This window comes from Euprymna scolopes, chromosome 7 (assembly GCF_053919585.1).
Source record: "Euprymna scolopes isolate OS-2025 chromosome 7, ASM5391958v1, whole genome shotgun sequence".
Lineage (NCBI taxonomy): Eukaryota > Metazoa > Mollusca > Cephalopoda > Sepiida > Sepiolidae > Euprymna > Euprymna scolopes.
In genome coordinates, this window is record NC_136488.1 from 49,543,773 (window position 1) to 49,687,951 (window position 144,179).

The 144,179-nt window shown below is 33.5% G+C and overlaps 3 protein-coding genes across 3 annotated transcripts; 1 reads left to right on the forward strand and 2 right to left on the reverse strand.

Annotated features, from left to right (window-relative positions):
* Positions 1-18,228: 18,228 nt before the first annotated feature.
* LOC145279724 (progestin and adipoQ receptor family member 3-like) lies at positions 18,229-91,162 on the reverse strand. The gene is made up of 6 exons (XM_080131014.1): positions 90,337-91,162; positions 44,350-44,512; positions 35,161-35,313; positions 28,985-29,188; positions 27,874-27,964; positions 18,229-18,540 (listed from the first exon to the last, which is right to left on the reverse strand). The coding sequence occupies exons 1-6, from the start codon at positions 90,780-90,782 to the stop codon at positions 18,398-18,400; spliced, it is 1,200 nt and encodes a 399-aa protein (XP_079987140.1). The 5' UTR covers positions 90,783-91,162; the 3' UTR covers positions 18,229-18,397.
* Positions 91,163-93,205: 2,043 nt separating this feature from the next.
* On the forward strand, positions 93,206-93,643 carry LOC145280269 (protein CFDP2-like). The gene has a single exon (XM_080132043.1). It carries the CDS (start codon positions 93,206-93,208, stop codon positions 93,641-93,643), a length of 438 nt encoding a protein of 145 aa, XP_079988169.1.
* Positions 93,644-128,982: 35,339 nt separating this feature from the next.
* On the reverse strand, positions 128,983-132,805 carry LOC145279726 (uncharacterized). The gene is made up of 2 exons (XM_080131015.1): positions 132,732-132,805; positions 128,983-131,683 (listed from the first exon to the last, which is right to left on the reverse strand). Exon 2 carries the CDS (start codon positions 131,622-131,624, stop codon positions 130,467-130,469), a length of 1,158 nt encoding a protein of 385 aa, XP_079987141.1. The 5' UTR covers positions 131,625-131,683; positions 132,732-132,805; the 3' UTR covers positions 128,983-130,466.
* Positions 132,806-144,179: the final 11,374 nt, after the last annotated feature.

A 144,179-nucleotide genomic window follows, 5' to 3' on the forward strand; every position in this document is an offset into this window, starting at 1 on the left:
TATATAATATATATATATATATATATATATATATAATATATATATATATGTGTGTATGTATATATTATAGGCAATTTTCTATCGATTCTTATATATTATAAAATTGTGATTTCAAAAATAAAAAAAAAATATGACTTGAGTGCATCAGCTTGAATTGAAACCGAAACCAAAACTTATGAAGAAATAATACATATATATATATATATATATATATATATATATATATATATATATATATATATATATATATATATAAACGAGTTCCTTCAGCTATAATCGAAACCGAAAGCAAAACTTATGAAGAATTCTTAGTAAAATTATTTATTACAAGAAATAGAAGGTTATAACAATTAAACGACAGTCGCTTTGAAGAAAAAAATGTAAGCGTGACACACAAAATAACACACACGCTATCGTATTAATATATAGATAACAACTTCTCTCGGTCTTCAATATAATAATTCTGTCGTACGACCAGTTCGACAAATGCAAACAATTTTGGATTCGGATAATCCCAAATACTTACGTGATTTCAATAGGAGTGAGATATTTCTTAAGAGAAAAGAAACGAATGCCACTTCAGCCACACACCCCCCCCACACACACACACGGTTGTTCACTACTGTCGGTGTCTTATTACAATGTAATTTAAGTCACAACAACATAACAGTTCAACGAAGGCCGTCAAATATAAACGCAACGATTCTAATTATAATTTTTGGGATTTACGTTTCTACCTACGCTTTCAACTTGACTGCTGATCTAACAAAAAGACGCGTAATTCACTGTAATTTGTCAAGCATTTTGATAACATATACTTATTTATTGACAGTTGTTTATTATTATTATTATTATTATTATTATTATTATTAAAATGGTTTATGCTTACAAATTCCGTTCTGATCAACTCCCTACAACCAGAGAGGTAAACATACTTTCTTCACAAAGAGTGTATTTTATCACTTAGATATGAAAATTCTTGAAAATTACTGTTGCCATTAGACTTCCGGTTGCTCCTTCGTTCGTTCTTGATTTTGTTAGATATCTTTCGTTTATTAAAATTGTTAAGTAAAATACAGAAAATATCCAGAAAAATGGAATTCAAAAAAATAAAATTAATATTTTAGCTTTTAGACTGTAAGATCACAGTGTGTAGTTTGGAGAGGTGGTAATTGTGTGTGTGTGTGTGAGAGAGAGAGAGAGAGAGAGAGAGAGAGAGAGAGAGAGAGAGAGAGAGAGAGAGAAAGAACGCGCTATACTAGGAATAGGTATTCAGAAATTTACAGTCGTGATGTAAGTAGTTTCAATTTTCCTGTGAAAGCCGAATCAAGTTTTGCAAATGCTTCTACAAAATAAATTACTTTTTCTTTTCTCAAATAGAAAAACTTTCTATAAATATATCAATTTTTTTTTTTTTTGCAAGATTACATATTTTTTCATTGTGTTATTAGAGACCATACATCATTGAGCGATTCAATTAGCTAGTGCGAATTTTGACAAGGGTCACATTGAGTGCATACTGATACACCAAATCAGTAAAACAGGGTTGAATAAACGATGGTTGAGTTTACAAAGTAGAGACAATAGATCAATCGGTAGACCAAACAGAGGTGAACGATGACAAATCACATCACGTTTTTGAAATGAAGAAACTAAGGTTTTCATATCAGTCTCTCCAGAAAGCCCTGTGAATGAGACACGGTTAAGAATGTAGAATAATCTAAGATAAATGTTACTTCTATGTCTGTCTGTCTGCGTCAATCATTTCCTAAGTTAGAAAATTAAATTTAAGAAATAATTAACGTCTCCCTTGTGTCTTTCGTGCATGAAAAGTTTTATTTATCTTAGTTATACATACGAGACGATCAACAGCCACTCATGAAAAGCAGAAAGTAAAAGACCAGCACGTATAAACACACACACACCGCATGTATGTATAAAGATTTTTCTTTGGTTTATTGATTATTTATTAATGAAAACATTACAATTGCAACTCTGCACATTTGAAAAAAATGCTATTGACTATCTAATAGCCCACAGTTGATCTCTTACAATTGTTTTCTGTACTAAAATACACATGTATTTATTTATTTGAAGACTGCTATCCCCATCTTCATAGTTTTTGTTGTTTCACTACGTTTCGGCCAACTCATCCTCTGGCCTTCTTCAGGTGATTAACTGCGACAGGAAAGGAATGTCGAGTCTCATAACTGTATCCCCAGTAATTACTGTTTTCCATAGTTGTTGTTGTTGTCTCAGCACGTTTTGTCCAACTAAAACTCTGGCCTGCTTTTAGTAAAATTGAACCTGCTATCTTTAGACAATGCTCACCTGGAACCATAGAGATTCAGCACCTCTATCCACTGTGCCACAAGCTCTGAAGGGAAAATCACCTGAGGATGAGTTGGCCTTAGACGTGGTGGAACAACAACAACTATGAAGATGAGGATAACAGTCCGCAAATAAATAAATTACTCATCTCAAAAGGTTCCAATAAGAAAAATAATATACAAAATATACATATTTAACTGTTTACTTTATAAATGATTGAAAATAAGTTAAGCTAACCTTGATGGACAAATAAATCGTTTTCAATATATAAAAACAGGAAAGAAAAAAAAAATTTTTTGTGACAATAATTAAAGGATAAAGGCGTATGGATTTTTATTTGATATTTTATTATTCTGTAAATGACAAAAATTACACAACAATTACAATCGATCATTTTTTTTAATTCACATTATGTCCCTCCCCAACCCTTCCCACAAACCATTGCAAGAATTCTTTGTTTTTAAAACGTGTTTAAATCGTACAAAAAAAAAAAAAAAAAAAAAAAAAAAAAAAAAAAAAAAAAAAAAGGCCTTCAATTATTTTTCATTCACAACCAAAAAATTGGAAAATAAAACATTGATTTTTCTGTTCTTTTATACGGCTGGGGAAAATTTGAAAACGTATGTTTTCCTTTGGGCAAGGAGACACATCTTAATAATACTTGATTTCTGACTTTAAACTTTAATTCAAACCAGAAATTACTTTCTAAATCGTCAGTTTAAAGGCTTCAAAATCACTGTTTATTTCAAAAGTTTACTTAATGAACAATGCTGGATATTTTGATTTCCAAAAAACAATGGTTAGCGCAGTGTTTATGCCGTGAGAGCCTTTTCGAATGTGTCTGTAGCAAATTTCTGATAAGAATTTTAGTTTGGAAACTTACCTAAAGGAAAACATTGAATTTGTGTGCACGTGTGTTAAACACTTTCTCTCTCTTTCTCACAAACAAATATGGAGGTTTCCCTTGTTGACGAGATCAAAGTAACAAATATTTCCAACAATGTCCTTTTTTTAATGAAATGAAGCTGCTTTTCAACAGGGCTCAAAAAATGTTTGGTATAAAAAAAAGGTTTTCAAATCTAAACACACACAAATATTACCAGCTTATTCTTGACAATTGCTATTTGCATTATCATCATTACTTTTTTCATTATTATTTATGCATTAATTTTTTTATATTTTATTTTCATAGTTTTTATATTTTATTATTATTTATGTATCTTTTTATTTTTTATATTTCATTATCATATTTTTATTATATTGTTGTTATTATATTTTTTTTATTATTTATGTATCTATTTTTAATATTTTATTATCATATTTTTTTGATTTTATTATTATTATATATTTATTATTATTTATGTATTTATTTACTTTTTATATTTTATTATTTATTTATCTTTATCATAATATTTTTATATTTTTATATTTTATTATTATAATTAGTTATTATATTTTTATTATCTATATAATATTTCTCTTAGTCTGTCCGTTTCACTTTTTCTCAGAAACTACAGAGACGATCTGGCTAAATTTTTGTATGAACCTTGGTCATGATAAGGTGCAGCGAACTAAGTATTATGGTAACCATTCTATGCACGGTTAGGGATTAATATTTAATGCAGAAATGAGCACACATGTAATCATATTCAACCTTCAATTTGACAAATCATTCATTCTAAGTCAAGGGGCTATAACTTTTACTCATTTTTAATGGGCTAAAAAGTCTAATTATATTTTATTATCATTAATGATGTTGCATCTCCCTTTTTAACTGTCTTCTCAATTCAAACGTTACAAAAAACAAAAAAGAAGCACAGTACACAGAATATTTACACTATTAATACAATATCAATAGATATAAAATCAGCAAAATCCTACCCTTTCACTTTAAAAATCCCCAAATGCTGACAAACTTTCTACTCTAATGCCTTCTTTTTTTTCGAACTACTTATGTTTGAAATTCTCATCTTGTACCCTGTTTCCGACTATACTAACATGTAGAAATTTAAATGTAATGTGAGCAAAGACCTTGCTGCATCACTTAGGATATCCCTATAAATCTGGTCCCCTAATTATCAACAGCCCCTTACATCTCAATAGAAATGTGCCTTGTTTGGAATGAATCTAAGTAAAAAATAAAAAATAAAATGTCCATCTGAATTCCTTTTATTTTATTATTTTTTATCATAATTTCTGAACTTCTCATGTATTCTTAAAACATTCTAAGCCATTGCTTGTCTTAATCTGATCGGGCAACCTGTTCCAAAAATAGATTACTCTATTAGTAACGCATTTGCATTTGTAAATACATCAAGTTTTTTAACCGTCCTTCAAAGAGAATTCTATTTTTAAAATATCCTTCTTAGTAAGAAATGCTATTACCAAAATAACATTACATAATATGTTAAAATACAAGATAAAATCAAGAGTGTCATTCGTTAAATAATTTCTTTAGAAAATTTTTTTAAAAATCGATAATTGTTTACATTTGCCAGTAGTAGAAGTCTTGTGAAACTTGGTATTCTTGGATACCTATTCCTAAAAATGATATCAAAATATTGTATTTAGTTTTTGAAATTTGCCTTGAAAATAATTTTCTAGATCAAGTAGAATTATTTAAAAAAATAAAAATATCTGTCGTAATTAGAAATGTCATCATTTTAAAGGTTTCCACTAAAGCATTTCTTTTAACTTCCATTAAAAAAATGCATGTTTTTAAACATTTTTTTTTTTTTGTTATTTCTTTAAAAGTGTCAATTCTGAAATCCAAACTTTCTGAAAAATTATTACAAACATAAGTATAACTTCTTAATTCTTTTTGAATCAGAGTTTTAATAATTTTTATATTTCATTTTAGTTATTTTGTGCATCATTGGCCTCCTTCTGAATCTAGAGATAATGAATAATGGCAGTTGCAAGATTGGAGGATATTAAAGCAAGGGTTACACAATCTTTAATTGGACTTCTCCTGAGCTGAAATAGTTAAAATCTAGTGGTGTGAAAACGACTAGAAACAATGGTAGGATAAGCAAAGAAGGACTGAAAGTAGATGTTGAGAGTCTAATCTACCCTATTATTTTGCCCATAACTAATGGAGGAAAAATGGCTTCATACCATTCTCAAAGAAAATTATTTTGCAGTTACTTCCAGACATATAGCAATTGATATTCCTAAACTTTTACCTATTAAAGTACAGAACAGACTTAGTTATTATAGAAAAGAATCAAGCAAATTAACAGACTTTTTAACCAAATGTGAGTGCAAACAAAAAGGTGAATAATCAAACTAATTGTAAAATTTTGTTTGTTAGTTGTATAAATTTTGATTCACCAATAAATGAAATAAATAAAAATAATTTTTTTTTTAAATCCAAATATATTTTTTTGTAGTTTTTTTTTTAGATATCTTCAGCCATCATTATAAAAAGTATGTGTACATATGTATTTATAGCAGCGGCATTCACCTTAGATGGCAGGTTGAACTGGCTTCTTCCAAAGGAGGAAATGCCAAAGGAATATTAAATTCACAAGCGGTTTCCCAGTCGCATGTATATTACTAACAGAGGGAGATGGCAACGTTAGATTTTTGTAGTTCTTGCAGAGAAATGTCAACATCCTCCTACATACAGTGCCTGCTACTCTCAAATGGTCACTCATCTGGTACTGACTAGGCTTAACATTGCTTAACTTCGGTGATCTAACAAGAACCCGTGTGTCAACATGATTTTGCTGTATAATTCATACTTTATAAAGTATTTGTCCAACCGATTAAGTAGCATTTGAAATAACATTTTCTTTGATAAAAATGCAAATTGATTGAAAGAATGAATCTGTTTTTATATACTGTTCGATTCTGTTAATATTTCAACCTTTATTTCCATCCCTTTACATAACAAAATTTGAAAACCTATTAAAAATCAGAATTGTTTAATTATCTAGAAATATATAATATGATTTTATTTTCTTTCTAAACTGGTCAAATAGAAAAAATATTTTAAAGACTTCTATACTTTCCAGTATCCATATATGCTGATCAGAATATCGCTCTCAAGATTCAGTAGCTATTATACTGTGGCAAGTTCTTCCAATTAGAAGTATAGTACAGAACTGAATTGCCAAAATCTAAACAAAATAATAATTCAGATTCAAGCATCAACATTCAGGAGGAATTGGGAATGGGGAGAGATTATTTGCATTTCAGACAACCCTTGCTGTAAATCACCCTGGTAACATTTCTGCAGCTTCCTCCTAAATAAAAATGTGTGAGAGGAGGAGTAACATACAAAGAGTGAAGAGGGGAGAAATGAGGAGGAGATAAATTAATAGAAGTTTCATAAATATCTACCTCACAACATCTGAATAGATTTTTCACCGTATTCTTCTCTTTCACATGCATTTTTTTTCCGGTTGCTTCTAATTTGATCTAAAACTTTAGAAAATAATCAGTGTTTTTAGTCTTAAAGACTGGAAAAAATAGAATTGCTGAGAAAGTTTTAAAAAGGAAAAGAAACGCTGGCAAAAGATGATTTGCTTTGTTTTTCAACATAAAACATATTTATTTTATTGTTTCAGAAACACAATAGTAATTGTTAACACATTATTAAATGAAAATTGTTACTTTACCTATATCTGGAGGAGAGATGGGTTCATACCTTTTTCAATGGCATTAATGTGTAACCGAGTACAATAGGTCAGATAGAATTCGAACACAGCAATAGTGGATTGTATATCTATTATGCCACATCATTCACACTTTTCTTGAGCTGTAATAATGGTGAAATGAGTAAGCATAACAGAAATAATGCCAGAACAAAAAAAAGAAATTTTTTTTTCATTCAATTAAATATTAAAACGTTGATTTATTTACTAACTAGTAGGACTACCTGGCGTTGATCAGGACAAAAGTGTAACATATTTCTATTAAAACTTCTATCTTTTTCTCCTTCCCTGTACACATACACACTAAGCATAATGAAAATAACGTCTGAAAAAAAAAAAAAATCAGACATGGAATATGAGACTAAAAATAATGAAACATCAACAAGAATTTTCTTTATTGCTAATATTTAAAAAAAATAAATAAATAAATAAAAATAAAAGATCAATTTATTCACTGTCACTTAGATGCCCTGATTGTCCAAAAAAAATTTTGTGTGTGTGTGTGTGTGTGTGTGTGTGTGTGTGTGCGCGCGTGTGTGTAAGGCAATGCATAAGAAGCTTTGAAATGATTTGGTCCCTGAAAAATAATTATACATGTCTAAAAAAAAGAAAATTTTCCAAAATATCATATCACACAGAACTTTTATCAAACCACACTAACACAAGCAAGAACATAAGTATAAAAAAAAAAAACATATATATTATATTAATAAAAGATTACTCAGCATAGCTCATTCCAATGTTATATATCTTAATTTGCTTCAGTTTGTGTTGATCTGTTGAACCTCAGCATTGTATTGCCTTCTATAAATTACCTTTATAAACACACTAAACAATGCTTCAAGCAAACACATTAACCTCTTAAAAATATTTTTATATCAACTTAGCAGAATAACTAGAAGAATGATTGGTTAAAGACCAAAGCCATATAAATAAAATGTTGTATAGCAAAAACTTAAATTTCAAAAGAAAATTCCTACAAGCAATTGAAAGGCAAGGAATACATTATTTTATAGGGTAGGTAGGTGGTAGAAGCAGGTGTCCAGTCACTCATTACCAATGATTATAGTGAGACAAGGGACAAAACTCTAGAGAATCCGAGGTGACTTGCAATGGGACAGGGATGATTGGATGTTTGCTCTTGCCTAGGGAAACAATGCAAATGAAATCAAAATGAGCATTTTGAGTTGACAGATTTCAAGTTGCTACCAACTGAGCCACTTTTTGTGCCTCGCAATGGCAGAAAAGAAATCCAAACAGCTTGACAAAAAGAATTGTCTTAGAATTGCAGAAAAATTCCTTTCAACAATATTTTAAAATAACATACAGCATGATCACAGGGATTGATCCCTCCTCCTCCTTATTAGCAAATCAGCTTGGTTAGAACACAAAACTGAGTTCCAAGTGCTGTGTTCCATCCATGGGAAGATCAATTTCAAGTTATGACCTAGACATTAGCATCTTACAACCAGAATCAAAAGGAAGTATGGTTACCAAATGCATGCCTAACTCCCATCCCTGCACAAAAGTGTGCCCATTTACCTGACCATACCCACACATATATTGTTTGATAAACAAAGACCAAAGAAAGAGGATTTTTTTTTATTTGAAAAATTAACTAAATCTTAAAGGGTGGATCTATTTACTAGTTAGCAGGGCTACTCGGCGTTGCCCAGGGCAAATGTGTAACCTATTTCTATTAAAACTTCTAACTCTCCTTCCCTCCACACACACACACTTTTATATATTTCTCGAGGAATAAGTAAGCATGACGGAAATAATGCCTTAAAAAAAAAAAAAAAGAAAGAAAATTCAGAGTCACTTCCCTTTACTGAGTTTAGAAACAACTCCCTCCACCCACCCACTCTGATAAAATCTGCACCGCTTTAGGATCAAAGAATGAATAACTTTTTCTAAATTTTAGATATTATCATCCGAGGTAATGCTGATAAAGAAATTGTGAATGTTTGTCTTGTCATTTTCAAGTTTTAGCTGGATATGCAAACACACATACACACAGACAACTGCCCTTGATATATTAGATGAAAAATAAAATGTCTTTCTTGTTCATCATATTTGATGAAAAGCAATACAATTAACTTCCAAATAAATACATTTTTGTTTGAAAGAAAAAGTAATAAAATATGAAAATGGCCTAAGGATCTGGAAATATTTTGTGAAAAAGAAGGAAATACAAAGATTAAGATTTATTCTCATAAAAAAATGAAAATTGACAAAATATGACAAGTTTCGATTTGAAACTGCGTTACAAAATATGGAGGTACACTAGAAAAAGTGTTTGAATATATTTTGAAAATTGCCTTTACATACAAATGCATCAACAAAAATGAAATATATCCTTGAATTGCAATGACAATTTTTTAAAGAATTGTAGCAAGTTTGTATGCTAAGAACGATATTCTCAACATAAGGTTAGAGTAAGGATAAAAGTGGAAAATTTCATTAGAAGTTAAAGATTGGAGGACTACATGCCAGAATATGAGACCATAAAAAGAAAGTGAAAAATGAGACACGGTGAACACAAAAGCAAAATCTTTCCCTTTGGCAGGCGTACCGATTGGGTTCAGTTGCTTTTTGTTTAACCTCTAGCTTTGTTTGACCCTCTAGGGAGCAGGCAAGAAGAATTTTATGCAATGTGTAACTTTACACTACTTTAAAAGACTGAAATAGCAAAGAATATGACACCATTAAACGCACATGTTGTTGACGTTTTGTTATTTGTTACATTATTATAATTACAGAAAGAAAAAAATATCTGTTGTCATCACAACAGGAGAAGAATGACGTCAGACATATTTGAACAAAAGGTAAAGAAATTGTACAAGTGGCATTGCTTAAAGGAAAACAAGTATGATAAGTAAATAGCTTAAACATAAAGACAAATTACTTTTTGTTTACAAAAGAGTGGCTTAAAGTTTTGGATGTAAATTGTCAGTAAAACATGATCAAAAGAAATTATTCAACTTGCATACACAGGTTTTCCTGAGTAGAACTCTTCAATGTCACTTGAGCATTTCCATATTTTTTTCAAATTTTTCTGGCATATTTCTTTAAAAAGTCATGGATATATTTTATTTTCATTTAAAAATATTTTCATTTGACTATCATAATGCATTTACATATAAAGGCAAATTTTAAGCAACGGATAATCTTTAAGAGGTGTAATGTGTTGTGGAAATAAATGTTTAAAAACTGTGCTGTGTCAATCTTCTTTTAAGTATATAAAAGAGGAAAGAACTATTTTGCCTGAAAAATCAATATTGAAATTGTGGTGTTTGTCTTGGCTTAAACACCAATCATTATCACCGGTAAATAAAATGTGTGCAAGGAACATCATTGAAAAATTTTAGAAAAAAAAATACAATTTCGTCATTAAATTTGAAAGACAAATCCCAATTAAACATTTAACAAAACAAAAAAGTTTTAAAAAAGTAAAGGACAAAATATTTATTTTTCTGACAAAAGCTTTTGTGGAACAATTAAGATCAGAGTCAAATTGGACGGCCTCTCTTTTGCGGAGAAAGAGTCTGCTTAGTTGACATCAGGCACCAAATTTTTGGAGAGGAAAATTATTTTCACAAAAGTAATAAAAAAAAGAACAGTACCAAACTTTTTTTAAGAAAAACTTGATATTTGGAAACGTTTCAAGATATTTTATGTTGTTGAGAAAAATCAAGTCGAATGAAAGATTTAAATAAAACTGATATTTTATTAAAAATTCCACAGCTTGTTTGGTTAGTTAAAAGATTAAATTTGAAAAAATGGTGTTTTTGCAATATAGTTCCATTTCAAAAAATGAATTTTAGGTAAAAACAAAATAATTTTTTAAAAAAAAAGCACTATTACATACTTTCATGCCATGTCAAAATAAGTAAAAATTCCAAAAATTACGAAAAGTACAAGATCTGCTAGAACTATTTTATTAGATATTTGCGATCCATCATTTTCTATGTTGAAATGGTGGATTTTAATATTTTGTCAAAATCATAGACTGCAGTTACCTCCCCTGGATTTTAAGAACTCTTCAATATTAACAAATATGATAAAACTTTATAATTCAATAAATTTTATTTCACTTGTAATTATTTTTCTACTTGTTCATTTTTCCTCATTTTTGTCATTTTTTTTTCTAATTTTGACATGACATATAGTACATAATAGTGTTTTTACCTAAACTGCATTTTTGAAATTGAATTATACTGTTCTAGCACCAAAAAGATTTCCTAGAGGAATAGAGAGAGAGAAGAGAGAAAAAATGTTTTTTTTTTTTATATAATGCATATGAAGAATTAAGCAGAGAAATCAAATTCTCTCCATTTATTGACTAGAAAAACAATTTGTTTGCTGAAAAGATTTGCACATTTTGAGGCGGAAGAATTTCAAAATAAGATAAGATTTCTGATATTATCATGGAATTTCATATGATAATTAGAATATCAAACAAACTCGTTCAGTTAAATTTGAGAGGTGGAGAAATTTAAGAGCTGGTCTAAAGTGTTTATTTTTGTTTTGTTTTCAAGAATAGATATTGTACTATGAACATTTTAATTATTGAAAGTAACTTTTATATTCATATCTCTTGTATAAAAATGTTTTGATAAAAAATTTCGTTTTTCTCCTTTTCTTTTTTGCTTACATTTTAGTTAGCACTTGTTAAGTGGTGACTATATTTCATGACTTATTTCCATTTTCTATGCATGCACGCCTGTATACATCTGTATACTTATTTCATTTTATTACTTCTCTAAAACAATAACAGTATGGCAAAATTACGTTGACACACCGGTTCTCGCCAGATCACCGAAGTTAAGCAACATTGAGCCTGGCCAGTACCAGATGGGTAACAAGGTTGGGTGTGGGGCCAGCACTTTCACCCTGAACAAAGAATTCCTTGCTACAAAAGCATCTACAAAGTTGTGGATGGCCTATGCCCCTCCAGAGGCTGAAAGCTATGGATGGAAAACAATAACATTTATACCCAATTTATATTAAATATTGGTCGTGGTTCTTGGCTATACACAAACACACTATCAGTATCCAAAGTGGCCTCTACCAAATCTAGGGCTACCATGTGTAAAAATAACTTTCTGAGAAATTGCACAGAAACAAAAACGAATTATATAACAAACTCAGACACAGAAAAGGGTGTCCTAAATAATCTTATGCCTACTTTTTTTCCTTGTTTTTTCAACTTGGTATTTTTGTTTTTACAAAGGAGTCACCACTTATCAAGGCACAGAGGCCACTCGAGTATAAGGGTTAATAAGTGTACACATATCATATTATAAGAAGATATATTATTATAGATTTTTAATATTTACTTCAACAGTACTCAATACATAAGTAGAGCTCAGTAGTAAGGTATGAAAATATATTCATGATAATTAAGCCACACAGAAGCGTTCACACACACACACACACACACACACACATACACACACACAAATATATATATTATTCATTAAGAGATAAGTATTTTATATTAGATTCTATCATGAACTTTTAATGAACTAATAAATAACACAATTTTTATTGTTCATCTTTTCAATTTGTCTAATATGAACACACACAATATTTTCTGAATAATTATTATATTATATATAGATAATACATTAGGATCATGTAAATTCAAAATGGAAGAAAAATAGAAAAAGGAAAAGTCAAAAAATGTATCAATATTTCGCTCTTATGTAGCAAAGAATTTTCAAAAGCAAAACAAAATTTTTTTAATTTTTTGTTTGTGCTAATTTTTTTTTTTTTTTTTTCAGATTTTTAATTTCTTTTTACACTTTTGAAAAGATTTTTGCTACATGAGGGCAAAACTTTGATATCACTTTGAACTTTCCAGATTTTCCTTTTTTTTTCTATTTTTCTTTCATTTATTATCTATTAAGAAAACCTAGCCTAGTAAACCTGGCTATATTTTAAAAACAATATTATTTTTTTCTTTGCAAGAGTGTAATATTTTATCACTAATCATATTGTGATGTTTCATTCTTTCCTATATTCATTTAATTTTAATATAAGTTTGTTTTTAATTTTAAATAAATTGATAAAAAATATTTTTAACAAAAGTTTTTAATTTATCATTAGTCAAAACCTTGGATTTTTTTTTTTTAGAAAGTAGATGTATCTCTCGTTTCTTCTTATTCTGACCTTTATTTAGTCTTTACATTCAATGAGCGATGTTTCTGACAAAAGGGGGAGAATTGCTGTATTCTGGTTCAGAATATATCCATCTAACACTTATCATTGACTAGAAGTGGTATTTTTCTCTCATTTCTCTTTGTTTTTAGCTCCTTACATCAAGTGGCTTCATACTTTGTCCAGAGCAATTTTCGTAAAAAAGATAGGTTTATTCCTTTAAAATCTAAAATGTTTTTATCCAAGACTTAATCAAAATCTAAATAAAATTTGTATTTACTTGTCTCCCCATGATGACTGGATGTGACATAAGCAAAATGTGGGATAAGCTATTATCGAGTGCCACAAGAGAACTCATGACCGTTAACAAACATCTTTCAAATTACCTCAATCTCATTGGCTTTCTCTTACAAGTGAAAAGGTTTTCTTACACATGAGAACACATCTCTTAGGAATAAAGATATAATCTTATATATTTTTATTAAATAGGAAACAAAAATCTCAACACAGAAGTAAAAGCAGGTATGGAAGAATTTAAAGTATTCAAAAAGGAAACATTTTACCTTGAAAAAAATTTTTTTTTAATGGGAGCGATGTTGAGATTAAAATAATCATGTTAAGAGATTTACAATTTGAAAATCTAGATATTATTATAAGTTTAATTGGTCATCATTCATTCTCTAGATGTCATTTAAAATTTGAGAGAAAAACGATCTTTTTTACTTTAAAAACATAGAAAAGACCTCTACCAAATTAAAAAAATAAATATTGATAGTAAATTCTCTTTCAGCTTCTCTTTAAAAAGAAAAAGAAAATTTACAAATGTTTTCCAATTTAAATTACAAAAACTAAAAACTTACAATTTTCCAATTTAAAACAAAACTTACAAATCTTCAAAAAAAAATAATAAAAAAACTTACAAGTTTTCCAAATTAAAACAAAAAAAAAAACAACTTATAAATCTTTTCAACAATAAACAAAAACTTTGAATTTTTTTTCTTCAAATTTTTACATATATCCACACATCTTAAGGAGGCATCATCCGTCTGTTAGTCCATCTGGCACACTTCAGTTTTAATTATCAGTTTCCTGATTAAATATGCAGATTTGAACGGATATATTTAAGATGGGTCTCAGCCCCTCTACAAGTAACTGTCTGTTGGTTGGTCAGTCATTTTCTTTGGTCTGTTGCACTTAATTTGAAATATCATTTTCTTTGGTCTGTCATGCTGAAGTTTGAAATGGCATTTTTCTACATGCATCTTTTTAAAAGGCTCCATTCATTAATCAGTTAGTTTGATAAAACATTTTTATCCCTGAATATGCTGATTGAATGGTTCATCTTAAAAATTGTCAGAAATTTCTCTGACAACACAGGATAGTTGGTAAATCAGAATTGGATCAGGTGTAAAGGTTGCAGAATATTGCTAAATCACAACCTCAACTCTGTCAGGAGTAACATAACAAAGGACTATAATCCAGTTCACAAGAACTCTAGAAAAAGTAACAATTTATGAAGTTCTTGAGAAGTGTAACAATCACTAGAACTTTCTCAAAAAGACGCCCCTCCCCTTCTGAAGAAAGGGATGCTTTTAAATAATCAATAACTGACACATATGTAAATCATTTCCTTCTTGTAAGAGGTATAAAACCAAATATAGAAACATTGCTATGTTTAACAAGTCAAAAGGAAAACCGATCCTCCTCCGCTCATCAACAATCTCATGACACATAAATTGTGTAATTCATTTTTCTCACAAAGTACTGATTCTTACTTGAATTATTGAAATTATTTTCATTGAAAATCTTCTTCAAATGGATCAGATTGGATATATAGCATTAGTTAAGACTGATATTGCCCTTATTTGAGATCAAGAGCAAGGGGATATTTTGCTGCTGACAATGTCTAAATGGTTTAAGGTTTCTATTAATAAACTCCCAATGTTTCATATCTAAATAAGCACTTAACATGAGTCAAGGCAAATCTTTTTTAGAAAATCTTGTCATTTGCCTTTGACAAAATAAGCTCAGGTTTGTTGTAGATTTTATGCCAAACAAAACTAGTTTTATTAGCAAAATGAAATTTGAACGGAAAATGAGCTTCTCATCTTGGAAGATCTAAACAATTCTTCTGGCTGGAATCAAAGTGTAGTGTCTGTTTTTTTTTTTTGTTTTTTTGTTTGTTTGTTTTGTTTTTGCTATTTACTTGCCACTCCACTAGAATAAAGACACAAACATTCCCATGGAAATTTCTATAATAAACTCAAATCTCTGTTATTTTCTTGTAAGACATTATGTTTGAATTATTTTTGCTCAAATTACAATCTAAATGACATTGGGAGGATAATTTGTGGATTGTATCAAATCAGAATATGTTTACATTTCTTTCCATGGAATTTATGCATATTAAATTATTTGGTAAAATTCTCCCCCCCCCCTTATCGATGCTATGCTCAATAGCTATGCTCAATAAGTGCAAGTATAGGAGGGAGGGGGCGGTCCACATGTAAAGTGACTCTTTATGTAAACTTTAGTCATTTTTTTAGTTAAAAATACTATATGGAAACGAGATGGGATAAATATAAAAAGATAAAGAGAAAGTTTACTTTGATCAAACAGATTTACAAATTTCTAATTTGTTGCCGCAAGCCAGGAGTGAAACGACAAGAAATTAGTAAGAGTCTTTTTGTTCTTTTCAACTTTTGCTTGTAATCCATCGAGAAAGTAGATTTTCAAGCTCAGAGTTCAAATGAAACAACCAACAGATATTTTTTTTTTTGTAAGAATGGTTACTTATCCTTTGTTCAAGTGACGTAAAACAATAAAGGCAAAAGCAATAGACATTATTGCTGTAAAATGTATCACAGTGAAAATTGAAAATCATAAAACTCTTTAGTTTAAACGAGTTTTCTCCCCTTGACTGTCTGACTGTTTTTTTTTTATTTATTTATTTATTTGGTTGATTAGTTGGTTTTGCTTGATTTTTGTTTGATTTTGTGTTCTTTAGTCTTTCTCAACTGTACAATTAATCCAATAAAGTATTGTTTTCTTCTCTTTGATAGAATTCAAGTATTTGTTGTCAAAAATGGTTTAACCAATTCAAGAGCCATAAGTTATTTTATTCATTCAAACTATGGCCACTGACAGAAAAACCTTCGACTCAAAAAAAAATCTTACATAAAAAGATAATTTTTTGAAAAAAAGAAAAAAAATATATAATCTTCATTTCTGTACTTTCACATTTTTGTGTCTTCCATTCTTTAGACAAATTCTTCTTTCTTTATTTTTACATTATAAATTTTTGTATGGCTATAACTTAATTTTTTTTTAAATACTAATTTTTTTAATGAGACGTTGAAACAGAATTATACAAGATTAATCTAATTAAAAAAAGGAAATTATATAAATTCTTACATAATTAGAGAATATCATTGTAAAAATAGTATTTTTATGTATGTGGGCGCATACATGTACATATTTGTATTAATGTGTTAACCATTACGATAATTGTTTCCCTTTAACTATTTGACAAAGTTGTCTCTCTTTAATACTTAAATTCAAATATCAACCGTTTTAATAGGATTGCCAAAAACAAATTAAAAACAAACAAATGGGAATTATTTATAAATACAAGAAAAATAAATAAAACCAAATATTCCAAATAAAAATTAAAAATAAATAATATTAATCAACACAAGCCTAATATCATTAAGTTTATATAATAGATTTGAAATAAATAAATCCATTTCTAATTTCTGCGGAACTTGCTCATTTTTACAATGACTAGCAATAGTATGTGATGTTTAAAAGTCGAACACGTCTAACGAAGGAAGATTTCCTGAAATTTTGCAAGCTGGATCCCTCATCTTACTATGCTGATACAATTAAGAACACAGTGCATGTAAAATATTTTTTTTAAATATATACATATTGCATCAATAAAAGTGAATCTGCATAGCTTATATTATATCTTAATTTGCTTCAGTTTGCGTCTAAACATTACATCTCTGCATTGTATTGCATTCTATAAATTTTAATTTCCTTTATAAACACACTAAACAATGCTCCAAGCAAACTACATTAACTTCTTAGCATTTTTTTAAGTTGTAGATGTAGAAATGAATTTCATTTTTTTAAGAATTGTGAAGACATAAAAACATGAAAATACAAATCTATCAATTTTTTTTTTTAATTCTTTCAAAAAATAACATTTATATTTTTTCACTATTAGTAAATTTGGCTCACTCCACTTAAAAAAAAAAAAAAAAAATACTGGGCCCTGAGGAAGATCTTATTGAAAATATACATGGGAATTTTACAGGTGAAAAAGGCTGAAGAACACATTAATCAAAACGGTTAAAAGATGAAAATGAATAAAAAGAATGGAAGAAAAACCATTCTTTTTTTTTGTTTTGTTTTTTTCATATTCAAAAATATTCGCCCACAAAAACTGTCAAGTTCCATTTTCATTCTTTTGGAATTTTTTTTTTTTTTTTTTTTTTCTGACAGAAAATGACAGCTTAATTCTTTTTTTCCAAGAAAATGTAGAAACAATCATTTGTCTGTAGGCTGTGCACAATTGACAAAAATACATTTCTATGAAAGAAAAAGTTATAACTGCCATTTTGCCATCAATATTATTATTGCTAGATATTTTTGGAAGATGAATTAAAAAGTGCAAAAGAAACCTTAAAGCTTTTTGTTTGAAACAAAATCAAATTTGCTTCACTCTAATATTGTCTAATACTGTGTAACATTCTGACCTTGTGCAATAATAATAATAATGATCAGTGAAAGAAACACCTTTTTTAACAATTAAAAATATTCTCAAACTGAATTATCAGAAAATATAAACGCAATGACTTTTTTTTTTTTTAAATCGTTCTTTCTTTGTTATTTCAATTTTTAAAATTGAATAATTTTCGACTTTGAAAATATTTGCAATTTCTTTCTGAAAATCTTTGTTTCAAAGACTCCAAGAAAAAAAATAAACAAAGTCCAAAGATTTTCAGTTCTGGTGTGAAAAGTCGATCTTAAAAAAAAAAAAAAAAAAAAAAGTTTCACCAAATAATTTTCTTTCTGATATATGAGGAGTTTCTTTTCTTTCTTTTTTTGAATTGACATTTTCAATGTGGAGCAAATAGTTTGCATTTAGAAAAAACAAAACTTTAGTTTATGTGAAAACAGGAAGTTTTGTTTGAAAAAAAGACGAGACAAAGATAAGAAAAAAAAGGTGTTCTTCACAAATGGCTAATATCTGATGTGCAAGTATTGGAGGTTCGATAGTCCAGAACTTCGAGGTAGGATTTTCGCCACCAGATCAAAGAGAAAAAAATGAAAACATGCCAGATTTGATGACTTGCTCCAATAATGTCAAAAGAGCCTGAAAGAGAAATGAAAAAAAAACTGATTCAAATGTTGTACAAGTTTTTCTCACATGAAAAAAATCTTTAACAGATCTTGGCAATTCAAGCAGCCATTCCCATAAAATACAAACCAGTTTCATGCATGACAATTTTTCACACATTTCTAAGATGTATTTAAAAAGGATGTGTCCTCTATAGTATTAGACCTGACTGAATGGTTAATTGTAGGTATTGACAATTTCATACCCTCTAAAAAGTTTCAGCAAAAACCTAACAGCCAGCCATGGTTCTCTCCAGAATGTGCTGCTGCCATTGCGCACAGAAATCACTTTTTCCACTGCTTCAAACGTAATAGATGTATGGAAACTAAAGCCGTTTTCAGGACTGCCAGCAACCATTGTAAGAAAGTAATAAGGAACGCAAGAGAGTTGTATGCTCAATCTGTTAAGTCCAAAGTAGCTGAGCAGAGGCTTGGTTCTCACCAGTTTTGGCAAATAGCAAACAGAATCCTGAACAGAAGCGTGTGCTCCATCCCAACTATTATCAATGGACCTGAGGTAATCTCGTCAGCATCAGACAAAGCCAAACTCTTTGTCAAGAACTTTGCAGCTAATTCTACCCTTTGCGACCAAGGCCGCCAACCCCCAATATTTCCTCCTGTATCAGAAAACACGCTATGTGATATATGTATATCTGTACGTGATGTTGCCAAGCTAATCAAAAACCTTGATTCCAGTAAAGCAACTGGCCCTGACAGTATTCCAATTATAGTACTCAAAAAACTTCAACCTAAACTAGCGCCCATACTTACAAAACTGTTTAAACGTTGTCTTAAGGAGAATAGTTTCCCATCTCCATGGAAAATCTCATCAGTATGCCCTGTATTTAAGAATTCAGGTGATCGCTCATCCCCCTCTCAGTACAGGCCAATAAGTCTCCTGTGCGTCATGAATAAGTTGCTAGAATCTGTGTTAAATACAGAAGTAATCAACCATCTCAACAAAAATAACCTTCTTAGTGACACTCAATATGGTTTCCGTTCTGCTAGATCTACAGCAGATGTCCTTACAGTTATATCGCATAGGATTAGCAAATCTCTCGACGGTGGCAATCTTTCTAGGGCAATTGCTCTTGACATATCTAAAGCCTTTGATAGGGTATGGCATAAAGGTTTACTTCATAAGATCACTAGCTATGGTATAGCTGGAAAAGTCTTCTCAATTATTAAATCATTTCTTTCTGATAGGTTCATAAGAGTAGTAGTTGAGGGGCAAAAATCAGAAGCTCACAGTATTAATGCCGGTGTCCCTCAGGGGTCCATCCTGGGCCCAACTCTTTTCCTGATCTACATTAATGATCTTCCAAATCACATTCTTACATCATTTGTAGACATTTATGCTGACGACACTACCATTTATGGTAGCACATCTAAGACAGTAAACGACCAAGTTCTCTCCAATTCTCTCTCCTCTGATCTTGAGCACATAGTACAATGGGGAAAGGAGTGGCTGGTTACTTTTAATGCATCTAAAACCAAGCTTCTCTCTTTACATCATCAACATTCTAATCCACATTTGTCATCAATTGAAATGAATGGCTCTCGTCTTCAGGAGGCCTCAAGTTTTGACAAGCTTCTAGGCTTGACCATTACTCCTGATCTTAAATGGAACACGTACATCAAATCTGTTGCCAAGGCCGCTGGAAAAATGGTGGGATCTTTCTATCGATCCGGTAAATATCTCACTGCTGATGCTATTCTCTATCTATATAAGAGCCAGGTACGTCCAAGGATGGAATACTGTTGCCACATCTGGGCAGGAGCTGCTAGAAAGGACTTGTCCTGCCTTGATAGAGTTCAAAATAGACTTCGTAGCCTCGTAGGAGATGTCCTTTTCTCCTCCTTGCAACCTCTATCTCACAGAAGAGATGTTGCGAGTTTGTCTCTGATGTATCGTTATTTTCATGGAAAGTGTTCGACTGAGCTTCAATCTATGGTCCCCCCTCGCCAAACTTTCACAAGAAACACTCGTCTAGCTGTAAACACTATCAATAATTCCCCCCACTCTTTATCTGTGCCTAAACCTAAACGTAGATTCCATGAACAAAGCTTCTTTCTTAGAACTGCACGCCTGTGGAATTGTCCTCCGTTTTCCTGCTTTCCGGCTGACTACAATATGGTTGTGTTCAAGTCTAAAGTAAATAAGTTCTTGATGAGCCGTTCCATATAAGTTATCAAATTTACCAAATTTTCATTACTAATGATTACTATATTGTCCAATTTCTACTGTACACTCTTTAACCCTTATCCTTGAGTGGCCTCTAGGCCTTGATAATGTGGTAATGCCTATGTAAAAAAAAAAAAAAAAAAAAAAAAAGATCACACACATAACAAATCTATATATAAAAGTGAGAATGTGTGTGTGAGAACAATTCTCAACCTATATACTCACAGACTTGAAATTTGGTATATAGGCTATTCAGACATGTGGAAAACTTTTTAATTGGTTTTTATCCAAAAAAGGGCTGCTAAGGAGTCAAAATTGAAAAATTGGTATGTGGGAGGCATCAGATTTTTATCTGTAAATTGTTTCACGAATGCTCATGTGCAAATGAGTTAGATCCATGTTTCCCATCAATGACAGATTCCTTATGTTAAGAATAGGTAGTTTTGAAGACACTTTTTAAAGATCATGTCAAGCTAGCCTAATGGTTATTGTACTTGACTCACTGTCTTTAGGTTTGGGTTTCGATCTCAGCTTGAGTATTTTTTTTTCCACAAAAAATGAACTATTTAGTAAAAACATAATACTCACATGCACATGTCTCGGTTTCTGTATGAATTATATTCATGCGTATTTTATGACCGGACAATGCCGAGCGTCCTGCTAGTATTATATAATTTATTATTAAGTTAAATGTTGCATTTTTAACTAGAAAACAAAGTGTGTGAGATTTAGGGGTATCACTATAAAAGAGCAAATGAATGTAACTGTTAAATAGATCAGGTTGGTGCAAAACATTTTTGCTGATTTGTAGAAGGGACATTTTAAACCGTGGTAATTTATTTTATGCATATTGATATTACTTCAACATATCACCCTGATTAATTGATAACTTTTTCTTTTTGATTAGTAAATCATCTTTCATATTTTTCTGCAATAATCTTACCCATGTTGGCCTATAAACAATCTTTTGGGGTCAACAGAAAGAGAGTCATCTTTCATCATGTTAATGCCCATCCTTACACAGCACTACTGACTAAAGAACTAATTAGGAGAATTTGACATAGTTTCTTTGGATTATCACTAGGGCTATGACAAGAGAATATTCTTTTGACTCTAGAGTATATATCAGCTAATATCTTATAAGTTTTTAGATAGAGTGATGTGGTTCTCGATTGATTAACTGTGTCGGATGTATACTCAAGAGACAAAACAATAAGAATATTCTCTTGTCATAGCCCTAATTTCGAAGATTACAAAATTATTTATATGGCTTAGGTTAAAGTCATGAGGAAATTGAACATTTGTATTAATTGGATTCTTTGGACTACTGTTCTCATCCCGAGTGTTATTTTCACAACATTTCCATTGATGTACCCTCCAACCTACTGCCCACAAGAACCTGTGGCATAGTGGATAAAATATTTGGTAATGTGCAGTCGTAAGTTAGACTCTTCTGAAGGTTGAAGATTTAATCCTCAGTGCAAGCGATACTCAAAACACAATTGTGAATTACTCAAGACTTCTACCTAGTTATGGTTGATGGAACGAGAACATGCTACCTCCATGGATTAAATGAAAGGTTTTTTAAAACGCTATGCAGATTTTCGAGTTTGATAAGATACGCCTGAAGAAAGTTGGAGTTTACATCAACCAAAATGATGCACAAGATGAAAACAATAGTCAAAAAAATCCAAATAATATGGATACTCAATCCTCATCTAAAAAATTCAGAAACTATTATTAATAAAGGTAATATTATACTTTCGGGTTCGGACAAGAGAATTTGGTTAGGAAATCTTGCCCTCTGTGCGTCATGAGTAAGTTGCTAGAATCTGTATTAAATACAGAAGTAATCAAACATCTCAACAAAAATAACCTTCTTAGTGACACTCAATATGGTTTCCGTTCTGCTAGATCTACAGCAGATGTCCTTACAGTTATATCGCATAGGATTAGCAAATCTCTCGACGGTGGCAATCTTTCTAGGGCAATTGCTCTTGACATATCTAAAGCCTTTGATAGGGTATGGCATAAAGGTTTACTTCACAAGATCTCTAGCTATGGTATAGCTGGAAATGTCTTCTCAATTATTAAATCATTTCTTTCTGATAGATTCATAAGAGTAGTAGTTGAGGGGCAAAAATCAGAAGCTCACAATATTAATGCCGGTGTCCCTCAGGGATCCATCCTGGGCCCAACTCTTTTCCTGATCTACATTAATGATCTTCCAAATCATATCCTTACATCATTTGTAGACATTTATGCTGACGACACTACCATTTATGGTACCACATCTAAGACAGTAAACGAGCAAGTTCTCTCCAATTCTCTCTCCTCTGATCTTGAGCACGTAGTACAATGGGGAAAGGAGTGGCTGGTTACTTTTAATGCATCTAAAACCAAGCTTCTCTCTTTACATCATCAACATTCTAATCCACATTTGTCATCAATTGAAATGAATGGCTCTCGTCTTCAGGAGGCCTCAAGTTTTGACAAGCTTCTGGGCTTGACCATTACTCCTGATCTTAAATGGAACACGTATATCAAATCTGTTGCCAAGGCCGCTGGAAAAATGGTGGGATCTTTCTATCGATCCAGTAGATATCTCACTGCTGATGCTATTCTCTATCTATATAAGAGCCAGGTACGTCCAAGGATGGAATACTGTTGCCACATCTGGGCAGGAGCTGCTAGAAAGAACTTGTCCTGCCTTGATAGAGTTCAAAATAGACTTCGTAGCCTCGTAGGAGATGTCCTTTTCTCCTCCTTGCAACCTCTATCTCACAGAAGAGATGTTGCGAGTTTGTCTCTGATGTATCGTTATTTTCATGGAAAGTGTTCAACTGAGCTTCAATCTATGGTCCCCCCTCGCCAAACTTTCACAAGAAACACTCGTCTAGCTGTAAACACTATCAATAATTTCCCCCACTCTTTATCTGTGCCTAAACCTAAACGTAGATTCCATGAACAAAGCTTCTTTCTTAGAACTGCACGCCTGTGGAATTGTCTTCCGTTTTCCTGCTTTCCGGCTGACTACAATATGGTTTTGTTCAAGTCTAAAGTAAATAAGTTCTTGATGAGCCGTTCCATATAAGTTATTAAATTTACCAAATTTTCATTACTAATGATTACTATATTGACCAACTTCTACTGTACACTCTTTAACCCTTATCCTTGAGTGGCCTCTGGGCCTTGATAATGTGGTGATGCCTTTGTAAAAAAAAAAAAAAAAAAAAAAAAAAAAAAAAAAATATTCTGCTGACCTTAGATTATCACTTATTTCGAGGATTACAAAACCATTTAGGGATTACAAAACCATTTAGATTGCCTTAGAGAAAATTGAACATGAGTTAGATCCATGTTTCCCATCAAAGTGTAAAGAATTTTATAAACAAAGCATTTATAAGCTCATTTATAAGCTCATTTATAAGCTCATTGACAAATGGAATCAAGTTATAGAGAGCAAAGTTTGTTATTGTTATGAATAAAGATTTTAAAAAACAGTTTTTCATTTATAAGATGAAATTTGAAATTGGCAAAAAACACCGACTTAATATTTATTATGTCTTTTGGGGCATGTTGTTTTGATCAATAATTTCATGTCAATTTTTTTTTCTTTTAATCTCACAGAATATATATGTGAATATACAGATTTAAATCTTCTAAATATTTCATCAGATGGACTCCAAAAATGTTTATGTAAATTCATTTTGTTACTATCATGTCTGAATTTATTCAGTTTATTCATAAAGTGTTTATTTTGTTTTTTTTTACATGGGGGTAACCACTTATCAAGGCCCGGAGGCCACTCAGGGATAAGGATTATTGCGTGTACAGTAATCAATGAGATAGTATTGTAGTAATCATTAGTATTGGAGATTTGATAGAGTGTCTTACTTAAGGGGACGGTTTGTCAGGAATTTGTTTATGTTGGATTTGAAGACATCTAGGTTGTAGTTAGGTGGGAAACAGGCAAACGGAAGAGAGTTCCACAGTCGTGCACTTCTGAGAAAGAAGCTCTGCTCATGGAATCTACGTTTGGATTTAGGCACAGATAAAGAGTGGGCAGAATTATTGACAGTAGTTTCAGCCAAACGGGTGTTTCTCGTGAAAGATTGGCAAGGGGGGGGACGAGAGATTGGAGCTCAGACGAGCACTTGCCATGAAAATAACGATAAAACAAAGACAGGCTCACAACGTCTCTCCTGTGGGAGAGAGGCTGCAGGGAAGAGAAAAGAGCATCCCCCACTAAACCACGAAGTCTATTTTGTACTCTGTCAAGGCAGGATAGGCTGTTTTTAGCAGCTCCTACCCAGATGTGGCAGCAGTACTCCATCTTTGGACATACTTGGCTTTTATACAGATAGAAAATTGCATCAGTAGTGAGATATCTTCTGGAGCGGTAGAAGGATCCCACCATTTTCCCAGCGTCCTTGGCAACAGACCTGATGTACATGTTCCATTTCAGATCGGGAGTAAAGGTCAAACCCAGAAGCTTGTCAAAACATGGAGCCTCCCAAGACGAGAGCCATCCATTTCAATTGATGCCAGATGGGGATCAGAGCGTTGATGATGTAAAGATAGAAGGTTGGTTTTGGATGCATTAAAAGTGACTAGCCACCTCTTCCCCCACTGTACCACGCGCCCAAGATCAGAGGAGAGAGAATTAGAGAGAATTTTGTCATTTACAGCCTTTGGTGTGTTGCCATAGATGGTCGTGTCATCAGCATAGATGTCAACGAATGTTTTTAGTATGTGTTTTGGAAGATCATTGATGTAGATCAGGAAGATAGTTGGGTTATATTAGATTTGCTATTTTGGTTCTTATTCAAAATTCCCCCTATATTAAAAAGCAAAAATAAAGAAAAATCTGTATGATGTAACATACCATTGACCAAATGAAAAATATCATATGCCAAAAAGCATGTAAATTGATTAAGTAGTTTTATTTTGATAAAAAAAATGATTTTTAAACAATTAATGGGAATTTGTAAGCATTACAACAAGACTCTTGCAAGTTTGAATTATTGTTGAGTTATCTGCCTTTGTTTCTTGAAATTGTTTTCAAAATGGTGACACAAGACAACTGCTCTTCAGTTACTCATAAAATTTGATTTTCTTATTTAAAAATAAAGCTACTTGATCAATTTATGTGATTTTTGGCATATGATATTTTTGTTTCATCACAGGTATGTACATCATACAGATTTTTATTTATTTTTTGTTTTTATTTTTAATATGGAGAAATTCTGGACAAGAACTGCTATTTTTAATCTAAGTAGGCAAGTCATTTGAAAAGTATATTACGCTATAAAAAAATTAATTATTTGATAGATTTAGTTATTTTTTTAAATATATGCCAATAAATTACCAGAGCAAATGAGAGATATTTAAAAAAAATATGTTCCATATTTAGAAATACCATTAATTATAATGAAGGTCTTAATTAAGTCAATTCATATCCATATCTATAGTGAAGTAGTTCAACCTAAGGATTCCAAATTACTTTTATAATTCAGATTCTTTAATTTATTTATAAGTTTAATCACTTTTGTTTGTATACCTAATAATATAAATATCATATGCCGATTCCTCATGTGTAGCAACTGATGCCAAAAAGTGAATTTAAACTAATTCATCATAACAAGAATTAAATAATGAAAAAATATTATGCTTTAAATGTAACTTAGTTTTAATTTATTTATTGCAAACAAATCTCATCTATAAAATTAAATCAGCCAGATTTTCCATATTAGACGTAAGTGTTGAATTACATTGATCCATCTTGTAAAAGCTTTCAATAAGCTTGATTATTAAAATATTCCTTTCTTACTATTTCTAGTTTATCATAAGAGATGATACAAGAATTTGCTTTAGCAAAATATTTTTGTTGTGTTTTAAATAAAAATCCTTTAAACAAATTATAATAGATGATAAAATGATTTCTTTTTCTGTTAGGTAATGCAAAACAAAACATAGGATCCTCACCGATGCTGGGCAGCCCTGCTAATGAGTTATAGCTTTGTTGACATTCAATCAGCCATTAACAACATGCAAGCTTATGCTTCAAAGATCAGTATGAAGATAAATGCCAATAAGATAAAGTCACTAACAACAGGTCTCCTACCATATGAAAAACCGCTGGTTATCCTTGACATAGAAACCTTTGAAAAGGTTGATTGGTTCAAATACCTTAACTCCATCACCACAAGAAGCTAAAGGGAGGAAAATATTCTCAACTACATCAGCAATGCTTGCATCGCTTTCTGTCAACTTTGATCATGGCTCCGGTCTTGAAAAAAAATAAGGCTAAACACCAAAATAAGGATTTGCTAGGACTCGTCTGCACCATTCTCCTTTATGGCTATGAGCCTTGACCTATATCGGCAAGTGACCTACATAAACTGGAGGTATTTGACTATTACTTGCTATGCTGCATTATTTATGTTCACTGGCAACAGTTTATCTCCAACAGTACAGTTCGTATTCACTGCAAGATCTACTCCCTCCAAAAATCTCTCCTTGCTAGACACCTTTGTTGGTTCAGCCATGCCCTTTATCGACACTCAGGTGATTTCATTCTTGTAATCGACCCAACCCAGCACCACCACCAGGCTGGAAGAAATATTGGCTGAAGTCGGTGGAGTAATATGCTGAACTGAATCTAGGCCTTCACCTTTACAAGGTCTGTTGCTGAATCCATGAATGGCTTACATTCATAATGGAAGCAACCTTTAATCACCATGCCTGGTCAGCCAGTATTTGAGATGTAGTGAACTTGTTGGAAATGTCAAGCTAACCAACCCAGGATGAATGTTGCAACCGTGACTACATTCATAAGAACTACTTTTATTTTATCTCTTGCCATGTTAGCAAGTAGCACCGCTGTATTAACCATCAAGTATTTAAAGCCAAAGGCTGACCCTAAAATAACAATGAAAAATAAAATTAAAACGTTTATATTCTTTCTGTGTGGGACAGTACCAAATGATCAGCAGATAGAGGATCAATATGAAATGATCTACAACCCAATAATTTGTAACCCTTGAATTAAAACATTAAAATAAAGATACAAAAATATGAAACTGAAATCAAATCTATTTTGTATCAAATGGAATTACTTACCTGGTGATAGTCTCTCTGGAAAATGGAAAAGATAGAAGAAAATAGCACCGAGACCAATTAAATACATGGAAATCAATTTGGGAATAAAAACCTGGAAAAAAAGAAAACATAGAATTTGAAAGATTGAAAAGAAAAAGAAAAGTACAAATTTTATGGTTTCTGTGTGCAAGAAAAATAAAAATGTTCTTAAAACTTGATTAACATTGACAAAATTTGAATCAAACACTAAAGAAGATTTAGAAGTTTGTCGAGGTCACATTTCCATCAAACATTTTTTTTTTTTCCAACATTTAAAATCATTAAATTTGCGAAATTTATTAAATTTGTGAAATTTAAAATATATTCTCTCCTATTATACAAAAGACCATTGTTAAAAGATAACCCATTGCTGGCAATACTGGGGAATACAAAACTTCAATTAATTAATACAAAAACAGTAACCATTTCAGACAAAATAAGTTTGAAAATAAAAGCAACAAAATCATGGATAAAGTAAAGATGATTTTCCCACATTTTGTTTATGTTGATTTAATTAATAAAAAAAAGGTAAATAAAAAGTCACTTTCATCAATCAAATCTGGCAAATATTGTTTCATATTGTTAAAAACAACTTGATTTTATTTTAAATTGATCGATTTTTATATTTTATCCTGATTTTATTTTAAATTGATCGATTTTTATATTTAATCCTGATCAATATTGATTTTTTTAAAGTCACATTTAGACGAGTGAAGCAGAGTTTTTACTTCCTTAGTCACATATATTCATAAGAGAGAAAAAAGTTTTAAAAGAAACATGTCACACACATTTTTCTTCTAAACTTTTATATTTCCTTATCTATGCCTCTGCTCATAGCCAGGTAACCCTGTTAGTGTTTGGCAAAAATTTTATCCCAAAAAAAAAAATATATATAAAACAAAAATAATTTGCATTTAATTCCATTAGATTTCATTTGTTTGTTTTTTATTATTATTATTATTCTGAAGTGTTTACTTCACAAAAACCGAAAAGATAAAATCGATTCTCTCTAAAAAAAAAAAAAAAAAAGAAAAAGAAAAAAACAGCAATTGAAACCTCTGAAAATGAATCTGCCATAAAAACTTGTACTTACCCGTACAATTTCTGTCTTCCAACCTCCATTCATATAAAACCAATGCGCGGAGGGAATGATTCCATAGCACGCCAGTAAGGAATACATCAATACACGAGATATTGTGAAGGCAAGTGAATCGGAAAGTCGTTTTGGGTTGAGTTGTATCGTTAAGATTATTAGAGAAAGGACAATCACACTGAACAAATAAAGATTTTCCCAAAGCTGAAAGAAATTGAAATTTATTTTCATTCAATTTCACAAAGACAGATATTCTTCAAATGCATCTTTTTCATCTGTGAATTTAGCATTGCATGAATTCATCTAAGAATGTGATTTCAAAATTAAATTTGATGAACCAAATAATGAACAGGGATTTTTTGAGATGCTTGGATGTATTGAAAATATGCCCATTCAAAGTGAAGTGTGATACACTGAGCAAAGCCTCGTATACAAGTGTTGATTTTTATTGAAACTCAATTGAAATATGGCAGTTCAAAATAAAATAACAGGAAAACTTATGAATATATATATACTTATCAGTGAAAAATATTGTTGTATACAAAAAATTATGGAAAATTATCAAGTTGAATTGTAATAAAACAAAATTAATTTGCTATTCAGATTCCATGAACTCAAAATAACATTTACATCAATTCAAGCTTGTCATAGAAAATTATCTCCCTTCTAATATGAAGATAACATGCTGGCTTGTTGTTTAGTGTTTGTGTGTTTTGGTTGCATGGAGGCTTTGAGTAGTAATACCAGTTGAGGATTTATTCTTGACAATCATCCTGACAAGTTATGGACCATTTCAGTGGCCTTTTACCTGTAAGACTGATGTATTTTTCCTGGGCAGAACCTAGGAGGTCTATCCTTCCAGGTCTTCCCATATGGCTTTTAAGGAGTAAGTGATTTGCTTACTGTCAGATGCGCCTTGATTGAAAAATGCCAATGGAGCTTTCCAAGCTATTTTTGCTAGACCAAAGTGCTCCTCTTTTAAAGGTGATGTCTTAACTCTCCCTACGTTCTGACCTTGTGTCACATCTTCTGTGGTGAAAAGGAAGTAAATATCTGCCCTCTTAGTATACTAAAAATATTACAACAGTACCTGATTCTAGAAAGAATGTGAAATCCATGCAAACAAACAAAATAGAGCCCATTCATATGAACGAAGATGCATTCAATCTGTGAATTTAGCAATCAAAATTTATTTCAAACAAGTGACAGGACATAACCTTTCATAGAAAAGCAAGAAAACATTAATAGATATAACTGAACAATTTTCCTCAGTTTTTATTCTGACAAATTAAGAAAAAAGGTTTCAAGATGAGGATTAATAATTTGTATCATTTGGAGTACTTTTTACATCTTGGTTGTTATTTTCACAACGTTTTGACCAATGTAACCTCCTTTCAAATTTGGGAAGCTCAATGCTGAACTCGGGAACCTATATGTAATTTCAAATTGGACTCTTTATTTTAATTTAACTCCTTGTTCTCATTCTGTCAGCCACGATCGAGTAGAAATGTTAATTATTTGTTCTTATTTATTATCACTTGTAGTAAGGATTGAACCTTCAACCTTTATAAAGCTGTAGTTTAGAACTGGTTGTTAATCAGCACTTTTATTTATTGCATCAATTGTGCGTATGGTCAGAGTTCAAAATAAAGATGAACAAGAAAAAGGTTGGAGGTTACATTAGTTAAAGCGTGAAAATAATAACCTAGTTGCAAACAGTAACTCGAATAATACAAATAATACCCCCTAAAATATTGTTTCTTTTCGTCTGCATTCAATTTTGAAAGAATGTAAATTTTGACAGATTTTAAATGTTTCCTTTTATTTTCAAGTGAAAGGCTTACAAAATCACAATAGATTTTCTTTGATCTCAGCATATAGAGAACATAATAAAAACAAATCTATATCAATATAATAGAATGACTACTTTTCTTGTCTGTATGTATTTATCACCTCTGCATGACTTACACATTTCACATTTTTTATTTACCATTAATCAGTAGGCAATTTTCTATCTCGGGGAAATAATGATATGTGCCTTGGTGTTTCAGCAGATTGTCTTTGGACATCTTCGAGCGTGACTCAGGAGCCCTATTTGGGAATGGCAATCTCTGCCGGATGAGCACAAGAAGGAGAATGATGTGTTGGAGTTTGCTACCTTTTGGTGCTGCTTTCTGTGTCGTGTCCTGTCCTCCAGCATCAGGTTTCTGTTGTCCTTTCCTCTCTTCACCACACCACGTGCCACGATCATCTGCTAGCTGCTCTCAGCTGCCCAGGTCAATGCCAGTCAGTTTTAGGTCATGTTTGCATACATCCTTGTAGCAGAGAGCACAGTGAACTCTAGGGCGCTGTCCTGTTGCCAGCTCGTCATACAAGTCATCATTACGGATACAACCATCATCCATCTGGTGGACATGATCTAGCCAACAGAGTCTGCGCTGACAAAGGAGGTGCATGCTGAGGCATGTTGGTGTTGGTGACCCTGTCCTGCCATGAATATGACGCAGGCAGCAGAGATGAAAGCTCTCCAAACAGCTTCACTGTCATGCATAGGTGGACTGCTGTAGAGGAGCGTGCTGAGCTCACAAGCCTGGTACACACTGATTTTGGTGGTTAGAGTCGGTTGGCTGTTATTCCACATTCTCTTGCCTAGAGTAACCATCACATCTGCAGCTTTATTGATGCGTTTGTCAATCTCACTATCAAGAGACAGGTTGCTGCTGATGGTAGAGCCAAGGTAGGTGAATTTGTTGGCGACCTCGAGGACCCAGCCATCAATGCTGATGGAGGGTTAATTAATCAATAATAGCATAAATTACTAAAATTAACTTTTTAAAATTCTATTTACAAAAAATATTTAATCATAAAATTACATCTACAGAATGCATTTCAGTTTCTTCATCAACAAGTCAGCAATTTTAATATTTTCTTAATAGTTAAATAAAAGAATTACTTTTACCTTTAAAATTTGAAAGGAATTTAGAAACATTTAAGCTATCGAATTCAAATCATTTAAACTGGTATTAAATTTCTTAGCAAATTTTCATGTATTAATAGATTAGAAGTTTTTGAAGTTATTTATATTCAATAAACTTAGAACTAGAGATTACCATTACCAACAAAATTAATTGTAACCATTAAATTCAATTAATAAATTAATGACCATATGATATCAAAAGAATTAAATTTAACTTTCAAAATCCTCTTTAATAAGAAATGAAAAAAAAACATAACCAAATATTTTCTTTTAGGCAAAACGAAAATAAATGCCAAGTAAATACAGCTAATACAACCTATGTAGACTTTTTTTTTTTTTTTTTTACACAAGAATCACCACTTTATCAAGGCCAAGAGGACACTCAAGGATAAGGGTTAAAGAGTGTACAGTAGAAATTGGACAATATAGAAATCATTAGATACAGCTAATACAACCTATTTAGACATAATGACTGTTTTTATCATTGTTTTTATCCATCCAAACTTTAAATGTTTGATATGCTTGGGTTTTAATTTTTTGCATTAAAATCAATGTAGATTTTTTTTATTTTTCAGATTTAACAATTTATGTCCAAATGGCACTGTGCCTTGTTTGGAGTGAAATAAAAGTAAAGTAAATATTAAATGAAAATTTATCAATGAAAAGTTTATTTTTATAAAAGACCATCTTTTTTTTTTTTTCTACTTTGAAATTGACATTTAGATAAAAAAAAAAAAAATCTTCTTTCCATACCAACAGTAGGCACATATAGGTGCCGTCAAGCAGATTTTATCTTGAAATCATTCAAGTCAGACAATATTTATCAACTCACCTTTAGCTTGTTGCAATAGCCATCTACATCGGGGAGAAGCTAAAATCACTTTTGATTATAGTCATAAGTACAAGGGAGATAATTCATGAAACGAAAACGGAATCGTCTCCCTTGGCTGGAATAGTGACAATCGCAACAAGTACCTCAGTTTCCACAACTTTAAAAAAAAAAAAAAAAAATAGCCAAGGATCCGAGACTAAGGGCTGTCATGGTGAATGCAGGATCTCTTCTGGCTGAGACAGGTATGATCTGCTTTAATCCTATTTAGTGCACCGTTTCCAGCATTATCGTTTTCCATTAAGGAGAGGATTGTTTTATTGTCCTTCACGCAAGGCATCCTTACCGAGAAATGCTAACAGTTCTGTTCATGGCTGTTTTACAAGGCTAAAGTGTACATTCAGGAGTCAATTCTTTCCATATGAAATGAAGACATTCCTTCATACGATGTATGTAAGAAATAAATAAGTTATCATATATGGATTGTTGTTTCATATGGGAGTTGACTCCTGAATGTACACTTTAGCCTTGTAAAACAGCCATGAATGCCCAAGGATGGAATACTGCTGCCATATCTGGGCAGGAGCTGCTAAAAACAGCCTATCCTGCCTTGACAGAGTAAAAAATAGACTTCGTGGCTTAGTGGGGGATGCCCTTTTCCCTTCCTGCAACCTTTCTCCCACAGAAGAGACGTTGTGAGCCTGTCTTTGTTTTATCGTTATTTCCATGGCAAGTGCTCGTCTGAGCTCCAATCTATAGTCCCCCCTCGCCAATCTTTTACGAAAAACACCCGACTAGCTGAAACTACTGTCAAAAATTTTCCCCACTCTTTATCTGTGCCTAAATCAAAACGTAGATTCCATGAACAAAGCTTCTTTCTTAGAACTGCATGCCTGTGGAACTCTGTTCCGTCTGCCTGCTTCCCACCTGACTACAACCTGGATGTCTTCAAGTCCAACGTAAAAAAATTCCTGATGAACCGCCCCCTTAAGTAGACACTTTTATTAAATCCCCACACTAACATACTGTACATGCAATAACCCTTATCCCTAAGTGGCTTCTGGGCCTTGATAAGTGGTGATCACCTTGTAAAAAAAAAAAAATTCATATTGTTACTATAAAAGATGAAGAGATTTGCCATTTGGTATTGTTTTTTTTTTATTTTATGAAGTTAAGTTGGAACAGATGCTCAAGAATTTAAAATGTAAACAGAAACTGTGATTATAGAACAACAATGATAATGAAAATCAAAGAATTATAATTCTTCAGATCAAAACTCATTGCACGAGTTAAGCCACAGAAAAAACAACATCTGATTGCTGCTTGGGGGTATGAAACTTGGTATAATTTTGGGACCTGTGGCCGAGTTGCTACTTTAAAAATCATATATCAGCTTAGTTAGACAGTTTTCATTGTGTACTTTATAAAATAAAATTTTAAATAAATACCATTTCATTGGTTTTAAAACAAATTTTTTTCTATTCTTATTGTGAAACACGCACACACACACACATATATATATATTGATGATGAAAAATAAAATTGAATAAATTCATTCATTATTTGTTTTTTCAAATTTTAACTAAATTTTTTTATACAATATATTCAAATCACAGATTCTTTTTTGGCTACATGGATTACTATTTCATTAATTAATTGATTGACTGGCTAATTGGTTGATTGATTGATTTTTTTTATATCTGTTATCCTACAGAAAATACCTTTTATTTCTCACAAAAAGTTTCCTATATTTATTTTCAAATTTTCAAATTTATGTTTACCAGTGATGCATTTTTTGCTCATGTGTATCTTCTTGTGAAAAGAGTTTATTTAAAAAAAAAACATGGATTAAGGATTTTTCATTATTATAATTTCTTTGTTTAAATTTGTGATGGATAAATAAATATTGTAATTTATTTAATTTTATTATTCATCAATTTCTATATTTATCTTTGTAATTATATATATATATATATATATATATATATATATATATATATAACAAAAATAATTTTTTAAATATATGGTGAATGACTACAAAAAATGCAATTGGGGTTTGAAGCCAAATCTTATCAAGTCATTTTGGAATCGAAACATAATTGCATATGTCTTTCTTTAATCTGAAGAACTACATTGATTCCTTCTTATGTTTTTTTGTTTTAGTAATAAAGACCTTCCTTTTTCTCTGTAATTATGCCCAATTTGCCAATATTGTTGAAGTGTATGTTAAAATTTGGTACCTACAAACATATATATATATATATATATATATATATATATATATACGGTAAAGAGAAATTAGTATTAATGAGATAGTCACACAGGGCAACCTTTTAAATACATATTCTTCCTCCTTGATATTATACATACCGACACACAATAAAAGGCATAATGCACCCCAGGAATGTAACAGCCCATTAATCCGACAACAATACCGGAGAGATCAAATGCCAGCCATCGAACGTTCGCTTGGGGTGAATGACAGTAGAAGACATGATAGCCAGCTGAACAGATCATACAAATCTACAAACACAACAGAAAATATTAATTAGAAAAGATTGATTAAAAATGCACAATTATTGGTGGGGAAATGTATCGCAACGTTTTTCGTTATTTTTTTGTTTGTTTTTTTTTTTTTTTAGAGAATATAAGTTTCACTTTCTCAAAAGAAATGGACTGGCTAAAATAGGCAGGTGTTTCAAAGATTATTGACGTGGACTCTATGGAATTCAAGTTCAAGTTCAAATCCAATCAAAGTTATGCCATATAATAAAAGATATAATCTTCGAATTCCTTCAAAAGGTAAAATAATGAACGGCCTCTAATTAATCATTAACAAAGATGAATTTTGTTTCGATATTAAATACTCTTAAAAGATTGATTAAGCTGTAAAATAAATAGAAATTTGCGCCGTCGAAACTATAGACGACATTGCAAGGAAGATAACTCATGTTGACCTAACTATTAATTTCTGATTTCGAGTTCGGAAACTTAAATCCAATAGTTACTTCCCCTTATATATAGTCACTGTTGGATTTATAACTTCAATAGATTCTTTTTTTATGGGACCTTAATGAAATTTTATAATATGACGAAGACAATGGAGATTTGTTGGCAATCAATGAACAAGAATGTAAAACAATGTATTTATAAAAAACATCTTTTAAATAGTTTCAGCATCACAAATTCATGCCCTTTCTAAAATATTATGTATGATGGATTGCAGGATCACTCGATTACAATTTCATTCCCCAACTTCAATTCCTATAGAACAGGTTTGTAAACTTTTTCTTTGAGATAACTCCACAAGAAAAAGTCAGGAATAAAGCCAGAGGAATGCAAAGGTGAAATGATATTGGCATAATGATAGATAGCCTTGTCATCAAAGCATTGTCTTAGCAACTGTATGATATCTCTGTTGCTGTTGCTCCATTTGGTTGAAACCATAATTCAGGCCTATTTTGAATTCGTGGGCGAAGGAAATATTCAATCATACTCCAATAGCGTGTTCCAATCACAGTGACAACATTTTTGTTTTCATCCCCAAAGAAATAAGATAATCTGCTCTGACGACATTTCACATCATACCATGCTTTTTGTGGAATGTGGTGAATTGCTTTTGGATTTTTAGAAGCTAAATCGAGAGTTTGTGATAATAATGAATCCATTTAAATGAAAATGCGCTTCATTTGATATCATCAAATTTCCTAGAAAATTTAGGTTATTGCAAACTAAATCTTGAATTGTGGTCGTATATTGTAGCTTCGATTTATAATCTTCAGGGTTTAAGTATAGAACCAAGTACACCTTATGAATAAAAAGTTTTAAGCTGTGTAGAATACTTTAAAGAGAACTTTGGGATATTTCAAATTGTGTGCAAATGCTATTGTATCAATGTTTTAGGATTTTGTTCACCACTTTCCTCTCACTCTTTCCCCAATTTCATTTGCTGTGATACCGCAATGTCTCCCAGCATGTGGAAGATCCCTTACTGTCCCTTCCTATTCAAAACAATAAACAATGCTTCATATTATGTTGTCATTCGGAGCATCCCTCACTTGAAAATTCTGTTGATAAGCTCTATGTATTAAAATAATTGACCCTTATTTTAATTAAAACAGTTTAAGCATTTGAATATGTTCTTCGATTCTATAAAACATGAATAATTTTCAAAGTATTTTCTATACAATATCTGAAATAAAATGAAAAAAATATTATTGATGATAAAATCGCAACATTTTGCAATCCTTCAGTGACTTCTTGGCCATCTTGTATTTGGAGATTTGGTGTATTTGTCATAACATTACAATTATCAACAAGACAACGTTGTAAATGCAGAAAATTATACTAAGGTTAGACATGTCAGCCACTAAAAGTAAGGTTAGAAGAAAATCAAGCTGTAATACATGGAGACATTAAAAAGTCGTGATTGGCTAACCACATATAGAGAGAAAAAAGAAACCGTCTACCATTATGGGACGAAGTAAAAATTATAGATAGAAAAGCACAGTGGAGAGTAAGATGGCTCAAAGAAATGGTACATATGCTGAGCGAATATCACTTACTAAGCAGACTAGCATGGAATTTAACAAAATATAGAACCAATAATTATAAATTTATATATATACTAGCAAAAGTACCCGTCGTTGACTGGGTTCAAAAACAGCCTACAGAAAATGGACTCTGATTTATTAAAGTATGATAGGTTATGAAAAGGAAGGGTTTTAAAGAGATAGCTTCGAATTTGGGGGTATCAAAACCAAAGCAAAATATGATGAAAGTAAAAATAAAATAGATAAACCCCATAATTTATTATACCATACCTGTTCACACTGAAACACTTATCACAATATTCTGTCGATCTATATTAAAAAAACTTTGTTAAACTTTGTGACATATTTCCATTCTATGGAGGTCAGGCGCGAACGAACACCCCATAATTTTATTATACCATATTTCTTCAAACTGAAACATAATTATCAAAGTATACTTACGCAGATAGATATGAAAAGTCTTTATTAAAGTTTATGCCTATTTCCATTCTATAGAGGCCAGGCACAAACGCAGATCCCACAATTTTATTATACCATCCCTATTTAAGTTAAAACATACTTATCAAAGTATTCTTATGTACATCTATAACAAAAACACTTGTAAACGTTTTTTTTTTTAAATTTTTTAATTTTTTATTTCCATACTCGTGGACCGGGCGCGAACACAGACCCCACAATTTTAATGAACCACCGTTCTGCAGGAACAAACATACCCATTCCTGTGTCTCAATACATCTTCTATCATTATATGTAGTCAGTTTTTTAAAATAGTCAACCATATACGAGCCTATTCGTGACCAGACACACACACACGCACACAAACATCATCACACACAGCTTTATTTTATAGATATATAAATATATATACATATATATATAATATACGTGTATATAAAGATTCAGCTTTATATTATAGATATATATTTATGCGACGCTCACTCTTTGTTTATAAACAAACGGTTAGAGCACTGTAAAAGTGGTGGACAAATGTCTGTTCAAATAGATATTTGGCGAGATAATTTACGGGCGCCACTCCCGTGGGTCGATCGGTAGAACTGCTGACTGTCAACGCGATGGTTCTAGGTTGAATCCTCGGCTTGGGAGAGGTGTTAGTCTAGTGGCACTGAAGAGTTGTGATACAACGAAACATGACTGTATGTCGATGACTACAAATATATATATATATATATATATATATATATATATATATATATATATGATTACCTCACTTAGTCACATGAATTAATATATGAAGATATAATTTTATGCATAAATTTTCAGTATTTACTTCAATAGTGCTCAATACATATGTAGAGCTAGGTAGTAAGTTATGAAAATATATATGGCAATTAAGCTACACAGAATATTTCACATTTCATTCTCGTGAGAATTTGAATTCTCACAAGAATGAAACACAGAAATATACTATATATATATATATATATATATATATATATATATATATATATATATATATATATAGTAATCTGTAGTAATATGTAGTGAGATTGTACTTCTCAAAACAAAAATAAGTTTAAGCCTCCTAAAATTCATACTAGATTGTCTGCAAGGATCCATGGCATAGCGGATAAAGTACTTGGTAAAATTCAGTTGTAAGTTATACTCTTCTAGAAAGAATAACAGTAAGGGATCTTCAGTGTGAGATGGCACTAAAAATGCAATTACGACTTACTTAGGACTTCTACTCAGTCATGGCTGATGGAATGAGAACATACTATCCCCATGGATTAAATAAGGGTTTTCCTTAAAAATTCCATGCAGATTCCCAACTTCAATAGAAAAATTCTCAAATTCAACAAGATACACCTTAAGAAGGTGAGAGGTTACATTGTGTGAATAACACTCAAGATGGGAAGAGTAGTTCAAATAACCCAAACAGTACAGATCTGTTTTAATAAATAACCTTGTGTCAATTTTTAAAATCATCTCACCAAATATATAATAAGAATATACAAGTCAAATTCTCTTAAATATTTCATCAGATAGACCCAACAAATATACCTGTGACTTCATTTTGTTATTACTGGATCCATTTAGTTTATTAAAATGGTTCAAATCTATTTTAATCTGATTGTACAATTGGTTCCAAAAATATATTACTTCTTTTAGAAAGAAAATTGTCTAGAATTCCTCAGATATTAAAAGACAAAAATAAAGAAAAATCTGTATAATGTATGTACTGATGACGGAAAGAAAATATAGTACACTAAAAATCACCTAAATTGATCAATTAGTTTTATTTTGACCTAAAAAAAATCAAATTTTGTGGCTAACAATCATAAACGATATTGTGACACCATCTTGAAAACAGGCTCAAAACAAGGGAGAGAACTCCAAATAATTCAAACTTGCCAGAATTTAGAAGTCATTCTTAACACTGGTGATATTGGAAAAAACTCAAATTCATATAAAATTTTTATCAAATTCAAAAACAAAAAAAAACTACTTGATCAATTTATGTGATTTCTGGAATACAATATTTTCTTTTCATCACGGGTATGTACACCATACAGATTTTTCTTTATTTTAGTTTTTTTAATATAAGGAGAATTCTGCAAAGACCCCCCCCCCCATTCTAATTTTGTAGCAGATTTTTTTTTAATTTTTCTTGCTTATAAATTACAATGTAACCACATTCTTATTTACTGCTAAAAATTTTAAATAACATTTTAAGTAATATAATATTGCGAAAGATATTTTTGTCAGAGGAAATCGTTTGTAATAATTAATCTGATTTGTATTTTTTCAGACTACTGTTCTTCTCATGTTGAGCGTTATTCACACACAGTTTCAGTCAATGTAACCTCTGACCTTCTTCATGTGTATCGTGTCAAACTTAAAATCTTTCTGTCAAATTTGAAAATTTGCACAGAATTTTGAATTGAATCCTTTATTTAATCCAGGGTCCTTGCGTAGCATAGTGGATAAAGCGCTTGGTAAAATTCGGTTGTAAGTTACATTTTCTGGACGTTAATAGTTTGATCCTCAGTATTGGAAACACTAAAAATACAATTGTGAATTACTTAGGATCTTTATTCAGTCATGGCAAATGGAATGAGAACATACTACCCCCATGGATTAAACAACGGGTTCCGTCTGTAATTCTCTGCAGATTTCCCCGAGTTTGATCAAAAGATTCCCAAATCTGACAAGATATACATGAAAAAGATCAGAGGTTACATCAAACAAAACATTGTGCAAATAACACTCAAGATGAGAACAGTAATCCAGACAATCCAAATAATATAAATTATAAATCCTTATCTCCAAAATTCAGGAACAAATCGCAAGATATATTTTCATTATTTATTAGTATTTGGATTTAACAAAATTGCAAGAAAGAAACGAGTAAAAGAAATTTCACTCTAATAGATTAAAAAAAAAAAAAAAAAGATTAACTCATTTATACCCTGTGGCTTCTTAAATATTTTTCTTCAATTGGCAGATTGGGGAGTGGTTGTGTTGTTCAAACATTCCTCACTCTCTTTGTTTTTTAATCCCCATACAATAGACAGAATGCAGAGTAAATTTTGTCCTTAACATTTTCATTTCTTTCAATTAAAAAAATAGTTGAAAGTTCAGGTTGACATAAAAAAGAAAAACAACACTTATTCATTCATAATCTCTCTATATCCACATTTAGTGTCATTTTTCCCTTGTTCAAGGATCTAACATTTAATTGATATTTTGCAAGCTCACTCTCCAATCTTCGTTCAGTGGGTTAACTGTATCCAAATTCAACTCTGTATGATCTTTATCTAATCACTTGCTTCCAAGTTTTCTTTGGCGAGCTAATCTTCCTGTGAGTCAAAACAGCCATGATTCTGTGATGGTTTATCTAGGAGGATGAAGTACATGAATGTACTTGTACATTATTTTGTTCTTAAGATAAATTCTATATTGAATAAAAAAAATAGTAGTTTTAAGTAAATTCTCCGACCTAATGGGTTTGGTCGGACTTCACATCGCAGATCCATCCAAACATAGGTCTGTCATTGCGCTGCAGTCAGGAAAGAAAGGACATTTATATTCAAATTAAAGCTTGCCATTACATGGGCCACAAAAAGTTTGATATGCTATAAAAGAAGCACCAAACGAAACAGAAAATGAAAAGATCTTTCTTCATGGAATTTGGTTCTTCTGATTGGTTCACTTCAAGAGTTGCATTACAGAAAGAACCAACAACAAATCAGGGACCTTTACATATATGAAAACAGAGACAAGAAACATGAGACTATAAATGAGGAACCATAAAGTTATGAGAGATAATCATCAGTAAAAGCAACGTATAGTAGAAACGAAAATAACAAGATCACCAGAATCAAATGCATGAGATTATAAGATGGAATTGTTACCATGCCAATCATTGGCGGCTTGTGAATGGGACTGTGGAACTGCAGCCCCCCCAAGTTTTTTTAGTATTATTTTATTTTTTCTTTTCATGTGTACATTATAAAATCTTTAAGTTTAATGTCGATAACCATTCCCAAATTCATATAAAATAAAAATAAAACTTGCTTGGAGCTGCAAAATTCACAATTACATCTTCTTAGTTAAATTCTCTTGTACACATGCACACATTAGACAACCGATAAAGGCCACTGAGGAAGTGTTGGTTCTTGCAGCTCCGCATCTCAGATGCTCGTGAAATTCAGTGTCCGCTTTGGACTGTGTGTCTGTGCTTATATATATTACTAGCGGGGGATACTCGGCGTTGCCCAGATTTTTAGAGGCGTGTGTCTTTGGGGCAAAATGAAAACAAAGCGAAGTAATAACCCTGTTTAAATATTATAAAAACCAACAATGTTAAAACTATTAAAAAAAATCGTGAAAAAAAAAAACAATAAAAAAAATTAATGTGATGCAATACGAACAGTCCGGCGGTGCCCGGGTGTTTGAAAAATCCAAAAAAAGTTTGAGGGGGGAGGTCTCGAATTACTGAGGCCAAAGCGCAAAAAAAAAAAAAAAAAAAAAAAAAAAGGAAAAAAAAAAAAGAAAAGAAAGAAAAGAAAGAAAAAACGTGATGAAATAACTAAAAAGTGAATTAGGTCAAATATCAATTCCGCAGTGAAGTTTGTTTTGGTTCAGTTTCAGTAGTCCCGCATCACACTCGATTTCTAAACGATTTTTTTTGTTTATTAAGTAAAATAAAGTATTTACTTCTATTTAGGATTCTATTAAGTTATTATATTTTTTGTATGGATGCATATGTATACATTATGTATATTTTTATATTTGTTTTTCGTTTAAACAATATTAAAACAATAGGTAAAACATTTTGAAGCAGTACCCTCACTAATCTTAAGCATAAGCCACCACTGATCCCAATGCAAAAATATCCAAAAGACAACAATCGAAAACAAACCAAATTTTTCCACTTATATTGTGCCAATGCTGTCAATGATTGGTTGGCAACAAGACTTATTTACATCTGGTGATACGGATTGCTTAACTATCTCAACTTTGTTTTTACATTCCAAGCGATTCTGTGTTCATTTTCACTTCACTCGTTTAAAGAAAATTACCATCCACTTTTCACCATTCATGTTTTTTATTTATATTTTATGTAGGTTGGACTCTGGACTTACACCAAACATCATTACAGGAATAATAATGCAATTTAATTATGCAGTGAAAGCTTGATTATCTCTGTGAAGTGAAGTTATTAAATAGAATTGTTTGAGGAATGGATTTGTGTAGTGAAGAATGAATTTCCCATTACTGCTGCTAGTGTTGATCTCAAAACAGAAAAATTTTAATAATGTACATACCCATCAAGGAACGAAAATGCCATATTCCAAAAATCATGTAAATTGATCAAGTAGTTTTATATATATACATATTAAGTTGGTGCAAAAATAATGTTTTTTGGCGTTAAGTTAAACATCAAAAAACGACATTATTTTGCACCAACCTAATATATATATATATATATATATATATATATATATATATATATATATATATATATACGTATGTATATATAAAATAATTTTTTAGAAATTTTAATAGTAAATTATAGCTATTACAAAGCTGATTTTGATCTTTGAGTTGTCTCCCTTTATTTATATTAAATATAGCAGATCAAGACAACGTTTTCGCTTTCTTATAAAATTTTGTTTTCTCTGTTAAAAAGTACACAACCAATTTATATGATTTTTGGAACATGACATTTTAGTTCCATGACAAGTACATACATCATAAAGGTTTTTCTTTTTTCTTTTAATTAGGAAGGTTAGAAGCCAGATGTATACCTATAAGAATGAAAAAAGGATGTATTTAAATAGGAAAATCATGTAATCACATGAGCAAGAATTATAACAAAGTTTTTTTTTTTTTTTAATGAAAGTATAACAATATTTTTCATAAAACTATGTTTAATGTGTGTGTTTTTCTTTACAGACAACCTATGTGACAGATTGTCTACCAAATTACGCCTAATGGGGGACCTGGTACTAATACTACTAATCTATAATATAAATCTCACCTGTCTGTTTAAATGTCTGTATGTATGTATGTATGTATGTATGTATGTTTGCCTAAAACTTTCGACAGAAGCGACGGCTTTTCACGCAATCAGTATCATTTTAAAGCTCGACCCTTCGGACGACAAATATTGAAAAATTGGCCAAAAACATTAATTCCCTCAACTGGGCACTTGTCTACAGAGAGAGGTCGCTTTTTTTGCTGATATTTTCGAACTTCATCCCCCCTTTTCGATTGACTAGCCTTAAAATAGACCTTCATCACTTCCGGTTTAGCGATGAACGCAACAGCAAAGATGTCACGTTTTGTTTTTTACATTCTTTTCCTCCTTCGCAGTGCAAGTCCGAGCCTGCCTGCCTGCCTACTGCCACTTTTTTTTTTTTTGCTCAACACATACCTCCAAACACCCGGGCAACGCTGGGCACCCGGGCTAGTATTTCATAAAAAAAAAAAAGACAAATCATGGTGACATTAAGAGGGCAAAGTAGACTTTACTTACCTGATAACAAATGAGAGATACACTACAGACAATGTGATCTGCGAGTGTTCCTGAACTGTTTGGAATTGTGTAGATGTTGTCATATGGAAGTAATACTATAAATATCAAACAACCTAAAAGATGTGACCAAATGTTTATTGTTTCATTGCTCCATATAAAGATGCTGAAAAGAAAAAGAAGAAAATAGAGGTGTAGCAATGATGGAGTGCAAAAAAGTGTTTAAGCAACAGCTGAAGAAGAAAACATGGATTGCCAACAGAAATTGCAACAATAACAAATAGGCAATATAGAAAGTTTGTTTTTTTTAATTATTCATTTGTTTTATGTACATATTTATTTATTTTATTTTATTTAGTCATATCTTTATAATATATCTTTACTTACTTATTGCACTTATTTATTTTTCGTTTTGTTTTAAATTTTATTTAGTGGTTTATTTTCCTTTTTTCTTTCTTTCTTTTTCGATACAAGCATGCCTTAATTTGGCAAGTGTATGAGACACAGCCATTGAATTTTTGAACGTCACATGAGACTTAGCCGTTGATCAAAGCAAGATGAATGAAGTTAAAATTTTAGTTTAATTACAAAAGTTTGGTGGGTTAATAAATTTATTTGCTTTGCTGTAAAAAAAATAAAAACATTAACGTGATGCAAATAATAATAATAATAATAATAATAATAAATCTGGTTTTTCATACGTCATTTTATGTTTATTGGCTAGATAAATGTATAAAGATTCTTGTAAAAATAAATTGCATTCATTTTTATTCATTAGAAAAATATTTTCCCAGTATGCCACACAGAGATTTATCAAAAAAATTAATTTTGTTTTAGAAGCAAAACATCGATTTCTGCTCCGTTGTTAGATTTTTTAATATGATAAGCCTGATTTTTCATATGTACATTCACGTTTAATCACTAGATAAAAATGTAAAAATAATTTTTTATTGTAGAAATTTTTTTTTATAACGGAATGAAATTTGGCGCACTGGCGGACATTTAGGTGAACCAAAATGGCAGATTGAAATCTGGCTTACTGGGGTCCTAGCATGCTGGCGTTCCTCAAAAAATTTACCTGACATTCGGTATGCAAAATTAGAAAACAATAGGGAGAGAATAGTCAAGAAAGCCCGTCACATATCAACAATGAGTTTCTACATAATAAAGTATTATTTAGAAAAGCATTCTTAACATTAGGAGGGATTTCTGTTAACTATTTTGTACCTTCCCTCTTTGAAAATATGTTCATATTTTTTCTCACAATTATACACATTTGGTCGATTATTAGATTGATTTGTGTTACTGTAAAAGTAAAACAAATTGGATACTACTTCTACTACTACTACTACTAATAATAATAATAATAGCAGCAGCAAATATATTAATCCCTTTATGGGATTCTACATTTTTAAATGATTATGAGGCAAAAATAAAAAAAAAGACAATTATTTTAAAATTTCGGTTAGGAAAACTGTTTTGCACATAAATTAACGTAAAATAATACTCATTTCCAGCCCATTCTTGTTTAATCGCTCAAAAATCAATAAGTAAACAAAATACTCTTAGAGCATAACATTTTCGATCAATTGTTAACATAAATTTATGTGTTTTTACCAGCGCTTTTTTAATTTTTAATTTTGAGCAGTTATCAATGGTTCTTCTAACTTAAAGAGGAGACACTAAGTTTGTTTTGAACTAAAAACACACTTTAAAAGAAATTTAAACACAAATAAATTTATTCAGGTATGTAGAAGAGTCTTGCCTTTGGTAACATTTATTTGTTGCATATTTGTTTATTATTTCTTTTCTTTTTCTGTTAATTACAGTAATAAATGTCCCAATCCCATTCTTCTTTTTGAGGTACGTATATAAGTTTAAATGTAGATATAATTTCCTTTTTAATTAAGAAAATCTTCGGAATGTTATCTCTTTGTATATCTTATCCAAAATTTTGATGAACTCATCAGGGATTTCATCTATATTTTTCACTTGCATCCAAAGAGAAGTGCCATAAAACTTCATTGTTTCAGAAGAAGCCGATGACAGACACTGCCAATCTACAGCTGGTGCCAACAAAATTTAAAAACCCCTTCCAAAGCACTTAAAACGTTTTAATAATCAAGTGAACTCCCTTGGATGGAGCATATAGACATTTAGCGACTCGATTTGAAAAGTTTACAAAGGGATTAGGCAAGTTATCTCTCGATAAAGGACCAATAAATAAAATAAATTAAACTCTGTGAATCAATGTTAAATCTGTAATTGAGATTTATAACCCATTCTGTTGCCCTTCTCAGTCTTATGTTGTAAATAAACAACTTCTAATAAAAAACAATTTGTGCTAGTTTCATTGTTATTGTAAAAAAAAAAAAGAATTAAAATAAATCAGTTTGGAATCAGAAATTAGGCTATAATTTTTCCGATTCCAATACCCCCCAAAGTTCCGATTTTTTTGATTCCCGATTCTGATTAATCGTCCCAACACTAGTTTCCATGTTATGTCCCCTAAAAACTCTTCAAATACTCAAAAGAAACTGAAATTTGAGAAATATTAATTAATTGATGTTTAATATCTATTGTTAAAATTTCACAAAAATCATCAAACTCGAACATTGGATTAGGAAAAAATTTAGGTAAACTTTCAAACTTTGTGAGAAATCTACTCAAAAGCCTTCCACTTTCTAATACATTCTTAACAAATGTAACCCCCCCCCCCCCAAAAAAAAAGGTAACAAAATAAAAGAATGTATAAATGGGATGTCAAAGAAAAATGAATTGGCAAAGCAAGAATTCTTAGATGTTTGGATTCTTCTATCATTCAAAATATCTTCAACATCCATTCATTAAAGCTCAGAAGCAAAACACTGCCAAACTCTTTTTGTCCTCTTCTCTAATCACAGTGACTTCTGATTTCTCATGAAAATAAAAAATTAAAAACCTTTTAAACTATGAATGAAATTGAAGAGAGAAACAAGGAATTGTGATGCTGATTACTCTTTTTTAATAGATGAGTTTTGGGGGAGAAATGAGAGCTCTTCTTACAGTTAGGAGAAGTATTTTGAAAAGAAACCATATATTTTTTGAATGAAAATCGCTCGAGACAAGGTGTGAAGTCACTTGATGTAAGAAACTAACAAAAATGAAAGATGATTATCACAAAGACAATAGATGCCTATTGATCTAAGTCTTGAAAAGGCCAAGACTGTAGGTAGGAAGAAAACAATGAGCAGGACAGGAAGAGAGTTCCACAACATTTTTCGGTTCTTAGAAAGAAGCTACTGGAATAAGAAGCCGTATTACAATCAGGTATCAAGATAGTGAATTTATGAAGATTACTGGACCAAGGAGTCAAACGAGCTGAAATAAAGGAAGCTTAAAATAGATCAGACAATTCTGAAGAAAACATGCCATAATAGTATTTATAGAAAAGACTGAGACTAGCAACATCACGTCTATGAGAAAGAAAGGTTGAAGTGACAAAGAAACTTACAGATATATTTCTGCACCTTATCAAGAACCGTCAGATGGGACAGAGATTCACCAGCCCAAATATAACAAGAGAACTCCATACATGATCATTGTAAAAATAGAGAATAGCTTTAGGTGTGAGAAAGTGTTTGGAGCGATATAGAAAATCCAAAGGCAGAAAGAGTGATGGATCTAATGTATTGTAATATAGATTGGTAGAAATAAGAAAGTTAGAATTTTGGCAGGTTACATGAAAAATTAGCAAAATTTCTAAATAGACATATCATCATCAGTAGCAGCAGCAGTATCATCATATTCAGTTTAGCATCTATATTTACATGCTGACATGTGTTGGACATAATAAAAATATAACAGTGTAACACTAAAATAATTAATTTGCAGTTTTCAGCCTACAATGTCCTAATCTATTTTTATTAAATGCATCCTGGCATCTTTAAGAGATTACATACTTTGTAAATCACAGATAAGTTTGAAATGATATTTTCATTACTAAACTTACTAAAATTGAATGGATACATCTCATTTTAGATGTGTAAAATCATCCTTATAGGAGGTTTTGTCTGTCAGTCAGACGGTCATATGTCAGTTCAAAATTCCATAAATTGTTGACACTTAAATTTAAAAAAAAAACATTCTTTTTTTTATGCTTCAGTTTGCAAAAGCATTTTCATTGGTCTGCCACACTTCATATCAAGTAAGCATTTTCGTCTGTCACACTGAAAATTAAAATAATATTTTCATAATTAAATAAACATATTGAAGAACTGTTGCTGTTTCTAGTGGCAATGACATTTTAATCAAAGTATAATTATGTAAATCCATCAAAAAAACACTAACATGTCAGAGTGAAAAGAAGCTTACATGAAAAGAGGCTTAAAACAATGAAAGCAACTCAGACGCAAACTCTTTATGTACGTTAAGGACAACAGCAAATGCAAAATCTGAAACAATTTGTAGATATTATCAATAAATCAACCGAAAATATGAAACCTTGACAACATTTATGAACAAAGCAGTTCAATAAAAGAAATCACAAGATCTGTTCATCAGCATTTGATTGAATGAAAATTAACAAAAATAAAAGGGGGATAATTGTGATGCAATCATCCATTTACTAACCAAAAAAAAAGGAATTTGTATTATTCGGACTACTGTTCTCATCTTGAGAGTTATTTTAACAATGTTTCAACCAATGTAATCTCCAACCTTCTTTAGGTGTATCTTGTCACATTCAGAAATCTGTCTCAAATTCAGGAATCTGTACGGAATTTCAAACGTAATCCTTTATTTAATCCATTAGCATGCTCTCGTTCCATTAACATTAAATGACAGTCACTCAGATGTAAGCATGACACACAAAATAACACACATGCTATCCTATTAATATATAGATAATCTTACATCCAAATGACGGTCGTTTATTTGTTATGAACTTTCATTACTTGTAATAAATAATTTTACCAAGAATTCTTCATAAGTTTTGGCTTTGGCTTCGATTATAGCTGAAGGAATTCAAGTGATATATATATATATATATATACACACACACATATTTTTTTCATAAGTTTTTGATTTTGATTCAAGCTGATGCACCCAAGTCATAAGGATATATATTTTTATTTTGAAATCGCAACTTTATAATATATAAAAAATTGATAGAACAACCGCATCTGCAAGAATTAAAATATATTTAAGCATACTTTATGACCAGGCTATGCCAGGTGTCCCTGCTAGCTTAGATAAATACTTTTGCAGTTTTAACAAAAGAACTAAAAAAATATCAGAGTGTGTCCATTTACGCTGAATATCTACAGAATGCCAACATCAATATATTACAGAGGATGAGTTCCCTGTGGAGTTTCCACAGGTATCGCTAGTTAGTATAAATAAATTAAAAGTAAAATGCATTTCCTTTTTAGAAATGTCAAGCACAAACGTAGACTTCACAATATTATTTGGGTGAATAAATCAAAAGTAAAACGAATTTCTTTTTCATAAATTAAAAGTAAAATCATTTGTTTAAAAAACTATACAATGGCGCACTTACATTTTTTGTTTTTTCCCCACACTTGTTTCCAAAGAAATCATTGTATATAGACATATTTATATTAATGAATAATAAATTTTTAACCATTTGGGAAATTTTAAGTAGGGCGGCCCCTGGAGTAAATGTGGTATTATGGTGACTGATGATTCTAGTTTAAAGTAGGATAGAAATTTTTTAGTTTTGTGACCGACGACATCCATTTTTCCCACACTGTTGAATGGCCTTGTGCGTAATTTGTTTAAAATGCAAATTCTTATATTTTCTACAAATAAATAGTTCAACGTGTAGTATCTGTTCTCCACATCATCAGCACTGTTTGAAGCCGGAAGTTTTCATGTAATTATCTCCCTTTTAAAAAATTCAAAATATGAACAGATATGACAAGAAAGTGATGCTTATATTATAAGTAGATTATTGTCTTATTAGTATCCTGAATGCTCCAACATGTATTTTCATGTTTTGCATTCAATCTTCTTAATGCAGAATTGAACAAATAAAATTAATTGTTGATTGACGAAGGTTAATAATAATTTTCTAAACAATATCTTTTTTTTTTTTTAACTATTGATTGTTTACCTGTCTATCTTTGAAGATTTGCTTTGTGTAGTTATTTACACACACAAAAAAGCTGAAGAAAATGAAAATGATCCTATTATCAAGTAAACACCCCCACCGTTCCCCTGTGGAAAGTCCAAGGAGAACATCTTACAACTAGTATAACTGACTCTTCAACACTCACCCGACACATGCAAAATCTTGTCAAAAAAAAAAAAAAACACCTTTTAATAAAAGTTATATTTAAATTTCTCAGAAGAGGCTATCACTTGTAAAGATTTGAAAATGGAGTGACAAGAAACAGAGAGATTTTTTATTCCATTTCATATTCGTTAATTTTTTCACACTTTTATGTAAATCAAATGCATTAGTAGAAAATGAGGCAAGGATTTTTTGTTGTTTTTTCAATAATCCACGTTTAGCAACAGCCTTCAGATGATGCGACAATGTCATTGACAGCTGTGAAATCAGATTATTGGTTGCAATTAATAAATCTGTCAGCTTAATCTAGAACAAGTATTAACTTTATTACAGTTAAGGAGAGTTTAATAATCAAATGGGCAGAGTGAATCATGTAAAAAGATTGATTGGTGGTTAATAATCTGTCCAATTAAAATAACAATAAATAAGTGAAGCATGCATGGTCCCCCATGAGTGCACAGTGAACGAACAAGAGTGAATTTACAGTTTCATCCTCCTTTTTATCCTTATTTACTCCAAAGAATGCACATTATCACTTAGACATAAGCAGGCTACTATTTGGATCCATATCTACAAGGACATTATGTAGGGAGTTGAGCAGCAAGATGTCTATTCACATTACAATTAAACTTCTGCATGTCAATAGAGTCAGGGAAGCAGGAGAACAGGAGAGAATTCCAAAATCTAGCAATTTGAGGGAAGAAACTGTTAGAGTAGAAGGCTTTCGTACATCTAGGGATTTCTACAGGGAAGAGGTGGGATTTTGCTGCTTGTCATGTTAGTTGGTGTATTTATGTCAACGGAGGCACAATTGTTACAAGTTCATCAGAGAACATTCCATTAAAATTCTTGTAAAACAGGCACAGAGATACAATATTAAAGTGATGCGACTGGGGTTGGAGTTTGGTTGATAGTGTGGGGCCTATTAGGTTGAAGACTCTTTTTTAGACCTGTCTGAGAGTGAGAGACAAGTGGTAGATGCACGAGCCCAAATGTGGCAACAATGCTCCATGCATGGGCGAAAGGTGGTTTTGTAGAGATACAGGATGCTAATAGGTGTGAATAGTTTTTTAGCATGGTAAAAAGAGCCCACTTTTGCAGCAGCCTTGGCAATGTCCTCAATGTATTTGCTCCAATTCATATCGCCAGTGAATATTAAACCAAGAAGTTTGAATAAAGATTTCTCAGTTAGCGTATTATTAGTCATGGCAATCAGTGGTTGAGAAGGTTTGAAAAGGTTTTAAAGTATAACAATATTATGAGTAAATATATTTTTAATAACAAAAAATATTTTTTACATTTTAAAATGCACAATATATTTTAATTAATTTTGTTTCAATTCAGAGTGTGTTTTTCAATATTTTAAAATTGATGATTTTATTTTTCCATCCCTCCCCAATATATATATATATATATATATATATATATATATATATATATAACTGCATCAATCGCTTTATTGCAAATTAGTAAAATATCAATATTTCACTAAATATACATCACAAAAAAATGAAAATTATATCATCAAACGACTGCTTTAAGGTTAGTTATTTCCAAAAATCTTATTCAAATTCATGCGATATTCACAAAGTTATGACATTTTATTCTTTATCGTGGAATTTCCAATGTCCATCGCTTATCCTTGAACACATGTTTCACTGTATATATGGCTTATCAGTGTGGCTGACTATACTGAGGTTCAATTCCACAACCACAGAGCTTATGATCAGGAGTGTTACCACTATGCTACAAAGCCTCGGCTGAGATTATGTGGCATTTTATCGCTCTAAATTTATGTTGAGTTTTGTTGTTTTTTTGTGGTGTTAATTGCATTTCAGTATGAGTTCCTTCTTTTAGGAGCTTTTTAACTTGTCTCCCTTACATCCTAAAGATGCAGATGAATATATATATATATATATATATATATATATATATATTCGTTGTTTAAAGATAAAATAGTTATTCACAGATGTTTCGCCATTATCTATGACTCATCAGCATGGCTGACTATACTGAGGTTTGATCCAACAACCACAAAGTTTGTGGTCAGATGAATTATCACTATGTTATGAAGCCTCAACTGAAATTATATGTTATTTTATTATCTTAAATTTGTCAAATTTTTGTTGTTTTTTTTTATAATAACTGCATTTTAGTATGAGTTTTTAGGAAGTTATCTCCCTTATATTCTAGTTGCCTCATAAAGAGCTAAATTCATATTAAATCACTTTTGCCAAAAAATATAAAAGTAAAAACGATGGTGTTTATTATTAAAACTTGTTTAATAGGTCATACTTAGTTGTGACAAACATTGCAAGTATATCTATGAAAAGAAAGAAACCTTACATTGCATGCGTGCCCAACGTGAACAAGTTCTTGATGAGTAGTACAAGGCATCAACCTGTCCACTGGGTAATCCATGTAGGAGATATTAATCCATTATATATATAGTTCATAGAACCTTATGCTTCTCCAGGTAAATCCAGGCCACCTTGTAAAATCAGTCCAACAGGATTCTTGACGCAAAACAATAAAAATCCAACACTCATGAATGTTCGGTGGCCCTCACAAGGAGTCGTGTTTATCACTTCAGAGTGCAACGAATCCATTCCTTTAATTCTACTTGGATTAAATATCTTCCTCCTCTTTCCATCGTTTCAGTATTCCCAACTAATGGCCTTGTGTCATCCAATTAGGGAGCAGACTTCTTCATGATTACATACATGGTCATTCTGTGTTCATTTTAGCCATGTCATCTAGCCAGTGCATATTAGCATCCATCATAGCTGAAGACAATCCAAGAAGTCATTCCATGGTCTCAGTATTTCCTAGGTATGGGCAAAATGATGGGAAAAAAATAGAGGGCCATAGTTTTGAAAGCCGGTTTATCATAATTTTTTATAGGTTTCCGACTAGTTTTTGATTGTATTTGAAAGATTAAAAACTAAGGTTAATTTCCAAAAGGAAAAAAATATTTGTACACATGGAAAAGAAAAAATATAATGAAAAATGTTTTCACAGCGAGCTAACAAATTCAACTAAATTTTGAAGTTAAATAAATTCACTGTAAAAATCCTTGGAAAGATAAATATTAGTTTTCTGTGTCTATTTCAAAGATAATTAGTAATAAGTAAATTCCTAAGATATTTAATTAAATAAACTGGCTAGATGACATGGCTAAAATGAACACAGAATGACTATGCATGTAAACACCTGCTTGTACAAAAATGGCTTAATTAGGCCACAAAAGCGAAAAATTCTAGCTTTGTTTAAGTGTAAATAGAACAAAGTCATGTAAGCGATGAGTCTACGGAAGCCAAAATGTCAGAAAGTCAAAAAGCTGTCTGAAAATGACGTCAGGTAGTTAGAGGAAGGAAGTGAGGGAGTGCTAGTTTTCTTTTTCCCCAGCTGTGCATCTGTACATTCCTATTGTGAACGTACATATAATTTTAACCATTTTTTAATTTAATTATTTTTTCTATATTCATGCTTTTAAATTTTAAAAAAAATATTTTTTTCAAGATTATATAAAATTATGTTACATCGAAAGTTGGACTTTCATTCAAGCAAGGAAAATATCAGAATCTTACATATAAAAATTTTGTGAAACATGTAATCTAAAAAGAAAATTTTTTAAATACAAATATTTTTTGCAATTATAATTTTTTTTTTATTAAATAAACAATCCTTAATTCAATGATAATATCGGTAGTTCGAGAAAATTATTTTTTCTTTGAGTTATATCGAATTCATTAAAACAGACTTTAGGGGCTTTTTTCGTAATGTTCCTGGAAAAATTCTTTTTGTGTTATTGTTACAATTTACGATGCTTTACTTTCATAAAAAAAAAGCAAAGATAAATTCATGCATTTTTTTTTTTTACTACTGAAAACCATAACTTTAGTAAAGGTGATTTTTTGTTGAAACAAAATAATACATTTCCACTAAGATTCAAATAAAAATAATGCGTTCATTATATTCTGTGATGATTATTTGATAAATACTGAAAATATTAAAATTGGTTACTTTCCTGATTTTAAGTAAAAGGAGAGGTCAAAATGTTTATACATTTTGAGCATCAGCTATTCGTTTTGCATGTACCTAGCCTTCCCAATTAATGAACTAGTGTCATCCAGTTAGGGAACCGACTTCTTCATGATTATATGCATGGTTTTCATAGCCATGTTATCCAGTTGGTGCGTATTAGCACCTCGTCAGGGTATAGGAAAGTTTGGTAGAGGTAACACCTTTCGATTCCTAGCTGTTGCGTCCAACAGGGCAGATAAGGGTCACTGGTCCTCACGTATCTCCTAAATCTCTCACATGCTAGCTCCAAGAGCTATACCCTAGGTACTGGTCTCAGTAGGCTTGCCAAACCTTGTGAGGGGACGGTGCTGGTGCAGCACCGTTGGGCGGAGAGTTCACCAGACTGGACAAACGGCCAGGATTGAACTCTGTTTAGAGTAACTTCCATGCATCCATGATCAGGGCAAACCACCAAGGAGGAGGACTTCGGCCATGGACCTCGGAGTGGAGCCCCGTAAGCGGTTGGCTGGCATACTCGTCCGGCAACTCCTGCATCCCTACCTGGCCCCCAGCTGTCTCGACCCTGTCTTGCTGCTGGACCAGGCTGGTTTGGTACGAGAGAGTGAGGCTGGCTCTGCGCAAACCAGCTTCACTTTAAACAAACTCCCAGCACATGTCATCCATCATCCCCCCTTCACTTCCTTCAAGTCCTGTGGCTTTTGGCGAGCAACAAAGCAGTAGGTGTGGGTACACTGGAAGTCGTAGCCGCAAACCTGAACACAAGCAGCTCAGGCCATAGGATCGCTCTCCACTAGCGAGAGCGGAAATGGAGTTCAGCAGCCTTCTGAGTGCCTGAGCAGCCCTCTTTAGGACAGCACTGCTCACCCTGTGGCATGGGGAACAGGCTAGAAAAGGTGCCCCAAACATTGCCTGCTTCACTATATCCTGGTTAGCTTACCGCAGTCAGTGGGAACCCTAATAATGCGGTTGAAATAAAGAAAAAAAAAATACATATCAAGATTGCGACATGGAATGTTCGTACACTCTTGGACAGAAATGACCTAGACAGACCACAAAGATACACTGCACTGCAGACGAACTCAGCAGGTACAATATTGACATTGCTGCTCTAAGTGAAACAAGACTGGCAAGTGAAGGAGGTCAGGGCTACACCTTATTTTGGAGTGGCAGAGGACCTGAAGAGAGGCAGGAGTTGGCTTTGCGGTGAAAAATGCGCTTGTGAATAAACTGGCTGGACCTCCAAAAGAAGTGAATGACCGTCTAATGACAATGAGACTCCCTCTCTCAAAAGGAAAAGTTTGCTACTCTTGTCAGTGCATATGCTCCTACGATGACAAACCCTGATGGCATCAAGGACAAGTTTTACGAGGACTTGAATAACATCATTGGTGCAACACCAACTCCAGAAACTCATCATACTTGGTGATTTTAATGCACAAGTAAGCTTGGGAAGGTGTTATAGGAAAACGTGGTATTGGAAAATGTAATAGCATTAGTCTTCTTCTCTTTCAAACCTGCTGATAACAAACACTGTGTTTCACCTCCCTATTCGCAAAAGGACATCGTGGATGCACCCTCGCTCAAAGCATTGGCATCTAATTGACTATATCATCATCAGGAAATGGGACAGGCGAGATATACATATCACTAGGGCCATGTGTGGAGCCAAGTGCTGGACAGACCACCGTCTCATAGTAGCTAAGCTCAATCTGTATATCCAACCAAAGAGAAGACCTCAAGGAAAGAGAGCTCCAAAACAATTTAATATCAACAAATTGAAAATAAAATTGTCCAGAAATCTTTCTCTGAAAATCTAGCAGAGCACCTTAAACCTGCTGGAATAGACAACCGAGATGTGGAAACAGCATGGAAGACAATTCGAGAGACAGTGTACAACACAGCCATGGAGTGTCTAGGGGCAGTCTCCAGGAAACACAAAGACTGGTTTGATGAGAACTGCTTTGAGATTACCCAATTGCTAGAGGAGAAGCACTCTGCATACAAAACCCATATTGAAGATCCATCGTCCAAACTAAAAGAGGACATATGGAAGAGTTTGCATAGCAACGTTCAGTTGAAGCTCAGACACCTGCATGATTCTTGGCTAAGCAAGAAAGCAGACAAAATTTAAATATATGCAGATAGGAACGACATGAAGAATTTCTATAATGGTCTAAAGGAAATTTATGGTCCAACTCCATCCAAATCATCACCTCTCCTCAGTGCAGACGGATCCACTCTCCTCAATGACAAAGACGTGATCCTGAGAAGATGGGCGGATCATTTTAAAAGTGTACTAAACCATCCCTCTACCATCAGTGATGAGGCTATTGACCGCTTCCCTCAAATTACCATAAACGAGGAATTGGATGAACTCCAAACCCTCGAAGAGATTGAGAAAACAATCCACCTACTGTCCACTGGGAAAGTACCTGACTCAGATTCTATCCCAGCTGAGATATATAAAGAGGGCAGCAAGACTCTGACTGAAAAACTCCATCAGCTTTTCCACATAATCTGGCAGAAGGAGGTACTTCCCCAAAACTTCAAAGATGCCTTCATCATACATCTATACAAGCATAAAGGTAACCTGCAACAATCACCAGGGAATATCCCTACTATGCATTGCAGGCAAGTTACTGGTCAGAGTAATGTTGAACAGACTCATAGTTCATCTGGAAAAAGACCTCTTGCCGGAGAGCCAATGTGGATTACGTAAGGATCTTGGTACTACAGATATGGTGTTTGCTGCCAGGCAGCTCCAAGAAAAGTGCCAAGAACAAAATGTAGACCTTTACTCCACCTTTGTTGATCTGACCAAAGCCTTTGACAATGTAAGCAGAGAAGGCCTCTGGAGAATAATGGCAAAGTACGCGTGTCCAAGAAAATTCATTGCCATCATACGTCAGTTTCATGATGGAATGATGGCCAGAGTGCAAGATCGTGGGGAGACCTCTGACCCTTTGGAAGTCACTAATGGAGTAAAACAGGGGTGTGTTTTGGTTCCCACCCTGTTCAGCCTCATGTTCTCTCTGATGCTGACATATGCCTTCAGAGATACTGATGTAGGCATTGGAATCAGGTACGGATTTGATGGATCAATCTTCAACCTCAGGAGGCTAAAGCTAAATCTAGAGTTGCATCAGACACTGTAAATTATCTTCTGTTTGCTGATGATTGTGCCCTTAACGCTACCTCTGAGGCAGGCATGCAACACAGTGCAAATATATTCTCAGAGGCTTGTCAAAATTTTGGTCTCACAATCAATACCAAGAAGACTGTGGTGATGCATCAGTCTGCTCCGGGAAAACCATATGCAGAACCCAACATCTCAATCGGGGGACAAAGACTCAATGTAGTTGACAAGTTCACCTACCTTGGCAGTACGCTCTCCCGCAATGTAGTCATTGACAAAGAAATCAACACTAGACTCACTAAAGCAAGCACTGCCATGGCGGCCAAAGAAAATGATTTAAAGACACTCTGAAGGCATCACTGAAGGCCTTCAACGTAGATCCGTCATCATGGGAGCAGACAGCTTTAGATAGAGCCAAGTGGTGGGCTGCTGTTCATGACGGCGCCTGCAAATATGAAAGCTACCGAAACGTTGTTGCAGAGAAGCGCAGAAAGGACAGGAAGGACAATGTTTTGAAACCCTCAACATCTGCTATGATTCCCTGTTCCCAGGCTCACAACATCTCTTCTGTGAGAAAGAGGTTGCAGGGAGGAGAAAATGGCATACCCTACTAGGCTACGAAGTCTATTTTGAATACTATCAACTTTTTCATATTGTTGACTATGCTGCAAAATGCCCAAAATACAAAGTTTAATGACAATGCAGAAAATTTTTGAGAAACAAAATAAATCTGTGAATGAACATCAATATAAATTTAGTTACATAATTTCAACAGTGGCAAAACACTACTCAAAGAAATTACTACTATTCTTTGACCAAAATTTCGAGTTAGTTGACTCAATCAGAAAGATAAATCTACCAGGCAAAGCTAGTTAAGATTTCAAAAGCATTCTCAGTAGCAGCGATAACTGGGCAGATGTCTGTGCGTTTTGGAGATTGCATGAACAAGAGATAGTTTTTTTTTCCTGAATTTACAACCATGTTAGGCACAAGAGTACGAAATCTTAAAGCAATAGCGCCTTCTAGCATTAAAACAAAATATCTCCAAGGGAAATATTTCTGACCCCACGAGTATTATTAAAAGTTTAAACATTGTTTTTTGTTTTTGTTTTTTTTTGGGGGGGGGGTATTGTTATTATTATTATTATTCGTTGGTTAGTAATTGAGTTTATTTAAAGTTTTATACGATTTTATTAATTGGTAAGTGTGTTGAAGATATATAGTATAAGATTTTGTCATTTCACAAACATGACTAATCTCTACAAGATAAAGCGCCTGTGTAGATAATATAAAAAAGAATATAAAAAAAAAACAGGATAATTGCTAACTGATGTGGTTATAACAACCTGATGGTAACTATTACTTTGCTTAATTGGTCTTTGTATTTTCCAGCTTTTCTTTCTCTTTCTCTTTACTTGGCTAATATATTTGACATGTCTACCTTCCCAACACAGCAGAGTGGTTTGGATTAACACTTTTAGCACATCCACTGAAAGTAGCCCTAACACTACTACCCTTTCCAAGTTTACAATCATATGACTTTATTTATTATGACTATTTGCATCTTTTATTTGAATTAATAATTGCATTTTTATATCTATATATCTATAAAAGTGAAAATGTCTGTGTCTGTGTTTGTGTGTGTGTGTCTGTCTGTCTGTCTGTCTGTGTACACTTCCCTACCAAATAACTCTGTCAATTTTCGGTCTACAGACTCAAGATTCGACATACAGGGTACTGAGATTTGGGAAAATCTTTTTAATCGGTTTTCGGCCAGAAATTTGGATGTAAAGGGGTCAAAGTTCAACGATTTCACCTTTGAGAACTCTACCAAAGTCCTCCGCGAATTTTGGGTCTAAACATTGAAAGTTTAGATATAGGTTACTTGGACATGGATCTAACTTTATAATTTGATTTGAGCCCAAAACAATAAACGTTAAGGGGTCATAATTGGGGTCAACATTTAAAAACAATTCATCTCTACGGTTTCTACCAAATTACTCAGCCGATTTGAAATTTAAATAAAGTGTATTCAGACATAGGGCAAGTTTTTTAATCGTTTTTTTGTTTGTTTTTTTTGCTGAAAATTTGGCTTCCAAGGGTCAAAGTTCAAAAGATATAACCTTTGCGGTCTCTAGCAAACTATTAAGCTAATTTTGGTTATAAACATTTTAAATTTTACATAAGGGGTATTCAGACATGCAGCAAGCTTTTTAATCAGTTTTTGGGTAAAAATTTGGCTGACAAAAGGTCAAAGTTTCCTATAAACCATTGGTTGTGAAGACTCGTGTTTATCATCACAACAAGACCAATAATTTACTTGATCTACAAGCTCATATTGAAAAAATTAATGCTATTACAACAGATGAATGAGTCAAAAATGTTCTGAATCTAACCAAATATGCTGAATTATTCTTAAAAGAAGATAAGGGAATCTTCAAACAGTTATTATGACTTTAAAATAAATATTCAATGTTTGTTTGTTATTATGTAATTTATTAAAAATTAAAGTTAGCTATCTTTTATTTTTATATGTATTAAAGCAAATATCTTTAACAAGATTTATAGCCAACTCTGTATATAATTACCTACAGTCCAAGAGAATATATACTATGCAGATCAATTCCTTAAATATTTCATAAGATAGACTCTAAAAATTTCCTTGTGTGTTTATTATTTTATTATTATTTATAAATTAATCCAGTTTATTGTTAAAAGTACATTTTGAAATCTGATTAATTGATTTGTTCTGAAAAATAGATTGCGTAATCGATTTAGTTTTTGAAATCTTTCTTATCAATAAATTTTGGATACAGGTCAACTTGCAATGGTTTGATTCGTCTTCAAATTTAATCTGTTGTCCTTGCTTTTATGCCCTCCCCTTCCCATTCTTTAAACATTTGTAGATCATGTGGAAGTTCAAAAGGTGAAATGAGAGACTGAATTGCATAATGCAGTCATTTTGCTCGATATTTTGTTGGACACCTTTGAACATCTTCAGAATACATGCTGTATTGTTCTTCATCTCCTTGACAGTGATTATTATCACTGCTAATTGACAACTGTTTCTAGATATTCTGCCTGTAAACATAGTTGTAAACTAAGTCCTTGACTAATTCCCCGATGGCTAATACGAAATTGTTTGATGACTTTGTTTTGAAATTTCAATAGTGTCACCATACGTTTGATAAGAATACACTCATTGACTTAGGTTCAAGAGGGTTGACATTGCTAGAATGGCTGAATTGAAACGTACTGTTATCATGTGAGTGCAGTGGAAATTGACAACTTTTTATAGTAATAGATCATAGGCAGTGACTTCACATACTTTTCACAAGAAAGCAATATCAAATTTGTGAGACACAATGTAAATAAGGGCTGCTCACTTCTTTTTCTGTAAAGATTCACTCATTTGTACAGTCTAGTAGTAGATTTGTGCTTAGCCTCCAACAATCAAAAGAAATAGATTGTTTTGTTTTTGTTTGGAGATTTTTTTTTACTAAGTAGTATTTATCAAGGTTCAAATCCACTCAAGAATAAGGGTTGATGGGAATGATTGTCAGAACAAATCTGTATTATAATCTGCAGAGAAGCACTCCCATAGTAATATGTTCCACAGAGGTAAGTTCATTGAAAAAAAGTTATTTTTGAGAAAATTCTGTCCGATGTTCGACAGACATAGTAAGAAAGGAACATTCTTTTTCATTGTGGTAGTAAGACGAGTTCTTGCTGTGAATGCCTTACAAAGAGGCACCAGATATTGGAACTCAGCCAATCACCTTTCATGTAAATAACAATAGAGTGATAAGAGACTAGCAACGTTTTTTCCTGTTAGAAAGGTACCATAAGGAAGGGAAGAGATCATCCTCCATTAGATTTCAAAGTTGATTTTGAAGTCTATCAAGATAACACAGCGTGCTCTGAGTAAACTCTCCATGATCATTTTATTAAATGTGGTTGAAAAGGATACCATTGAATTTTACACTGCTGCCTCATGAAAAGTTGTAATCTATATCTATCTATCTTTCTATCTATACACCTATAAATTCGTTTTTCTTTTGCGTGTATTGATATTGATATTAAAAACACCCTTTTCTATATATTTAAAAAGAAAATACAATGTTCTTATATATGGGCTGTGGAATTGTATTCACTAGCAAAAGATCTGGCTAATTTGCATATTCTTTTGAACATTCATTTTAATTAATTCCCTATTATTTTTTTCGGTTTTCTTTTGGGATAATTATCTAGAGTTAACTATTACGTGTAATTATATTCATGCAGATATTCTACATGATTTATACTTGCATAATATTTGCATAAAATCTTTACAGTAAACAAAAAATTGTTTCCATATATATTTATATATACGTATATATTTTTGTTTAATCTATTTGTCTAAATATTTATAACTATAAAAGTGAACGTGTCTGTGTGTCTGTCTGTGTATCTGTGTGTGTACATTTCCTTACGCAATAATTCTGTCAATTTTTAGTCTACAGATTCAAAATTTGATATACAGGGTACTGAGATTTGGGAAAATCTATGTGATCGGTTTTCAGCCAGAAATTTGGCTGTTAAGGGGTCAAAGTTCAACGATTTACCTTTGAGAACTCTACCAAACTCCTCCGACAATTTGGGGTCTAAACACTTGACATTTTGGATATAGGTTCCTTGGACATGGATCTAACTTAATAACTTGATTTGAGACCAAAACAATAAATGTTAAGGAGTCATAATAGGAGTCAAAGTTAAGAAAATTGACCGGGTGTTTTTTGCTAAGCATACACCTCCAAACATCCGGGCAACGCCGGGCACCCATGCTAGTACTCCTATAAATTTGGAGTTTTTTTTGTGTATTGACACTCATATTGGAACCCCTTTTTTTTTTAATTAGTTAAAAAGAAAATACCACTTTCTTATATATGGGTCATGGAATTGCATTCATCTGCAAAAGATCTAGCTAATTTGTATATTCTTTAAAACATTCATTTTAATTAATTCCCTATTAGTGTTTTCGGTTTTTAAAAATTTTGCCTACCAAACTTCTAGAGTTTTTGGTCTACAGACATGAAACTTCATATACAAGGTATTTGAACCCATGCAAAACTTTATATTTGGGTTTTAGCCGGGAAAATCGGTACAAAAGTGTGAAAATTTTTAAAAAATGAAATTTGCCAGGTGAAGGTTGAACGCCGGCATTACAATTAAGCATGCATAACATAGTAGCTATTGGTTCATTTTTAATTTTCAGTCTTGCAGCAATCATGTCTTCATAGCTCAGTCATTAATACCAGAGAAAAAAATAAATTGTAAGCTAAACGTTTGGGTTTCGATTCTCGGTGGTGGTGCACAAGTCATTTTTTTTTTTTTTTTTTTTTTTAAATCATTACTATGTATTGGGTTCAATGTAATATAATAATAAATACAAAATCTGCATTAATCAAAATATCATATTTAAGTGCATTTTACGACCGGGCAATGCCGGGCACCCTACTAGTATATATATAAAAGTGAGAATGTGTGTGTGTGATCACACTTCTCAAACTATATAATTAATGAATTTTTGATTTACAGACTTGAAATTTGGTATATAGGGTATTCAGACATGTGGAAAACTTTTTAATCGGTTTTCATCCAGAAAAAAGAGTTGCTAAGGGGTCAAAATTGAAAAATTGGTGCGTGAGGGTCGTCGGATTTGTATCTGTTTGATAACTGTTTCACGACTGCGCATGCACGAATTGTTCATATTATGTTAAGAATAAGCAGGTTTAGAAAAAACTTTTTAAAGATTGTGTCAAGTTGGCCATAATCTTGTCATGTTTAATTGTTGACAAACTGTAAATAAACATGAATGTTATATGTTATCTTTATTCCCAACACGTGTGTCATATTTGTTGATGCAATAAAATGTTCTCAAAACGCGTGGAGCTAAAATGATGAAGTATATATATATATATATATATATATATATATATATATATATATATATATATAGTGGAGATGGTAATTAATAAAAACTGAAGAAAGTGCTCAATACTGTTGTAGAGCAAATATGCGTTTTATTTTTTATTACCGTATCTTTCTGTTAAGTTACATTATTGTTTCGGCTACACGATCATTTTTTTGGCCGTCTGTAGCGTCCTCAGACTTTAAAAGTCTGAGGACGCTACAGACAGCCAAAAAAACGGCCGTGTAGCCGAAACAATAATATAACTTAACAGAAAGATACAGTAATAAAAAATAAAACGTATACATATATAAATAATACTAGTGAGGGGTGGGGGCACCTTTGCCCGGTCGTAAAATACGCTTAAATATGATATTTTGATTTGTCCAGATTTTGTATATATTATTATAGGGTTGTGATTTCAAAGGTAAAAAAAAAGAAAAAAAAGTATTTACGTGCCATCAGCTAGAAAGAATCAAAACCAAAAGTAAAACTGTAGTATTCAAAGCTGGTGACGTTACCACTGTACCAATGTGACACGCATATGAATTGATTAAAAATAAACAACGATGAATGTACAAAATATATAATTATTTTGTCAATTTTGACCCCTTTTTGACCCCTTAAAAACTATTTTAACCGGCTAAAGATCTATAAAAGAACAGTCCATAAAATCTAATTATTTGAGGCACCTAGCGCTGTTCTACAACTTTTAGTTTTGGAAGAGATGGAGTTTGAAAATATGGTGACAGACAGACATAGTGAGTATTATAAATGTGGTCCTCCCGCCCAGGTCAGTAGATGACTTTTGACCCTGCTGACTGGTCTGGCTGTTGGGCGTCTATCTTCCGAGAGGACTTCACATAAATTCTCAGCGTCTCAGGCTTCATGTTGATTTCTACTGAAAATCAATTAGCTTTGCAGGCACGCCAGAAAAGGAAAACAGATTCGGGGAGTTCTAACTACAAAAAAGTTAATTTCACGAAAATTACAAGTTTTTACATATGTAAATCGTTCAATTCAATTACACCAGAAACATCAAGATTCTCCAAAATCTTATTCTTCGTCTCCATGATGGCAGTCAGGATGGATGGAGGGGGTTTGTGGCGTTCTTGGAGCATGTGTTTTTCTCAAGATTTGGCTTCAATCTGCTAAAATGGGCCTGGGCATTTGCTAAAATACTAAGGTAAAAGGGTTGGTCGGGGCAATCCGCTAGACCAACCAGAATCCAACACATCAAACGGGGAATTCCCAACTCTTTTGCGTGTGTGCACCCCTGCCAGGCTTGCGATAGCCTGTGTATCTGGGATCAAAACTCAATTTCCACTCACACACCCCAAAAGGTCAACATTGTCACTCAGAAAGCCAGAACGTCTAAGCAGGTGTTCCTCAGGCCAAACGAATGCATGATTTCATTCCACCTTATTCTGACATTTCCTGTCATTATTTTAAACAATAAAATATCTGTCTGTTTTTACAAAGTACAATAAATCCCTTTTTATAGGTCACCTGCCGCTGTCCAGGTTTCAATTAACGTTTAACAGATAATCTCAGCATAATTACCCGGCCTTACTCAGGGTTTTAGGGGATCTTAATCTCCCCGATGGGGAGCAGTATCGCTCCTCTAGACGGTCACATTATAAAATTAGATTTTTTCTTAAATTATTTAAATCAGAACAATGGCATTCTGAAGTCAAAAGACAGGCTTACCAAGTTGAGACATTAAAAAAATTGTTATGGTCTAAGTTACTTTACTCATTTCAGGAATGGATGGACTTACGCAGTTACCGTTGTGACTAAGCATCATGGTAGTTGTTATAGGCACAGAATTGGATGCCTACTTTCTCTATTTTTTATACACTTTTAATATAGTTTTGTAAATGATTCCACAGTAGTACACTGCAAGGCCACAAAACTGGTGACGAGGATCTAAGACCTTTTTCTTTTTTTTTTTACACAGGCATCACCACGTTATCAAGGCCAAGAGGCCACTCAAGGATTAGGATTAAAGAGTGTACAGTAGAAATTGGAAAATATAGTAATCATTAGTAATGAAAATTCGGTAAATCTGTTAACTTATATGGAACGGCTCATCAAGAACTTGTTTACGTTAGACTTGAAGACAACCATATTGTAGTCAGCCGGAAAGCAGGAAAACGAAAGACAATTCCACAGTTCTAAGAAAGAAGCTTTGTTCATGGAATCTACATTTAGGTTTAGGCACAGATAAAGAGTGGGGGTAATTATTGATAGTGTTTTCAGCTAGACGAGTGTTTCTTATGAAAGTTTGGCGAGGGAGGACCGTAGACCTGTGTAAGGAAAATACCATTCTAAACTGCATCATGGTGTACTGATGAAAATGTGATTTCAATAAAATGTATTAATTCAATCTATGCATTTAGTGATCAAGATATCATTTTAAACTTAAGCATGATAAACCGATAGATGGGCAGATAAAGCTTATAAAGAAGCGAGAATATATTTAAGAAAAAAATGTTAATCATATTTAATTAAAACTATTTAAAAAAAAAAAATCTTTATTTTAGATTACTTTAATTATTTTCAAATGGCGGTGGGGAATAAATCTATTCTTTCAACTTCTTTTATAACTGATCCAAAGAGATAACACTCACTCAGTCATTTCCTGAAAAAGGATCAATTAATTATCAGCTGCTATCAAAGTTGAAAGTTTTAAGCATTATTGCATAATTGGTCAATGGTCAAGAATCACAGGACAAAGCACTGATAAAAAATTAATACATATGATCTCAACCCCTACCGCATTTTTTTTTAAATCAGTATTTGCATACGCACAAACTGATAGAGGAAAAATCTATTTACGTCAACATGTGGGAATGGGGGAGATCACAAATTGGGATGGTAATTGAAAAACAAGAGTGGCTATTCCATAAGATGTGTACACACCACAGACTCCAAGCAATTTGTCACAATCGATTATCTGCCCTTGGATTATTAATATTTACTTTATTTAGATAATAGGAATTTCTACTAGAAAAATGTCCAATGTATATGTTATCTATTATTTATAATTAACGATAATATATAATAGATAATATATATAAGTAAAATAATATATATATATATATATATATATATATATATATATATATATATAGTAATAGTAATAATAATTAGTAATACGTAGTGATACTTAAAATAAAAATAGGTTTAAGGCTCCTAAAATTGCGGACCATTCTAGTACGAATTTTAGGAGCCTTAAACCTACTTTTATTTTGAGTTGTAAATATCACTATTTATTACTAATGATTATTACTAGGTGGTGCAGTGGTTAGAGTACTTGGAAAAATCAATTATAAAAGTGATATTCACCTGAAGGTTCAATTCTCAGTGTGAGTGATTAAATGCAAATTACATAAAACCTTCATCCAGGCATGGCTGACAGAACAAGAGCATGTTACCCCCATGAAGTAAATAAAGGGTTCCATTTGAAATTCCGTCCAAATTCTCGAGTTCGACAGAAACATTCCAGAGTTCAACAAGATACATCTGAAGAAAGTCGGAGGTTACATCGACCAGAATGTTGTGAAAATCACACTCAAGATGAGAACAGTAGTCCGATGAATCCAAATAATCAAACCTTATCTCAAATACAGAAATGTTATAACAAAATTCTATTTTAAACAATAAAGTTTTACATTGACAGCGAGAAAATTCATAGGTTATGAATGGTGCTAATCATTTTTGACTATGTATTTTATTATGAGAGAAAAAAGAGATGAAGAGTGGCGGGAGGGGCTTTCTATTGATCCTTCATTATATGCAGAAGGAAGGAAAAAATAAATCAAGATAATCAGCAATCTTTCATAGCTGCAGGAAGTTCAATTCATCAGCAGACTGTCTATCGTGCACCACAAAGCACATTGATATGTTATGTAATAAAGGGCCGGTGACGATACAAGTGGATCATCTGTTCCATGTCCTTATTTTGGGCTGACAAGCTGCCTTCCTCACTAGTCAAACCTGCTGGAGAGATCAGTTTAGCTGCTGATAACTATGCACATAAATGCAAACACATTAAAACCAGAAGAAAACAAAAAAGCACTAATTTCATGGTCAATTCAAACAAATGTGAACGTACATTTTATATCTTTTATATCTTTTCTGTTTCATTCATATCAAACAAGGCTACTCAATGTAAAAGGCAAAAGTTTAACATATTTCCATTAAAACTTCTTTTTCTCTACCTCTCTATTCGTCTATCTATTTTTCTCTCTTTCCCCATGCCTCGTTTTCTCTCTCCCTCTTCCCAATCCTCTCTTTCTCCTCCGTCTAGCCCATTTCTCTCTATCTAAACATACACACAAAAACTTTCTTATATAATAGATTCCTCAAGGAATGAGTCAGCATTTTCTCTTCTAATTAATCTAATATATAAAAATATACATGTCTGTTTGTCTGTCTCCTTATTTTGAAACTCTATCTCCTCCGAAACTAAAAGTTGCAGAGCTTTGCTAGGGGCCTCAAATGATTGAATTTTTACGGACTGTTCTTTTATGGGTCTTTAGTTTTCAAGGGGTTAAAAATTGGTCAAAATTGAAAAATCATTATACATTTTGTACATTTATCTTAGTTTATTTTTAAGTTTTAATCAGTTCATATGCATGTCACATTGGTACAGTGGTAACGTCACTAGTTTTGAACGCTACAGTTTCATTTTCGATTCTAGCTGATGGCACCCAAATACTTTTTTTCTTTTTTCTTTTTTCACTTTTGTAATCACGAATCTATAATAATATATACGAAATCTGGACAAATAAAAAATACCATATTTAAGCGAATTTTATGCCAGGGCAAAGCTGGACGCCCCTACATTCCCACTAGTACATAAAATATCTGAAAAACTGATCCGCCTCTAATGAAACCTAGCTCATTTGACTTCATAAGATTGAATCATTTTTTTTATTTTAGATATTATTGAATGCTAAATCAAAAATATACCAACTTTGTTGGTGTTTGTTTTGTAGTTTTTTACTTTTAGTTGAACATACACACACACACACACACACACACACACACATGCACACAGACAACTGTCCTTTATATAACGGTTATGAATTAAAGTTGAAAATAAAAAACGTAGCAGCACATAAGAAACAAGTCTGCTTTAAAATGTGAATTAGAAATCCGAATGAAAACAAGCAAAAGCTGACATTTTTAAAAGGCAGACAAAAAATTTCATAAATTGGTTTATGACATATTAACCCCGATTGATCATTTCAAGTTAGAAATAAAAAAAAACAAATAGTCATTCGTTTTTAATCAATTTTAATTAGTTTATAATCATTTTGTTTGTCTGATTTTTATTAGCATTGCTTGTAATTTAAATAGTTTGGTAGAATTGGCATTTTAGGTTTATCTATTGTTTTTATCATTATTTTTCCGGTTGTAGATTTCAGTCGATTTTCTCCATTAATGTTGAACTAAATTCGTTCACAAAAAAAATAGAGGAGGGGGGGGGGCACATACGTGCACATCTTTTTGTTTCCCATTTAAATTGATGCAGGAAGCAAAGAAATCCATTGAAGAATGAAATTGATTTCTATTTAATTATATATTTTTCTAACATATAAAGTTATTTTCTGATATTTTAAAAGTTGGATCTAAATAGCATTTAAGCTGATACATCAAACTTTGATTCTGAATAGTAAATTTTCATTTGTAGCATGATGTTAGTACTATTATAATATATTTTGCTGAATTTTATTTTTCAAAAATGATGTATTCCTGTTTGAACAACTAGCAATATGAAAATATTTTTCAGTTATAAGAGAAAAATAAAAATCATCAAGGAAAATAACTTATATTTTTATCTTATGTCATTTTTTAGCATTTAAAAAGTTGTCTCTCTTACAAGTAAAATTTTATCTCTTTCCTTGTACAAGTTTTAAAACTAAGCAAATAAATAAAAGTATAAATTAAAATTACTACACTACTAGGGGTGATTTTCAGATCATCTAGTGTGACGTCTGTCTGCAAAGGAAAGTCAGGGAGGGGGTGGTTAGCAGAGTCCAGTGTGGAGTTGGAGGCAAACCGTCTGGCAAGCATGTTAGCCTTCTCAGTTGCAGAGCAAACAACCTCATGATTGTTGGATAGTGGGGGAATTGCTGATTGCCCATTATTTATTACACTGTTGTAGATTTTTCAGAAGTCTCGGGTTCCTAATTTCTGTGCTTCAATGTGTTTTTGGGTGGTTTCAGTAAATTCTCTCTTAGCTGTCGCTATTTCTTTCTTACAATTATTTCTGGCTTCTATGTACTTCTCTCTGTTTGAACTGGACTTATGTCGGTTAAATTTGCGGTGCGCATGCTGCCTTTGCACTATGGCAGCTACACAAGTTGAGGTGAACCATTGGGGAGAGTGGGGTTTGCTATAGAATTTGCATGTGGGAACATGTGCTTCAATTGCCGCTTTGAACCATTCAGTGGTCTCATTTGCGCAATGTTCAGCAGGAAGTGAAAAGATATTTTGTGATAGAGCGTCCCTGATGAGGTCCCTGATGGCTTCCCAGTCAGCCTTTTTATAATATCTCATTGTTTTGAGCAGTGGCTCTTCAGTTTTAGCTCTAGAGTTTAGGGCAATTTCAACCATTGCCACTGCATGATTGGCGTTCCCAAGAGGGCTGTGGGCATTCGTTACACAGTCATCGGGAACTGTGGACAGAAACAGATCTAGAAGTGATGCATGTTGTTCTTGCTGGTCCGGGAAACGGGTTGGAAACGTAACCATCTGTGATAGGGAATGAGATATAGAGAAGTTACATGTTGTGGTATCAGCTGCGTCTGCGTAAGTAGAAAATCTAAGCCAGTTGCTGTGGTGGACATTGAAGTCACCAAATACATGCACTTGTGCGCTAGTGTCGAGGGAAAGTGCTGTATCTATGCTGTCAGAGACTTTGTTTATTAGGATACAGTCCTGGGTCGAGGAAGAGCAATAGAGAAAATAAAAGTAGCTAATGTTATGTTGCATGTTAAGTCTAAAGCACATAAAGGCTTGATCGTCCAATTCTAGTTTAGTTTCTCTAGTAAAGGGGAGGGTGTTTCGAATGTAGACTCCAAGCCCATGCATATGTCTGTCAGAGTCCTTACGGCAGAGTGGGAGGTATTCAGGCATGTTAAAGTAGTTACAGGGGATGGAGGAGTGTAGGTTAGTCTCACTTAGTGCTAAGATATCTGGGCTGTTTGTTAGGAGAAATGCTTCAACATCATTTAAATTAGTTCTAAGCCCCCCGGATGTTCATAAATGCAAGCCTCAAGGGAGAAGGCAGGTTGATTTTGTTTGTGTTTTGACCTAGTTTTAGCATAATTTTTTGATGTACTGTCATTTTTATTATTATTATTATTATGATTAGACTGTGTTTATTAAATACAAATAATCGAGATATATTAAGGTTATTCAGAGGTATTTACATTGAGGGAGTACATCCCATTAGAATAATGTAAAACAGGCATAAGGATGCAACATGGTAGCGATGGGACAAGGGTCAGAGTTTGGTTGACAGTAGGGGACTTATTCGGTTGGAAACTCTTTTCTGGTCCCTGTCTAAAAGCAAGTAATAGATACACAAGCTCAGATGTGACAACAATACTCCATAAATGGGCGAATAGTGGCTTTGTAAAGACATAGGATATTCTCAAGTATTTTTCTAGTACGGTACAGAGAGAGCCCATCTTCTTTGCAGCAACCTTGACAATATCTCCAATGTATTTGTTCCAATTCATGTTGTCTGTGAATGTTAAGCCAAGGAGTTTAAACAAAAGGCTTTCAGGTAGCATATTATTAGTCATGGCAATCGGTGTTTGAGAAGGGTTCTTGTAATTGTTACATGAAAGAAGCTCAGTCTTAGCAGCATTGAATGTTACCATCCATTTACACCCCCATTCCACTATGGACTAGAGGTCATTCTCAAAGGTTTGAGCCCTTGCCTTAGATGCGTGTTCATTGGTTTTTCCCTAGTGTCTGTTATAGAGGAGCATGGTGTCATCAACAAATAAGGCAGAAGGGCAGATAATTCCAGAAAAAAAATAATGATGAATGCTAAGTGTAATAACAACAGCGGTAAGAATGGAACATGCAATAGAAATAGCATACTTGATATAAGGATACATCATTAAAAGGAATAAGGTGTTGGTTAAAAGATAATTCAGATCGAATCCTCTCTGGATATTATGTCTGAAGGCACTTAAGAAACATTGAACTGATACAAGATGCCTAAAAGACATAAAATGCAAGATGATAGCAGTGGATTAAACAAAAACTTTAGTTCAAAATTCGCCTGACAAAAGTTACCAAAGGGCCAAAGTGTATAATATTTGAAACAAAAATGAGAAGAAAATTCCAATGGATCTCGGCCAGAAATTTGGCTGTCAAGGGGTTATGGTTCAACGATTTGACCTTTGAAAACTCTACCAAACTCCTCAGCTAATTTTGGATCTAAACACTTGGAATTTTACATGTAGGTTCCTTGGATATGGATTAAACATTTAACTTGATTTGAGTCCAAAATAATAAATGTTGAGGGGTCAAATTTGGGGTCAAACTTTTTAAAAAGTTTGACCTCTCAGCCAATTTTTGCTCTAAACATTTGAAATTTTACAAAAAGTGTATTCAGACATAGGAAAAGCTTTTTAATCGGTTTTTTGGCCGAAAATTTGGCTACCAAAGGGATGAGAGTTCAAAAGATTTGACCTTTGCAGTCTCTAGCAAACTATTCAGTAAATGTTGGGTCTAAATATTTGAAATTTTACATAAAGGGTATTCAGACATGCAGCAAGCTTTTTAATCAGTTTTTGAGCAAAAATTTGGCTACCAAGAGGTCAAAGTTGAAAGAGTTGACCTTTGCAGACTCTATCAAACTTCTCCACTAATTTGGGGTGTAAACATTTGAAATTTTAGATGTAGGTTACTTGGGCATGAGTCAAACTTTTTAATATATATATATATATATATATATATATATATATATATATATATACACACACATATGCACATAAAGTTGTGAACAGTACATAGGGCCCGAGCAAAGCTGAGCTGAACTGCTAGTGTATAAGTAAATGGAAATTATAAGAAATGGAAATATAAAAGATATAAATTAAAAAGAAAGATTTACTGACATCCAAATATTTTGCATTAAATGGCTTGATTTAACTGATTTGATTTCAATGGTTTGATTTGACTGAAATCAGAAACTCATAGTATTAATGCTGGCATCCCTCAAGGTTGCATCCTGGGCCCAATTTTCTTCCTGATCTTAATCAATGGTCTCCTAAATCACATTCTTAGATCATTCATAGACATTTATGCAGATGACACCACAATCCATGGCAACGCTTCAAAGGCCAGCATTGACCAAGATCTTTCTGATTCTCTCTTTTCTAATCTTGAGAACATGGTGCAATGTAGAAAAAAGCAGTTGATTATATATAATGCATCGAAAACGAAGCTCTCTCCTTTCATCATAATTGCTCTAACCCCTATTACGCTCCAATTGAAATGAATGGCTTTCCTCTTGGGGAAGCTCCATATCTTGACAAACTTCTGGGATTGATTTTCACTCCCAATCTGAAATGGAACACAAACATCAAATTTGTTGCCAAGATCACTGGAAAAATGGTTGGATCTCTCTACTGTCCCAGTAGGTATCTCACTGCCGATGCAATCTTCTATCTGCATAAGAGCCAGGTATGCCATAAAATGGAGTACTGTTGTCACATCTGGACAGGAACTGCTCAGCATTCCCTATGATAGAGTTCAAAACCGGCTTCGAAATCTAGTAGGTGATGCCCTTTACTCTTCTCTGCAACCTCATTCCCACAGAAGAGACGTCGCAAGTCTGTCTCTGCTCTATCATTACTTTTATGGCAAGTGTTCGACTGGACTCCAATTTATGGTCCACCCCTTGCCAAACTTTCACAAAAAAAACACTCGACTAGCTACAACCACTATATACGATTTCCCCTCACTCTCTATTTGTGTTGTGCCTAAATCTTAAATCAGATTCCATGAACAAAGCTTCTTTCCAAGAACCTGTGGAACACTGCTCCACTGGCTTGCTTCCCTATTGAATACAACATGGTAGCCTTAAAATTCAATTTAAACAAGTTCTTGTTGAGCCGTTCCTATAAAAAAAATCAAATTCTACCCAATTTACGATTACTATACTACCATGTTACATTCATTAACCCTTATCCTCGAGTGACCTTCGAGCCTTGATAAGTGGTGACTTCCAAGTAAAAAAATTTAAAAATTTTATTTTTAAATAATAATTTCAGTGGTTTGATTTAAATGATTTAATTTCAATTGAATTAAATTTAGTTAATTTTTATTTAAATTATTTCATTTGAATTTCTCCAAAACATTTAATTCAATTTCTATTTACAATCTTTTTTTAATATTTAATGGCCATTTCTTTATTGAAACTGATTATTCCATACATTTTGGAGACTATTATTGTTCAATTTTTAATGGTGGATTTTAAAACAAACATCTTTCAATTGAAAGATCTCAATGGAAACATTTTTTCTACTTTCATCTAACGAAAAGATAAGACAATGAAATATTCTTTTAAAAATTCTGTACTTGTTATAAAGATCATCATCATCCTGCAGCCTCAGCAGAGATAGAACTCACTACACCCTTCCAGTACTCCCTATCTATCATAGCAACCAAAAGATCTTCCTTGGAGATGAATGTATCTCATTGTATCCTATCTATAAAAGTTAACTTGATCGATTGTGAGATGATGGGTGCCTCCACAATACAAATGACGAAACAAAATCATCTGTAGCACAATGCCAAACAAACTGAACACGTCTCTTGCAAACTGAGGTTGATACTCTCGGTAAGTCTTCATATATCATTTCTAGAGTTGGGTGGTTTCGCCATGAGAGATTGAGTACTCTTCTCAAAAGACGTGTGTAACATCCATCCAAACGACGCTGTTGTTTTGCTAAAAGAGTCCAAGTTTCAGATCCATAGAGTAAGATTGGCTCAATAAGTATGTGGAAAACTTGAATTTTGAATTTGTGAGCAAGATTGGATTTGCAGATCTTATCCATTTTGTTACAGGCCATGTTCTTTCTAATGTTAAAGTTTTTCTCAGAGTTCCTGCTTTGAAGTAAATTGATAAATACTAATATTAATTGGATTTTTCGGAAAATATTAAATAAGTTTTGTTTAAAATAAATTAAAAATTGCAAATTATTGTTCTTATTCTTCCATGTTGGTCTTTTGTTTTCAATAGATTATCATTGCTAAAAAATTATTAAATCTATGGAATTACAAAATTTTGTAAATCATTCATTGGTGAAAAATCACATAGTTTTGAGATTAGAAAAAAATTAGTAAAAATATTAACCCATTACTCGCCAGCGTCCCATTAATGGGATGCTCAAAAATATCTGCATTTACATCTAAAAGTTTCTCTTAGTTTGGCTGTTAATGAGTTAAAGAAACTTAGAAAAATAAACATTGCACATCTTTTTGGACCTTAGAATTCACCCTCGTCCGTCGGTCCATTCGTTCCTAAAATTTTCAATAACTAATCATTACATTTTTCTGAAATTTTACATGAAGTTACAACTACCCAAGGGAGAAAATGTAACATTCTTGGATTGTTTATAAAAATTCAGGTTGTGTCACAAGGAAGACAAAAGGCATCAAAAGGGGCCAAAAATAGCACTTTTCGGGCATAAAATTTTTTCCGACCATTGGATTGTGCTGAAAATTACCCAAAAGCAAGATCACATGGACATACATCTGGAAACATAATATTTGATCATGGTAAAATTCTGGTTGTGTCCACATGGGGTCAATATGGGCTAAAATGGCCAAAAATAGCACTTTTCAGGACATAGAATCTTTTCCGACCATTAGATTTTGCTGAAAATTACCTAAAAGCAAGATCATACAGGTATACATCTGGAAACATAATATTTGACCCTGGGAAAATTCTGGGGCCTGATTCCCAGGGTGTTTTAGGAGTGAAAAACGCACGTTTTGGGGCTAATTTTTATTTTTCTCCAAAAATTCAAGGCATCAATCGAAGGACCATATAGTTTTTGGCTTGTTTGTCTTTAATATTATAGTGGACAAGGAATGTTTTTAGTTATTTTTATTTCTTATACAAAATAATTGGTTATCTATTCTGTCTACGCTATCTGGTCAGAAAGTTGGTGATCATGTGTTATACTTATATACTAAAGTAAAACTGAACTTTAAAGTTTAAAACATTTTTGTGTAATCAGAAAAGAAAAGAAAATCTAATTTTCATTCTTCTATTCACACCACACGAAAAACTTTAAGAAATTTATTTTCAATTTATACTCCTATAAATTTGTTTTTCTTGTGTATTGATAGTCATATTAAAACCCCTTTTTTCTATTTATTTAAAAAGAAAATACAACTTTATTATATATGGGTTGTGGAATTGCATTCATCTGCAAAAGATCTAGCCAATTTGTATATTCTTTTAAACATTCATTTTAATTAATTCCCTATTAGTTTTTTTGTTTTCTGATGGGATGATTATCTTTAGTTAACTATTACGTGTAATTGTATCCATGCACATATTCTACATGATTTATACTTACGTAATATTTGCATAAAAACGTTATAGTAACCACAAACCTCTTACTACATGTATTTATGTATACATATATATATTTGTTTAAAAGATTTTGCCTACCAAACTTCTTTCAGTTTTTGGTCTACAGACATGAAACTTAATAATATAGGGTATTCGAGCCCATGCAAAACTTTATATTTAAGTTTTAGTCGGGGAAAAATCAGTGCTACATTGTAAAAATTAAAGAAATGGAATTTGCATGCGTAACGTAATAGCTATCATGCTTTAATTTTTAGCTTTGCAGCAAACATATCTTCATAGCTCAGGCATTAATGTCAAAGAAAAAAGTAAATCGTAAGCTAAACGTTTTGATTGCGATTCTCAGTGACGCATGAGTCATTTTTTTTAACTTTATAAATCATTACTATATATTGTGTTCAATATTATATAATAATTAATCAAAATATCATATTTAAGGGTATTTTACACCCGAGCAATGCTGGGCAACCTGCTAATAAATGCTAAAAATTTAATACAATTCGGTACTTTTAAAGACCAGGGAGGGAGAAGGGTTTATATTAGATACTAAGAATGCTGCCTAATTTTTTATTATATCCATCTCAATCATTATTTAGTAGAATTGTTGAAAAATCATTGTAATATATGTATTAAAATCTAAAATAATTCACTTTTTTTTTTTTTTTTACATAGGCATCACCACATTATCAAGGCCAAGAGGCCACTCAAGGATATGTGCTAAAGAGTGCACAGTAGAAATTGGAAAATATAGTAATCATTAGTAATGAAAATTTGGTAAATTTGATAACTTATATGGAACGGCTCATCAATAACTTATTTACGTTAGACTTGAACATAACCATATTGTAGTCAGCCGGAAAGCAGGAAAACGGAAGACAATTCCACAGGCGTGCAGTTCTAAGAAAGAAGCTTTGTTCATGGAATCTACGTTTAGGTTTAGGCACAGATAAAGAGTGGGGGGAATTATTGATAGTGTTTACAGCTAGACGAGAGTTTCTTGTGAAAGTTAGGCGAGGGGGGACCATAGACTTAAGCTCAGTCAAACACTTTCCATGAAAATAACGATACATCAGAGACAAACTCGCAACATCTCTTCTGTGAGATAGAGGTTGCAGGGAAGAGAAAAGGACATCTCCTACGAGGCTACGAAGTCTATTTTGAACTCTATACAGGCAGGACAAGTCCTTTCTAGCAGCTCCTGCCCAGATGTGGCAACAGTATTCCATCCTTGGACGTACCTGGCTCTTATATAGATAGAGAATTGCATCAGCAGTGAGATATCTACCGGATCGATAGAAAGATCCCACCATTTTTCCAGCGACCTTGGCAACAAATTTGATATACTTGTTCCATTTAATGTGTATATCGCTGTAGGTAATTTATTTAGGATATTAGAGGAGAGGTACCAGAAATATATCCACTTTTAGAAAACTCTATTTACCACTAACACGAAAGAATACTTGAAATTTTTTAACAACAAAAAGATTTTGATGGATTTAAAAAACTTTAAAAAATGAAGAGGTTAAAAAAATATAATTCATCAATATTTGCATATAAATAAATATGTATCCAACCCTTACATAAAAGTTTGTGATTAAAAAGTATACCAAGCAGAACCATTTAAAGTGGTGAGAGGAAGTGAGAAAGATAGCAAGTTAGATAACCACTGTAGCTTGAAAAACATTCAGAAAGGCGTCTTTAGATAATAATAACTGATATGAAACATTAAATTATTGACACAATTTGATGATTATTAGTGCGAAAATTGGCGAAGTATTATTTTTTTAATGATTTTTTATGGATAATAAATCGTCGATAAGTTCTAAATCTGTGTAAGCGATAAAACCTTGAAATAGTAGTTAAAATTTATTGACAATAAAGAAAAAACAAAACATTTTACACGGAGACACGAATATTTATATATATATATATACATATATATATATATATATATATACATGCTTACACACATATACAGACACATATACGCATATATATATACATACACATATATGTACATACAAATACATACATACATATGTACATATAGACACACACACATATACACATACAGGTATATACATATATACACACATATACACATACATACATACACGTATATACATATATACACACACATATACACATACATACACGTATATACATATATACACACACATATACACATACATACACGTATATACATATATATACACACACACATATATATATATATGTATATACATATATACACGCACATATATATACATACATGTATATACACATATACACACACATATATATACATACATGTATATACACATATACACACACATATATATACATACATGTATATACACATATACACACACATATATATACATACATGTATATACATATTTACACACACATATATATACATACATGTATATACATATTTACACACACATATATATATACATACATGTATATACATATTTACACACACATATACATACATGTATATACATATTTACACACATATATATATATACTTACATGTATATACATATTTACACACACATATATATATACATACATGTATATACATATTTACACACACATATATATACATACATGTATATACATATTTACACACACATATACATACATGTATATACATATTTACACACATATATATACATACATGTATATACATATATACACACACATATATATACATACATGTATATACATATATACACACACATATATATGTATATACATATATACACACACATATATATGTATATACATGTATATACATATATACACACACATATATATACATACATGTATATACATATATACACATACATGTATATACATATATACACACACATATATATACATACCTGTATATACATATATACATACGTGTATATACATATATACAGATATATATACATACATGTATATACATATACACACATATATATACATACATATACAAACACATATATATACATACATGTATATACATACATATACAAACACATATATATACATACATGTATATACATATATACACACACACATATATATACATACATGTATATACATATATACACACACACATATATATACATACATTTATATACATATATATACACACACATATATATACATACATTTATATACATATATATACACACACACATACATGTATATACATATATATACACATACATGTATATACATATATACACACACACATATATACATACATGTATATACATATATACACACACACATATATATATATACATACATGTATATACATATATACACGCACACATATATATATACATACATGTATATACATATATACACGCACACATATATACATATACATACATGTATATACATATATACACACACATAGTTACATATACATACATGTATATAGATATATACACACACATATATACATATACATACATGTATATACATATATACACACACATATATACATATACATATACACATACATGTATATACATATATACACACACATATATACATATACATACATGTATATACATATATACACACACATATATACATACATGATTATACATATATACACACACATATATATACATACATGTATATACATATATATACACACACACATATATATACATACATTTATATACATATATACACACACACATATATATACATACATTTATATACATATATACACACACACATATATATACATACATGTATATACATATATACACACACATATATACATACATGATTATACATATATACCCACACACGCATATATATATATACATACATATACATATATACACACACACATATATATACACATACATGATTATAGATATATACACACACATATATATATACACGTATATACATATATACACACACATATATATACATACATACACCTATATACATATATACACACACACATATATATACATACACGTATATACATATATATATATATACACACACACATATATATATACATACACTATATACACATATACACACACACATATACACATTTTTTTTTTTTTTTTTTTTTTTTTTTACAAAGGCATCACCACATTATCAAGGCCCAGAGGCCACTCAAGGATAAGGGTTAAAGAGTGTACAGTAGAAGTTGGTCAATATAGTAATCATTAGTAATGAAAATTTGGTAAATTTGATAACTTATATGGAACGGCTCATCAAGAACTTATTTACCTTAGACTTGAACACAACCATATTGTAGTCAGCCGGAAAGCAGGAAAACGGAAGACAATTCCACAGGCGTGCAGTTCTAAGAAAGAAGCTTTGTTCATGGAATCTATGTTTAGGTTTAGGCACAGATAAAGAGTGGGGGAAATTATTGATAGTGTTTACAGCTAGACGAGTGTTTCTTGTGAAAGTTTGGCGAGGGGGGGCCATAGATTGAAGCTCAGTTGAACACTTTCCATGAAAATAACGATACATCAGAGACAAACTCGCAACATCTCTTCTGTGAGATAGACACATATATATACATATATACATACACACACATATACACATACATACATATATACACACACATATATATACATACACGTATATACATATATACAGACACACATATATACATATATATACACATACATATGTGATGATTGCTCTATCTTTCCAGATGATCGCTGTCATATTCAGTTCTCCCAAACTTGTCCATGCCATCTCAGATGACTCTGCACTCCCGCCTCAGATTTGCATATATATATATATATATATATATATATATATATATATATATATATATATGCACATACATATATACATGTACATACATATACACACACATACATACATACACGTATATACATATATATACACACACACGTGTATGTATATATACATGTATATATATGTATATACATATACACACACACATATATATGTATATACATGTATATACATACACGTATATACATATACACACACATATATATGTATATACATACACGTATATACATATACACACACACATATATATGTATATACATACACGTATATACATATACACACACATACAGGTATATATATATATATATACACACACATATACATTCACTTATATACATATTCACACACATATATATACATACACGTATATACATATACACACACATATATATACATACACGTATATACATATACACACACATATATATACATACACGTATATACATATACACACACATATATATACATACACGTATATACATATACACACACATATATATATACATACACATATATACATACACGTATATACATATACACACACACACACATATATATATACATATATACATACATGCACACATATAAATATACACATATATACATACACACATATATATATACATATATACATACACACACATATATATACATATATACATACATGCACACATATATACATATATACATATATACATACACACATATATACATATACACATACATATATACACGTATATACATATACACACACATATATACATAACGTATATACATATACACACACATATATACATATACATACACGTATATACATATACACACATATATACATACACGTATATACATATACACACACATATATATACATACACGTATATACACATACACACACATATATACATACACGTATATACATATACACACACATATATATACACACACACATATGTATATATATACATACACGTATACACACACACACACATATATATACACATACACGTATATACATATATACACATATATCCATATACTCCTTTTTTTTTTTGTCCCTCAGTCCTCATTACAATGAGTGATTTTTCTGACAAAGGGTGAAGAAAAAGCTGCTTCCCAGGTCGGTAGTGTTTCATGAACAGTAGTCTGAGATGTCAGAAATTTTTCTGTCTCTATGTCTATCCTTGTGGCCATGTCACTAGTAAGGGTGCTGGAGGTAAACGTTTCGTCTGGGCTGACGTTATCAGGGACCTGAACCTTAGATTAACCACTAAGAAGGCTGTCCTATCAGCAGATGCAAAGTACTGGCGCTGCTGTATTGCCATTTGGTGAATGGATTCTGGACAATGCAGTAGTCTCAATACCATACTAGTGGGTAATTGTTACAGCTTTACTTTATCATGTGCTACATAAAAAAAAAAAAATTTCCTCTCCTTTTCTCTCTTACTTTCCCTCTCTATCCTGCTCTAACCAAGTATGCTGACCTGTTCCACAAATCTCAAAACCTCAACATGAAATATCTCCAGAAAAAAAACTCAAATAAAACTAGAACCCCATCTTCCAACGTAGACCCCTACTACTATGTCTCCTTCTCCAACATCAATGGTCTACGTTCCAACCTTCCAGAGGTTGAAACCCAATTACAGGAGACAAAACCGGACATATTCTTTCTAAGCGAAACTGGAATAGGGCCGATCACTTCCCTAGATGAGTTCATAATTAATGGATACTCTAACTTTATATATACACATATATGTGTATATATAAATCTGACCCCCAAGACCGCCATGGGCATGGAATATGTGCCTACATTAAAGATGGCTTCCCATGTGGCAGGGATATCTCTAGAGAAGATCCTAATTTACCTTATATGTGCTTCCTTGTTGCACTTGCTTACACAACTGCATTCATATTTGCCCTCTATCGGCCTCATAACAGCGGAGTTACTATCTATAAGAGTATATCTGAGAAAATAGACCACATCATGTCTGCACATCCCTTGGCTAACATTCACATCTGTGGTGACTTCAACATCCATAATGTGGAATGGCTGACCCACTCAAATAAGACAGACGATGAAGGGAGGTTCTGTCATGATTTTGCCATTGCTTATGACCTCACTCAGATTGTTCGCGAGCCCACTCGTGTGCCCGATAGTATAAGTCAGTATGCAAGCATTCTAGACCTTTTTCTCTCAACTTCCCCTGACTGAGCTATGTTCATGTTCCGTTCTTTCTACTCTAGGATCCTCTGACCACTCCGTTGTATCAGTTAAGATAAAAATGAAATGTAATAAGTCCCCAGACGTACCCCTCCACCGTACTGTATACCGATACTCCATGGTTGACTGGGATAGCTTCCGTACATTCATGTGATCTACCTCTGCATTCCATGTTTAAAAAGGATGTGTCCTCTATAGTATCAGACCTGACCGAATGGCTAATTGTAGGCATAGACCGATTCATACCATCTAAAAAATTCCAACAAAAACCTAACAGCCAGCCATGGTTCTCCCCAGAATGTGCTGCTGCCATCGCACACAGAAATCACTTTTTCCATAGTTACCAACGTAATAGATGCACTGAGATTAAAGCTGCTTTCAGGAACGCCAGCAACCACTGTAAAAGAGTAATAAAAAATGCAAGAGAGCTTTATGCTCAGTCCATTAAATCCAAAGTAGCTGATCAGCGACTTGGTTCCCACCAGTTTTGGCAAATAACAAATAGGATCCTGAACAGAAACGTGCGTTCTACCCCAACCATTATTAATGGACCTGAGGTCATCTCATCAGCATCAGACAAGGCCAAACTATTTGCCGAGAACTTTGCAGCTGATTCTACCCTATGCAACGAAGGCCATCAACTCCCCATATTTCCTCCTATAACACAGAACACGCTAGGTAACATACAAATATCTGTGCATGAGGTCGCCAAGCTAATCAAGAACCTTGATTCCAGTAAAGCTACTGGCCCTGACGGCATCCCAATTATAGTGTTAAAAAAGCTTCAACCAGAACTTGCTCCCATACTTACGAAACTGTTTAAGCATTGCCTTAAGAAGTGCTTTCCAACACCTTGGAAAACCTCATCAGTATGCCCTGTATTTAAGAATTCAGGTGATAAGTCATCTCCCTCTCAGTACAGACCAATAAGTCTCCTGTGTGTCATGAGTAAGTTGCTGGAATCCATATTAAATAGAGAAATAGTCAACCACCTCAGCAGAAACAACCTTCTTAGTGACACACAATATGGTTTCCGTTCTGCAAGATCTACTGCAGATGTGCTAACGGTTATATCTCATAGGATTAGTGAATCTCTTAACAAAGGCTTCCTTTCTAGGGCAATTGCTCTTGACATATCAAAGGCCTTCGACAAGGTATGGCATAAAGGCTTACTTCACAAGATTTCCAGCTACGGTATAACTGGAAATGTTTTCTCTATCATTAAATCATTTCTCTCTGATAGGCTCATAAGAGTAATAGTCGATGGACAAAAATCAGAAGCCTGCAGTATTAATGCTGGAGTCCCTCAGGGGTCCATCCTGGGCCCAACTCTTTTCCTGATCTACATCAATGATCTCCCTAAACATATACTTAAATCATTCGTTGACATCTATGCTGATGACATGACGATCTACGGCAACACATCAAAGGCTGTAAATGACAAAGTTCTCTCTGATTCTCTCTCCTCTGATCTCGAGCCCATGGTTCAGTGGGGGAAGACGTGGCTGGTTACCTTTAATGCATCTAAAACCAAGCTCCTATCTTTACATCATCAACGCTCTGATCCTCATCTGGCATCAATTGAAATGGATGGCTCTCGTCTAGGAGAAGCCCCATGTTTTGACAAGCTTCTGGGCTTGACCTTTACTCCTGATCTGAAATGGAACATGTACATCAAGTCTGTTGCCAAGGTCACTGGAAAGATGGTGGGATCCTTCTACCGCTCCAGAAGATATCTCACTACTGATGCAATTTTCTATCTATATAAAAGCCAAGTACGCCCAAGGATGGAATACTGCTGCCATATCTGTGCAGGAGTTGCTAAAACCAGCCTATCCTGCCTTGACAGAGTACAAAATAGACTTTGTGGCTTAGTAGGGGATACCCTTTTCTCTTCCCTGCAACCTCTCTCCCACAGAAGAGAAGTTGCGAGCCTATCTTTGTTTTATCGTTATTTTCATGGCAGGTGCTCGTCTGAGCTCCAATCTCTAGTCTCCCCTCGCCAATCTTTTACGAAAAACACCCGTCTAGCTGAAACCACTGTCAAAAATTTTCCCAACTCTTTATCTGTGCCTAAATCAAAACGTAGATTCCATGAACAAAGCTTCTTTCTTAGAACTCCACGCCTGTGGAACTCTGTTCCGTCTGCCTTCTTCCCACCTGACTACAACCTGGATGCCTTCAAGTCCAATGTAAACAAATTTCTGATGAACCACCCCCTTAAGTAGACACTTTTATTAAATCCCCACACTAACGTACTGTACATGCAATAACCCTTATCCCTGAGTGGCTTCCGGGCCTTGATAAGTGATGATCACCTTGTAAAAAAAAAAAAACACACACACACACAAACACACACACACACACACATATATATACATACACATATATATATATGAATACACATATATACATATACACACACATATATATATATATATATATATATATATATATATATATATATATATACATACACAGGTAGCATTCATAAAAGAGCCCTCGGATAAAAATTCAAATCATAACAGAATCAAGTGTTAGCTCCAGGAGAGAGCCCCTTGATCTCTTAAACCTTAAAATGAATTAAAAAAAAAAGTAGCATTTTTTCATTCAAACAGACATTTTTAAATAGAATGGAGAATTATGATTTGCTTTATGATTCTTTTTTTTTATTTATATCAAAATCGACAATATTAATTAAAGTTCCATAGTTATTATGAGCGTTTTTGATTCAACTGCAAATCATCTTCAGGTTGAATTCATGGAGTTGATGAGGTGGAAGTAAATAGGAGCAAAAACAGAAAGTAAACCTTAGTGAATTCTACATGGCAGATCAATTGTACAAAATAGCTATAATTAAAAAACCTATTAAATTGCACATAACTGATCTCATCCATTAGAAAAGCATTACTTATCAAAATAAAAAATATACAGCAAGTATTTGTTTTTCTTTTTACAAAGGAGTTACCATTTATCAAGGCCCGGAGGCCACTCAAGGATAAGGGTTGATAAAGAAATCGTTAGTAGTGGAAATTTGGTAAATTGGATTACTTAAGGGGATGGCTCATCAAGAACTTGTTCATGTTCGACCATATTGTAGTTAGTTGGAAAGAAGGAAAACGGAACAGAATTCCACAGGCATACAGTTCTAAGAAAGAAGCTTTGTTCATGGAATCTACGTTTAGGTTTAGGCACAGATAAAGAGTGGGGGGAATTATCATACTTATCAATAATCACTTTCTGAACTATATTGTTGATGAACAAATAAAACTAACGCTACAATCCCTACAAAACCCTAACAATAACATTAGCTAGCACCATAATCTCAACTCTATTAATATATTTTATCAAAACCAAATGCAACCAAAGTTTTAGAGTCAAAGAAAAGGCAATTAAAAGCATCGTACAAAGATACTTAACTCCTTTTTATAGCAACAGTAGAATTAAACTTATAATTTATTATAAGAAGTTTAGAACTCAAAACCTTGTGGTTAAAAATAACTCCTCCCCGGCTATAAAAACATTAGAGCAAATTAATGTTGTGTTTAAGTTCAAATGGTCTCTAGTAGAATGTAAGTCCATAAATAAACATAACACTAACATACATTGGATATACAACGACAACATTGTCCTGCCGACTTACTATGCATTTAAACAACACCAGCGCCATATACCAACAATTAATAAAAGACTATAACTGTCCTCCCTCTCCAATCTTAGACAAATCCTTGTGATAATACAAAAATGGTACAACACAAAAACATTTTTAAAGGGTTAAAAATTCTCGAAGCATCTTACATTAGAACCCAGCACTCTACTATTAATAACACTGCATTCCAGAAGCATAAAAACGTTATTTATTTATTTATGGAATCCTTTAAGATGAGTAATTTGCATATTTATTTGCGAACTGTTATCCTCATCTTCATAGTTGTTGTTGTTTCAGCACGTTTCGGCCAACCATTCCTCTGGCCTTCCTCATGTGGTTAATCACAACGGGAGAAGAATGCTGAGTCTCTAAACTGTATCTTCAGTAATTACTGCCTTCCATAGTTGTTGTTGTCTCACCACGTTTTGGCCAACTAATCCTCTGCCTGTTTTGGGTAGGATTGTTTCGTTTTCCTGCTTTCCAACTGACTACAATATGGTTGTCTTCAAGTCCAATGTGAACAAATAGTTGATGAGTAATCTAATTTACCAAATTTCCACTACTAACGATTAGTACATGTTCCCTTTGACCACTTTACACTAATTAACCCCTATCCTCGAGTGATATCCTGGCCTTGATAAGTGGGGACTCCTTTGTAAAAAAAAAAAAAAAAAAAAAGAGAGAGAGTATAACAGCCTGCAAATAAATAAATAAATGAGCAGCAACGTATTAAAATGTCTGGCATAGCACGTAAACGATGCACTTCATTAATATTGGCTCTATATACTCATTAATTTTAAAACTCAGATATTTAAGGATTTTTTATATACTTTCAACTTCCCATCACTCGATACAATTTATTTATTTATTTGCAGACCGTTATCCTCATCTTCATAGTTGTTGTTTCACAACGTTCCTGGCCTTCGTCAGGAAGTTAATCGTGACCGGATAGGAATGTTGAATTTTTAATTGTATCGTCAGTAATTACTGCCTTCCATAGTTGTTGTCGATTTGGTTTCATAAGACCAAAAAAAATCCAACCTTGTTTCAATTACTTTCTATTCGATAATTAAAGACTTTCATATTCCTTGTAATGGTAATCCAATCCATTCATTTTGTTTTATAACCATTCATTAAAAATAGAATGATTGGTTTATTTAAGAAACGGATATGCATCTCGACGGATTTAATTTCATAAGTAAATTAATTTTCCTTTTATTTACATATCGTTGCATTTTTTTTTTTTTTCAATAAATAACCGATTAATAGTAAATAATAAAAAGGTACTTATGCAGAATCCATCCATCCATAGCCTGGAGCCCCTGGAGGGGCATAGGCCATCTACAACTTTGTAGATGCTTTTATATTGACTGAGCCCTTTTTACGGGGTGAGGGTGCTGGCCCCACGCCCAACCTTCCCAGAAGGTACATACAGCGCCTAACCTTCCCAAATGGTGACCCATCTGGTACTGGCCAGGCTCAACGTTGCTTAACTTCGGCGATCTGGTGAGAACCGGCGTATCAACGTGATTGTGCCGTACTTTATGCAGAATACGGACCGGGATATTTTTTAGATATGATTGTGAAATTCAATTTTTACGGTATCTTGTTTATTAAATTGTTAGTTAACAAAGCTACCACCCCCTGCCCCTCTCTGTGTTCAGAATGGGTTTCTAAATAATAGCATTATTATTTCAGCACGATCCGTATTCCGCGTGAGTACGGATAAAAGTAATGTGTAAATTGTGTCGGGGCGAGAAACACAGACACATATCGTAATGTTTTTTGATAAAAAAATTACTCCAATCAAAGATGAAAACTACAAATGTAATCTTTAAAAAAGGGAAAAATATTTTTATGGTATAAAAAACGGATAGATGACCTTTATTCGTTTTTTTTTTTGTTTTGTTTTTTTTTTTTTTTTTTTTGCTTCTTTGGTTTTAAAAGTGAAACTGGAAGAAATTTTTTTGATAAATAGATTTTTAGTCTTTAATCAAAAAATAAATATAAAAAATGACAGTTCACGAGAAATAGCAAATGAATGAATGAATGAATGAATGTTGTCAATGTTAACCATGTGATTTGCTTGGAGAACGAAAGTCTTTTCTGTTCAACAAATGAGATATTTTTTATTTACTTAAAATGAAAACAAACAAAAAGAAATACTTTTATTTCATCTATTGCTACAAAAGGGAAAATTAAAATGAAAACTATTATACAAATCGATTACTAGTTCCGATTTTACTACATACGTCTTTTTTTTTCCAAGTTATTGAAAAAGTAAAGACCTTTTTTAATGTTTTCTTTCGGAAATTTTTAGATGGGGTTTATAATTTACGTTATTTGGTTTATTCAGAGTATTATTCCCATCTTGGTTCACAATATTTCGGTCGGTGTAATCTCCGACCTTCTTTGGGTGCATTTTTTGTACATGAGTATATTTACATATATATGTGTTGCTTGGGAACCTGTATACGAAATTTTGAACTGAACCTTTTATTTCATCTACAAGGGTAGATTGTTCTCGTTTTATCAACCATGACCTGCTAGTAGTGTTAGTACTAATGGTTGCATGTGTTGGTTATTAGTTCTAAGTGTCAGTCTTCTAGAGGTTGGAGGATCAATTCTTACTATAAAACAATAATAATTAAGAATATCATCAATTAACAGTTCCGTATTTATGCAGAATACGGATCGTGCTAAAATAATAATGTTATTATTTAGAAACCCATTTTTACCATGGGGAGGGGGGCGACGTTTTGTAACTATTCTGTACTTTCACCTAACAACTTGATAAACAAAAGATACCGCAAAAATTGAATTTAACTTAACAAAAAGTCTAAAAAAATAATAATAAATAACACAGTCCGTATTCTGCTTAAGTTCCATTACCAATAATTCTACCCAGTTGTGGCTGATAGAATTAAAACAATATACCGCTATGAATTAAATAAAAGTTCAGTTCGAAATTCTGTATAAACTCCAGAGTTCGAAAAAGTGCACCTGAAGAAGGTCGGAGGTTACGTCGGCTAAAATGTTATGAATATGAGAATTATAGTCCGAATAACTCTAATGATCTAAACGATATTTTAACAACGTACATACCAAAATTAGAGGGTGATGGTATGGTGGTAAGTAATTCACAAATTTAATAATTTCGCGCGCACGAGCGCGTGTGTGCACGCGCGTGTGTGACGTCGGAAACAACCTTTCACTTTCATTTTTACTTACCTTTTCAGACAGAGATGCAAAGGTAACAATGGTCGATAACCGTATAAAATGTATGGATTGATTTTTAGAAAATCTGGAACTTCGTTGGATTTACATAATTGAATTTCTTTTTGCTGGTTGCTAGTTTCCTCGTACATTTGTCGCCGTTTCTTCTCCCATCGCATTTGTTGGAGCCTTTTCATCTCGTCGTTGTCGCCGTGGTCCCACCGCCGGTCGTCGTTGTTGACTGCAGGTTGGGAAAAGTATAAGAGACGGCCGCACGGTCGGGCCAGTTGTTGGTTGGGAGGCGTCGAGGAGGCCGCCCGCTCCTCCACCATCGCCGCCGTGGCGGCGGTGGTGGAGGAGTTGGCAGTTCCTCCTGCCTCTGCATCAACATCCAACATGACAAGGCGGCTTCTCCTTTTCCGCTCCTCTTCGTCGTCTGCACGAGAAGACAAAGACGCCATGTTGATATTATTCCAGATCTGTTCCGTTGATCGGCGACGAAAGCCGAAAGGAAGTTTTTTTTTCTATTTTCTTTTATTGCAAGCGTTTTTGTTTTCGATCAGACTGTGTTTTCAGTATTAACTTTCTCTATTATTCAATAGTAAAAAATATTTATTATTCAGTCAAGATACTATTATCCATTCAATATTTTCATTGATTCGTTAATGATCGTAGAATTGTACCTATTGACTGCTGCATCTTTGTTTTTATAATGAAGTGCTAAAAGAAAAGAATTGGGGAGCTTAATTGAAATGTTCTTTGTAACATAATAATGCTAGAGGCTAACTGAATGAAGCCGAAACCCGCGACTTCAGATCAATTAGCGAGTGTATTTAATAGTAGATCAATTTCATTGAAGGTTATTATTATTTTTAAAAGGGGAGGTAACTCTAAATGCACTTTTGTCCTCTATGTTTCTTTGACAAAAAAAAACACATTTCCATAATAGATTTTTATCCGACCTTCGGAATAAGATAAAAATATAGAATGTGTTAAGTCTACTCCCAAGCATTACTTCATTTAGTAAAAATGTATAATCACACCCATGGCCTCTCTGTAAGTGCGTTATTTTTATTATATATATATGTGTGTGTGTGTGTGTGTGTGTGTGTGTGTCAGTACTCAGTGGATAATTATATTTTAAAAATAAAAGTAATATGTATACCGCTCCCCATTTAGAGGGTACCAGATTGGACAAAGGGAAAATTATTTCCCAACACGCATTTGGGTAAAAATGCACTTTCGTATAAATACTTGAATTCATTCAAGAAAGTATCGCTAACAAAAACAAATAAACACACACACACACACACACACACACACACACACACACATATATACACTCAATATTAAAATAGCTTTAGGATATATATGCCTATCGAACTTATTATATATCTACATTACAACGAGCGCTGTTTTCTTTTATTTTATTTTAATTGTATTAATGAATTTACTAAACTCTGCTCTCTAGACTGTGGTTTTAATCCCCTTTATATATACAGGGTGTCCACAAAGTCTGGCTACATTATGTAGCCAGACTTTGTGGAAGCATGCTGTAGATTATGTAGCCCGACTTTGTGGGCACCCTGTACACACACACACACACACACACACACACACACACACACATATATATTTAGTGAAATCCAGGGACATGCTGTAGAATGAAAACAATTGTACCTTATCATGATGATGTAATTGTTTTCATATATATATATATATATATATATATATATATATATATATATATATATATATATATAATGCTGATAAGAAAAAGAGGTTATCAGTTTGGGAATTTCAAGGGGCATTGTATTTATATAGGATGCCCACAAAGTCTGGCTACATAATCTACAGGATGCTTCCACGAAGTCTGGCTACATAATGTGGCCAGACTTTGTGGACACCCTGTGTGTGTGTGTATTATATATATATATATTATATATTATATATATATTATATATATATATACATATATATATATTATATATATATATATTATATATATGGGATGTAATGGGTTCTGAGAAGGGGTAGTACTTTTGATGTCCGGCATGCTGCTCCCTATCAAATAGGGTGGACGCACATCACTGGTCCCCACTCATCCCTAAATCTCTCACATGTTTGCTCCAAGCGCCATATCCCGGTAAACCGCTCCAGCTGGCGGGCAAAACCATGTGAGGGGGTAGTGTCTAACTTTGCACCACTGAGCAAATGAACTTCATACGAAGTCACTGGTTAGGACGGATGGGTTCCAAGAGAGCTCAAACGGCCAATATGTTCCTCGTGCCTCCAGGGGAAGTTTCTTGAGCCAGAGGCTAGGACAAGGACAGTCTGATATAAAACCTACGACCCAAGGACCTCGCTGTCACCGTCCCACTTTGCTGGGCTATGACAGATGAACCACGGGTGTAATGGGTGGGACCAGTACCGTGCAAGCTGCATCTCACCATAAAATTCCACTGTACAGGCTTGAAGGACATGTCCAAGTTCACTTGCTAACAACTCTACCAAGTCTTGTAGCGATGGGAAGTGGCGAAAACGGCAGGTGGAAGATGATCACTGGAAGCCGCAGTCCCGATTCCTGCATACAGGCGATTCAGGATATTGGTCGCCTGATGTTGAACCTGGAGATGACAGCATCACTCGGCAGCACCCTGAATGACCAAGCAGTCTTATCTAGGGACAGCACTGCTTGCTCCACAAGGAGAGTGGCCTAGAAAAGGTGGCCTAAACAAAAAACTCATTTCCGTCAACCCCAGTTGGCTAGCCGCAGTCAACGGGCATCTCCTAATGCGGTCGAAATTCAACAAGAAATGGAAGGTATGCACCCACCTGTAAGGGTGCAAAAGTACTGAAACTTGCATGCTGGAATATCAGAACCATGCATGACAAAGACGACAGCAACAGGCCAGAGCGTCGCTCTGCCCTGATTGCACTTGAACTGTCCAGACTGGATATAGATATCGCTGCCCTTAGCGAGGTTCGCTTTTCTGGGGAAGGCAGCCTTCAGGAACACGGCGCTGGATACACACTCTTCTGGTCAGGGAGGCCTGCAACAGAGGTGAATCACTCAGGCGTTGGCTTCATGGTCAAAACATCCATCGCTTCCACACTAGAAAGCCTGCCAACTGGTCATTCTGACCGCATTATGTCCTTGCGCCTCCCACTAAAGAACAAGGAACATGCCACGATTCTTAGTGTGTATGCCCCAACACTTCAAGCTAAATCTGAAGAAAAGGACAGATTCTACTCAGAGCTCTGCCATGTCCTGCGGCGCACTCCTGGATGCATCCTCGGTCCAGGCATTGGCACCTCATAGACTATATTCTAGTTCGCCAAAGAGATCTCAGAGACGTCTTACATACCCGAGTGATGCCCAGCGCGGTATGCCATGCTGATCACCGCCTAGTGCGTTGCAGAATCTGAATACACCCTAAATCCATAACAAGGAAGGGAGGACCACCCAGAAAAAAGTACGAGGTAAAAGCTGTCTTCCAAGCAAGCTTGCAAAATAAATTTGAAAACGACAGTAGCCAAATAGACCTCTCACCTGAACTACTCTGGGATCAACTGAAAACAGCCATCCTGCAGACATCTGAAGAGTTCCTGGGATTCTCTACCAAAAAGAACCGGGACTGGTTTGATGAGAACAACATTAAAATAAATAACCTATTAGCGGAAAAGAGAGTGGCCCATCGGGCCCACCTGGCTCGACCATCCTGTCCATTGAGGAGAGCAGCCTTCCGTCATAGCTGCAGCATCCTCCAGCAAAAGCTCAGAGGTATACAAAACGAGTGGTGGTCCAACCTCGCAATAAAAACTCAACAGTGCGCAGACACTGGTGACTATAAAGGCTTCTATGAAGCCCTCAAGTCAGTGTATGGCCCCACACACCGTGTCCAGAGTCCTCTGCGCAGTGCAGACGGCCAGGTACACCTCACGGACATAACATCCATCCTGAGTCGTTGGTCAGAGTATTTTCAGACCCTGTTCGGAGTCGACCATACCATTCATGACTCAGCAATACTCCGTATTCCTCAGTTGCCAACTAAAATGGGATTGGATGAGCCTCCTTCCATGGAGGAACTCACTGAGGCCATTAGACATTTGAGGTGCGGCAAGGCCCCAGGAATTGATGGGATCCCTCCAGAGATCTGGAAATATGGAGGTCCCGAACTGCACATCAAGCTCCATGAACTCCTTGCCTGTTGTTGGAAGCAAGGAAAACTCCCATGGGACCTCCGCGACTCAGTCATCATTGCCTTATACAAAAACAAGGGGGAAAGATCGGCCTGCTCAAACTACCGGGGAATCACCCTGCTCTCTATCGCAGGTAAAATCCTTGCCCGTGTGCTCTTGCGCAGACTGATACCTGCTATCATGGAAGACCATCTCCCAGAAACCCAGTGTGGCTTCAGAGAAAACAGGAGCACAACAGACATGGTTTTCGTCCAAGAGAAATGTCGAGAGCAGAACAGGGGATTTTACATTACGTTTGTGGACTTGACCAAGGCATTCGATACAGTGAGCAGAGAAGGGCTTTGGCTGATTATGGAGCACCTCGGCTACCCCCCAAAACTCCTCCACATGATTATTCAGCTGCATGAGAATCAGAGCGGCCAAATCAGAGTGAACAACAACCTATCAGAACCCTTCCTCATCAACAATGGCGTGAAACAGGGATGCATCTTAGCACCGACTCTGTTCAGCATCTTCTTTAGCATGATGCTTAAACATGCAACTGAAGACCTTGACGACAACGACAATGCGATCTATATCCGATATCGCCTTGACGGCAGCTTGTTCAACCTCAGAAGGCTGCAAGCCCACACAAAGACTTTCGAGCATATGATTCGAGACCTTCTCTTTTCCGATGATGCAGCCCTTGTTGCCCATACCGAAAGAGCCCTGCAGCATCTCACATCCTGCTTCGCAAAGGCTGCCCAGCTCTTTGGACTCGAGGTCAGCATGAAAAAGACAGAGGTCCTCCACCAGCCCGCTCCTCGGGAAGAGTACAACCCTCCCCACATCACCATAGGTGAAACTGAGCTAAAGACAGTACACCAGTTCACCTACCTGGGATGCACTATCACCTCAGATGAAAAGCTCGACAAGGAAATCGATAACCGACTAGCCAAGGCGAACAGCGCTTTTGGCAGACTATATAACAGAGTCTGGCAGAATAAACACTTGAGGAAGGACACAAAAATCTGTGTCTACAGAGCCATAGTACTGCCAACCCTTCTTTACGGCTCTGAGACATGGGTAACCTACTGCCATCACATACGACTCCTCGAGCGTTTCCATCGGCGCTGTCTCCACACCATCCTCAATGTACTCTGATATGACTATGTCACCAATGTTGAGGTCATCCAGCGGGAGAGGACCACCAGAATCGAGGCTATGCTGCTAAAGTCACAACTGCGCTGAGCGGGGCACGTCTCCAGAATGGAGGATCACCGAGTGCCCAAGATAACTCTTTACGGCAAACTATCCACCAGCTCCCGTGATAGAGGAGCTCTGAAGAAACGTTACAAGGACTCTCTGAAGAAGTCACTTGAAACCTGCCATATTGACCAACGCCAGTGGTCTACTCTTGCTGCAGACCGTGTCACCTGGTGACGCACAGTCCACCAGGCCGTCACCTCCTTTGAATTCTCTCACATAGAGATCCTGCGCGAAAGGCGCTACAAGAGGAAGATTCGGGAAGTCTCAGCAACCGCACCTAATGGAACTTTTGAATGCAGCCGCTGTGGCCGAGCCTGCTTGTCTTGCATTGGGCTCATCAGCCACAAACGTGCCTGCAGTTGATGTGGACAACCACCTTCAATCTTCGTTCGTGAAATAAAGCCATTGATAATATATATATATATATATATATATATATATTATTTTTTAAAACAGTAATCTATGTACACGCGTGTTTCTAGGTAATTACCTCTCGTCAGCGTAGCTCAACTGTTTCCAGGGATCGAACGTCAGACCATGTTTACCACAGTCTGGTGCCTTAACCGTTAGGCCACAAACCCTAGATGACTTTACTGTTTATTTTTATCGGTTAAGGCACCGGACTGTGGTAAACATGGTCTGACATTCGATCCCTAGAAACAGTTAAGCTACGCTGACGAGAGGTAATTACCTCGAAACACGCTTGTACGTAGATTACTGTTTTAAAAAATAATAAATAAATAAAATTGTTATATACGTCCAAACAAATTAAAGGGCGACTTTCTAAGTAAATAAAAAATGAGCTTTGAGGCAGAGCCAATATTAACCGTGTTTATCGCTTGAAAAAACAACAATAACAAATATATATAACGGTGAATGGTTTTAAAATAACAATCTAGACCCGTTAAACGAAAACGGTATACATTGAAAGTAACGACATTTCAAAAACAAACTTTTAAAATATATATATATATATATATATATATATATATATATATATATATATATATATATATATAAGTTTCTTTAAAACCAGTAAAACTATAAAATGAATAAAATAAAAAAAAATTTAATTGTCCTTCCTTCGTTGGAACATTATTTTGTCAGTAAGTCAATTAATCTCCCATATCGCTAGGTGTATCAGAATTTTGGGGGAATTTTCGACACCCCTAACATGAAACTGCAAATAAAATATAAAAAACTCGTAATTTCTCTTTTAAAAATGGGTTGTTTATTTTCTTTATAGATTATACTTCCAAAATAAACTATTAAAGTTGTATAAAGAGTAATAAATATTATTTTTTAAAAAACAGTAATGAAATCAATTGAATTTTACGAATTAAGTATTTTTCAATTTTTAACATTTAAAAATCTATCAAAATTATTTTATTGATTCAATTTTTAGGATATTTTCAGGGTCAATGTGAAATTTTATGCTCTTTCCAATAAACTGAATATAATATTTTAGACAAACGGTTTTTTTTTTTAATTCACGCCCCCCCCCCCATTTTAAAAAGTAAATAATTAATTTACTCACCAAAGTTTTTATATATCACAAATTGAAGATAAAAGATCAATAAATAATATGTTCAAATTTAAAACAAAAAAGAAGTATTTTTTAGAAATTTACCTGTAAAGTCCGAAGTTTAAACCCCTTCTTTTTTAAACGACGTTGTTTTTTTTTTGTTTTTTTTTTAGTTTTTAATGAAACCTTGGCCTTACTCCTTCAATTGAAAAAAAATTAGGGTTTGAATTACATTTTTCGAGTAGTTATAAGCTTGGAAAGACAGGGAGTGGAATTATTCAATATTTTTTACGCATTTGTAAGTCAGTTTTTGACACATCTATATATATATATATATATATATATATATATATATATATATATATATATATATATATATTTACCAGTGGTGAAAAAAAACCGGACTAAAGTGCTCAATGTGTAGTCAGAGCAGTATATAGGAAATTTATTACTGTGAGTCCAGAATGAGTTTACAAATTGTTTCAACTAGAGGAAAATCCTCAAAGAGAGGAAAAATCCAACTAGCATCATCAGAATTCATAGATGGACTAAGTTATAAAGTCAAATAAAAATGGAAAGATCGTAGATAAAGGGGAGTTAGAAAAGAAGGGGGAGTGGTGGGGAGAGGACGTTGGAGTTTAAAGTAGTAGGAGTGTATTAAAAAAAGAGAGGGGTTTATAATTAAATATTAATTATGTGTAAATTCTTATATGCGTGTTTTTTAACGGTTTAAACTTAAAAGACGCTACTTTTGTTGATAACGGCATAAGTAACAGTTAATTTAAAGGATCACCATGGCAACAGGTTGGAGAGTTAATGTTAGTGAAGGAACGGGTTGAAAATGGGGTTTAAAGTAATTTAGCCGGGCGGGGAGAGATTGAAAGATATTTATTGTTTATAAAATGGAAAGAAAAAGAAAAGGAAAAATAAGTTAATGAATTATACTTTACAGGTTTATTTTGATAGTGTAATGATATATATAATTAAATATAATATATATATAAATAAATTAGCCGGGCAGGTAGAAATTATACGTTACAGTTTTATTTTAATGAAATAAAATAAAATAGGTGAAAGCTTAAGTAAGTAACTTAAATAATAGAAAAAAACATTTTTAATAAGTAACACACAAATATAAGCACACGCATAAATATGTACAGCAAATGCACATACGTAAATGGGGGAAAAGCACATGCGTGATCACACATACATATATATATATATATATATATATACATATATACATATACATATATACACAAACATACATATACAAACACATATATATATGTACACATACATAGATACGTAAAAATACACGCATATATACATATATAAACATATATGCAAATACACATACATCCAGATGCAAACACTTACACATACATATATATATACATATACATATACATACATATATATACATATAAATATAAATTAGCTGGGAGGGGGGGGGAAATTGAAAAATATTTTATAAATAATTTTTAAATTTTCAGGCGTTGTAGTTGAAGGAAAGAGAGAAAGAGAAAAATATAAATTAATGAATTATAAGTTACAAGTTTATTTTACTAATATAGAAATAGGTAAGAATATCAGTAAGTTAATCAAATAATAAAATTCATAAAATTATTAGGGAGATATTTATAATAAGTGAATAAAACACATACACACAGAAAAACACACACACAAATAGACATGTAGAAGATACGTAACCAAATACAAATATATATAAACACATACATATGCACACATGTAGAAGATACGCACAAACACAAATACATATATATACATACATATACACACACACATATAAATATACACACATATAAATACATACATACACACACATATACATACATATACAAACACACACACATACACACGCACACACACATATATATATATACATATGTGCACATATATATACATATATATATATATATATAAATTAGCTGGGCAGGGAGAGATTGAAAAAATTAATTTTTTGTTTTTAATTTATTATTTATAGTTTTTTGAATTGTCGGGCGTTAAGTTGAAAGAAAGAAATGAGAAATAGAAGGGTAAATAGGTGAATTATACGTTATAGGTTTATTTAATAAAGTAAAAAATCTAAGGATATCAGTAAGTTAATTAAATAATAAAAATTAATATAATTATTAATAAAATGTAGATAGTAAGTAGATAACAAAAACACACAAATACATACACATGAGTACACATGTAAAAAAATACACACATCAATGGGGGAGGAGCATGTGCTTGAGTATATGTACAAACACAAATACGAAAAATATGTAAATAAGCTTCGTGTTAAAAAATATGATAATTATTATTGAAAGAATTAGTAAGAGGTAAATATAAGAGAAAAGCGTATTATATATGTTATATGTAGATGGTAAATTAAATAATTAATTAAAATAGAAGGTAAGTAAATGATTAGTTGTTAACAAGTAGATAATAGACCGAGAGGCAAGTCGAAGGATACCAATTGTAATAAGTACGTAATTGAAATAATAGAAATCGAGACCTAATTATGGAAATAGCCAATAAGAGACTATGGGGCGAGAACCTTTAAATAATGACATAAGGAGTGATTAAGGCAAAGGGGGGGTACAAAAATGAGTTTGGTAAAGAGAGATGTAGCTAAAAAATGGTGGGATAAATAGGTGGGGGTTCTGTGGAGGGGTTCTTTTAAAATGAATGGGGGACTATATAGTTTAGGTTGTAAATAGGGTGTGTGTAATTCGTTAGTGTTAGATTTTAGGGGTGGGTTATAGTTATTATTAGAAGGGTGAGAAGTTGCTTAAGAGGTGGGATTTATAATGTTTACAATTAAGTGAGGTTTCAGTTTTTTTATTTAGAAGTTTATCTCTATCTCTAAAATTAGTAATCAGTAATTTTTCAGTTAAGCATAAATAACATGGGGAGTTTAGTGATTTACAGGTACTAGCTCTATTAAGAATTTCCCAGCTAATAATTGGGGTGAGGTTGTTTCGGGTAAGTAGTAGATAGTGGTTAGTTAATGAAGTACTATTTGGGTGGTTGGGGTTATTTAGGGAGCATTTATGCACTCTAAATCTGTCTTTGAACGTGGTGCTTGAGAGGCCAATGTAAAATTTTTTGTTTTGTGGGTCTTCAGCAGGGGCAATAGTTGCTTTGTAAACCACATTTGTTGAGAGACAATTTTGCTGGAGCGGGCATTGGGGTTTGTTAAGGCAGTTACAGTTATTTTGACCATTGTTATTATAGTTGTGGTTATTTAGTATTTTATTGTTGTGTTTTTTAATTTTATTTTCTAGATTATTTGTGCAACTGTAGCTAAGCTTAATAGTGTTCTTATTAAAAATTTTATGTAGAATATTACTAGGGGGGAAGTGGTGATTAAGAAGCATGAAGAATTTTTTACCTAATTTAGTTTTTATCATATTATTATAGGGAGGGTTAAACCAGAGGACTTTGCGGGATCTGTTATTCCTATTTGTATTGTTGGGTTTATTAGGGTCCAAGTATGTAATATTAGGGTTGGAATATCCAGATTCCTTTAAAGCATTTTCAAAGAAGGGTTTGTGTAGGTTAAAAATGCTGGAGTTAGATGAGTTTGTGCTAAGCCTTTTTTCTATTGATTTAGGGATATGTTTAATAATGTGTTTGGGGTGGTTGGACATAGGGTGTATATATAGGGGGTATGTATTATTTTTAGTGTATGGTTCATAAGTATTATTAGGGAGGTTAAAGGTAACATCTAGAAAATTTACTGTTTTTAAGTTGGAAGTTACTTCAATCTTTAGATCCATATTCTTCAGTTCCCTGATAATGTTCTTTTTAATGCCTTCGCACTTTGGGCCGCTTGCGTTTTCAACAATGATAAGGCCATCATCTCTGTAAAGTCCCACGTTGTTGTTGGGGATAAATTTTGTGATATTATATAGGATGAAAAGGCCTACTAAGTCAGTAGCCTCAGCTGCATCAAAAGCACCCATCGCAAGGTCGAAGGAGGTAGGTTGGTCTTTTTTAGTCCATTGAGAGTCCTGGCTTAGTAGGACAGTTTTACGGCATTTCAGAATGATGTCAGTTTCAAATGGTTGAACATCGGAGAAGGTAGAAGCAAAATCCAAGACAGTGTCAAAAAGGTGTTTAGAAATAGAAGGGTAGTAATTAACTATGTCAAATTGAATAAATGCAGCCTTGTTCTTGTTAGGTATTCTTTTGAACCAATTAATGGTGTCTTCGGTGTTAATCCACTGGGTTAGGTTGAATTTATTTTTGATTTGTTTATTGATTCTTTCAAGAATTGTTTTGCTGATTCTGCCAATTTCGGGTCTGGTGGGGTTGATAAGCCTGGTTTGTGGTCTTCTTTTCTAACTCCCCTTTATCTACGATCTTTCCATTTTTATTTGACTTTATAACTTAGTCCATCTATGAATTCTGATGATGCTAGTTGGATTTTTCCTCTCTTTGAGGATTTTCCTCTAGTTGAAACAATTTGTAAACTCATTCTGGACTCACAGTAATAAATTTTCTATATATATATATATATATATATATATCCCAGAAACAGTGTTTCATAGTAAACAACTGATGATCCCTTGGGGAGGCTCCATGTTTTGACAAGTTTCTGGGCTCGACCTTTACCTTCGTTCCTAATGTCCTAATGAATGCAACGCTAAACGCCTCATCACCACTATGTTATCTAGCATCTTCTCTACTCTTCTGATGAGAAGCATTAGGCTTCGAAATGCCTTGGCATAAAGAGTCCCTTCTATCCCCTAACTAATCGATTGTATTCCCTTATTGAAAAAATGAACCAATCTATATCCACCAATATATAGTTCTGTGACTTCATTTCCCACTCCTATTGTTTTCATATATATATACAAGTTTCTGGGCTCGACCTTTACCTTCGTTCCTAATGTCCTAATGAATGCAACGCTAAACGCCTCATCACCACTATGTTATCTAGCATCTTCTCTACTCTTCTGATGAGAAGCATTAGGCTTCGAAATGCCTTGGCATAAAGAGTCCCTTCTATCCCCTAACTAATCGATTGTATTCCCTTATTGAAAAAATGAACCAATCTATATCCACCAATATATAGTTCTGTGACTTCATTTCCCACTCCTATTGTTTTCATATATATATATATATATATATATATATATATTTATTTACCAGTGGTGAAAAAAAAAAAAAAAAAAAAAACACTGGACTCACAGTAATAAATTTCCTATATATATATATATATATATATATATATATATATATATATATATATATATATATTAAGGCAGAATTTTTTCATTCAAGCAGACATTATTAAATATAATGGACATACTTTGCTTTATGATTCTTTTTTATTTTTTTCTATAATATTATTATAATATTATTAGCTAGCACCATAATCTCAACTCTATTAATATATTTTATCAAAACCAAATGCAACCAAAGTTTTAGAGTCAAAGAAAAGGCAATTAAAAGTATCGTACAAAGATACTTAACTCCTTTTTATAGCAACGGTAGAATTAAACTTATAATTTATTATAAGAAGTTTAGAACTCAAAACCTTGTGGTTAAAAATAACTCCTCCCCGGCTATAAAAACATTAGAGCAAATTAATGTTGTGTTTAAGTTCAAATGTTCTCTAGGAGAATGTAAGTCCCAAAATAAACATAACATTAACATACATTGGACATACAACGACAACATTGTCCTGCCGACTTACTATGCATTTAAACAACACCAGCGCCATATACCAACATTTAATAAAAGACTATAACTGTCCTCCCTCTCCAATCTTAGACAAATCCTTGTGATAATACAAAAATGGTACAACACAAAAACATTTTTAAAAAGTTAAAAATTCTCGAAGCATCTTACATTAGAACCCAGCACTCTACTATTAATAACATCGCATTTGAGAAGCATAACAACGTTATTTATTAATAACATCGCATTTGAGAAGATCAAAAACGTATTAAAATGTTTGACGTAGATTTTTAATTGACTTAGTTTTTAACTGACTTTTAATCGACATTTTATCTACTTTTAACCTCCCATCACTCGATAAAATGTTATTTTCACCTTTCTATTTACAATTTTCGTTCCTATTCACTTTCACCTTATCAATTCCATGAATTCCACCTAAAGTCGAATTGGAAGCACTTGTGATAGCTATGGAACTTTCATTAATATTTTCGATTTTCATATAAAATGATTATACGGAAAATCGAAAAAAATAAAAAAAAGTATCATAACACAAAGTATCTCTATTGTATTTAATAATGTCTTCTTGAATATATATATATATATATATTATATATATATATATATATATATATATATATATATATATATATTCAAGCAATATATATATATATATATGCATATAAAATAAATCTATCTAGTGTTTCCTTTTCAGATTAAATGTTTTTAATTCATTTCAAAGTGTTTTTTAACATATTTTATTAACTGTTTGCTCATATATATGTATATATATATATATATGTCGTGGCTTCCTTCAGTCTTGACCGACTATGGATACCCACTGTAAGGGTGCCTGTGCGGTAAATTGTATGGCAAGAGTTGCACAGTCTCCAACCACGTCTCTCATGAGTCAACATTGTTGCGTACCTGTGGCAAGTTAAGGTACAAGACGACTTGAAACAATGCCGAGATGAGCGGAGAGCACATACAGAACCTAGAATTCTCAAATGGTCACCCATTTGGTACTAGCCAGGCTCAATGGTGTTTAACTTCGGTGATCTGGTGATAACTATTGTTTCAACGTGATTACGCCATATATATATATATATATATATATATATATATATATATATATATATATACTAGCAAAAGTACCCGTCGTTGACTGGGTTCAAAAACAGCCTACAGAAATAGACTCTGGTTTATGAAAGTATGATAGTTTATGAAAAGGAAGTTGTAAAAAGATAGCTTCGAATTTGGGGGTATCAAAACCAAAGCAAAATATGATGAAAGTAAAAATAAAATAGATAAACCCCATAATTTATTATACCATGCCTGTTCACACTGAAACACTTATCACAATATTCTGTGGATCTATATTAAAAAACATTGTTAAACTTTGTGACATATTTCCATTCTATGGAGGTCAGGTGCGAACGAACACCCCATTTTATTATACCATATTTCTTCAAACTGAAACATAATTATCAAAGTGTACTTAAACAGATAGATATGAAAAGTCTTTATTAAAGTTTGCCCCTATTTCCATTCCATGGAGGCCAGGCATGAACGCAGACCCCACAATTTTATTATACCATCCCTATTTAAGTTAAAACATACTTATCAAAGTATTCTCATGTACATCTATATCAAAAACACTTGTAAACGTTTTTTTTTTTAATTTTAAATTTTTTATTTCCATACTTTGTGGACCAGGCGCGAACACAGACCCTACAATTTTAATGAACCACCGTTCTGCCAGATTAAACATACCCATTCCTGTGTCTTGATACATCTTCTATCATTATATGTAATCAGTTTTTTAAAATAGTCAACCGTATAGGAGCCTATTCGTGACCAGACGCACACACACACACAGACATTCAGCTTTATATTATAGAAGATATATATATATCATGCATACATTGTTAAAACAAATGACAAAATGGTTCTGCTTTTTTATTTTCTCGCTTTTTCTTATGACCTTTTTTGTGTCACAAACAAAACACATGATAACAGTTCTTTATTAGTGGTCTCACGAAAATTCCAGTTAGGGTTAGAGTTAGTTTCACTATTATTATTATTATTATTATTATTATTATTATTATTATTATTTCACTTACTAGGAGTTCTCACACATTAGACGTTGCTCACTGACAACTAACGATGGTGTTTCCTGGAATATGGGTAACAACAAATCTCATCAGATTTCCAGTACTCTCTACTTGTTTCGATAACCTTTGCAAATGAATTTACATTATCGTAACAATCGTTTGCCATTGACTTCTCGGTGGCAGTGACTATTGGTCTTTATTCAAATTTGTATGGCAATAAACCTCCCCAAGGTCCCAATCCCCTTCGCCCCCATCCAGTGGAGTTCTGGTTAATGATTTCTCTCCTTGGTCTTCCAACTCTTCTCGACTATTTAGTGTGATGCCAGTTGATGCCTATACTACAATTTTTCCCTTTCTTTTTATTATTATTATTATTATTATTATTATTATTGCTGCTGCTGCTGCTGCTGCTGCAAAAAGAAGGCATTGCCCATAGAGGCTATGCCGAGAATGGTAAGAGGCAGAAATGAGTTTTGCTCATTTACTAGTTTCTATTATTACATTGGCAAGCTAGTACACGTGGAATTCATTTAGATATCGTTTCTGGAGGTGCTCATATATAAAAGACATAAGGACCGTCAAAGTGCATACTTTAAAAAATAATGTCATACCAAATGTTTTGAAAAGTAATATATTGAAAGATAGTGAATAATGAACAGAGATATTATATAATTGTCGTAGCCGATATATCTGAGCAAGGGAAGCAAAAGGAAACTGTGAATATTCGTCGACAACAGTTAATATAGATGGGTTTCTTGTTTTGCTTGCTAGCGGTCCTTTAAAATCAAGATTGGGTCTTTCAAACGGTTGTGTTGCTTTTATTAAAACGTCAGTTTTGGGTTTATAAAACCAAGACTTTATTTCAGCACACATTCAGGCAGGAATTTGTAATTCTGTTTATCTCCTCCACTGAGAAAGGCAAGTTTCTACACCTCACAGCATGAACCATTTTAGTAATGCTCGAGTGACAGAGATTGTTATGTAGCGTTCAGAGTTTGTCCACGCTTGATGCTGTACAGCATACTCTTGACAGTGTATCAGCTGTTAAGTTTTCCTAGCCAGGTCGGTAGCTGATGTCAAAAGAGAAACATGATAGTTCAATTCTCCACCTCGCTATTTTCTCATTCTTTATTTTGCTTGTAGTCTTATAGTTGGACATAAAAGCAATTTATTTTTGGTCAGTAATAAGTGTAAAGTGGCATCCGATCAGGTAGTGTCACCATTTTCTTAATGCCTCGACTATGGCGTAGGCTTCCATTTTTAATTGCAGGGTATCGTCATTCAGTCTGAAAAAAAAGGCTACAGGACGATCAGTTTGTCTCAAAGAAGCAGCAATAGCACAGTCTGACGCATCCATTTCAACAACCAAGGGAATATTTTGGTCTACTGTTGTAATTGTTTATTTTGCAATATCCTTTTTCAGTTCCTCATATGCTTGAATAGCTTGATGGGATAGAGGAAACTCTCTACTAGTATCAATGGATGTATCTTTTCTGAGAACGATGCAATCCACTGGGAGTAGTGAGCAAACATGCCCATAGCACATCGAAGGGAAGGCTGATTGTGAGGGACAGGCATCTGGAGTAAAGTTTTCAATCGATCTGTGCCCAGTGCTATAAAACCTTTGCTTATGGTATACCCCAGTAGGTTTATTTTGTCCAGTCCAAATGAGCATTTGTCGTCGTTTAGGGTAAGGTTGTATTTGTCGACGGCAGACATGAGCTGTCTGAGATTTTCGTTGTGTTCCTTTTTATTATGGCTACATATTGTGATGTTGTCAATGTAGCAAATGTGCCTTCCAGTTTCTCATCCATTATGATTCGGTCAACTATCATTTGAAAGCTGGCTACCATATCCGTTATGCCAAAAGGAATCCTGCAAAATTGATATAGTCAACTGTTCATCGTGAAAGCTGTGTATAACTTGTCTCTAGGTCTAATGGTGATCTGATGATACACAAGTTTCAAGTTCATACGATATTTAGCTATTTTGTCTATTATTTCACCTATCCTGGGTAGTGGGAAGGCATCCAAAAGAGTAAATCTATTTATGGTTTAGAAGTAATCTATAACCATTCTCTTTTTATGGTGTCCAGAAGTGGTTATAACTACCTGAGCCCTCCAGGGTGATTTGCTATGCTCAATTATACCCTCCTCGAGTAGTCTTTTTATTTTAGAGTCAATAAATTTTTTATTATTATAAGAAAAACGTCTGCTTCTCACTGCTATGGGTTTTCAGTTAAGTTTTTGAAAATGACAGGTACTGAATTTTTGCTGTCGCTAATCCACAAATTTTCAATGCGGGTATTGAACTGCCAAATGGAATTTCAATCTGTGAATGTTGCAGCAAAAAATCATGTCCCAGTAAGAAAGGTTTTTTATTATGGATAATTTAGTGATTTTATAATAGTAAGTCCACCAAGCAATAATCACTTACCTGTGCAGAAAATGACGTGTTTGCCATTGTTACCCTTTTGGAAAGGGGACAAAATACAGTTTGTTGGTTTTTACAAAGTTCTCTTTGATAAAATTTTCTGACCTCCCGGTATCGAGCAGAGCATTCATAGACCTCCCGTTAATTTTCACTTTTACAATAGTTTTTGAAAGGCAGTTAGGGGAGGTGGCTAAAGTTGCAATTGTGTTTTGACTAGTGGCTTTGTACAGTGTTTTAGAAGACTTGCATACCTTGGAAAAATGACCAGGTTTTCCACATTTATGACAATGAGTATCTCTGGCAGGGAACAAAACTTGTAGGTGTTTAGATAAGCTGCAAAAATAGCAGGTGTCTCTTTTTAAAGCGCCAGTGAAGCTTCATCGTCATGAGCGGGGGGGAGTAGGAACAGGTGGGTTTAGCACAGCGGCGATAGTGTTTGGCTGTAAATAATAACTAGATTGTTGTATCGCACATTTGAAGGTATAGGCTTGCTTGTAAGCTGTTCTAAGTGTAAGGGTCATTCTCAAGAAGACGTTGTTTTACCTGAGCATTGCATTAGCTGTTAATGAATGCGTCCAAAATGTGTTGCTCTTAGGCCTCTAATGCCATCATTGGACAGAAGTTATAATCTTTTCCCAGTGTCCGAAAGCTCTTAAGAAAATGGGCCAATGTTTCACCTGATTTGCCAATTGATGGGACATCCCAGTCTTTCTGAATGTAGAACCTCAATGAAATTTGTAAATTTCTCCCACCAATGTTTTCAGGACTTGTCGGCTGAATCACTTTCTGGATCTGTGGTAAATCACTACAGTCGCATAAATTGTTCCATTCTTAATTGAATAAATTGTAATGAAAACAGGACAAGAGATTCCGTCTAGTAATCTTTTATTCATTTAAGAATCTTACTACTCATCTACTTGACAAGCGGAAACGTACAGCTTTTATAAATGAGCATGTGGACCCATTTACGGCCCATGCAGACACATTCACCAAAAAATTAAGAGAATGGTGAATATATCGGTGTTTGACCTTTGTAAGGCATACCTTGAGGTAAGTATGCATAAATCACTGTGGCCATATCAAACTGTACTAATCAAAGGACAGAGGTATTGCCTGACGCACATGGAGTTTGGACTCAATGTAGCACCATCCATCATGCAAACAATTATTGATGCTATCCTGATGAAGGACAAGCATATACAGCAGGCAACATCTACTTATGATGATGTATATGTGGATGAGAGTGTTGTACCTGCAGCACATGTGAAGGAGCATCTCTACAACTTCGAACTTCTCAGCAAAGAACAAAAGAGACTGCAGGATGGTGCACGAGTACTTGGTTTGCAGGTTTGAGGAGAGGATAATGCTCTGCATTTGAGAAGAGGGAACAAACTCCCAGACATACCTCATGTCATAATGCGACAAAGTATATTTTCACTAGGTGGCAAGTTGGTTGGACACCTTTCCGTGGATGGTTGGCTCCGTGTTGCCATGGCATTCATCAACAGGAGAGCATGACGTCACTACAAGGTGGGATGACAAAGTATATGATGCCCCTCTCAACACCATGATCAAGGAGGTCTTCACCAGAGTCCAAAAAGAAGATCTAGCACAAGGCAAATGGTGCGACAAAGGCAAAGATCTTAATGTTTGGGTCGATGCAAGCTCTCTCACTACTGGTGTGTCATTGATATATAATGGGACTGTGATAGAGAATGCATGCTGGCTGGTTACATCCAGAAAAGGACTCCCAACATATTAACTGAGCAGAACTCGATGCCATCATTAAAAAAATGAACTTGCTAATCCTCTGAAAGATGACCACCTTGCATTTATTCACCAATTCTACATGTGTCCATAAATGAGTCTCAAATACCCTTACCGGCAGAGCCAAGGTACAGACCAGCTACGAGTGAAATGCTCATCTGACCGCGTCTTGACACAATAATGAAATTGGTGAAGGGAAATGCACTGTCGATGGATGTATTCTTGGTCAAATTTAGACAAAACGAGGCGGATCAATTGACAAGAATACCTCAGTGGTGGTTTGATGCAATTAAGAAGAACACTGATTGACTGCAGCCCCACTAAGTTTACTGTCTGGTGACGCTTTGCTTGGCAAGATGCGAAAAGTATAATCAATTAGCTGAAGATTCTTTTCAATGAACGAGGTCTGCTATCAGAAATTCTAATGGATAATGGCACTGCCTTTTAGAGCAGCTTGTTTAAAGTCTTCATGGATGAATGGAGAATTAGACTTCGATTTCATTGTGCATATGTTGCCTTTGGTAACAGCATCATTGAGCGATGTCACAGAAGTGTGAAAAGGCTCACAACCAGAAAACGATGTACTATGCTGGAGGCAGTATACTGGTATAATGTTATGCCAAAGGATGACGTGTTCTCTGCTAAATAACCTGTCAATATGATCTATTGGTATCACATACGACTTAAAGGAATTGATGAAACAGCAGCACCGATAGACAATCAACAGCAAATTGTCTACAAAATGGGTGACCGAGTGTGGGTAAAGGCTCCACACGGACAATGTACCACAAAGTATGGAGTGGGACGTATGACTGGGAATACCAGTATGCAGAATATACCAGTTGATGGAATGCCATGCCATGTGAGAGACCTGTGACCCATAGTGGGATTTAGCCCGCCAATGGCCTTCTCTGACATGCGTTCAGAGAGTGAAAGTGAGAGATTTGTAACCATCAATGAGATGCTGTGTAAGTGGACACTCAGTGTGAATGAAGATGGCTCATCCGATGACATTTCGGATGGGCACACAGTAAGTGTGGGTACAATTCCTGATGAAGACACAATGGTTGTGCTGCCATGAAGACTACCCAGTATAGTAATAATTCTTCTAACGCACACCTCTAAAAGACAAAGGGTCTGCTTTGTCTGCTATCAATATGCAGGGGCTGGAAGAAGAAGAAGAAGAAGAAGAAGAAGAAGAAGAAGAAGAAGCAGTAGGCATGGTTGGTTTTATTCAGAAAAGGATGAGACTAACTGCGAGAATCTCTGAGTCTTTAGAGGGATAAAAGACCAAACTCAAGTGGACAGGCGGCGGTGCTTTTCCTCAAGACAGAAAACCGGTGATAGAAGAGATTCTTTCTAAAGAGAGTTCCAGGGTGTGAGGCTGAAGGACCCAGCAGTTTACAAAGGTTTTAAAAAATAATTTCTTAGAATGTTTTAAAAATAATTTATTGAGGGAGGGGGGTGAAATGTAGATCGAAAGTGTTATTATAATTTTATTAACACAAAAATTCATAAAGATTATGTGATTGCATGCTAGACTGATTTTTTTTTTTTTTCATGGGCCTGAAAAATACCTCCTTCTTACAGGAATTGAATTGTTCTGGCTTTGTCACTAAGACGGTCATGCAATGCAAATATAATTAAAATAAATAGGAATAAAAAGTAATATAGCTTATAATAAAGTTTTAACTATTTGGTACAAATGTATGGTTTTACTATTTGCATACAACAAATTAAGGCATGACAACTGCTTCTGCTGGTTCTCTATTCATGTGACTTGGGCATATTATTCAGGCAACCTATGATGCCTGACAACCAGGCATGACCACTGGTTGCCACTGAGTCTATATTCAAGCAATTCCAACATGCAAACAACAAAACAGATTTCATCACAATGTTCAGCCATAAAAATTATATGAAATCAAAAGTTTATTTTTAATAAAACCTCAAAAATAAACTCTCAATATTTTTTAAAGTCTGAAAAAAATCGAATAAGAAGTTTTTATTTAGCTGAATTAGCGTGATTTTTTTTTTTTTTTTTGATTTTTGTTTTTTTTTATTATTTTTGTTTCATTCTTTGTAAAAAGTAAACAAGTTTTTCCTCTTTCCTTATTATCAGACTTAGGGGGAAATATTTAAAAAGAAAAAATATGAGTCAAACGTAAAAAGAAAAGAAAAATGTCAACACACTAGATGCAGTGCCTACAAAAAATGTCTTGGTAGCCCCGTCAGCATTTCCCATCAGGTGTGCCTCATGCGAATGGCAATAAACTAATTCCTTCTTAGAAAAAAGATAAATTTGGGGAGGGTAAACCTCCTAGGACGAAAAGGAATCCTGTTTTTTTTTTGTTCTTTTGTTTTTTTATTAATATTGAATAAAGTTCAGTTTCAGTGTAAATCGGATTGTGTTCCTTTCTTTTTTAAATTTAATTTTTCTTCTGAAGTTGACGGTTCAATCCTCGGTGTGGGTGTTCAAAAATACAATTGTGAATTACTTAGGACCTCTATCCAGTCATGGCTGATGGAATGAGAGCAATCTACCCCGTGAATTAAATAAAGGGTTCCATTTGAAATTCTGTGAAGATTCCCAGGGTCAACAGAAAAATTCCAAAGCTCAACTAGGTTACATCAACCAAAATATTGTGAAGACGACACTCAAGATAAGAGCAATAGTCCGAAAAATCCAAATAATGTGAATAACCCACCCTTATCTAAAAAATTCAGAAACAATTTTTAAAGTTTTCTCAAATTTTTTTGTGATATAGTCAGAATATTCATACATAAAATATAAATAAATGCCATCTGTCTGTTTAAATGTATGTATGTTTGTATATCTGCCTACAATTTTTGACAGGCGACGGATTTTCATAAGATCTGTATCATTTTGAAGCTCAATGTCTCGAATGACAAATATAAAAAAATTGGCTAAAAACATTAATTCCTTCATCCTCAACTGGGCAGTTTTCTACAAGGAGAGGTCAATTTTTTGCAAGTCATCATATCGGTTGGAATGACTTTACCTAATTTTAACGTTCCAAACTTCTGGTCACATTATGGAGTAGCAGTAAGACGTCAGATTTTCTTTCACTTTCTTTTCCACCTTCGCGTCATGGGTTCGAGCTTGCCTGCCTACTACCACTTTTTTTTTTTCTCAACACACACCTCTAAACACCTGGGCAACGCTGGGCACCCACAATATAAATCATATAAAATCAAGAGATATTCAACTACATCACCACATAAGGTTATATGAAAGAAGCATGTATTATCAGTGTATATGTTGCTGAGTGCATCAAAAATGTTAGAAAAGCGAATCAAGACTTTAATGAAGGCCTATGTGTTCATATCAGGTGCAAGCTTGATGTGAATGGCTCTCAGTTTTAATCATGTGACAGTTAATAATTTCATCTCTTTCTCATACGTAACACATGCAATTTATCAACCTATGTGTTTTGGCAGATTTGTTAACTTAGGATATTTGAATGCAAGACTATTGAACTTTTTACAAGTATAGCAGTAAGATATCACTATCTCCACAGACTGCTTTGCCTGTTGAAAACAAATGCGTAGAAGTCATTGCCAATGCTGCTGTAAAGAAGGTGGGCTCCCTCTATCGCACTAGAAAACTATTCACACCTGATAGCATCCTATATCTCTACAAAGCCACTATTTGTCCATACACGGAATATTGTTGCTACCTATCAGCTGGTCAATCAACCACTAGTCTCTCTCTATTCGACAGGGTCTAAAATGAGTTTTCAATCTATTTGCACTTTGCACTGTCAACCAAGCTCCAACCCCTGTCTCATCGCCACAATGTTGCCTCACTGTGCTTGTTTTACAAGTTTTTTAATGAAATGCGTTCCAACAAACTCATAGCATTGATGTCCAGTATTGATGTCCAGTTGACGTAAATAGCTCAACTAACTCATCAAGCAGTAAAATTTCATGCTGTCACTGTAAAGATTCACCGGTGCCAGAGAGCCTTCTACTGTAACTGTTTCTTTCCTCGAGCTGCTCGACTTTGTAATTCTATCTGTTTCCTGCTTCACCAATTTACTAACAAGCAAGAGTATAAACGTAATGTAAACAAACATTTCGCTTCTCAACTCCCTACTTAGAGTGTTCTTGTATGTATGGTCCTTAATTAATAGCAGCTCCTTATATCTCAGTGGTAATAAAATAAAAATATCCAGATAATCTTAATTTGGTCATGACATGCCAATATCCAAATGTTTGCATCAATAACGGCTATCAGTTATTAGCAATTTTATGCACGAGCGGTGTTTAGTAACTAAAATAAAATAGACCAAATCATATCTTGTTTAGTTGATAATTCCACTAGTCTATTCTAAAAATTCAATCAAAATTAATTAAAATATTAAAATTCTGTACCGGTAAGGGAGTTGTTTTGTTGATCAAATCCTTCAAGTAAGCAATTTGCATAATTTTAATAAAGGACCTTCTAGCTGTTTTGGGTCAGACTGTTCTTTTACACAGTTCGTTTGTTCACAAATTTGAATATGATCATTCATTCACAAATTTGAATATAATCATTCATTCACAAATTTGAATATGAAAGCAGTCATGCTACATGATTTGTTGAAGTCTTAGAACTTGTCAGATACCAGAATCAGTGGCTCATCAACAGCTTCAGTCAATGGATTAAGGAAAACGTTTCCCACGTAGCATTTTTTCTAAGGACGCAATCAACTCAAACTACTTGTAGACCATTTCTCTGGTTCTTCAACTAGCCAAGTAAATCCATATGTCTAGTAGCCCATTCTGTTTAACTTTGTCCATGAGAAAGATCTATCAGGATCTGACAAACCAGACAAGCAGCTAAATCCCACCCCTACACAGTAGAGATCCCAAGGTGTAAGAAAGCCTTCTACTCCAATAGTTTCTTCCCCAAAACTGCCTTCCGGGATTCTACTTTCATAACTGTACTGACATGGAGAAGTTCAAGTGTAATGTGAACAGACATCTTGCTTCCCATCTCCCTTCATAATATCCCTGCAACTTATGTCCCCGATAGTAGCCCCCCCCCCTCCTTACTTCAAAGTGGCACAGTGCCTCGTTTGGGGTGAAAATTAAATTTTAAAAAAATAAATAAAAGGATAAGATTATTTGTGTTTCAATATAGAGTTTAACTATTAATAGGTTCAGAAATAACAGAGGGTTTTTGTCCAGAAATTTCCTTATATTAAAAAAACAAAGAAAACTCTCTAGGATGTACGTGCCTGTGATGAAAAAAACTATCATATTCCAAAAATCATATAACTTGATCAAGTAGTTTTATTTTTAAATAAGAAAATCAAACTTTATCAAATTTTATGACTGACAGAAGAACGGCTGTCTTTTTCCTCCATTTTGAAAACAATCTAATAAAAACAAAAATCAAAAGGAGATAATAATTCAAACTTACAAGATTTATGTTGTAATGCCTACAAATTCCCATTAATCGTTTAAAATATGATTTTCTTTATAAAAATATAACTACTTAATTAATTCACATAATTTTTGGAATATGATATGTTCACAGATTTTTCTTTATTTTTATTTTTCAATATGTGGAAATTCTAGACAAAAACGTAGCAGAGTGATATATTTCGCAGGAGTAATTTCATGAAGATATAGAAAGTGCTGTATATTTTCCAATGAGGTAATTCTATGATCTGTCCATTTATACATCAAATAATTCTAAAGCATTTCATAAATTAAAATATATTAATGTTTAGGAAGCCCAGAATTTTCATTTGATATTTTTGTTTATCATTTGAAAATGTCAAATTGTCTTTCAATTTATTTAAGTTGGCATTCGCTGTGAATTAGATGTTGAAATTAGTGTTAGAATAAGGAGTTGCTTCCCCTTGTCAGCATTTATTTTTTGCTCCTCTTTATAATATCTTCAGTGAATCAGAACAGGTCATGCCTCAATGCGATACGTATGCATGGTTTGCCTTCTTCAAGCGAACTCACCTGTTATTCAAACGGCTTGCTTTTATGCAGCCTAAAATCATCTAATTTACATATGAACAGCAAGAACTCACCTCACTTTTTGTGTGATCATTAAGCACAAAATCAGCTGCATATTGCCATTTAAATCTTTCTATTTAATAACAGGACTTTATAAACTACGAAGACACTTAATTATGTAGAAATCTATATGAATAAAACAGTAGATGTATGTGTTTGTTTTACCAATAAACTCTTAAACTACTGGTCACATAAGACTGAAATTAACAGGAAATAGTAATCATACACCAAGGATGGTTTATAATGAGTAAAATCTTTGTTTGGATGGATAAATAACATATATAGAAATATGTTGGTAAGTTGAAATGTAAAATGTTCATTTCAACTTGCCAACATAGTTTTATTAGTTTTACGCATGCACAAATTGAATCATAGCTAGAAGTTATTTAATTTTAAATCTTTCTTATCTATCTATCAAGTTAACTCAAACAGTAGGAAGCGCTAAATGAATGAATGCATCTGGAGCAATAAATATTTTGGTTTCACTTCTAGCTAATGGTACCTAAGCCATTTTTTTGTAACTTTTGAAATCAGTACATATATATATATATATATATATATATATATATATATATATATAAACAGGCTCCTTCTGTCTTTGACAGATTATTGATGCCCACATAGGGGTGCCTGTGCATGAAATTTTTGTGGCAGGAGGTGTGCAATCTCCAACCACACCTCTCCTGAATCGACATGGCAAGTGACGTATATGTACAGGACGACTGGAAACAAATGCCGAGATAAGCGGAGAGCACATACAGCGGCTAGATACTATTCAATAGAAAATTGGTTCTGTAATAATAAATACAAAATCTGTATGAATTAAAAGATATTTAAGCGTATTTTACAATCAGTAAGGCCAGACGCCTTCCAATCTAAAATAGAATTTTCGATGCTGGAAGACGATCATTGATATTAGTTTCAAAATTAATCTTCTGCTGTTTAATAAAATCTTTTAAATTAAGTTCAGCATAAAACTTGGTCTAGATGTTATGATCTGGACAAAATAAAAGCCGTTGATAAACAATGTTGTTTCAGTGATGAAATCAAAAAGAAAAAAAAAGAACTGAACTTTTGTTTCAACATAAGTTTTTGTTTTTTTTTTCATAATTTCAAGTTATTAAGTTTTATATAGGTGACTACATGGCTAGATCAATCATTGGTTAACTACCTTGATATTAGTGAGCTGAGATCCCACATATTAACAACCCCAACAGAATGTTAACTAATTTCAAATAATGAAATAAAAAGTTTTTGGTTTAGAATAAAATAAAACATCAATCTGGTGTCCCTCAATTGTTTATTTTCCTTTTAAACCTGGATAATACTCTGCTGCTCAATGGTTAGGGTGATTTTTTTTATCCTCAAAATAATAGCCAGAAAATTTCTCTGGAGAATCCATTCCTACCCTTCTATCTTTACACATCCCTCCAACAAAGACCATGCAAAAATTATTCTCAGATTGCAAGATCATAAAATTTTAACAAAAAATGATAGAAAAATGTTGGGGTTTTTTTTTCAGTTTTCTCCAGCAATGAACAACTGTAGTTTTCTTAGTCTCTTTTGTCCTTCTGGGTTGACTTAAGTAAATAACCCATCATGTCTCAACACGATACGTATGCACGGCTTGCCTTCTCCAAATGAACTCCTCTGTTATTCAAATGGTTTGCTTTACGCAGCCTAGGATCATCTAATTTGCATATGAACAACAAGAACTTACCTTAATTTTGTGTGACTGTTGAGCATAAAATCAGCTGTGTTGCTATTTTAATCTTTCTATTAAATAACTGGACTTTACAAAATGCATAAACATGTGGGTGTTTCTGAGGTAATATTTTCGCAATCAGAATTTTCCATACAGTTGTATATTCTGAAAAGTGACATTCTTCAGTCATCTAATAAAGCATTCTGAAATCAACTAATGATTATGCAATACTTGTAGAGAGAATATATTACAAGTGGCATCCTAGAAAACAGGATTCCCTTCGATAAAGGGAAAATGGAAATACTATCAACTCACCTATTATTTACAGAAATGATTTAATTCTAACAAGAAATAAAACCTCACTTAAAATTGGCTGTTTATTCCCTGCTTCCTTTATTCCAGCTCGTTTGACTTGTTGGTCTAGTGGTCTTCATAAATTCACTGTTCAGATATCTTCTTAGATACCTGAACAGTGACCACTAGACTAACAAGTCAAACGAGCTAAAATAAAGGAAGCAGGGAATAAACAGCCAATTTTAAGTGAGGTTTTATTTCTTGGTAGAATTAAATCATTTCTGTAAATACATCTTCACATTTCAATAACTTTTTTCAAGAACTGTGGGTTTGTGGAACTCTTCCTGTTAAGTGTTTTCCTCTTACCTATAACCTTGGTCTTTTTGAGACTAAGATCAATAAGCAACTCAACAAGCATATTTTTTTTTTAACTATGCCATCTACTTTTTAGCAGATTATATTTTTGATAAGATTTTAAAAGCTAAATTTAATTATGTGGTTAATTAAATTATTAATTGAACCAGAACTAATTTTATTAGAGTAACGATTTTAAATCTATTTATACAACTGTTGGATTAAAATAGCTTTGCTTTTTAAACTTTCAATCTGTTCATACAAGATTTGCTAAGAATTTTAAAGCAAGCTTAAATGATTTTCTATTAAACAGTTTAAATACTCCTACATTTCTTTAAAATTTCAAAGTGCCTTTATTGTTTTTTTTTTCAACTATTAACCAAAGATTAAAATTACATTTATTTCAATAAATACTTGATTGATAGTAAATATCTTATATAAATATTTGTCCATACATGTCAGTCACAATTTATTTTTAACATAAATACATTGCCAAATTTTTTCATTAAAAAATATCAGATCTTAACTACTTTTAGAAATTGAAAATATTGCATTAATTGTAAATAATAAATCCTAACAAATAAAACAGATGCCATGAATAGAAATCCGAACTGAAAACTTGAGATTTTCAGTTTGGGGTTCTGCCAATTGACCTATTTAAACTTTATGAATAGAGCTTAAAACATTACCTTAACAAAATAATTATAGCTTTGGTGTGACATCATATATTTATGATATATGTCATGTTTCAAAAACATGAATTCAAATGTAAGCAATAATAATAAATTAATTATCAATAGCATTGGAAATTATTTTAATAATTCAAAACAATTTATTTTGCTTTAACTATGTATTGTATGTAGTTCTTTCATAATTATGTAATACTCCTGGCCTAGCAAAATTATGTGACTGGACAGAGCATATATTTGCCAGTGTAAAATTAAATATTAATTCTCATATTAGATTTCTGAATTTTTGACATGAGGATTGAGTATTCGTATCATTTGGATTCTTCAAACTACTGCTCTCATTTTGAGCATGCTACCCCTGTGGATTGAATAAAGGATTCTGTTTAAAATTCCATGCAAATTCCCAAGTTTGACAAGATACACTTAAAGAAGATCAGAAGTTACATCAACTGAAATTTTGCAAAAAATAACACTCACAGTGAGAACAGTAATCGGAAGACTCTAATAATACAATCAATTCTCATAGTTGCGAGAAAAACAATCACACACGCACACAAAGAGATCTTATAACTTTATTAATATAGAGATGAAGACGTCAGCACAAGATTACAGACTCTCCATCAGCTGTAGTTTTTCTCAGTGGTTTTAGTAGGACACACACACACATCCTATTTCAATTTGCTCTGTTCATTAGCAAACATTTTGCTTCATATGGATGCCGAGTTGCATTTGGTTCTGTTTTTTTGCCATTTCATTGTTGACAAATGAACGTTTCACAATTCTGCTTTTGTACATTCTAGACAAATGAACAGGCCATCTGGTAACTGTCCTAATGTACGGTTGTTTATTATTTATTTATGGCAACTTTAATTGTGAAAAATATTGGACATTAAAACAAATATGGACGATATAAATAAATAAATATAAAAAGGAAAGTGACTTTTAACATGGGGGGGGTACATTTTCGAGTATGTTTCATGTAGATGATTAAGCTTGCTATAATGGTTTTAATATTTAATGTTTTTAATTTTAAGCAAAAATAAGTTGTTTCAGAATAACTAAATCATTTTAATTAATTATTTTAATTAATAATTAATTACTGTGACATGACGATTCAGTAGATACCATTGGTTTCACTTGAAATTCAGTATTTCAATTTTTGAATTTTGCTACAATAACGATGAAGAACCTGGTGGTGTCACCCTACCAATCATTATTTCAACATTTCCATGTGAATCCATCTTTAAAATTTTTAGGTATAAACTTCATTTCTCTGCTACACACACAAGTTTCATAGGCAATAGCAGTTTTTCCAATTCTAAGAAATCTATCAATTTTTATTTTTATATAAACATAATTTTGAGCAAAAATAAGTTGTTTCGGAATAATTAAATCATTTTACGGTAAATAATAAGCAACCATACATAGACATTAATGAACACTTCTCCAAATTAACTTCTGGGGTAATTATGCAAGTTAAAATTAAATTAACAGGAAAACTTGAGAGAATACTTACTTGTGATGGAAAAATATGAGTGTACACCAAAATTTACCAAAAATAATCCAGTAGTTGTTTTAATATAAGTCAACTTTTAATTGAATGTGGTAATTGCCACCATTTTCAGCCATGGTCATTAATTTCAGCGGAGATAATTAAAACTTTTGGAGGGATGTGGAGAATAAGATAACAGAAGTTTGTGGTTAGGTAGGTTGTTTTTTTAAACAAAATATCAGAAGTTACGGGTTGCTGTAGGACTGGGTTTTTGGGGTTAAAGTTAGTTCAGAGGTAAAAATTGAATTTAGCGATTTTTGGAAAGACAAAAAATATAAGAAAATAAGACAAAAACAAGAATTTATTGAAATAAATTAAATATCATATAAATTAGACATTATATAGATTTAACTCAAGTATTTCTTGACAAAGCAAAACAAATTCTAGACACTTATACTGGGCAGATTTTAGCAATTTGTCAAAAAAGACTTTCAAGGGGGTTATCTGCAAACTTTTAATGTCACATAAATTTTGCCAAATATAAGTGTACTAATTCCCTGTGAATCTCACATTCTGCCTGGTTTCTCTTATTTTTCTCTTTATCTTCCCAACATTGTTTGTAGTGGCACCTGTTGCTGGATGGATAAAATTATATTTTTGGTTTATGTGCAAATGATGGTACCTTTCATCTTCCAATCTATCACATGCATGTTAACAATCTGAAATAAATTTTATGCCTGAATGAACATATCTATTCTCCAATAGTATCAGTGTGGCAGCATTTGTGAATAGCACTTTTAGCAAAAAGCCACATTAGATTGCATTTTCATATCTCCAAAACACACAGTGGATACATGTCATTTTTCTAATAACCATCCCCTCAAATTATTTTTAGATAGTACTAAAAATGTTCTACACACGAATCTCAGATGAACTCTCTTTTAACACTTTTATACTTTGTGTAGTACTTACCAACACAACAAATGCCCTCGTGTTTGTGCCTTGTATAGGCATGCGCGACAACAAAACTTGGGTTTTTATAAGCGGAAGTCTCGAGGTTGTCAGGAATCTATAGGCGCATGCGCAAGAGAAGGGATTGAGATAGTGGTATAAAGGCAGGTCGAGTGAGAAGGTGGTGGTTGTTGTTGTCATTGGACGTTACAGTGACGCATGCGTTAGCAGGTGATTAAGAGGCGGGTTTTTTTTGTGTGTCAAGTCGCGCACCTCGGTGAAGGTCATATAAATCGTTCACCTCGGTGAAGGTGAAGGTCATAAGCTATTTCGGCTATTTCATTTTGTCTCTTTTCCTGGACAACTATGGCTGGGGCAAAGTTTGATTTAAAACTGATACCCGAATTCGACGGATCCACTTCTGTTGTCGACTGGGTCGAAAGGGTTGAGCTGACCTGCAACCTCTGTGAAGTAAAGGGGGTGCATACCGTGATTCCCCTGAGATTGGCTGGAGGCTCCCTAAGTGTATATCAGCAACTTAGTGCCGTGGAGAAGGCTGATATTACCTGTATAAAAAATGCTTTATACAAGGCATTTGCCATGGATCCCTGTATGGCCTACGAAACATTTGCCACTAGGAAGCTCATGCCAGGAGAAACCGTGGATGTCTTCTTCGCGGAGCTGAAGAAACTTGCAGTTCTATTTGGCAATGGAGTGTCAGAGCAAACACTGGCGTATGCATTTGTGGCTGGCCTTCCCACCCATGTTAAGCAACTGTTGAGGGCTTCCACCAGCGTATCTGTAACGCCCATGGAACATTTGTTAGAACGCGCTCGAGCCATTATCAGAGATGAGGAGGACCTGAGGGAACCGGTTGTAATGATGGCGCAGGCAGCCAAGACTAATGCTGAAAAGAGTCCCAGTTTGAGACCCACGACCAATGGGAGATGTTTCTGCTGCGGCCAGCGAGGCCATATCGCAAGAAATTGTACTAACAAGGGGCGCCCATGCTGTTTCCAATGTGGTAGTTATGGACATTTATCCCAAAATTGTACGGGAAATGCATCAGGGGGCAGGATGTCAGCGCCGCCCTGTTCCCCGGACAAGATTTAATTGAGGCGCAACCGACAATAAATGTGTACGTGGACCAAGTGCTTTGTTCAGCTCTTCTCGACTCTCCGGGTGCTCACACACCATCATGAGTGCCAAGTTGTGTCGAAACTGGACAAAGCAGAACATCAAAGTAACCACAATAGGTGGCAATACGCAAGCTTGCTATGGAGCCGGAACTGTCAAAGTCCACACAGACTCTGGTGTGGCCGCAAACATTAATGTGCTGGTGATGCGAGGGGATTTGCTGGGATTCGATGTACTGTTGGGATATGATGCTATTAAGGCACTGGGGGGAGTGGTTATCGGAAGAGATGAGACTGTGCGATTTTTGGAAACCCCAGTGTGTGCTGCAGTTCACATTGATCGGCCTGATTTTAAGGTGGACTACGACCCTCACCAAAAAGCATGGACTGCATCGTGGAAGTGGACAGAAGGAAGGGCGCCAACCGAACTCAAGAATAGCATTGCAGAGTACTCAATACCCGACGAGGCCCGTAATGAATACCAGAAGGAACTTGAGGCATGGATCCAGGATGGATGGCTGATCCCCTACCCCAACAAGCTGGGACCACCCAAAGGTCTGATTCCCTTAATGGCGGTAGTCCAGCATAACAAATCAAAAGTTTGTCCGGTGCTGGACTAGCGTGAACTCAATAGATACACTGAGACGTACACTGCCGATGCTGACGTGTGTGCCAGCAAGCTGAGAGAATGGCGCCAGAAGGGCTCCAATGTGTCTATAGTAGACTTGCGGAAGGCTTATTTGCAAGTGCGAGTGGATGAGACATTGTGGCCGTTCCAGACAGTGTGGTTCCGGGGTCAGAGATACTGCCTTACTCGGCTTGGCTTTGGGCTGAATGTGGCACCGCAAATCATGAAGACCATCGTAAATGCAGTGTTGTCCCAGGAAAAGACCACTGAGGACGCAACATCGGCCTATATTGATGATGTGTACGTCAATGAAGACGTACAATCTGCATCGCACGTCAGAGAAAAGTTAGCTCAATTCGGGTTGGAGTGCAAGGATCCCGAACGTCTGAGGGATGAAGCACGGGTATTAGGATTGGACGTTTGCAGGAAAGACGGCCCCTTACGATGGAGGCGTGGCAGTGAGATTCCAATTACGTGACGGACTATTTTTTCCTTGTGTGGGAAACTTATTGGTAACTTACCAGCGTGTGGCTGGCTCCGAGCAGCTGTGGGCGTCATCAAACGCAGGGCAAGTTTAGTAACTACGGGTTGGGATGATGTATCTGATGATGCTCTTCTAACTCTGATGACGACAGAAACCCTAGAGAGAGTTAACAAGGAGGATCCTGCCCGTGGAGAATGGTGTGTCGATGGGGACACTGTGAATGTGTGGGTTGACGCTAGTTCTTTGGCATTGGGAGTGTTATTGGAGCAACGTGGAAATGTAATCGAAGACGCATGCTGGCTGCGACCCGTGAATGATGCTCAACACATCAACCTGGCGGAACTGGATGCTGTTGTGAAGGGTTTAAATCTGGCACTGCAATGGCAGTCGAAGAAGTTACACTTGTACACGGATTCTCTCTGCGTCTACCACTGGGTGTCCGACACTTTCTCGGCACGAACAAGAGTCCGTACTAAGGCAGCCAGTGAGATGTTAATCCGGCAGAGGCTAAACACCCTGAAGAGTCTGGTATCAGAGTATAACCTGTCGGTGAGTGTAACGCTCGTGGCACCGCACTGTAATCGTGCAGACCAACTAACCCGTGTGCCTCACAAATGGTATGAAGCTGTGAAGACAGGCGTGGAGTTCACTGCTCGATCTTGCGCAGTTGGCACGATTAGCTCATGCCAAATACAAAGAATTCATGTGCAGAGTGGACATCCAGGTATCAAAAGAACTTTGTATTTTGCGAGGCGTGTGGACCCGGCAGTGACAAGGGCGGATGTCAGGCAGATCATCAAGCACTGTGAGGCATGCCAGTCTATCGATCCTGCACCTGAGCAATGGCAGAAGGGGCGATTGGAAGTTGAGCATGTGTGGCAACGATTAGCGATGGATATTACCCATTACAGTGGTAAGCCCTTTCTAACCCTTATCGACTGTGGACCCACTCGTTTTGCGGTGTGGCGGCAAATGACCAGGCAGGACTCAGCGAATGTTGTCCGCCAACTGTCATCTATCTTTTCTGAGCGAGGTGCGCTGGAAGAGATATTGACGGACAACGATGATGCTTTTTGTAGCCACCAAGTTCGGCAGTTGTTGAATGAGTGGGGTGTCCGACTACGACTGCGATGTGCTCATATGCCATCAGGGAATGGCATTGCTGAGAGGAGCCATCGCAGCATCAAGAGAATTGCTGCCAGAAAGCAATGCACCATTACGGAGGCCATGTATTGGTATAACATCACACCAATGGATGGGAAGACACTAACAACAGCACCGGCCAATGCCATACACAAATACCGTGTTAGGATAAAGGGCATTGACACTGTCCAACCAATCGACGAGGAGAGTCATAACAAATACAAGGAATACAAGGTAGGGGATCCAGTTTGGGTTAGACCTCCTGGAAATCAGTGCACCACCAAGTTCAAGCGAGGATGAATATCTGGAGTGGTCAGCCAGCAGTTGGTCCTTGTTGATGGAACCCCACGCCATGTGCGCAATCTTCGCCCGGCTAGTGAAGTACATCCCACAACTACAGAGAGCGATGAATCATCAGATGAGGAGCTGCTAATGAGTGAGGTCACTGAGCAAGAGAGTGGTAGTTGTAGTTCGTCTGATCAGGAAGGATCAGAACCAGAACCAGAACCACACCCAGAACCAGAACCAGAACCTGAATCCGAGAGTGTAAATACCACCCTTCGCAGAAGCCAACGAACTAAGAGGCCACCCCCGAAGTGCACTCTATGTGATCATCAGATCAGGGGAGAGTGTAGTACTTACCAACACAACAAATGCCCTCGTGTTTGTGCCTTGTATAGGCATGAGCGACAACAAAACTTGGGTTTTTATAAGCGGAAGTCTCGAGGTTGTCAGGAATCTTTAGGCGCATGCGCAAGAGAAGGGATTGAGATAGTTGTATAAAGGCAGGTCGAGTGAGAAGGTGGTGGTTGTTGTTGTCATTGGACGTTATAGTGACGCATGCGTTAGCAGGTGATTAAGAGGTGGTTTATTTTTGTGTGTCAAGTCGCGCACCTCGGTGAAGGTCATATAAATCGTTCACCTCGGTGAAGGTGAAGGTCATACTTTGTCATTCTGTATGCAGATAGGTGAAACAATTGATAATTTTTTTCATATTTAATTTTGATCTATAAAAAAATTACCATTTCCAATTGGTGCTGGGTTCTTTTTTGTTATAATAGCGAAATTCGAAAACTGAAATTTTTGAATTTCATGTGAAATCATTGGTATCTAGTGAACTGTCATGTCACAGTAATGAAAATATTCAAAAATTACAAAAAACGATAAGGTAGAAAATTAATTATTAATGAAAACGGTTTTTGAAGATAGTTAGCCGAAATTCAGTTTTGCCTAATTGGCCAAAGATTTTGTTTTTAGATAATATTTACCTTCCTTTTGTTACAATTAGAACTCTCTGGTTTCTTTTTTCGCAAAACTCAATTTTTGCCAAACGTCTTTGAAAACTAATTTCATTAATAATTAATTTTTTACCTATCGTTTTTTGTAATTTTTGGATATGTTCATTACTGTGACATGACAATTAAGTTCCTGGTTCACTTGAAACTCAGTATTACAATATCCGAATTTCGCTATGATAAAGTAGAACCTGATGGTGTCATTCTACAATCATTATTTCAACATTTTCATGTGAATCCATCTTTTAAATTTTTAGGTATAAACTTCATTTTTCTGCCACACACACAAGTTTCTGAGGCAACAGCAGTTTTTCCAATTATAAGAAATCTATCATTTTGGCACATCAATACTACTTAAAAAAAAATGTTTCTGTTCACAATTTCCTCTATATTAAAAAAAATAAAAAAATAAAGAGAAATCTCTATGCTGTACATATGCATGATGAAATAAAAATGTCATATTCCAAAAATAGTGTGAATTGGTAAATTGATCAAGTAGTTTTATTTTTCATAAAGAGAATCATTTTTAAGCAATTAATGGGAATTCATAAATCTAATAAGAATTGTTGACTTATCTCCCTTGGTTTATTAAAATAAATTTTTAAATGGCGAGTGAAATCGTCACTCCTTAGTACACATAAAATTTGATTTTTTTATTATTTAAAAAGAAAACTATTTGATCAATTTTGTGATTTTTTGGAATATGATATTTTCGTTTCATCACGGGTACATAGATCGTACAGATTTTACTTTACTTTTATTTTTTTTATTATGGGGGAATTGTGGACAAGAACCGAAACATCCTCTAAATTTACATCCATAATGATGGAGGAATAACAAAAACCATTTCAGGAAATATGCTACCGATTACCTCCCCTGACACAGAATAAAAATGGTGTCAATCCAGCATGAAATCTTACATATTATTGATAATTTTCTTTTTTAATAATTATGCATTTTCTAAAATTTTTGGGATATTCTACTTTTTCCATCACAATTAAGTATATACTAACGTTTTCCTGTTATTTTATTTTTCCATCACAATTAAGTATATACTAATGTTTTCCTGTAATTTTATTTTTAATTGCAATATTTCATTCGGGGGAGGGGCAAAATGGGGTTGCACCCATTAATGTGATTTGAGACTTGTCCTTCTGACAGTGTTTCTTACTTTTGTCCATATAGTTTAATTTGATGTATACTGTTACTTCATGACTTTCATTCTACATGTTAGGAATTTCTTGTTGAAGATATCAAATTGTCTTGTTGTATGCTTAAACTACCAAGTAGCCGAGCTGTATATGAAGATACCGTACAGAAAGATGTATAAATATTGTTATTTAAGAGACATGATTTTTTTACTCTTTTGTGTTATCAAGTGTACATGAGTCAGAGTTGGGAGTCAGCAATTAGGGGAGGGGAAGTTTGAAGTGGAAGTCAGATTGTTCTTCAACTGACTCTCCATCTCTGATTTGCATTTAGATGTATAAAAAATTAGGATTATCATTTGTGTGCGGTGGGAGTCAAACAGGTGGATCAAAATTCAACAAACAAAAGAAACGCTTTTAAACTCTGAAAATGCTTGTCTTTTAGTTCCGTTCTTGGAAACATATGAAGAACAAAGAAAACAATTTCTCAAACATATATACACACATCTAACACATATACATATATATATATATATATATATATATATATATATATATATATATATATACACACACACAGAATTATCAAATACAAAACAAAATTATATATATATATATATATATATATATATATATATATATATATATATAAAACAAAACAAAAAAAAAAAGCTGTTATTGAAAACATTTTTTTTCCATATAATTTACATTCATCTGCTTTCTGATTTTAACTATGTCAAGGACTCCACGGATTATTTTTATGGTTTTTTGTCTTTCATTTCAGTTCAAACTTTTTAAAATTCAGTTTCAAATCTTCAAAGATGTTACTTTCAAATGGAAACGTATTTAGAGAAACTGATGTTTGGTTATTTGCTTCTATATTCTGAATGGTGAATGGAAAACCATAATCAGATTATTTGATAATATGTATTGGGAAAATTTTCCAGTATTTCAATAGTATTCAATACATTAGTAGATCTTTGTAACAATAAATATATGAGAAATGGCTATGCAAATGGAATCATATTTTGATTCCAGAATGGTCTCATGAGATTTCAGTTCAAATCATGATTGCATTTAATCTAGCCATATTCACTACATATCTTTTAGGTTATTATTTGAGATTATATATATATATATATATATATATATATATATATATATATATATATATATTAGTGGCCTGGAAAAGCTACACAGGAGACAACCAAAGCAGCAAAACTGAAGCTGGCCTGCATGACACTATACATACAAATGTAGGCAAATTATTTGGGCATATTTTATTGGTTTGAAAATATAGGTTCTTTTTAACCATAGAATAGTATTAATGGTATTATAATCTTCAAAAAGCCTGCAAACTTTCATATATATATATATATATATATATATATATATATATATATATATATATATATTATACTGAATTAACTTTGGTTGCCTATCTGGTTGATTTTAATTTGTTTATTCTGTTGAAGATACCTTTTATTCTTTGCAAAATGTATCTCATTTTATATTTTCAAATTTATGCTAACCAGTGATTCATTTTTTTTATTAATTTTTATCCTCTGATGAAAAAAGCATACTTTTGAAAATGCATTGATTGAGGATTTTTCATTATTTTAATTCCTTGTTTGAATTTTATAGATCAATAATATTGAAATTTATTCAATTTTATTTTCATCATCAATTTTTCTTGTTTGTTTAATTGCTTTATCTAATATATTGAGTTTTTTATTATCTTGATAAGTTCCAATTTTGAAGATAATATATTTATCTTTGTAATTCTGTTTTATATATATATATATATATATAGTATGAAAATATATGTGGCAAGCAAGGTACACAGATGTGTGTTTTAAATGAAAGTTTTTGTGTAGCTTGCCTCCCACAAATATATTTTAATACTACAAGCTCTGTTCATGTATTGAGAATTGTTAAGGTATATACTGAAACAAATAGCATATTTGATAATATAAGTATATAACATTAAATAGTAATATATATTAGATTTGTTTTGAAATTCCACAATGAGAATAGAAACATTGCTTTAAGAGTCAATGAAATGGTATTTAAATATATTAAAGAATACACAATGTCAGAAATTAATACAGTCATAACACACCCCTCAGAGATAACATTACATTGCGTTTCATGTCACCTAAAAGGCAACTGTCAGGTGTTTGTGTTATTGCTTAGTTCTTAAATATTGTTATTTAGAAAACTATTCTTAAAAAATACATCCGGGGATTTTCTTCTTTGAGGCATGAAACCTAGTGTAATGTATCAGTAGGGTGTGCTGTAACTTAGTGAATTATGGTAGTTATGCAGTTTACGGACTTTGCTATTTTTTAGATAGAATTTTTTAGTTAAATTTGATTTTTACAGTATTTTTTATTTATTAAATTAATAGGTGAAAGTACAGAATAGTTAAAAAAGAAAAAAAAAAAAAGCTTTCCCTTGTATTAAGAATGACTTTCTAAATAACATTAATGGTTCAGCACAGTCCGTAAACTGTAAAAATACCAGAATTATATATAGATAGATCTAAATTTGGAGAGAGATAACATTTGGCATTTTAATTGGCTAAGACAAACTTGCACCTATGTTTGCTTTATCACTGATATTAAGCAACTTCTCCTTATGAATATAGCAACTAATAAAACTGTGTGTATCAATATATATGTAATATTGTAGATGAAGTAAATATTTGGTAGAAATATTTGGTGCAAGTTCAGAATTCAGTCTAATTAAACAAAATAAAATACAGAAAAATCTGTTATCACGGAATCAAAATACCTATCAGGGAAGAAAATGCCACATTCCAAAAATCATATAAATTAATGAAGTAGTTTTTTTTATAATTAAGAAAATCAAATTTTGTGATAAAGCAAGAATGGCTTGTCTTGATTGCCATATTTAATAAAGGGAGACAACTCAATTTGAACTATAGAGATTTTAAAACCAGCCTTGTAATGATTACTATATAGTATTAATTGCTAAAAGTCGTGAAACTTTTTTTTCTTTATTAAAAAAAATCTACTTGATCAATTTACGTAATTTTTGGAATATGGCATTTTCGTTCCATGACAGGTACATACATCAAAGATTTTTCTGTACTTTTTTTTTCTGGTTTAAAGAGGTTGAATTCTGAATAAAACCAAATATTTTATTACATGTGTAAGAGTATATGTGCAGCTATTTTTGTTGAAAGAATGAAATAGAAAAGCATGTGTGTCTATATATGCATATGAAATATTTTAAATTCCCCCCACCTCCAATGCAAGAATGTATACAACAATGTGCATGTGAACACGTCTCTCTTTAGTCCAAATCAATTGTAGTTTCGATGCTTGTGTAGATTGGTAATTTTTCAATCCAACGCATTTCAGGTGAAAACATTACCACATACATGTCATATGGAAATTAGTATAAATTACAAAAAATGATCCAGTACAAAAATAATTACAAGTAAAAATAGAATTGACTGAATTATCGAGTTTTATGTTTTAATGCAGAAGAGTTGTGCAACCAATTCAGCATAACACACTGATTCATCTCCATTGAGGGTCTGCTATTTTTAAACAGAACGTTATTGTGAATGATTTTTGTTAAATATACATCTAGCACATCTGATAATATTTTGTAATTTATACTAATTTCAACATGGCACGTAAGTACGTAATGTTTTCACCTGAAATGCGTTCGTTTAAAAGATGACTAAGCTACATAAACACCATAGTCTCGTCAAAGCCTCCACAGAGATGTTCTACTCAGTCTAAACACCAGAAACGGCATTACCTGAGAAAATCAAACAAAATTAATTTTTTTAAACGTTCTGGCAGGTTCACCTCCTGCACGTTTCGCAGTCTTCGGCCGAGTTGCTGACGGATAGTCAAAATACAGATATCTTTCAAAGATTTTGGCGTCATAAATAACTCTAAAAGCCACTTTAAAACATCATCATGAGAACCCATCTTGAAAGGTGGAGTTTTCAAATGTAACCAAGTTTCAGAGTTCACATCATATCCTGAATAAACAAGGAGTTTAACCATGCGTACATCCGCACGCAGCATCACAGTGTACAAAGGCGAGTGTCCTGCATTGTTTTTTGTGTTTAGCATCGCATTTTCTGTGATTAGGTACTTGGCCACTTCATATCTATTGTGATAAACGGCCAGGTGAAACGCTGTGAAGCCGTGAAGAGTCTGATCGACAACGTTGATGCCGCAGCCGACCAAGAGTTTCACAATATCCAGATGTCCACAACTAGCAGCAATGTGAAGAGCAGTTTCGTTGTCATTTGTCGTCTGATTAATATCAGCTCCAACGTTGATCAGCATCTCGACAACTTTTATGTATCCATAGCAGGTTGAAGTATGAATGGCAGCCCAGCCATCCCGATCCACCATATTGACTTTAGCGCCACACCGGATCAGTAACTCGCAGATGTTAATATGTCCCAAACAGGTAGCGGCATGTAACGGCGTGAAGCAATCCATTTGGGCAATGTTCACGCTGGCTCCTTTACCAATCAGATATTCTGCGATCTGAAAATGGCCGTGCGTTGAAGCCCAATGTAAGGCGGTTTTGTCGTCACCATCCCTGCAGTCGACATCGACTCCAAATTGTATCAAGGCCTGCACGTAATTTAAGTGTCCTTTGGCAGCAGCAATGTGGATGGGTCGACGAAACCAAATGTGGTCGGTAAAATCTGGTTGAGCCACATCGCAATTGGCCTCAACCAACATGTTCAATATATCAATGTTACCCCGTTCCGAGGCGACGCATATTGGGCTAAATCCCTCAATGACAAAACACGGACAAACGTTTTTTTCTTTGATGTAACGTCGGACTTTATCGACATCATCGTATGAAATAGCTTCCAAGAGTTCTCGTTGGGCGAACGTGCCACCAAAGGCAAATTTGCAATGTAACATCTCGGTGAAAGACATGTTGGCTTCTCTTTGGTTTCATTAACAGTTCTTCCCATTCACAGAAGGAAAAACCTACTCTACAATTAAAAAAAAAAAAAAAAAAAAAAAAGATTAGAAAAAAATAAACAGCGTTATTTTCTAATTAATTCTTTTTAACTTCATTGTTATTTTATTAATTATAAAATTTATTTTTAAAAAATTTATTTATAAAAGGAAATTGTTTAAAAAGTTTAAAAAGGATTAAAAGCAGAATTTGGAAATTTTATTTTTAAAAATTTTTGAATAAAGTATAGGGGGAATTTTGGACAAGAACTAGAATAAATATACTCACGTTTGCATAAAAAGTACACAAAAATAATTTAATTTCAAAAACTTTTACCAAAGAAAATTTAAAGTAAAGGTTGTCAATAATTATGTTTCATAAATAAACTGGCTTGATTTCCTTTAAATAGAGAAAAACGTTGAATAATTTTTGCCTAAAAAACCCCTTAAAGAATGAGGGAGGTTACTCAGTACAAAAAAAAGGGGGGGCGAGGTTACTCGGTATAAAAACATTTCTTTTAATCAAGTCATAAAAACAATAACGGGTTTACTTAAAAAAAAAAAAAAAAAAAAGTAGAATGATAATAAATATAATTAATTTTGTCTACGTATTTATAATTTCTCCATCGAGATTCTCTTTCCTAAGTTGTGACCAAAAAAATCGGATGCTTTTTTTGCTGTTGTTTTCATTTTCTATTTATTTATTATTTATTTTTTTTAGTTTTAACCAACAATGCAAATTTGACGTTTGTTGATATTTTTCTTTTTCTACAAAAGAAGCAAAACACAGTTAATTTATTTGCATTTTTTGTTTGTTTGTTTTTTAGGCATTTTCGTTTTAAAAAAAAAATCGTATTTAAAGTTTTTCGTCCTGCAAAGGGAAATTAAGTTGGACATTGAAAATACACAATCGACATCGTTTTTCCTTCTTATTCAGTTTTTCTCTATACAAGGAAATACAAGTTGACCCAAATATTTTACGAGAAGAAAAAGTCAGAGAGAGATTGTGGGGGGCAAAGAGATTTTCAAGCAAAAAGAAAAATTGTGAATAATAATAATAATAATAATAATAAAAGAACCGACTTGAGGTTTTGCTCCGATCCATCGAAAAGGGAGATTGGCAGAAAACAATACCGCTTATGACAATGAGGCATTATTTTATTATTATTATTATTATTATTATTATTATTATTTATTTATTTATTTTTTACATCATCAAATAATGATCTTACCTGATTGGGATAATGTATATTAATTATTTGCTTTAAATAAAATACATAAAACTGAAAAGTTTATTTGTATTTTAATCTTATATGTGCGTGAGATAGAATTTGTAAATGTTCTAAGCGGCTTTACTTGAGAGAGAGAGAGAGAGACAGACAGACAGACAGGAGACAGAAAGAGATCTGTGTCTTTAGCGGCTTCACTTTATCGACTTGTTGAAACTTGTATATTCGATTGGTGCAAGGCATTTCATGTGAAAACTTTACCTACTTACGTGTCATGGCGAAATTAGTATGAATTATGAAAAATTATCCATTAGAAAAATAATTAGGGTTTGTACACATAAATTCGAAAAAGTTGTAAAAAAAAAAAAACAAATAAATGGGGTTTGTATTACTTTTTTTTTTTTTTACACAGTGATCACTGATCACCACTTATCAAGGCCCGGAAGCCACTCAGGGATAAGGGTTATTGCAAGTACATTACGTTAGTGTGGAAATTTGATGAAGTGTTTACTTAAGGGGGCGTTTCAATCATTAGGAATTTGTTAACGTTGGATTTGAAGACATCCAAGTTGTAGTCCGGTGGGAAGCAGACAGACGGAACAGAGTTCCACAGGCGTGCAGTTCTAAGAAAGAAGCTTTGTTCATGGAATCCGCGTTTTGATTTAGGCACAGATATAGAGTGGGGGAAATTTTTCACAGTGGATTTAGCTAGACGGGTGTTTTTCGTGAAAGATTGGCGAGGGGGAACCAGAGATTGGAGTTCAGACGAGCACCTGCCATGGAAATAACGATAAAACAAGGATAGGCTCGCAACGTCTCTTCTGTGGGAGAGAGGTTGCAGGGTAGAGAAAAGGGCATCCCCCACTAAGCCACAAAGTCTATTTTGTACTCTGTCAAGGCAGGATAGGCTGTTTTTAGCAGCTTCTGCCCAGATTTGGCAACAGTATTCCATCCTTGGACGTACTTGGCTTTTATACAGATAGAGAATTGCATCAGTAGTGAGATATCTTCTGGAGCGGTAGAAGAATCCCACCATCTTTCCAGCGACCTTGGCAACAGACTTGATGTACGTGTTCCATTTCAGATCAGGAGTAAAGGTCAAGCCCAGAAGCTTGTCAAAACACGGGGCCTCACCCAGATGAGAGCCATCCATCACAATTGATGCCAGATGGGGATCAGAGCGTTGATGATGTAAGGATAGGAGTTTGGTTTTGGATGCATTAAAGGTAACCAGCCACATCTTCCCCCACTGAACCACGCATTCGAGATCAGAGGAGAGAGAATCAGAGAGAACTTTGTCATTTACAGCCTTTGATGTGTTGCCGTAGATGGTCGTGTCATCAGCATAGATGTCAACGAATGATTTAAGTATGTGTTTAGGGAGGTCATTGATGTAGATCAGGAAGAGAGTTGGGCCCAGGATTGACCCCTGAGGGACTCCAGCATTTATATTGCAGGCCTCCGATTTTTGTCCATCTACCACTACTCTTATGAGCCTATCGGAGAGAAATGATTTAATGATAGAGAAAACATTTCCAGTGATACCGTAGCTGGAAATCTTGTGAAGTAGACCCTTATGCCATACCTTGTCGAAGGCCTTTGATATGTCAAGAGCAATTGCCCTAGAAAGGAAGCCTTTGTCAAGAGATTCACTAATCCTGTGGGATATAACCGTCAGCACATCTGCGGTAGATCTTGCAGAGCGGAAACCATATTGTGTGTCACTAAGAAGGTTATTCCTGCTGAGGTGGTTGACTATTTCTCTATTTAATATGGATTCCAGCAACTTACTCATAATACACAGGAGACTTATTGGTCTGTACTGAAAGGGAGATGACTTATCACCTGAATTCTTAAATACAGGGCAAACAGATGAGGTCTTCCAGGGAGTCGGAAAGCACTTCTCCTTAAGGCAGCGCTTAAATAGTTTCGTAAGTATGGGACACATAGATTCGAAAAAGTTGTCAAAAAATAAATATATAACAAATAAATGTTATCAAAGGCAAGATAAGTTACTTTTCTACCAAACAGGATATAATTTTCGTGTTTTTATTCAATGTAACATTTTTAATCAACTCGAAAGGCATACAGTGTTTACTGATGTATTGGAAAATTCAAAATGGCGCCCGACTGTCTCTTTAACACGGTAAGTTCGGGAAAAGGTGTTATAAATAATAAACTAGACAATACTGTTAGAAATTCGCTCAATATATGTTACCGTGACATAAGTTGACATATATTCGGTGGTTTTTTAATAGTATTTTGTCAAGTTTATTATTTATAAAACCTTTTCCCAAACTTACCTTGTTAAAGAGAGAGTCGGGCGCCATTTTGAATTTTCCAATACATCAGTAAACACTGCATGTTTTTCGAGCTGAATAAACATGTTACATTGAATAAAAACACAAAAAATATATCCAATTTGGTGTAAAAGTAACTTAGGTACTGGTAGCGGTTTTAGTTCCACACCATAAAAAAAAACTGAGTTCTCCCTCTCCCTACGCATGCGCAAAGAACATGTTTTCTCACTTTTATCGGCTTTTTGTTTTTTTAATAGCATTTTCTTTTTAAATGACGACGTTTTACTGTTTATGTCTCACTTTTATCGACTTTTTCTTTTCATTTAAAAAAAATGTAAATATAAAATGTAAATATAAAAAAGAAATTATTACTAATAAATGTTTAGTAATTTCATTTATTTCAATATTCATAAACAGTAAAACTTATAAAAAAAGTCGATAAAAATTCATGATCGTTTAGTTACTATGGCAACTAGAACATGTTCTTTGCGCATGCGTAGGGAGAGAGAGAACTCAGTTTTTTTATGGTCTTCGGCATGGAACTAAAACCGCTACCAGTACCGTAACGTATCTTGCCTTTGATAACATTTATTTGTTATATATTTGTTTTTTGACAACTTTTTCGAATCTATGTGTACAGTAATACAAACCCAATAAATGTTATCAAAGGCAAGATAAGTTATTTTATTTTTCTACCAAGCTGGATAATTTTCTAGTGTTTTATTTAATGTAACATGTTTATTCAGCTCGAAAAACATACAGTGTTTACTGTTTACCAATGTATTGGAAAATTTAAAATGACGCCCGTCTCTCTCTTTGAGACGGTAAGTTTGGGAAAAGGAGTTATAAATAAATAAAAAAAACTAAACAAAATACTTAGAAACTCGCTCAATATATATGTTACCGTAAAGGTTGACATATATTCGGTGGGTTTTTAACAATATTTTGCATCTTTTTTTTAACTCCTTTTCCCAAACTACCATCTCAAAGAGAGAGTCGGGCGCCATTTTAATTTTTCAAATACATCGGTAAACACTGTATGTTTTTCGAGCTGAATAAACATGTTACATTAAATAAAAAAAACTCTAGAAAATTATCCAGTTAGGTAGAAAAGTAACTTATCTTGCTTTTGATAACATTTATTTGTTTTTTGACAACTTTTTCGAATCCAATAATTACAAGTAAAAGTAGAATTTGTCAAATTATCGAATTTTATCATATGTCTGTCAATCTGGTATATTAACTGATTTCAATCACCGAATCAGCAATAACCTGAAGCGGAACTAGACGGTGATAGCCTAATTTTCGTCCCTTGATGAAAAAAAGTTCTTCAAAAACAAAAAAAAAAAAAAAAAAACATAGTTCCAAAGCTATGAATAGTTTCAGAGAAATTAACGAATCATAACTTAACAGTTAAAAAAATATTGAATATTTCAAATTTAAAGCACATAATAAATAAATACAAATCCAGTAGATGATATTGCCAATTTTCTTTTCTTTTTTCTTTTTTTTTTTACGCCAAAGACATTCCTGGAGGTGACTGTTGGAATTTGCTGAGCTTAACAAAACAAAAACAAATGAAAATAAAAAATATTTAAAGATAAGGTGCTTATGCACTTTTGCCATCGCGCTATTTTTAGATAGCTTTTTCAGAATAAATTCAAGCTTCACAATATCTTTTTTTTATTATTAAATTGTGAGGTGGAAGCGCAGAATAGTTATAAAACACCCTCCCCTCCCCATGTTAAGAATGGCTGTCAAAATAATGTTATTATTTCAGCACGGTGGCAAAAGGGCACATGCACAAGTACCAAAGATAATATATATTTAAAATTGAGCGAAAGTAAACGTTATATACTTCCAACGCGCGCCACAGTTTTACCCCCCCCCCATATATAACACAATGTAACTGTAATTTAATATTATCGTCCTTACTTTTTTACCATTTAAAAGAAGTTTCAAATAAACTACAAATATTTTTTTTTAATTTTTACAGCATACTAAAAGAATGAAAATGCGAGACAAAAATCGTGTTTACATTATCGACGCTTTAAAACAACACTCCTATGTAGTGACGTTGTGCAAACATTAAAAGTGGCTAAACCAGGAGCGTTCCAGTTGCACGTACATCTGTTATCTACACCCACGCAATTTCCACGAGCACAAAACTAAAAGTCTGTCTTTTCGCACCAACATAGTTGAAAGCAGCTCACATAACAGAGGCCTTGACTTTTTATCCAATCGGCATTTGAAGAAAGCGAATTTCAAAAATATTTCTCTAAAAGCTTTTGCTGGGAGCCGGTCTTTTACCTATAAAAAGGGCACTGCACGCCAAAAACTAATCACAGTCAAGTTGAGCCAGCATGCCGTAATCACCAGTGACTCTGTCGTGATTCAACATAAAACAACCAACTTAACTTTGTGCGAATCACGCATCTAAATTCTCAAAGAGCAAAGTTGAGAAGTTTTGTAAATAGTGACAAAACATATCAAAGGTTAACCTGTAATTTGCTTACCCATTTGTATAAAGGACAGCAGTTGCCAAGTTAGAGAGAGTTTTACGGCCAATGTTCGCCGGAGAAAACAGACGATGGTCGCAGGGAAATTTTATGATGCCTGCTCCCCCCTCCCCCCCCCCCCGCCAGGGTCCCCTGCTACTAATGGACTAACCGTAGAACTTAGAATTGAGATGTGAAATCGCCCAGACTTTGCCAACTAAACTCCTTCAGACCTGTTTTTAAATGACTTGTGGAAATGTATCTGGTTTCCTTTTTAACTAATAATTATTGTTTTATTCAAACCAAGGCGTTGGGTATTTCTTTTTCTTCTTTTGGCTGAAATGACCCTTTTTCACCAGCGACCCAGACCTTGATGACCAGTGCCGTGCAATTTGCCCCTTTGATCTTAACACAACGTGGGGAGGTGGTGAGTCATCGGACAGGACCTTTCAACATTCAGGGTCTTCATCAGAGTGACCGCCAGATGCTGGGTGACCAACCAGAATCCAGAACAGCCGAATTTGGCGACGTTGCTCATTGGACACCATTAGAGAAGGTGTATGATATGTTATATTTGTGCCGTACATGACAGTTATGGTATATTTGTACCAAGCATCGACATGTAACAGTATAAATACTTCAGATATCAATGACCCCACCTGATGAGAGACTACAGAGAGCCGCAACCAAGCATTATCTGCTTTCAGTGCAGCCAGATTCGGAACATTAGCAAGGATTGCTCTTCTATGCCAGGAAACGAGTAAAGGGGTGCCATTGAATCAGTAGTCACTCTTTTAATACTGGAAAAGTGTAAAAGGGTTTGTTGCCACAGATAGTGATCACTGTTAATGGAAAGAGGGCTCGATCCCTTCTGGATATCAGTTGTACCACTATGCTTGTTGCTACAAGTGTCGCTGACTTTTGGAATGGAACCAGTAATATTAGAGCAGTAGATGGCAGAGAGGTAGAGTGTTGTGGAGAGGCCAATGCTGAGATTGTGGTGAGAATTAGACTGCTGCGACTCAGAATGATTGTGCTGAATAAGCTTATTGTGGGACTCGATGTGGTATTGAGCCTAGATTTGATAAACCGACTTGGAGGAGCTACTATTGCTAAAGATCAGGTGAAGTTTGGCAACCAGTGTGTACTGAGAATGTGCTATTCAACCAATGAAACCCAGGCCATGTCAGATTGAGGATAAAGATTTTCAAGCCTATTTTAATAGTGACAAATGGGCAGTAGAGTGGCGATGAATTGCAGAACCGCCTGTGTTGATGAACCGATTTAACTGCTACAAAAAAAGGAAAGATAGGGTCACAGTTTGAGAAGGAACTTGAAAGGTGGATCGAAAAAGAAATCTTAATACCATGGTCAGGGAAGGTGGAAGGAATTCTGCCATTCATGGCCGTGGTTCAACCTATCAAGAAGAAAGTAAGGCCAGTGTTGGATTTCTGAGAATTTAACAAATATGTAGCTTACCACACCAAAGATGGAATTGACGTGCAGAGAAATTATGAGAGAGTGAAGGAGAATGGAATGGGCAACTAAAATCGTGGACCTAAAGTTGGCCTACCTTCAAATTCATGTGGACAAAAAACTATAGCAGTATCAATCGGTCGAGTATAAAGGTAGGATTTATTGTTTGACCAAATTAGGATTTGGTCTGAATTCTGCACCAAAAAATTATGACAGCAGTTCTTAAGACAGTGTTGACCAAAGATGATGCGATTAAGAAAGCCAACTGCTCTTATATCGATGATATACTGATGGGCGAGACTAAGTTGATGGCAGAAAAGGTGAGAGACCATATAAAACATAGACTGACAACTAAACCGTCTGAATCATTGGAAAACAAAATGGCTTTGGGATTGAGATTGCAGCGGAATAAGGCAGGAAGGTAAAATGAGGAAACAAGATCCTCAAAGCCAAGGGTGAACCAAGAGAGAACTTTTTTGATATGCGGAAGATTAGTTGGCCATTACCCTGAAGTTGGATGCAGTTTTTTGCAATTGACCAAGAAGTGTTGCTCATGATACAGGAAGTCATTGCAGAAGTGAAAAAAATGGACTCTTAAATAGGAGAATGGTATATAAAAGAGAGCTATGAAGGGGTAATATAGAGCAACACTAGCAATTTGGCATTAAGGGTATTGTTAGAAGTAAGTGTAATTGCTAAAGATGCTGCTTGGCTGCGAAAAAAGGATGATAGCACCCATATCAGTGTTACAGAGCTCAATGCTGTGATGAAGATCATTAATCTGGTTTTAAAATGGGGCCTAGAGGTAGTGGATGTTAGAATAGATTCAGTGACAGTAGCATCATGAGTTGAATCGGAGGTGTCAGGAGTTAAGCAGATCAAGAACGAGAGGGGCAGCGAAAACGCTTATCAAACATAGACTTGAAACACTGGGAGACTTGATCTCCAGAACAGAAGAGGTGAAAAGAGTTGTTGAAGAAGTGTTTATGAAAAGGGGGACAGTTGAAGAAGTTTTGGTGGATAGTAGTATGTCTTTCCATTCAGAAGTTTTTAAAGAGCTATGTGGAAAGTGGAATGTTAGACAATATTTTAGAGCTGTGTACCGACTGAGCGGTAGTTGTTTGGGATTGAGAACTAAGGATCTTGTCTACCAATATCACTCAGTGATTGTCATTTCTGAATGGTCTATGGACGTTTGTCACACAATCTTAAGGTACTGTAATTAAGAATAGATATAGAAATGAGGCTTGTTGATCTTCACAATCTGGGATATAGGTCAGGGATGTGACTGTGTCAGGGAATCCGATATAAGACGCTATATATGCTACTACCAACTGCATCTGTGTAGCTATCTGAAATCAGGTAATCGTTCAATTCAAATCAATAATTTAACTCAAGAAACCAATTACTGAGGTAGATATTAAAATCACTAAATACATGTACTTGGACATTAGTATGTAAGGAGAATGCTGCATCTATGCTGTCAAATACCTCATTGATCAGTAAGCAGTCTTGAATTGAGGGAAAAAGTAGAAGAAATATAAGTAACTAATGCAATGTTGCAAGGTTAGTCTAAAGCACATATCATGGGAATACATCTTTTAACAATGTTCTCTTTTTATATATTCATTTTATTCATGATTTCCTCAAGTTTCAAGTTCCAGATAAACAAGGATTTCATCTGTAAATTGTATTTCAATTTTATCCTATCACCAGCCAAATGATTGTTTCCCAACATAACATTAGACCCACTGTCTGACTAAAATCAATATTTTATAAGTTCTCAATTGAGCAAATATCAATATTGTTAAAAGCTTTACCCATTCAAAATTCTTGTTCCGGTAATGTTGTGATACTATAAAGTGGCCCTCAGGTGGATTTGAGCCACTAAGTGCTAAGAGGGGAGGGGGATAGATAAAGGAAGAGGAAATAGCTTAGAATAAACAAAGAAATCTGAAATATCCTACAATAGACAAAGGAAGAGGGAATAGCTTAGAATAAACAAAGAAATCGGAAATATCCTACATTCAACCATAACAATAGAAACCTACTGATAAAACAGGGAAGGGTGGGTGGCCTGTGATAACAATGTAGAGAGGACAGTTAGTTGACATCTAGATGCCCGTCGCAGCGGATGGAAGTTGGACAGTGACAGTTGAGATCTGGATGCGCTAGGCGACGGATGGGAGTTGATAACGACTACAGTTGAACAGTTATAGAGTTGACTGTGAAATAGAGTCGTGGACAATTTTTAGAGTTGACTATGAAATAGAGATAGACGAATGTAACATCAATAGGACGGGGAGAAGACACACACATACTCACAAGTCCAACAGTCAATTTATATGTGAACATTGGCGTTTGTGTTTTTCCTTTCTTTGTTCATATTTCTATTTTTGTGAACCACATGTGTTTTCATCGACAGTCGCCAATGGGAAAAGGACGATCTGGCCATAAGAAGAACAGTCGAACGAAAAATCCACAGTACACGACATTGGGAGTCGGCAATGTCGAGGAGCCACACACGTGGGGTTAGGTTACAATATGTAGACACAGCAACCTAGAAAGAAAATGGCCACTGAGTTCAAGTTTTCTGTAAAAACTGAAATTGAAAGAAATCCTTACTCCACATGTAAAATATAGTGATAATTTTTAGTAAAGAAAGATTGCTTCACTCAAAAAAGTTTTATCGTATTGAACATTTTTTTTAATATGTCTATCTCCAACCATCAACTGACTGGGAATAACATTTCAATGTGCATGGTAAATTATGACAAGTTGGAATATTGTTATATCTTCAGTTCACATGAACTAATTGTCATGAACATCATTTACAAGACTTGTTAGATGCATTCTAAGACCTCAGCGGACATTTTTTTTCCATACCATTGTGTCTACACATTACCTTTATTTCTTTCACACCAAGCTGGCCATTAGTGTAGGTCAAACTAATAAATACTGTATTCTTGTGAAAGTTGCAATTTAACATAAATAATTATAATACAAAATATTTTTCTTCAAGTCTTTTGCTTTATTTTTTTTTTAAGAAATTAATTTAAAACAGTCATGAATTCTTTCATTATTCCAGTGTTATCCAAAACAAGTTACTTAAATTAAAATCTACCTTTGAGTTAAATAAATGTAGAAAATACATTTAAGAATATTTTTTAATTGCAATATCAGTACCGTTCTTGATAAATCGAATAAAAATTAAGAAAAAAAATGTAAGGATTGCAGAAAAAAATAAAATATAATAATAATAAAAAAAAAATAATAATAATAATAATAATAATCTAAAATGCAAATATATACTTACAAGGCTGGTCTAATTTTTATGGGGTAATTTTTGTGTAGGTGGAAATGAGGGAAATCATATTTTTAACGTTTAATTTTAGTTATATTTTATTTGCTTTATTTTTTGGTAACCTTTCCTGGTTTCAATATCAAAATTTCTAACCAAATTCTAAGTCAAGTGTTACGAAAATGAGTATTTTTCAGTGCATTTTTACTCACAATATTTGATGTTATTTCCTCAAACAATGATGCAAGTAAAACATCTTGCAACACACAATTTTCTATGCTAAAAATAATTTGATTTTAAAAATAAAGTTAAAATTCGACCTACCCTAAGGACTATGAATCATGGAGTTAACTAATGTGAAGGGTGTTCAAGAAAAATTTTATGTTTTTTTTTATATTATTTCAGTTCAGAAGCATTTGAAGTATTTAATAGAAGTAAAGTGCAGTGGATATCTGTTTCTGTGGACTAAGTGTTTGTTTTTTTTTGTAGAAATTGCTTCAAACAAGGCATAAAACCATTTGATATAAAAATAATAATAATAATAATAATAATAATAATAATAATAATAATAATAAATACCAGTTCAAGGTCAAAAACTAACCAACAATAAGTATTAGATGGATAGTCTCGCCCAAAAAACAAAAATTTTCCCTCTTTGTCAGAAATATTACTCATGGAATGTGAGGACTAAGGAACAAAATAAGAGAAGTGAAAGTTACTAGTCTGTCAAAAGTAAACCCAAGGTCAACTTTTTACTCTCTTTGAGATCTGGAGACTGAATGACTGGAAAATACTGGTATATTAGAATGATGATTTATGCCAGATTAAAAAATTTAGGAATCTCAGCTGTAACTCAGTGCTTCTTGAATATTTTGAAGGTTGTGAGATGCAGAAACAGTAGGTAGCAGGAAGGATCATAACAGGTATTCTGACTGTTTCCATACAATGAAATTCATTAAGAAGTTGAGAAATAAATGTGTGGTAAGATTCAGGCATAGCAATACAGGCCTAGGTGAGGGAGATGGGCATCGGAGAGGCGACCATGTAGAAAGCGCTGAACACGAATCTCTATTATTCGTCCTACAAGAGTTGCAAGGGGCAACTACTAACCATGAATATCCAAGAAAACTGTCTTATGAAAGCCAAGAAATTTCTCAAAGTTAAACACCAAATTGAGTTAATGACACTCTGGTTTTTCTCACACAGGACTAGTTGCACAGAACATGTGGCTAGCTGAAAGTTTTATGTATTATAAAGATCAATTTTCCTTAAGTTGTGATATTTTTATTTAAGGAAAATCGCTCTATAAAAGGTCTAAAGCCACTTGATGTAAGGAGCTAAAACAAAAATACTACTTCAAAGTCAAAAACTTGCCAATGATAAGTGTTAGAGAAATAGATTCTGGCCAAGAAAGCAGCAATTCTTATCTTTTTGTTAGAAACACCACATACGGAATGTGAGGATAAAATAAAATAAGGGAAGCGAGAGTTATAGAGAATATGGGACAATGAGATGGACGTTTCATTTTGTATTAATAAACAGTCATTTTCGTTAGTAGCTTTGGTAGAGTGCACAAGAGAGAAACGGGTTAGTAAGAGAGTTCATTGTTCATGCGCGCACGTTTTTATAGTAGTCGTGAAGAGTTCCTTGTGTGGAGACAAAGATTACTGTTGAAGGAGAAAGAAAGAGACAGGTGTTTAGTGTATATACGTATGTAGGAGCATCCA

What these genes read in the sequence shown, in the direction of transcription:
- LOC145279724 (XM_080131014.1), bottom strand. Translation starts at nt 90,782, where the DNA reads ATGGCGTCTTTGTCTTCTCGTGCAGACGACGAAGAGGAGCGGAAAAGG. An exon ending in TTGCATCTCTGTCTGAAAAG is followed by an intron (nt 44,513 to 90,336) that starts GTAAGTAAAAAT and finishes TTTTCTTTTCAG; the next exon opens with CATCTTTATATGGAGCAATG. An exon ending in GGAAGACAGAAATTGTACGG is followed by an intron (nt 27,965 to 28,984) that starts GTAAGTACAAGT and finishes CTTTTTTTCCAG; the next exon opens with GTTTTTATTCCCAAATTGAT.
- LOC145280269 (XM_080132043.1), top strand. Translation starts at nt 93,206, where the DNA reads ATGCATGACAAAGACGACAGCAACAGGCCAGAGCGTCGCTCTGCCCTG.
- LOC145279726 (XM_080131015.1), bottom strand. Translation starts at nt 131,624, where the DNA reads ATGTCTTTCACCGAGATGTTACATTGCAAATTTGCCTTTGGTGGCACG.